The following is a 133,696-nucleotide window of genomic DNA, read 5'->3' as shown; positions in this document are numbered from 1 at the left end:
CGCCGCGAGATCACCGCTCTGTGAAGATGGAAAGGAGGCGCCTGAGGAGGGACATCGAGGCCTTGCTGTGAGTGTGCCGAATGTGTGTAAACCTGTGGTCCAGTCTTCTGCTTTTTTTGGTTTCAAAACCCTTTAGTGTTTGTTTTGTTCTATCTCCAGCTATCGTCGTTAGATTATAACACTGCACATCTCCCTGACTGTAAATGACAAGACTAAGCCTTCCATGGGGGATGTCTTGTCAGTGAGCTGTGTTTTTGACCCTTGAGAATGGGCCGGTGGACTGTGCTGAGCAAGACAAGATGCAGTCCTTTCTGTCCACACCCTCCTTTATCTTGCCAGCATCTAGGACATCGCGAGATGCAGTCTCGTACCACCCCACTCTTTTCTACGCTGTGTCCTTTGCTTTAATTTGATAGAATGAAAACACTTAAAAAATAGACCACCAGCAGGATTGTTTTCCAAGAAAGCTCTGAGGCTGTTGTCCACACATGAGTTTAAGTTCCCCTTTTCCCGTGCAGGGGAGATTACATTGGTCAGAGACTCCGAGAAAATGGATTTGATCCCAAAGGAAAGAGGGTTTCCACTGTGCTGGATGACTTGGTAAGTGGAATGTCGAGATCGATGGGACTTTGGGATCCCTCTTACCCCTGCCTGACAAAGAAAGGACCAGACCTCCTTCATGTTGAGCAGGATGGCCTGCTCTGTGCCTGGCGTCTGTGTGAAAGGAAGCAGGCAAGGTGCTACTGGTACAGGCTGATGCCTTTCAAAACTCTGGCTTTGGTTGAACTGATGAGCAAATTAGAGTCTGAAATCGTCAACAACATCTGTTTTTCCAAAATCCCAAAGTCAACCGCTGGGAAATCCTCCGACTCTTGAATGAACATCGCACTTCATCAGCTTCATCGATCCTCATCGAGCTTGCTCTAGCGCGTGTGATGATTTAATCTCGCCACCCGCAAGACAGATCCTTTTCTTGTTTTTTATTATTTATCTTATTTTATTTAGTCCAGCTTTATTGTCCCCTAGGGGAAATTTGTTTTATATGGCACAGTCAAACACAACACAATGACAAATAAACATCACCAAGAGGGAAGAGAATACAGTAGTGTCACAGGAGACAAGAGACAAGAGACAAGGTAGTTACTGTGCATTGTTTAAGAGTGTGATTGCAGTGGGAATAAAAGATTTCCCGAGTCCGTTGGTTTTACACCTGGGGGCAGTTGGGAGAAGTGTGAATTCGCAATGGAGGGGGTGAGACACACACTCCCTGATGCTTTTGGCTTTCTTAGTCACCCTCTGTTTGTGAAGGATACTTAAGTTAATTTGATTATTCCCGATTATTTTGCCACTCATATTCACTGATTTACCAGCCTATTACAATTACTGATGTTGCCAAACCAGCAAGTGAAGCAGCATGTTAGGACACTTTCAATGAATGATTTGTAGAAAAATGTGTAAGAATAGTTTTATCCTGCCTTAAAGTATCTGAGTTTCCTAAGAGAGAAGAGTCTCTGTTGGCCTTTTTTAAAGATAGTGTCACAATATTGTCCCATTTTATGTTAATTGTCATTTGGGACCATTTTTCCCCCATTCCTCATATAGGAACGTGGTACCTCGTATAGGTAATACGATTCCCTCGGCCATGTCTTCTCAGCCGTGGCCTTAGTATGTCTTCAGGTTTATTGTCATTCCCTTCTGCCCCTTTCTGTCTATCACAGCGCACGTTGGTTAAAGTCATTTGTTAAAGAGACTCTGAGCCCATTTCCCCTGTACCATCACCTTCCAGCCTGTTTTATCTCATCTTAATTTCAGACACCACATGCTCAGTTACAACATCATTGGTGATCCATCAATGCACATGCAGGTTAAGGTTTTCCACTTTCTTCTCCTGGTCATCTCTTTGGTTGCACCGGCTGCCTGTTCTGGGCCATTGCCCTGCTGCATGGTGAGGTGCTGCCCAGTAAATATGGGAGTGCTTTCTTCTACACATGCAGACAAAATACTTCTGTGAACTTCAGAATTCATTCTGCTGCTGCCACCATCAATATAGATGAGTGATGCAGTTCCAGAAATAACCATGCTTGTCCAGGCCATGACACAACCTCCACCATGCTTCACAGATGAGGTGGTGCTCTTTGGATCAACTGCAGTTCCTTTCTTTCTCCCTGCTTTTAGCTTTCCATCACTATGGTAATGGTTTATCTTGGTCTCATCTGTCCATACAACTTTGCTCCAAAACTCTCCTGGCTCATCTTTATACATTCAGGCCAATCCTGAAGGCTGGTGGAGAACATTTGCCCAGATTGTCTGGTGTACAGGAACTGTGTGCTTGCTTTTTTCAGGCTCATTATGACCTGGCCATTGCAGTCGCTCTTCATTGGCTGAATGAAGACGAAGGAGGAGACGGTGTTGAAAAAGACACAAGGTGAGTCTTGCAAAGGCAACAGTTGTAGAGTTCCAATCGAAAGTTATTAATGGGCGGATATTGTTCATTCTTCTTCATTCTGATCCCTGGGTTCACTAATATCTGAACATCCTGAAGCAGATCACTGCGTCTTGTTATAATCTGTACTACAGGCAATGATGGTGATGAAGTGTGATGGTGGAACAGTGTGTCCCCTTTGTAAGAAAGCTGCACAGTATATCCATGTATGGTGCATATTCCTTAATGTATCAGCAATTATACACATGCTAGCATGGATCTGGGAACATTAATTTGTATGAAGTTTGATTTTTCTTTCCACAACCTGTAATTTTCAATGATGCTACTGCGTGACTTTTGGAGTAAGACAGCAGAGAGTTCCTACCAGGCAGAGACATTGTGGCGAGGGGAAACTTTGCAGACTATGTACGTGCAAGACTGAAGCTCTCTGAAATGCAGTTGCAAGGAATATGGCAGGAACGTCAATTTATTAGTTTGTGTGTTTCTTCATTATTTCTACATCCCATCCATATCACTCATGAATCATTAACACTCCAGTACCAGCCTTGAACTGTCTCTTACTGGTTCCTGTTTGGTACTGTAACTGGCTGCGGATATGTCTCACCCTGCTCTTGTCCACGAGATCAGGCGCCAGGGAACAGGCCTGTGGTCTCTGTGTTTCTCCTTGTGTGTTAAGATGAGCAGGCTGTGGGAGGGCTCTACCCTGCAGAACATGCCTCCCTTTGTATTCTAGATGCAAGGAATACCCCCGACCTGGCAGATACCCCAACAGGCTGGAGCGTGAGGCCATGATCCTGTCCTCCTTTGCTGGGACAGTCCTGGTGAGTGTGAGAGTAGAATCTCTTTAGACGTGTCAGTTTTTTTTGTGCATCCACAGCAAGCCCTAAATGAGAACTACCACGTGGAAAAGCATTTTTTGTACGAGCCAGAAATAAGGAAATATGATGATCCCATCATATCTCAGGAGGTCAGCATGACTGAGCCCAGTGGCATGATGGGAGATCACTGAGGAAATTCAGGTCAATCCTGTTTGTTTACCACTAGGTGACTTTGTTCTGAACCAGAATATCCAGACCAGCATCCCAATATAGTGACACTGTGCTGCAGGAGGTGCTTTCCTTTGGAAGAGTTATTAAACATCACTACTTGATCAATAAAAATCCCATGGCACTCTTTGGAGACTAGGGATGTTAGCCCTGTTGTCCTGGCTAGATTCTGCTCTGGGCTTGAATGATCTCGCTACTCTGACAATATTTAGAAAAGGTGAAATGTCTGTTGAAAGGAGACATGAAGCGGAAGACTACAAAGGAAACTGAAAGTAGGCGTTTTTTATCAAGTAAGAAGACTCACCTCTTTCAAATGTACTGCAATTTGTTCGCACTGAGACAGAAGACAGATGCTGTGCCGGTGCTGCCGTCCCGGACCTGATCTGTCATGCTTGACTCTTCTTCAGTTGTGTTGCTGGTTTTCTTTTTACAGAACAGGCTCCCGGTGGAAGATGTGCTGTGCCTCTACAGGTGTAAGCCCTCCACGACGTACGCTCAGAGGAGCAGCCAGGTGAGGAGCTGGGGCGGCACGGTGGCGTGGCGGCGCCGGGCACGGCAGTGGCTCGAGCTTGACCCGCTGTTGTCTTTCGCCCTCACAGAGCCCGATCGTCCACCCCTTCACCCTCTCCTCCCACCCGTTTGCGATGCTCACTGCGCACGAGGCTGTGGAGCGCGCCAAGAAGCACAGTAAGGGCCGGTGTCTGCCTTCCTCTCTTCCTGGGCTCTCTCTGCCCTCTGCGCTCCTGCCGAGTCACCGAGGAGGGGCGACAGAAGGAGAAAGAGGGGGCAAGTTTGTACACCATGACAGCTCCCGCGCGGGGAAAGGGCATCACGAGCAGTGAAAAGCACTATCACTGCACGTCCATCAATCCAACAGGCATCTGAGTGGGAAGGCGCCCCCGGTGTGTGTTGGCTGGGAAGGAACAAGCTTAATTTAATTCCATGCGGAAAAGTCCTTGGTCTTCCTTTTACTTTTTCTAGTGTGCGATTCATTTTTACTTTTTGCCCAATTGAAATTTAGTCACTTTGCTTGTTTCTATTTAATATTGGAAGTTCAATTTATTCTCTATCATATTGTTAGCCCGATGTTTTGCTCATCTGCATTGGTATGATTTCTCGTGCTTATTGAATACATCTGTGTCTGTTTAATTAGGAAAAAGGTAGCCAGACATTCCTCTCTGGTCCAAGTGTCCTTCCTGCACCTGAGAGGGGCCAATTCATTTGCACTGCAGGAGCAAGCTGTCTTAGAACTGAGGGGTGATCATGGCTGACAGTCACCATCACTGTTTTGTTTGGTTGTCCAGCACAGAGGCTGCAGTTCTGGAAATCTGAGAAGTGCAAGCTGGGGAACACTGCAGATCAGAACCTCCCAACACAGCCCAGCACCTCCAGCACCCCCAGCAGCACAGAGACCTCGCTCAGCGTGAGTCTCCGACCTGTGGGACTGTGTGGGCTTGAGGGCACCGGGTTGCGCTGGGGCCTGTCTGTACAGGCTGTTTCAACATGCCTGAAACTGCCATAGGGGCTTAATGGGGAATCGTGCTTTATAAACAGGCTTGGAGCAGAGAGATGAGATGTGGGTGTCAGATGTGTGCTGCTGCGTGGTGCACGGTGAGCTCCACAGGGGAGAATCCGTAGGTAGAAGAAGCCAAGTGTCTCTCAGTGGCCCTGCTGGGAGATCAGGAGGGTCTCTGTGGTCACTGTTACGGGGGAAGCCTTGGGCAACTGCATGACAGGCAGGGGATCTGAGTCATGTTCTGCTAGTGACAGTGCCCAGACCTGGCCTAGTGCCTATCTAGACAGCAGGACACGAGCACGAGTATCGGCTGCGTCTCTGAAGAACTAATGCTTCTTCCAGCATTCTGCAGTGCTTAGTCAGGTCATGCTGACGTTACTATGCAAGGACACTGCACACCCTTAGCTCTGCTGGTTTTCCATAAGCTTTGCCACTTTGTGAAAAGATATTAAAATGACTGTTCTGGGTCTCTTAGAAAATTATATTTATTCCTTAAGTCCACCCGTGATATGTGAACTGATAGTGTTCCTTGGGGGCTCACCTCTTGTGGGGGACTTTAGGGAACGCTGGTCTGTTCTGAAATCACCAGGCGCTAACAGAGATCAACGCTGTCTGTCACCCACAGGTCTCCGATGACTCGACAGAAGAAGCAGAAGATAGAAACGGCTCGGAGGAATCGTTTCATGCCTACAGGGATACGACCGACTAAATCATGGCTCTTATTTTAAGGCCGATGGCCATTAAGGAAGAGGAAACATCTCGCACAGTTGTTGTTTTGTGAAGGCGGTCTGGCTGCTGTTGAAGTGGACTGGGGTCAGTCCACAGCTGGCCTGTCAGTCTCTGATGGCGATGGTGGCGTGTTGAGTGCACAGACTGAAATGTAGCAAAGGACTGTAAAGTCAATCGTTTTCTCACTGCTGACAGGAAGGTTCAGTTTTGTATTCTCTCATGCTTCCCCGTATCTGTTGAATTTAATACACTAGAAACTATATTAATGTTGAAGTGGGACAGATATTTCGACTCATGTTCACACTTCTAGAGTTAGTGTTTAACTGTGTGGTGGAGAGACTGCAGAGGTGAGTTAGCTTAGCCCTACAGGCCTGTATCAGTTGGCAAACTGCTCCAGGGTCTGTTACGAACTAACTTTGTAAGAACAACAGTAACTCATTTGCTCCTAACGAGAGAAGGAGTGATCAGCTTAGAAGAACATCATCCAGAGCCTGAGCTGAAATACCTGTCACAGACTACATGTGGCTGTAGTGTATAAAAAGGGTTCGAAAACTCGAGCGGTCTGTGTTCTGCAGGGCTGACCCCACGCTGTGTTGCTGTGTGTATTGAGCTCAATAAAAGCTGACTTTGCACAAGGTTGTCTCCTGCTCCTCTGCTCAGGAAGTCCCACAGCACATGTCAAGCTCATAGTTTTAAAATGCCTATAGCCTGACATTGCGTGTCATGTGTGTGGAAATTGATTATCCCAAGAGCCTGCCCAGAAACAAATACTGCTTCCCTGACCTCTTACCTGTCTGTGTGCAGGCACAGTCTCTTTGCAGCACATCTGTATTTATTTTCTCGATTAAATGATTACCAGCTCAGAGGTGTGCCTTTTGATGACTTTATACATTTCTTTTATTGGGGATTATTGGATAAAATATCTTTTTGGAGAGACTGAAAGGGGATGAGGGTCAGCAATGTGCCAGCTAGGACTTTTACTAATGATGAATCAGGGCTTTGCCTCTATAGAAGGGATCCAGATTTTGGCAGCATTGCTGATGTTAAAATTCCAGTCATTAAAATAACAATACGTTTGATCCAGTGAACTTTAATTGAGGTGTATAAAAACGGGCTAGGCTCAGTGCCATGAGTATCACAGAGAGAGAGAGAAGCTTATCACAGAGAGAGAGAGAAGCTCCTTCAGCCTGGACACAATGAGTAGGGTAAGAATCTTTGTTTTTTTTTAGTTCAAATTTCCAGTGCACATCTAAGATCTGTATTTCCCTTGTAAGAATGGGTACTGCAGGACGAAGGCCATTATTCTTTACCGTGTGTTAACGGTACCCGCATAGTGGGGCTACTGTCTACAGAATGCGGTAACTATTCGCGGTCCGGGTTAAAAATCTATCCATGGTTTGTAGTGTTCATTGAGTTTTGATCGATGCCTGGAAACTAAACGAAAAGGTTAACGAAGTAACCGTAGTCAATTTAGTATCGAAGGGGAAAAGCTGGGAAATGCAGGACTAAACATCTGGCTCTGAAACGTGTGAGAAACTGAGAGCTTTCTCTACCATTTTCTTTTGCCTGTAGATCATCTTCTACGAGGATAAGAACTTCGGGGGGCGCTCCTATGAGTGCAGCAGCGACTGCGCCGACATGCACTCCTACTTCAGCCGCTGCAACTCCATCCGAGTGGAGAGCGGCTGCTGGGTCCTGTACGAGCGCCCCAACTACATGGGCTACCAGTACGTCCTGACCCGGGGCGAGTATCCCGACTACCAGCGCTGGATGGGCTTCAACGACTCCATCCGGTCCTGCCGCACCTTCACCTATGTAAGCAGACATGTGTGCTTCACGCTTCCTGAGCTATAAAGAACCCGGCGAGCACGCTCGTCTAATCGTCCGGGAATAAATACCGAGCGCTGAGGTTGTCGTTCTTGACTTGGCTCGTGTATGGCCGACTGACTCCGGTCGTCTCTGGCTGGAAGGAATGCACTTTTTAAGGGCACGGGATTCCTCCTATAGTAAACTCCCCTGATTTCTCTTTATCACTAAGTTTGGAAAAGCGCTTTACAAATGCAAGATGTCAACTACTTTTTTTTTTATTATTAATGCTGCCAAGCCCTTGCTATGGGGAAGTAACTGTTCTTTCGGCCGTGCAGTGATTTTCACAACTCTCAGGATTGCTGGTCTCAGTGTCACCAGAAGCTTTGTACGGGTACTCTGCTTCAGTCGTGCGATGCGTGTGTATTTGGCACAGATAAATGGGACAGAGAATTGATAGGAATTTAAAAGAAAATTGTTTCCATTCCTAAGCAGGTCAGAGATCACCTTTTAACCTCCTACCTGTAAGATCTCGTAATGTTTGAATAGAAAAGAAGCTTGACGAGTTGGGCTGGGAGGAGAAGCGGCAAGTGTGGGGGTACTGCGGGGGTCCCCGTCTGACAGACTCAGAGGCGCGTGATGAGTCTGCGCGCTGTGTCTGCTGGAGTTAAAAAGACAGGTGCAGGTTAGCGACAGCGTGACCGCCCGTCACACAGGAAGACAGGTAGATCTGCCTCCCTTGGCGACGGCGTCTCAGGGCTGCGCTCAGCCGGGTCACCGCTTGTCTTCCAGACCAGCGGAGGGCCCTACCGCCTGAGGATCTACGAGAGGAGTGACTTCGGGGGCCAGATGATGGAGTTCACCGACGACTGCGAGTCGGTCCACGACCGCTTCCGTTTCCGTGACATCCACTCCTGCAACGTGATGGACGGCTACTGGACCTTCTACGAGCAGCCCAGCTACAGAGGCAGGCAGTACTTCATGAGGCCCGGAGAGTACAGGAGGTTCAGCGACTGGGGCGCCAACTGCGCTGCCACCGGCTCTTTCCGAAGGATCACGGATTTTTAGAAGAGTTTTAAATCAGCCGCAGTCTTTAGCAGTGCTGGCGTGCGAATAAAAAAGATTTCAAATCAACTTTCGCGTTTCCTGTGCTTATCTTACTCAACAATTAAAGGTTCTAGCGTCTGTGACGGGATTCCGACACTGGGCTTTTTAGAACGCCCCCGAGAAAGCACTGAGACGCACTTCATCTCAATATACAACATGGTTTTACGGGCAGAGCAGGGAGAAGACCGATCAAACACAGTAGTTCACCTCTCATATCTGCAATCACTACAGCCTTGGAGCAGGGTAATTCTGACCAGTCAGGCAGGAAATGTGTCCGGTCAAGCAGGTTAGACGGCATCTTAACTGACAATATCGCCCCTGTAGCTGCAGCTATGACTTGATAGAAGCAATCAAATCAACTAAAGCGATCAAAGAGGTTCAGCTGGGAGCTGCGAAGGAACAGGTAAAGGTTTATTCCAGAGTGAGAGGGAAGGAAAAGTAACACAACGTCAGGCGTCACCTGAAGGGGGCTCCAGATCCGAAACATTGCGTTTCTTTTCTTTGCTTTACAGCATGGGATGAACTTTCACCTGTTCCTAACCTGATATAAGCTCAGCGGTCTTCTATCTCCTTAACAGACTGGGTGAAAAGAAACCAGTTCAGTCTGTTGTGTTGCTGGAGAAGGGAAGAAGGTTTCTTCAGCGAGCTCTGACCAGGTCTACCAGTTCTGCTCGGAAAGTGTGACCTTCGAACACATCCATCTACGTGGTTTAATTTGTTTCAGATGACATTAAAGGAGAACCTCATTTCCTTGCCCCACTGAGGAGCAGGTCTGGCATGGCTGTAGATGTCCAGATGGTCGGCTCCGTTCTGGGGAAGTAAATGTTTCAAGGAAGGATGAAAACCTGTCAACCCGGGGTTTCGTGTTTTCTGGAACACTGATTCTAACGTAGTAGATTTTGCGTTTTATTAAATCATTTATCATTACTCATAATAACTTGGATCACATATCTGGCTTCGCTGTTTTTATTCCCTGACACCGAGGAGTCGATCTGTCCTCTGAAGGGAATTGAGCAGAAAGTGTCTGAACTGACACGCTCTGACCACAAGATGGCCCCAGTTGCACCGAAATGGGACCGATTTTTTTTTTCAGGAGCAGACCGAAGTGCACAATCATAACACAAGCGAGCTGAAGTCCAAAAACAGCCACTTGTTCCATTTTGTCTAAGTTTTTGTTTTAAAGTCTAAAGTCAATGAAAAGTGAATCGAAAATCAGATTATAATATGGTACGTTTTCTATTACAAACATGGCACGTTGTGAAGTACATTTTGGATCAAATATCAAGTCCGATACATGCAGTAGATGTACAGTTGCAGAAAAAAGAGAGAAAAAGACAGATTAGAAGATGTACAATAGGATAGGATGGGCATGTGGGGCCAGCAGAGAGTGGACTTGGACTATAGTTTAAAGATATTGTGCTTGAGGCACAGGGCAGATTGATTTAGCTGTATATCAAAGTTAAGAAAGCTTCGGTCCCAATGATTTGCTAAATTAAGAAAATGCTAGGCGTAGGAATAAACTTTGCAACGTGATAAAAAAGAACAGGATCCAGTGAAAGAAAAATAGTATAACGAACAAAAAGGTAAAAAGGGATTTTAGAGATGTCAAGCAAGAAAAAAGAAAATAGCACTGGAGGTTAAAATAGATCATAAAATGCCTTTTTTTTCCCCAATCTTACAACAACAAAAGAATGGCAAAGTGTCAACTGTGTGTATCAATGGGAAACTTTCACAAAGAAGAAAGAGAAATGACTGATGTTTTAAATGAATATTTTATAGTGAATAATACTAGCTTAGACGAAGTGGAAATGTTACAGCCACTAGAAACACTAAGGACAAATAAACCTCCAGGGCCTGATTCAACCTGCTGTACTTCATCAGGAGATGTTATTCATGGGCCATTAACAGAGCTCTTCCAGCAGTCACTGAAGACAGGGTAGTGCCCAAGGCCTGGAGCATCACTGATCTGCACCCATCCACTCAGACGGCGACAACAAACAGACAGATAATAATTAATAATAATAATTGCTTACACTTATATAGTGCTTTTCTGGACACTCCACTCAAAGCGCTTTACAGGTAATGGGGATCCCCTCCACCACCACCAGTGTGCAGCCCCACCTGGATGATGTGCCAGCAGCCATAGTGCACCAGTACACTCACCACACATCAGCGTCAGTGGGGAGGAGAACAGAGTAATGCAGCCAATTCATAGAGGGGGATTATTAGGAGGCCATGATTGGTAAGGGCCAAAGGGAAATTTGGCCAGGACGCTGGGGTTACACCCCTACTCTTTTTGAGAAACGCCCTGGGATGTTTAATGACCACAGAGAGTCAGAACCTCAGTTTTACATCTCATCCGAAGGATGGCACCTGTTTACAGTATAGTGTCCCCGTCACTATACTGGGGCATTAGGACCCACACAGACCACAGGGTGAGCACCCCTTGCTGGCCCCACTAACACCTCTTCCAGCAGCAACCTTGGTTTTTCCCAGGAGGTCTCCCCTCCAGGTACTGACCAGGCTCATACCTGCTGAGCTTCAGTGGGCTGCCAGTGGTGAGTTGCAGGGTGATAAGGCTGCTGGCTAGACCAATAGGTCGCACCTGAGCTGTGTGCAAAACTAGATGGGAAATAATAATTAGAACTAAATTTCAGGATCAGCCGAACAGAAATATTTTTCAATAAAAAAAAAACAAACAGGTACTGAAAGAAAGAGATGCACAGATCCATCTCACTGCGACTGAACATCATTAAAGACCATCTTACTGGACTATACAGAGGATTCTGTCAGAGAGAGTGCTGACACAGCCTCTCTGAGTCCCTGCAGATAGATTGTCCTTAGTTTGTTTGCAATCTGCTAGTTCTGCAAAAGCTTACACATCACAATGCCACCGGTTTGTCTTGTGACCACAGAGTGCATGGAAACAAAGTGGTGAGATGCTCTGTGTGAATGGCCAGGAGTCCGTGGGGACACAGCTATCCACCTGAAAAGGGGGATTTTGCTGATGCTGAAACGGGGGACCTGCATTAGCATAACAAAAATCATTTGCTGTATGATTTGGCTCTCAGACAAGTATATAAGGCCAGATGTCCCCTCTCTGAACGCAGTGGCTAAGGATCTCCGATCACACTGAGACAAAATGGGCAGGGTGAGGTCCAAGGATTTCTGTTTGAAAAATGATGGATTATCTGTGTTGAAAGTCACAAGGAAACATCTGTATGTGCTGTTTTGAGGCGCCAGAGGTAAGTGACCTCACTTTCTGCTTTCTAATTGCAGATCATCTTCTACGAGGACAGGAACTTCGGGGGGCGCTCCTATGAGTGCAGCAGCGACTGCGCTGACATGCACTCCTACTTCAGCCGCTGCAACTCCATCCGAGTGGAGAGCGGCTGCTGGATGGTGTACGAGCGCCCCAACTACATGGGCTACCAGTACTTCCTGCGCAGGGGCGAGTATCCCGACTACCAGCGCTGGATGGGCTTCAACGACTCCATCAGGTCCTGCCGCTTCATTCCTCACGTAGGTGTCCGGTAAAAACAGCATGACATTGGCCATGAGCTGGCTTTCAGTCAGTAGAGCTGCACCAGCTTTTCACCTCTGGAACCTAAGATCTGTTGAATGGAGGCCATCTGAACTGTGTGGCCTAAGGACTTTAATTAGTGCAAGGATCTCTTCCAAGTGTTCCTTCAGAGAAGTCAGAGTATCGGCTTTAGCAACATGACTGGGCTGCATGTTCCACACCCCTGCCACCCTTTCCTGTAAAGAAGTGCCTCCTGTTCTCAGTTTGTGATGTGCTCCCACTTGCACCCTGTGGTCCATGTCTCATGACGTCAAGTCATCGCTATACATGTGTTAATTCCAGTAGAAAGAGGACTCGTCCTGCATTATGAAACAGGGAGGACGTGTTTCCTGTTTGAGACAGAAGCTGAGTACTAAGGAACAAATACACTCAGTCAAACACACCATACAGATTCCAGTTGCACGATTCAGTTCTAGATGCTGCATACCCTCTTTCTCACAAAAGAAGGAAAACTTGAGTCTTGTCCATTCAGGGGAAGGCTGGTGCACAGTGACAGAGAATGCTTGCATTGTCATGTGACAGTGCTAGCAAGAGAGGCAGAAGGGCATCACAGATGGAGAAGAGAGAGAGGATAGGCTCATGTGCCAGCTGGTAGGGTTCTTGGACATAACTAATGCAAATATCCATTCCTTTCATGTGAAAAAAAATACTAATATGTAAAAGCTTCTTCCTGTGGTCTACAGTACCAAGGCTCCTACAGGATGAGGATCTACGAGAGGGAAGGCTTCGGAGGCCAGATGATGGAGTTCATGGACGACTGTCCCAATGTCTACGACCGCTTCCGATACAATGACATCCACTCCTGCAATGTGATGGATGGATACTGGATGTTCTACGAGCAGCCCAACTACAGAGGCAGGCAGTACTTCATGAGGCCCGGAGAGTACAGGAGGTTCAGCGACTGGGGAGGCATGAGCCCCAGGATCGGCTCCTTCCGGCGCCTCATGGACTTCAACTGACCTGGGCAACACTGTGCAGTAAACCTTGTTTGCAAAATAAAGTACTGTTTAGAATACCAGCTCTGTCCTCCTCCTTTTGTTAGAAAACAATGTCTCCACAAGGGCTTCTTCTCAGAGGTCATGATGTTTCTACACTGAGGCCTCGAGCAAATCACAATTTAGACCCCTACTACCACTAAGAAGGTGCAAAACCTGTACTTCACAAAGAGTCTTTATTTGCATGAGGCCATCTCCTTATACACTGTTAAGCTTGGGTTCATTTGTGACTAGTTCATAGATCAGTGAGTTTATTTGGATCACTTCTAAGTCTAAAAAACTGGAGCAGCTGCCATTTCTATCCATATGTAATTGAGAATCTTAAAAGATCTTCACAGCAGAATATTGTGAAAGAGCATTGCTTCAAATAGTGTCAGAAAAAGCTGGACATTTCTAGTCCAGTTTTATATTCAGTATCAACGAAAGTGAAACAAAATGAATAAAATATTGATTGAATTTTGGGTTGTGGAATAAATTAAAATTGTATTTACTACAGATGTTTAAGCATTTTTGGCACCTGCAAAATGCAGAAGAGTAGAGCTATCTATAAAAGTCATTCTTGCTCAAAATACTTCATAGAACGGAATGCAAGTATTACACATTGTTTCCCATTTAAAATAAACAGACCAGCAAACATACTATGAATATTTGCTTACTGAGCACAGAAAGAGGACTGTTTAAGCACAGAACCAGAATGAACAAACCTCATCAGGAGCAGTTGGCCCCTTGCAGCAGATTGCAGTCAGATGCTAGTGGAGGGGGGTGCTAGTGGAGACCACTGCATGTCAAGTTTGCCTCTTAAAAGTCAAAGAATGCCATTGCAGGTTTTTTTGCTGTCACTGGAACTGTCAGACTTGATCCCAGTGATCATTAAGATCACCATTCATCATTTACACAGATTGTTAACATGTATTTCCTGGACTTCAGTCATGATCTTCAAAAGGGAGTGTCCACTGTTCACCAAAAATGTTCTAAGGAATTCAAGCATCTTTACGTTTGGCCACATTTAAATAAGAGATGATAACTCTATGGTAGTTAAACTTTCTCTCACTACACATTAACTGTACTTACATATCCAGGTGCATTTTGTATTTAATCCTAGATGGTTGGTTAATTACTTTTGTATTAACCTGAGGTTATGGACTGAAAGAGTAGTGTGTCACTTACCTCTGTTTGGGTTGCTTTTGCAACACTCTGTTCTAATCTTTCATTTCCTGAAGGTTGTCATTATTGGTACAGCTGTTCATGAGCAACACCGCCATCTTAGTAGTGTGGTAAACCTTAATTCAGGGAGAGAAGAAGCTTGATTCGAATAAAGATCATTTTGGGGGTAACTCAGCAGGTCAAGGAGACCAACAAACTGTCTGTAAGGACTGGGCTGTCGGACACCCTCATCCAGGGGTGTAGCCACGGGTGGGACTAATAGATCCTAGCCTTACCCAATCAGTCCAAAGTAATTTAAGTTTTTTTTTACCTTGTTTGCGTTACGCCTTTTAATGTAACGTGGCTCTCTGTATCTTTTGTGGCCAATAAGAACATTATGTAAATGTAGTGGGGCGGGGCAGGCGTAGCAGTAGCCTAATTGGCTATCGTTGTCGTCAGACACTCTTAGAGCTATCTAGCGCTAGGTTTTTGGTTTATTAGCCAACATGGCAAAACCAATGCATTTATCTACGTTTTTCAAAAAGCCCAGTGTAGATGACCAGACCAGCACCAAAACAAATAAGACACATGAGATGCTACAGGCATCTTGGGTTTTAAAGAGTACAGCCTGGCTCCCCGAAAACAAGTGTGTCTGGACCGCAGGGGGCAGTGCACGCGTTTGCTTGTAGCTGCTTGATACATGCTCGACCTGTAGGAATTAAGTTCTAAAATTAAAATTTGAACAAATTACAAGTTTTGGAATGCAGGCATAACATTAAGATAGTATTGACGGATAGATGCAAGTGTGCATTTTACAGATAACTATTCAGATCGCCTCCAAATGCCCTGCATTTCAGTAAACGTCGTTAAGTGAACGAAGTTTACAGAGCTAAAATAGATCCAAAGTATGTATTTGACGCTTTTATTAGTAGACTATTCATGCAATTAAAGGTATGATGAATTGCTAAGTACTGTAATGCGACCATACCAATTCAGTTTCGTTTGTGGGAAGTAAGTCACAAATTTCCAAATTAAGTGTCTTTTAGCATCGAAAATAGAATACTACTTTTGTGGGTTTCATACAAGTTTAAAAGCATCATGAAGGATCAACAAGACATTCAGAACTTAATATTTTAATACCTTTGCATTTTTATTCTCATAGCTTCTCACTCGATATTACCCCTGAGGCGATGCATTTACTCCATCCTCTGAAATCCACACGCGTGCACGTTCTTCTTTTCTATTTAAAGGCAAGCTAAACCCTGCATGATATTTTAAATACAATATTTCAGATGGATTTTGAATCTTGCATTCTGCGTTGTGTTCATTGTGTTTTGCAAATAAATATTAACTTTACAGTAACTCGTAAGACTGCTGTACAATCTAAAAGCACGCATACGAAATAGAACTGTTACAAGCAACAAGTGAAAATGAGCTCTTGCAGCTTTTCTTCAGCTAAAGACAAAGTCCTCATATGAGAGACTTTTGCAAACTAGCTGTCATTTGAACGGGAATTTGCAGACTCTCTAGACAGTGAGGAGATTATCGCCATATTCAATTCCAAGCTCCGACGCCTGCGTCTGGTCTAGAAGGCTAAAACCTCACAACAGAGGTAGGCACTGATTGTTTTTTTGTGCGTGTCCGCTGTGGCACAGTTGTGTTCGGCAGCCTAGGTAATTGTTGCTTAACCTGTAACGGAAGCGTTCTTAAGGACCCTATGCAGACGACATGATCCGGGGTAGAGTGAGGAAAACAGGGAAAAAGCAGGCGGGAGTCGGGAATGAAAACAAGGGGTGTGTCCATGGTGCGCTGGTGTTCGGGGGAGGTGTGGCCGAGGCAAACAGTCCAGAAACAAGTCCAAGGGGGAATCCAAGAGAAGGCGAAAATCCAAAACTGGGCGGTCCATCCAAGATGAACAGAATAAAAACGGGAACCGGGTTGGAACCGGCAGGAACAGGAACTGAAAAGCTTGAGGGGACCAGGCGCTTCCAGGTCCCGGACTCACCTGGTGCAGGAACCAATGCCGAGACCGGAACAGAGTGAGTGTCTGGCTTTTAAGGGGAACTGAAAAGGGATCTGGAACAGGGAGCAGGTGCGGGAGATGAGTAAAGAACAAGGAAGGGCTGGTCAGTTAGAGCCCGGGCCACCTACTTTTGCAGAGGCCCACCCTAAAAAATCAATTCCTGGCCACGGCCCTGCCCTCATCTCTAGTGAGGAATGAGCCAGAGAGCTGCAGCAGGGGTGAAGATGGGCTGGAGCGAAGAATGTGAAAATTAAATACAAGCGAATCAGCAAGAAGTGTGATATTGATACATAGATGGGTGAAAGAGGATGAGGTTAGGGTTTGAAATTTTGTTTAAAACACCATTTAATTCCATTCAAAACCCAAATCTATCCCTAAAACTATACCTAATCCTATCACTAATTCTAACACAAAAGTTCAGAAGCTATTTCCTAGAATTTTGAAAGCCCTGTAAAAAATAATCCTAACTATAACCCATTGCAAGCTACAACTCATTAAGAAAACTAAAGATTTAAATAACGAAGCATGTTACCAGACACTGGTGAACTACTAGTTAAGGAACAAGTAATGTGGTCATTTGCTCTCTTTGTAGCTCATAAGGCACTTGTAATTTAAAGAGATGTCATGCACAATTAGTTTAATTGGTGATTTGATCTTTTAAGCTTTCTCGTATTTAAAACCTGACAGAGTGCTGTAGCCAGCAGCAGAACTGTATGTTGTAAACCACAGGCTTTTCAATGGTTTACAATGCTGCAGATTGTGCTGGACAGCTGAATGTGTGGAAACAATAAGCTGAAAGCAATTATTATGATGAGTGCAGAAAAGTAAATGTTGTAAGACACCTTTAAAAGGTTTGCTGACGTGGACCAATCTGTATTTAAATAACAAATGGAACCTATTCTACTGAGATAAGTATATAAGGAGACCTGTTCCAGGACTCATACAAGCAGTTAAGGCCCTGTGATCACACTGAAACAAAAAATGGGGAAGGTAACAGCGAAGACTTTTTACTACTCTTTTTTTCTGATTCATTCTGATTTCAACGCACTTTAAAACATGCTGTTCTGAATGTCTTCATCTCACTTGCAGATCATCTTCTACGAGGACAGGAACTTCGGGGGGCGCTCCTATGAGTGCAGCAGCGACTGCGCTGACATGCACTCCTACTTCAGCCGCTGCAACTCCATCCGAGTGGAGAGCGGCTGCTGGATGGTGTACGAGCGCCCCAACTACATGGGCTACCAGTACTTCCTGCGCAGGGGCGAGTATCCCGACTACCAGCGCTGGATGGGCTTCAACGACTGCATCAGGTCCTGTCGTTTCATTCCTCATGTAAGTTGCTCTGTATTTTTATAGGAATTAAACAATCATATTAATATATTTCAGAAGTTGTAAATATAGATTTTGGCAAGAAACAGTGAATCAATTATCTTCAGACTGGAGTTGTTGAAATGAATCAGTGTTTAATCTAAATTATATTCCAGTTCAGTCTGTATTAAGGAATGTCTTGTGTTCACAGTACCAAGGCTCCTACAGGATGAGGATCTACGAGAGAGAAGGCTTCGGAGGCCAGATGATGGAGTTCATGGACGACTGCGAGTCTGTGTACGACCGCTTCCGTTACCATGACATCCACTCCTGCAATGTGATGGAGGGATACTGGATGTTCTATGAGCAGCCCAACTACAGAGGCAGGCAGTACTTCATGAGGCCCGGAGAGTACAGGAGGTTCAGCGACTGGGGAGGCATGAGCCCCAGGATCGGCTCCTTCCGGCGCCTCATGGACTTCTGTTAAATAAGGAAATAGTGTAAAATTCCTGCATTTTGCAGATTTGTCTTAAATAAAATGAAAATGTGTTGCGAACTTGTTTTGTGTCTGCTTATGCATATGAATGAATGGTATTAAGAGAAATGAGGTGAAGATATTGCAGGGGACAATAGCATTTAACAGGGTCAATAATACATTGTTGACATTGTTAAATGTTGAAGACTAGGACCTCATATTTATTATCGGGGGGTTCAACTGTGCTATAAATGACACAGAAGGGACACAGCACTGACACTCACAAGGTTTATTTTTAACAGTGAAAGTGCTAATGGAGAACACAAAAATCAAGTGAATGGTATAGCTGGGAACTGAGGCAATTTCTGTCAAGATTAGTTGTGAATTTTGGCTACAGAGCTCAATTAGTTCTGCAGCCTTCACCGTTCCCGAAGATTGATTTTTAATTAAGAGCTCCATACTGATGAGCTGAGACACAGACAGGCAAGATTAAAACAAACAGCCTGTGTCTGAGGGGAAGACAAGCTTACTGTACTCTGCAGAGCGTGATTTTGAACATGATTACCCAGATGAAGCCCAAACCAGACAACAAGTCGTCTGGGCTCCCAGAGTCTGTTATGCAAAGGCAGCTGGTCACAGAAAAAGAAAACCCAGAACACAGATGTATTTGCTTTCCACTCTCTATAGGCTCTGCAAAAATAAATTCTCTCTTGCTCTGCGCCTGCTCCCCGTACTATCCAACATAATCGCCACGGCAGGCAGCAATCTTCCTTGACTGGAGCTCACTCTGTGTAACGATGTGTAGTTCAGGACCCTATGCAGACAGTATAATCTGGAAGTGAGTGGAGCAGGACAATGGAGAGGAGACAACGAGGAACAGGGCAGGTTGACAAACAGGGGGGCGTGACAACAGTGAACTGGTGCTCGGGGGGCGTGGCCAAGGCAAACAAGTCCAAGGGTAGTCGAGGGGGAAATCCAGGGCGAAGTCCAAGGTCCTAATCCAAGTGATCCATCTGCAATGAAAACAAGACACAGTTAAAAACCACAACAGGATCCGGTACAGTGAAATAAATACATTATCAGGAGGCCAGGTGCTCTGAGCCCCGGACTCAGCTGGGTCAGGACGTCGATAGGAGGTCTATGCGCTCAAGTCACCGGGCGTCCGTCTTCCAATGCAGAGCCAGGAGTAACGAGTGTGCCCAGTTTAAGTAAGGAGGGGCAGGATTGAGGGCAGGTACATGGAATAAGCAAAATGTGAAAGAGCTGGAGCGCCCTTAAGAGGAGGGATTACGATCGTGACACCCTGCTTGTCTACAATTTTAACTTTTGTTCCACGGTTATTCAGAAGCCTTCATCCTCCTGCCTAAACAGGGGATTGGCAGTGCAGTAACGTTTAAAATGATATATTTAACTGAAAAATACAAAGAGGAATAAAAAAAAACCACACTGTTAATGTCAACACACAAGCCCCTGTTTTAACAAACACTCTTTAATAAACAAGAATTTATGCAATCTGTTATAATATATTTTAGCACTCCGGGGTTTACATGGGCACCCTCACCACTGCCGCATCAGGTCAGCCCCCCACCGTCAGGGACTCAAACCCGGGCCTCCCGCATCACTCAACAGGGACCCAGCCTCTTGAGCCAAAGGGAGATCTCCCCTCAGCCCAGTGGCTGCGGTCCCTGCTATTCACAGGGAAGGGCGGTACGCTGGTAAGCCGGCTCTCACAAGCAATGGAGGCCGTATGTGTTACAATATTTTTATATTTATAATCTAATATACAACATTCATACTGAATACTACTTAAATGAACAGTAGACATCCTCTTATTATCTAAATGTGATATGAATATAGCACCTAGTGTATTCATGATTGTGGGTCAGAGTGCAATCAGATGACAGATTTAAATTTAAAAATAATAAAAAAAATTATTACTTACATTGCTTAGGACCTTCACTGTACCGTTAAGAAGCAAATATATTATAAGTATTTAGGCTTATTAAGGAATAATTACACTGCAATATTAAGATAATTTAATATTAAGCTGGTTGAAGAATCAGTCTTTTTAAAGGTTCTCCAAAATTGTGGTTCCCAGGTCATGGATGACAAAGCTAAACAGGCAGCACAGAGAACATAAGAGCACAAGACAGGTCACAAACGAGACAAAGCCATTCAGCCCATTGAGCCTGTTTGGATGCTTGTAGCTAATTGATCCGAGAATCTCTTGCAGCTGTTTCTTGGCCAGGGTACTGGCATCCAACACACGGCTGTGCAGGTTGTTCTCCACTCCTACAGCCCAATCAATGTTGCCAGGACATCAGGAAGCAGGAAACACTGCACACCTTTCCAAAACCTCAAAAGTTTGCAGGACAAATGGATGAAAATCTAATCTCTCAGAAAGGCTAATTTCTGCTTTTCTTTTCCTGACCGCATGTGAATCTGTGCTGCTCTAGACACAACCTGATGATGTGTGAGAACTCATCCCAAGTCTACTTTCTTGCATGCTCCTTACTCTCTGCCATGTTTGCAGATGATCGGATTTTAGATTCACGAAATGTAACCACAAGTAAATACAAAAATGGATTTCTGCATTACACATCTAAACCTACAAAGTTACCAAGGCTTTGCACACAAAAGTACCTTTTTCATTAGGTTAACATAAAAATAATTAAAGCCTTTCTCATCTGATGCAGGCACGTGTTTATTGACAAAGGCTTTGTTACGTGGATTACAATACACGTTTTGCATTAGCTGTACACTATAGTGGTGCTGGAGACAATGGGCATTTTTTTTCTTTCCTCTTCATGAAACCATCAGTTAATGACAATGGCACAGGAACTAAGCACTTGCTGACTTGCGGACATTTGTGTTTGAATGCCCCATGCACAGTCTGCAATTCACGTTTCCTATATAAAGTTGAGATTGTGTCTTCGAAAAAGACGTGGAAAAGAGAGGCAGTCTGTCAACGTCAAAATGGGAAAGGTAAAAAATTAAAAACCCTGGACTATTTTGTCTTGGATCTTTCTGTTATATAATAATACCAAAAATGTTTCTGAAATATGAAGGATTTCCATTCGCAGCCCTTCTTCTAATATTGTGGCGATTGTGCTTTTGCAGATCATCTTCTACGAGGACAGGAACTTCGGGGGGCGCTCCTATGAGTGCAGCAGCGACTGCGCTGACATGCACTCCTACTTCAGCCGCTGCAACTCCATCCGAGTGGAGAGCGGCTGCTGGATGGTGTACGAGCGCCCCAACTACATGGGCTACCAGTACTTCCTGCGCAGGGGCGAGTATCCCGACTACCAGCGCTGGATGGGCTTCAACGACTCCATTTGGTCGTGCCGCATGATCCAACCAGTAAGTTAATTCTGCATGTGGTAATTATGTCATTTAGAAAATTTATTCCCAGGGTCCTAATTGCAGTTATACAGCCTGACTGTTATCTTTGTCTCTCAACAGAAGAGAAACGGTCACATAAAATGCTTTGATATTCCTTGATGACATTCAACTTTCAGTTGATTTTCAACTGTTAGGTCTTAAATATTACCCTCTGTTTTTATATTTGGACTATAATAAATGACTGCTTTCATGCCTGTTTGTTATATATTTTGAGTTAAATGTCTCACAGAACTCTTTATAAAGGGTCCACAGGCATGCCTTTAGGTTTTTTTATCATACCTGACCACGCCCCTTCTGTTTTCCAACAGTACCATGGCTCCTACAGGATGAGGATCTACGAGAGAGCAGAGTTTGGAGGCCAGATGATGGAGTTCATGGACGACTGTCCCAATGTCTACGACCGCTTCCGTTACAATGACATCTTCTCCTGCAATGTGATGGACGGGCACTGGCTCTTCTACGAGCAGCCCAACTACAGAGGCAGGATGTACTACCTGAGAGCTGGAGAGTACCGCAGGTTCAGCGACTGGGGCGCCATGAGTGCAAGAGTGGGCTCTTTCAGGCGCATCACTGATTTTGAATGTTAAACCTGAAGTGCTCTTAAAAATAAAGTCATTAGAAAATACTTTTATTGACTGTTGACTGGGGGAATTTCTGGGCATGATTAAAGAACATACAGACCTACGTCGCGCCACCTGATACAGATCCACACCTGGTTGCTATTTGACTAAGAGAATCACAGTAAATCCAGGGAGTGGTGAAAAGATCACAGAGGCTATTGCTGCCTAACCTAGCCTCTCTCTACTGCCCCCACACGGAAAAACACTTCTAGCACATGTAACAGGGCTCAGTGCTACTGAACACATCACAGAGGGGTGACATCACCCCCTTGCAAGCTAAACAGGGCAGAAGGGTCTCGCCACAGCAGGCTGGGTCCTGTGGCACAGCAGAGTGCCGCACTGTCTGGGGCGTGCTGCCATGTCTGCTCGGAGCCCACAGGCGCCCACAGTGGTGGAGTCCCGGCGGGGGCAGAGAGCAGCTGAACGCCTTTCCCTTCTCACCTTTCTAAAACCTGTCAGGCCTGGATAGGTAATACTGCCCTGGGTTAAACAGTGCTTACAAGGGAGGGACGACAAGAGCCAGGATCAATCGGCCTCAGCTGCCCTAAATCGTGACATCATTCACTCAGGTTAAAAAAAAATATGTCATCCCCTCCTCTCCCTCTCAGTCGTCTCCTGTATCCCTCCTCCACCCCCAACCTCTCCCTCTGCAGCTGCCCCTTGGTCACTCCGCGCAGAGGTTTCCCAGCCTCTGTGTCCCATGAGCCAAGCCAAATTTACTGCCACTAAAACACTCGATAAGCATTTTCGGCACACTTAATTCTCGGCAGTTGTTATTCCTAGTGAAGAAATCACGAGTGGCCACGTGTAGAGTTTATGCCCAGGACAAGGAGCACACTAATAAAGATTCACACACAAAATAAAATAAAAAACAACAACAACACCTGAGACTTTTGACAACGGCTATGATTAAAGGTTTTACTTAACTTTACATTCAGGAGTCTTTCGCCACGTCTGCAAGTGCATCTCCTGCAAAAAAACCCAAAATAAACAAGAACACCTTTTCATCACACACACAGACACCACGCCCACTGCCGTGCCTCTGGTAGCTCTGATCATTCCAGTCCTAACCTGTCCCGTCGCGTTTTTTTAAAGGACTGCGCCGAAGTGCAAATCTCTGACCTACACAGAATGGATGTAACTGGATTTCTGTTTTCTGCTGAATAAAAACCGCGCGAGGCGTTTGTTTTAAAACTATGCAATAGACGAACTGATGCGTCTCATACAGGGCTCTCTCGTCCAGGCGTGTGAAGGTGATTTCGGCGAAGGATCCTCTTCTGAAAAGCTGGTTGATTTGGCCTGGCGATGTGTGAAAGTCGGAGAACTCTCCGCAAAGCAGGGGAATTACTCGGTGACCGGAGCACCCAGGCGACCTGCAGCTTGATGTACAGTACAGTTATTACACAGGAGCGATCCGCTCTCCTGCCCCGCGTTGGACTTTCCCTATACCTTTCCTCCTTTACCCCAGGTTTAACCCCTTTTTCTCTCTATAATACAACGGGGAAAACCCAAACATCTGCTCTTTTTCGTTTGCCCCACGCCGCAGAAACCGAACCGGGAGAGTGCGTTTACAGTACTTTTTGGTTTCCTGTCTGAGGCTGGGTGTTTCTAAACCTACACGGCCTGTAAGAAGGCGTCCTGTTTTTTAAATGGCAACAGTAGCAGTAAACGATCATATGAGCGCTTCTACAATTAAGGTACTGTATGCATCGGCAGTGCGAGGGTCTTAAATGCTTTACCGTGTTTCGAGGATAGGACAGCAGCGCAGTTGCACTGAAATCGTTGCACACCGTCACTAGACTGGGGCATTGGGACCCACACAGACCACAGGGTTAGCGCCCCCTGCTGGCCCTAATAACACCTCTTCCAGCAGCAACCTTAGTTTTTCACAGGAGTCTACCATGCAGGTTAGTGGCCAGGCTCACACCTGCTGAGCTTCAGCAGGTTGCTAGTTGTGAGCTGCAGGGTGATACACTGCTGGCTATAAATAGATATACTGACTTGGTACAGTATGTTCTCCCCTGCTTGTGTGGGTTTCCTCCCACAGCCCAAAGACATGATTGTACTGTAGGTTAATTGGCTTCTGTAAGTCGGCCCTGGTGTCAGTGTGCTGGTGTGTGCCCTGCCTTGTGGCACTGCTGGCGGGTTTAGTCTGTGGCTCCCCTTCGACTCTGAATTGGATAAAGCAGTTAAAAGTGGGTCAAACACACCTGACACACTTGGCAAAGTCTTTTGTCTTCCTATGAAAGTATAATCAGGTGTGAGTGGTGAGTGGTGAATTTGGCCCACAGTGTATTATTATTGCTTGATTTGCAGAAATCTGTGAATGAGCTTTTGTAATAAAAGAGATCAAAAACATTTTTGGGACCTCACCAATTCCAACATTCATTAATTTCAACCATAACTTAGTGCATGATGCATCACACACTTCAATGTACTGGTCCAGGTTCACTCCTGATTGTACTGTTTATTATAGTCACAGTAGTTATTATTATTGGTCATATTTTGCAATCTCCTGCTGGTATATATAGTAACAATTACCGTGTACTAACTATAAGTTAAAGGCACCTGCTAAATGAATGAGGTACTATTACCAAAAATAGCTGTTCTAATTCATTTGGCTTTGTATTGGTAATGAAGTGAGGATTTAGGTGACAATGCCCCCCTCATGCTGAGACCTTGTGTACAGCACCCAGTCCAGAAGTGTGTAGAAAACACAGAGTGAAAGAGAAGAAAGGATTGAATGGGGGATCTATAGATGGTGGGCTTTAGTAAACAGTGAAAAGGACCCCACAGCTCTGAAGTTCCTGACATATTTTCAACAGTTTTGTCTTGGTCAGTGTTTGACTGAGATTTCTGCTGAAATGCAGTATGTGTCTTTTTGTACCTACAGTACTGTATGTGCGACAGTAGAGTTTTTTTCCCCCTATGAATACTGATGAATATGTAGAAACTGAGTTGGAACAACAAGGTCAATGTTGGACACATGAAGGGCCAGCTAATCATAATCCTGTGTTTTTAACCCCGCCACTGACACAGAGAAGTGGTTCTTTAAAATCAGGCGTTTGCATGACAAAGCCCTGCGCGTGGCCATCACACAGCTGGTTCTATAAAAGCCCAGAGATGGAGGCGCTGAGCAGTAAGCAGAGACCTGGCAGAGCTGCACCATGGGGAAGGTAAACGCCATAGGCTTCACAAACTCAGGGCATACTTCTCTTTTTCAAGCCCCCGTTGCTTTATTTAGGTTTCAGCAAAGGTTTGCACTGTAAAGTACATTTCTGACTAACGCCGTCAGTAGTTACAGGATGACTGACAAAATAATTGCACTTGCTCATTTCAGATCATCTTCTACGAGGACAGGAACTTCGGGGGGCGCTCCTATGAGTGCAGCAGCGACTGCACCGACCTGCACTCCTACTTCAGCCGCTGCAACTCCATGAGAGTGGAGAGCGGCTGCTGGATGGTGTACGAGCGCCCCAACTACATGGGCTACCAGTACTTCCTGCGCAGGGGCGAGTATCCCGACTACCAGCGCTGGATGGGCTACAACGACTCCATCAGGTCCTGCCGCTTCATTCCTCATGTAAGTTATTTTTCCTTCTTGTCTCTAGAAGGGAACTGCTTTCCCAGTGGACACTGTGCTTTCTGCGCACGTGGAACTCTGTGAGCTCATTGTGTTGTAAGTGGGAGATCCAGTGGTGCTGTGAACTGCCTGAATGCTTTGATTTGCCCGATTGCTTCGTATTGTGCCGAATCTGAAATGGGAGTTCTGCAGTCCACTAGGTATGTTCATCAGTGCTGCAGAAGGGTTAGAATTACAGCCTTGTTGCAATCATTCCTTTAGCCTGTCTAGGGCTAAACTGAGGGCAAAACCCGTAGAGCAAATGATATTGAACAGTGCTCTTAAAGAAGATAAAAGTTGTGGATTGATTTTCTCCTGGTGTGTATGACCACAGACTCACTAATAGCAGAAACTGTGGATCACTGCATCACATGAACAGATGCAAAGTCAGAGAAAAAGACAGATGAAGAAATACAATGAGGGACAGAACACAAAAGCATTTAAAAAAAGCACTGAAAAAGACCCAGTTTATTATGTCAATATTAGCAAATAAATTTCACTACATGTAGAATAAAACCATGAGCTTGTCTAGAAGAAGCGACCCAGTCATGTTATTGAAGCTGGTACACTGGCTCCTTTCAAGAAATGGCTGGATAAGATCTTTGAGCAACCAAACAGATGTTCCAGATCCAGATGTTCCAGGGCTGCATAGCGTCATCTCTTCTGCAACCTGTCTTCTGTTCTTCTGAGTTCAATTTGTGAACTGAGACGATCCTGTGCTACGTATTCACATTTCATAGAGCTAAGCAAACCAAGCAAACAGAAGCAGCTCTTGTCTGCACCTATGAAATAAGTATAGCACATTGGTTGCTGAAAATAATTTCATGTTACCGTGCTCATTTCATTCTGAATGCCTGATGCATGCTTCTAATTCATGCAAATTTTGCCTGAATGAAAATCCGATTTACCTGTAATTTATTTCTAACTGCTTACAGTACCAAGGCTCCTACAGGATGAGGATCTACGAGAGGGAAGGCTTCGGAGGCCAGATGATGGAGTTCATGGACGACTGTCCCAATGTCTACGACCGCTTCCGTTACAATGACATCCACTCCTGCAATGTGATGGAGGGATACTGGCTCTTCTACGAGCAGCCCAACTACAGAGGCAGGCAGTACTTCATGAGGCCCGGAGAGTACAGGAGGTTCAGCGACTGGGGAGGCATGAACCCCAGGATCGGCTCCTTCCGGCGCATCACTGACTTCAACTAGCACGGGAACCTTACTGTAACAGACTTTTTAATAAACCACGTAAAATCTAAAACACTGAATTGTTTCCTTTGCTTCTTTAAAATAAAAAACATGAACTATTCCAATCATTCCAAAAATTACCTACCTTGCTGTTCCCTCATTTCACACGACTGAAGCAGCTGTAGGTTGCAACCCTCCAGCCACAGGTGCAGATCCTTAGCCACAGTGCGTAAACACCTCCTCTTAAGGACACTCCAGCCCTTCCTTGTTTACCACTCATCTCCCGCCCTGCTCCCTGTTTTCAGTTCTCCTTAAAAGCCAGGCGCTCACTTTATTCCGGGCTCTGCTCTGGTTTCCGTAGCAGGCGAGTCCGGGACCTGGAAGCGCCCGGTCCCGGTTCCCGTTTTTAAATCTTGTTTGTCTTGGATGGACTGCCCGGTTTTGGACTTTTCTTCAGGATTGTTTGCCTCGGCCACACCCCCCCGTACACCAGCACACCATGGACATGCCCCCTGTTTCCATTCCCGACTCCCGCAGGCCTTTTTCCCCGTGTTTTCTCACTTTACCCTGGATTGTGTCGTCCGCATAGGGTACGGAAAGAACTCTTCCGTTACACAGTGCCACCGCTCTGCCCCTTTATGTGGTGTGAAGTCAGCACTAGAGCTGACTTGTGACTGCTGGGCGGCTCTTACCCACAGACCTCAACCCTACACATTGTTTGTGGTGTTGTGCACCATCATAGATCTGCTGAACAATTAAATAATCATTTTATGTGATAGCATAATGTACAAAACTGACCAGAAAAGAGTTGATTTGAGCTTTATGTGTATGTAAAAAGTATTTTTAATAGCTGTAAATTTTTGTGACACCTTTAAAAGGGCATGGAACTAAAGAAATGTGCTTAATAGTGTATATCTCATTTTTCCATTTTGCTGTAAATCAATTTACCCTCGTGAATCAGATATAAGGAAAACAGACAGGCACCTGTAGTGGACTCATGGGACACACCAAAACATGACAGGATAATGAAGAAATCTTTGTTGAATAAAAGTTTTTTCCATGCTACAACTAAGGCACATTGCAGTGATTTAAAAGTCTCTGATCACGTCTGAAATGCCAAAATACTGCTCAGTCATATTGTGCCTGACAACCAGAAGCAGCATGAATGTGCCTCCTTGTGTTTCCAGCGCTCTGCCCTGTGGAGACAGGTTTGAGTTACGTGGTTTCGCTTTTTCAAGTGTAGAGCTACTATGACAGAACTATATGTAAATTATGTGAGGTTTCTGTTAGTTTACTTGTGTGACCAGTATTTTCATCTTTTGCTCACAATAATGAGACACCAGTGCAGAGAGGTGTCTAGTTATTAGCTCATTTCAAGTAGCTTTGCCAATTTTATAACAATTTAAGAACAGCTTCCAATGAGAGGAGACCATGTAGATAATTTGATAATTAGTAGATAATTGGTTCAAGGATTTCATTCAGCCATTTCTTAAAAGACGCCAGGCTATCAGCTTTGATAGCTTTGATAGCCTGCCTGCGCAGCTTGTTGTGGAACTACCCCACCCTTTGTGTTAAGATGTGCCTTCTGTTCCCAGTTTTCAATGCTCTTTCACAATAACTTCATACATTTCCACCAGTACGTACTGTATGCTGTGCATGGTGGCAGAGTGGCATGGTGGTTAACATTTCCCCCTCACACCCCCAGGGCTCTGAGTTAGATTCTGAACTGGAGGGCCTGTCTATGTGTAGTTCGCATTTTTTTCATGGGGCTCATGTGAATTTCTACTGGAAGGTCTGGTTTCCTCCCACCTTAAAGGATTCTAAAGGGGTTTCTTACTTGTGCAGATTGTTTCCAGAGATAAGAGTTCAACTTGCTGAATATTGTGTTGTTTATTAGCTAGCTAGTGCAAGAAGGAGACCCTTTCAATTACAGATGTCTTATGTGGAGGAGGGAATGGAAAATAAATTTGGTACATTGCATTGCCCACAGTGCACTTGATATAAACACATAGTGTATCTTAGCTCTTATATAGTAACACCTACTGTATATCATGAATTTATTTTCTGTGTGGTCTATCTGTGTGTTTCTGTTGTTTAGCTCTGGTGCACCAGGACACAGGCCACTATAGACACGGACAATAGACAAGCGACTTCTGCAGACACGCCCAGATGTACACTTTCTATCCTCTGTGCATGCCACTGACCTCTCGCTTCATTTCTGCCTATACAAACTTGCTGAGTTTCAAGCCGAAGCCCCCGCCGGGATTAACATTCTGCATTGTGGTGTTATCTGTCTATACCATGAGGGATAAAGCATGTGTGCTGCTGACTGGAAAAAGCATTGAGTCTGACAAACAATAGTTACTGCACTGTAAAGCTTTTGGTATGTATATAAAGACCCGCTCTGGGGTTTGATGGCACCTGAGCAGTCTACTCCAGCCATGGCTAAGGTACAGTGCCGTTAAAATGTTGATAATGGCTAATTACATGACTCATACTATTTCTTCTACTTGCAGTAGTTATCACTGCATGTATTTCTGCATGTAATAATGTAGTTCTATGTATTATTGTAGTTCTAGGAATTGCCAAAGGGGCTAGATGGCCCCATTCTTGTTTGTAACTGTTCTCGTGTTCTAGTGTAAACAAGAAATATTGTTTTCCCTTTCTGCAGATTTTCTTCTACGAGGACAGGAACTTCGGGGGGCGCTCCTATGAGTGCAGCAGCGACTGCGCTGATCTGAACTCCTACTTCAGCCGCTGCAACTCCATCCGAGTGGAGAGCGGCTGCTGGGTCCTGTACGAGCGCCCCAACTACATGGGCTACCAGTACGTCCTGAACAGAGGAGAGTACCCCGACTACCAGCGCTGGATGGGCTTTAATGACTGCATCAGGTCCTGCCGTGTCTTCCCACACGTAAGTTAAAAATAAGTGCATGCTTTTGCATTTGAAACACTAAGAAATAGAATGTGCAAAATGCAAGAAATTAATTGCAACACACCACACTCTAAGTAAACATGTAAGTATACCAAATCTAAGTATACAACAGGTTGTTCTGCTTTCACTTTAGTATGCTTTATTAAAAATTGTAATAAACAGTAAATGTTTTCTTAAAATAATGTGCTTTTAACACTTGAAATACAGCTAAAATAATTATACAATTTACATTTAGTTCATTTAGCCTGCAAAAAAGGATGAAAAAGCATTTTATAGATTTACATAATGCTGCAGAATGTATGAAGTTATTGTTGGTGCTACTCTTTCACCAAGAAAAATGCTTATATAAAACATAAGGAAACTTTTGCTTCTGTAAATTAACTGTCATCAGTTAATTCATCAGGACTCTTTGTAAACACTTTCATGTAAAAAAAAATGGAACATAGAAAATATAATGATTACAAAGCCAATTTCTGTGTATAGGAGGTGTATAGGAGAAGTAAAATCAGAATGATTTTAGAAATTCTTTTAGAAAAGTCTGAAATGTAACAGTCTCTTTGTGTAGGAAATTTTATTTATTTTTTAATTATTAAATATTTTTAATATAAATCACTCTCACATTCCAAACCCAATAGCCGGCAATCTGTGGGTGGTTTCAGAACTTAAAACTAGATGACTATTTCTTGGAGGTTTTTGAGCTGTTCAAATCAAATTCTTTGAATAAACTTTATCGGAAAACCTGCTCATATAAAACAAAATAAAAAAGTAAACCTAATATCTAATATTCCATGCATTGTCATCATCACATCATCATTTCACTTTCAACAGCTGCTTAGACGGTTCAGGTCCATGCATTTTGTTTTTATTCTGCAATGGGTGCCTTACACCTTTTTTTCTCCTCTGGTTTGCCAACACAGTACAGTGGCTCCTACAGGATGAGGATCTATGAGAGGAGTGACTTTGGGGGTCAGATGATGGAGTTCACCGACGACTGCGAGTCGGTCCACGACCGCTTCCGTTTCCGTGACATCCACTCCTGCAATGTGATGGACGGCTACTGGACCTTCTACGAGCATCCCAACTACAGAGGCAGGCAGTACTTCATGAGGCCCGGAGAGTACAGGAAGTTCAGCGACTGGGGCGCCAGTTGTGCTACTATTGGCTCATTCAGGAGAGTGATGGACTTTTAAAGTTCTGATCTTCCTTATCCTACTGCAATCTGAAACTACAATAAACAATTGAAATACCTCATGCAGTTCGGACCTGTCTTTTAGTGTATTGGTGTATCAATACTCAACTGATAACGCTTTTTACAGAGAAATTGGATATCTTTATTTTCTCTTGAGTTAGCGCTTGAAGCTTGGATGGGGTGACAGAGTTCTATTGGAAGAAAAAAAACATCATTGCTGTGCCAATAAATGTCAGATGATAATCTCTTTTAGTGTAGGAATACAAACAACCCAGATCATAACTAATCCAGGTGTAGACACTTGAGGGCTTGTGATGTGAAAAGAGTGGGCTGGCTCCACAATGCATGTTTTGGAGGAAGGTACACACAAGTCCTCACCTCCCCATTGCCAGGATGAGAGTCTTAGTGATGACCTGAACTGAGTGATAGCTCGTGAACCAACTTGAGCTTTTAGAAAGAAAACCAAGGGAGGTCATAAAGAGACAATTTTATGGGAGATGCCCAATAGGTTACCAATGCTGTTGTTTTGTTTTCTAACTGTGATTTCAAATCTCCGTCATTGGAACACAAGTGGTGAACACAGGGTAACCACAGCTGGTGATAATGTGCCAAATCAGAGTCTTACAGGCACCCTCATAAAGTCAGAGGTGACGTATGGTCAGCAATCCCAGCATTCACCAGTCAGTTCTGCTCCTGCAGATTGGCCTGTTTCTCACATCCATTCACACCTTCTTGATTTTATGAACTTGGATTGGAATCTGGTTTTCGAGCATGGCCCTCTCCTTTGTAACTGTGATTACGTCATCTAGAACTTTCAGCTCAAGTTCCATGCCAGACATAAAAAGCTCTGTCTACGGTGTTGTGAATACACTAGGCACGAGAAATCCAACATGCAGGGTCTTTGAATTATATTACAAATCAAAACTATTAAAGAAGGGAGAGACTCTCTCCCGCTGGACTGAACCTGTCTTTACCTAATATTAATTTCTCTTCAGTCCAGTGAAGTGTGCAGATCTGTGATAGAATAGCTCATGAGGCTCATGTCCTAGTTGCACACTTCACAGTGGTCACATGGCATCAACAGAAACAAAACTGCTTCTTCCATTTTTCCCATAGACTTTTTTCAAGGGGTTCCCCTGGGATCTATGTGGGGTCCAGAGCTGCATACTCTCTGGCATATTGTCTTTTTATATGAGAGAACTTTTGTTTTTAGAAAAAAAATAATTGCTTAATTAACCTATTTTAGATTTTTACAATGCTAAATAATACATGAATCATTTCATATATATATAGTATTTTCAATAGTGTTTCTTGTTATGCAAATATGTCATGGTGAACCACCTTATGATAGAATAACAAATTCATACTTAGTCTTTTCTACTGTCTGAAATACTGCTTTTTACATATAATTTAAATTTGGTCTTGCATTAAGTAATTTAGAACAAAAGTATATGCCACAGCATAACCAGGGAAACTGAGAATCCACATTTTTAAGAGCACGAACACGAACTGTAAAAGGCTTGTACCAATTTTGCTCAACTTGTTGATGGCAAGTTAACTAAATTCCAGCCCTGATGCTCTCCCACTGTGTGGACTGGAGCTCACATTTGTGCTTTTAAGTATCAGGTGTATGAGAACAAGACGTATGAATCGGTCAATTACAAATTTTGGTTGTTCTGTCGGGTATAACTAGGGATTAACCTTAAGCAGTATAATTATAATCACTTGCATTTGTGTAGTGCTATTCGTCCTGAAAGATCCCAATGCCTATTAATGCCTCCAGTCTTTTGAAAACAGTGCCATGGGAACTACTTTAATGTCCAAGAAGGTTTATGGTCTCATTCAGAGCATAGCATCTCTTGCGGCACAATGTTCTGGTCCAGAGGGAAGAGAGTCACCAACGCAGAATGAAATGGACTCATTCAAGCATTTTCTTTCTACTTTGATTCTTGTGCTGATCGGGTGAATTTACTTGATATATTTTATGGTGCTCATCTTAAATGTGTTTTTCCTTCATTGCAAAGTAGTGCAAATCAGTCGGAGTAATTGCAGCACAATTCAGCTGGATCTGAGCAGAGCTCCCCAGACCTCTTTAACTGGCCTCGGCACTAACCCGGATTGACATCCTTCTGTCTGTCCTTCAGACAGCAAGGCCGTCTCCCAGGCTTGTTTGAAATCTCCCGGTAGAAGAGGCATCTTCCCGAAACTCCTGTCCAATTCCATTCATTCAGGCCCTCAGGTGTGCCTCTTAGCCTTTTGTTTGGAGAAGGCTACCGCTTAATCTCCAGTGCTAATAGGGACAACGACATCCTTGAGCTGAATGTTGGTGAATGCTTAAAATACCTGGTGAGATAAGTTTGGCTTAACCCACTTGGTTAATGGATGGCTTCCTGGCCACAGGACGAAGAGGCTTGAGCCCCTCTCAGTCCGAGTGACCAAGGGGCAGCTGCAAGGTGGAGATGGGGCGGAGGAGGGATACAGCAGACGAATGTGAGGGCAGGCGTTTGAGTTCAGTTTATCAAGCTAGTCTGATGATGATGGTGACTAGGTGCAGCTGTGTGAGAATGACTTGCTATTGTTATCCATCCCAAACGTCCATTTACAGTACATCCCACAGTCTGTTTTGACCCGTGATCCGGTATTGTGATCGCAGAGCTGTGGTAATGTTGAACAAAAGGAGTGGAAAACAAATCTCAACTTCTCTTCTGACTGACATGCTTTCCATCCCTCTGATAGTCACCGTGGTTCTTCCTGAAAAGAAGGGACCGCAGTGACTATCACCGCTGGCTGGGTGTCAGTCTCTGCTCTGCTGTCTTCTCTGAGCATTCCTATTCGTGAACATTCCCTCTTGAGGGAAGTCAAAACCAACCACCGCTACTTTTCAAAACCTACATAATAAGAGGCAGTGCATGAAGGATTTAGTGACCTCCTGGGAGAGCTCCCCATCTGGACACATAAGACTGGTCCAGAGCGGCTCAGCGTTTATGTTTTTTTAGATTTCATTGCACAATCTGCTTTCCCCATGGGGAGAAAAAACAACAGCTAGGCAATGAGAATGGGAAATGGAAAGGGAGACCAATGCAGGCTTTCTTTGGAGCTCTGTATATGCATGTGTTTGGACTGCAGGTGAGCTGAACACTGAATTCTCACACTTTCTGTGATACAACAGGTTAAATGTAAAAGAGATGATCTATGGCATTCAGTTTCTATTGTGCTGAGGATGCCTGTAAACTATACTAGTCTTTTCCTTTGCTCCTGTATGTTGAAACCCCAAAACACTAATTATATCTGCTGTTTTGCAACAGCAAATCCATATTTCAGAACCAATATTGTTGTGTTCCAACAAAAAGGTAAACATGTGCTTCTGCCCTGACCGACGCCTCTGTGCAAATTTGAATAACAATGCAGTTGTTTGTCAGGAGTTGTTATAAAAAGCTCTGAAACCTTAAGGCCAATGCATGTGGGCACTCACCAACTCTCACCATGGGAAAGGCAGGGCCTCTTTTAAATTAACTTCAGTTCATATTGGGTTCAGTTTTGTCCAGGATTGTTTAACCAGAAGTAGTTCCACTTTTTCCCTTCCTTTCGAGCTCATAGCCTGGATGCTAATGTATCGCTGTTTGTTATCGCCCGACAGGTCATCTTCTACGAGGACAGGAACTTCGGGGGGCGCTCCTATGAGTGCAGCAGCGACTGCGCTGACATGCACTCCTACTTCAGCCGCTGCAACTCCATCCGAGTGGAGAGCGGCTGCTGGATGGTGTACGAGCGCCCCAACTACATGGGCTACCAGTACTTCCTGCGCAGGGGCGAGTATCCCGACTACCAGCGCTGGATGGGCTACAACAGTTGCATCAGGTCCTGCCGCATGGTGCCAATGGTGAGTTGGGACTTGTGTGTCGCTGTCACTCCAGTGCTCTTGATCTGAAGCACAGCTGGTGGTGTGCAGGCGCTTGTGCGTTACCTGAAATAAGCACATCCAGTTATTTTCTCATCTAGAGCACACTAGGTGGTTTGTGGGGATGATGTTGCTCAAGGGCGCAGATACAGTGTCCCACCTGGGATCAGAACCCATGACCTTCTGCTGGGGAATCTGGAATCCAGACCATTATACCACAGCCCTTGCTAAATAATACAGCATCCCTAACGTAGACCAAATATAATTATTTTTACTGCAAAGATTCTGTGAAGGGATACATGATGCACTCTGAAACTAAAAATTATTTTCTGATTCTGAATCTGACTTTTTGGTGTCTGTTAAAGTATGGAAAGCAGAAAATTCTAATTTGCATTTTGATTAATGGTGGTTAAACATTTAACAGAGAGCTTTTAAATGTTTTCATTTGATACATTTTTAGTGTTAAATTGGCTCTGTCTTTTCAAATTCACATTCATGTTCAAAGAGCCTTATCTTCTTTATTTCCTTTATCTGCTGGACTGATGAAATACTGTGATGCCAAAGCAATAACAATTGACATTTTTAAAAAAGAATAACAATATTAATATAAGATATGAACAATAAAGATATATATATATTATTAGATATTTCCATAATAAAAATACATTATTATTTCCCTCCTTAGGCTCTGATAGGAGATTATATACTCGGGTGCAAGTTTATTCCCTTTGCTCTCCCAGTAGGATTGGAGCTATTATGACTATGGCATTTGTGGAAATTCTGGGATTAGATTTATTATTTCAGGGAAGAATGTTAGTCTAATTCCAGAGTATTTTTTGCAGCGTAACATAAAGTGCATCTCTGTCTCTTTGCTTCTCCCTGCTGTCAGTGGGAGCACAGGATGTCCACTCAGGACAGTCAGGTCTGTCTGTGGCCAGTGTCTATGGTCAAGCTGTGGTCACTGAGCCTGTCCACTCAGGACAGTCAGGTCTGTCTGTGGCCAGTGTCTATGGTCAAGCTGTGGTCACTGAGCCTGTCCACTCAGGACAGTCAGGTCTGTCTGTGGCCAGAGTCTATGGTCAAGCTGTGGTCAATGAGCCTGTCCACTCAGGACAGTCAGGTCTGTCTGTGGCCAGAGTCTATAGTCAAGCTGTGGTCAATGAGCCTGTCCACTCAGGACAGTCAGGTCTGTTTGTGCTGCCCTGTGTGTATGGTCAGGCTGTGAGAATTAGTTCAACTCATCCATTGCAGTGCTTCTTACTTACATTTTTGTTCCAATACCTTCTCGCAACAGTACAGGGGATTGTACAGAATGAAGATCTATGAGAAAGCAGACTTTGCCGGACACATAATGGAGTTCCTGGATGACTGCCCCTGCGTGTCAGATCGTTTCCATCATCGGCACATTTCTTCCTGCAATGTGATGAACGGCTACTGGATTTTCTACGAATATCCCAATTACAGGGGCCGGCAGTACTACCTGAGACCGGGGGAGTACCGGAGATACCGCGACTGGTGTGCGACATGTGCCACAGTCGGCTCTTTCAGACGTGTCATTGACTATTAACGAGCACAGCTCCAGTACGTGTTTTGTAAATAACGTGCCATTAAAGTTGTTGAATGCTGAAGTGTTGCATGTTGCATTTTTAACCAGGGTCTTAAGACTGAACATAAGGCAGCTCAGAATTATTTTCTTAATTTAAATGCACATAAAGGTTCAGATAAATCTACATTCCAGTTTTTTGTTAAGATCCTAAAGAGTTTGATAGAGAGACTGAGTATGTGTGAAGTATTTAATATGTCTCGCACTCTAACTGTGAGAATAGGCTGCCCAGACCCCCTCACTACTGCGAGGAATGAGATAAATCATTCGCCTGATGAAGACCTGGGTTAAAAACACCTCAATTAATGACACCTCATTTATGTGATGTCTAACTCGGAGACTGGGATTAGACATTAATTAATCACCAAGTCCAGTGTGGTGTTTACTCTGTGTTAAATGCTAATTCAAAAGTGTTTGAAATTAATGTATGTAACAATTTACATTTTGAAGACCATAAAATAAGAAGTAAAGTAATATAGTAATAAAGTAATTTAGTAATACAATAACTCAATAATACAATAATACAGTATGCGTAATTAGTAATCCAGTAATGCAGTAACACAATAATACAGTATGCAGTAATTAGTAATCCAGTAATGCAGTAACACAATAATACTGTAATGCAGTAATTTAGTTAATACAGTAATGTAGTAATTTAGTAACAGTAATGCAGTAACACAATAAATGGTAATGCAGTAATTTAGTAATACAGTAATACAGTTACACAGTAACATAGTACTACAGGATTTTCCCCTGACCTCTTCTCATTGAGTCCTGTTCTGATCTTGAGAATCTTTCTTTGGAAGTTGATTTCTCTGTCTGCTTTACACTACAAAACCCTCACTTCTGACTACAGTCTTAATGTTCCCATACCAAACCTGACAAAAAATGGCTATTTTTAAGCATTGACATAATGACTGTCATTATTTGTTAAACAAACTTATCTTGTAAACATCTCAAGAGCAACACGGCAGATGTCCTCCTGAAATCCAGCGACCCCAGTGAGATACAAGTAGGCCTTGAGATGCGGTCGCTCTGCAAGAACTATGCAATGCAATGTGTCTTTACTCACTTGTGCTTCAAACATTTTCACTGACAAGATCTCGTTTTGACTCACAAACCTGGGCACTGTGTGTGTGCAAGGGCCTGCTCCCCTTGCCCTGAGCCCCGAAACGCTAACGCGTGCGCCGCTAACGAGGGGCTTGTCAGTGTGAACTATGCCCACAGCCAGTTCAGCAGCGTACGGCGGATCCTGCCTACCCCAGAAACAAAAATTAAAGCTTTGATAAGCTCTTTATATTGAAAAAGAAGATCATGTGGTGGAACAAAAGTGCTTGTTACTGATACATTTCACGGTTGATCTAGCAGATCTGACACAATTAAACCCACTGTAAATAAAGCCCATAGGTGTTAACTGTCAGCAGCCGCGCGATTAGCATATCAATGCCTGAGGCCTCAGCAATCTGTTATAAATTGAGATTCATTAGTCATTGTTACTGAGCTCGATCTGCAAGGCTATCACTCAGCATGGGGAAGGTAATTACATGACACTTTCTGACAGATACAAATTAAATACAAAATTATCGCAAAGCAAGTCTCAGCTTCTACGGGGCTCGAACTGGGTTAATCTGTGGTGTGCTGTATTGCTACAGATCATCTTCTACGAGGACAGGAACTTCGGGGGGCGCTCCTATGAGTGCAGCAGCGACTGCGCTGACCTGCACTCCTACTTCAGCCGCTGCAACTCCATCCGAGTGGAGAGCGGCTGCTGGATGGTGTACGAGCGCCCCAACTACATGGGCTACCAGTACTTCCTGCGCAGGGGCGAGTATCCCGACTACCAGCGCTGGATGGGCTTCAACGACTGCATCAGGTCCTGTCGCATGATTCCACAGGCAAGTGTTTAGCCCTAACAATGTACCAGCGGAAACAGTAGCTCCTAACCTGCAGGCTTCTAGGACACTGGGGAGTCTAGATCAGCTCTCAGCCAAGGAAAATCTTATCTCTGTAAAAGGTTTATGCTGCTGTCTAACGTTGCTTTTACTGTATAGTCAATTGTGTCTTGCAGATTGTTAAAAACTGTTTCTTCTGTCTAACTCCTCTTTTTTCAAAGGAGATCTTTATGTTGCCTGCGTTCTAAGCTACAGTACATAGTTTTCCTTGTCAGTCAACATCTACCACATTTTCCAAAATATTTTCTGAACCCTAAAGAGCTCGACGTACAGGCTCTTCACCAAACCCTCTTTCCACACGTGACTCATAGTTTCCATGAAATGCCACCTGCACTCCTCTGTTTAAGTTTTTCATCTTGACTGCAGAAAAGAGCAAACAAATAAAATAGCAAATACATTACTTATTAGCTATTAATACACAGTCTTTATTTTTCTAATTTGAATAGCCAGATTTGCATACAGTACATACGGTATAATACAGGAAAGATACACCCATAATAAACACTGAAAACTGGGGTCCTCAGCTCCTCCTCTAGGCGGCCAGTGCTCTGCCTGTTTTAAACCATGATCTTCTTCAGTTATGTTAGATAGAGCTCAGGTGGCAGGAGAACTGGCAGACTCTGCTGCCCCCGACGTGGATCTGAGGTCCCGCCTCTGCGATGTAGCCAGAACGTGTTCGGGTCGCTGCAGTAAGCCAGTCGTTTCATTGTCCCACACAGTACCGAGGGCACTACCGGATGAGGATGTACGAGAGACCTGAGTTTGCCGGCCAGATGATGGAGTTCACCGACGACTGCCCCTCCGTCAGAGACCGCTTCCCGAGCAGCGACATCCACTCCTGCAATGTGATGGAGGGCTACTGGCTCTTCTATGAGCAGCCCAGCTACAGGGGCAGGCAGTTCTTCCTGAGGCCTGGAGAGTACAGGAGGTTCAGCGACTGGGGGAGCGACAAGCCCGCTGTGGGGTCCATAAGGTGCATCCGGGATATCTGCTAGATTCCGGACTCCAGGAACTTCCAGACCAGCCAATGAATAAATCGTTTAGCCACTCACCCGATCAATAAAATGTTAAACCATGTTCATGTTCTGCTTCTTATCGTAATTTTTCTTTCATTTTTACTTTCCTAGTTCCCTAGGTTCCAATGCAAACATGTTGCAAGGCACTCACATACTGTACAGCGGGGGCAGAAATTATACACCGCAAGACTGGGAGACATACAGAGTCTGAAATCTGAAAGAAATAGTTCTCCATTCATTTGAAATGAGCGTATTATAAACTAGGGTTGGCTGAGCGTCGGGGCTGCCCAGCCGGAGCGAAGCCAGCCAGCTGTTGTCAGCTGAGCTCCGGACACGGAACTGGAACTGGAGCTGTACTGAAGGTCTGGAGACTGGAGCTCAGCTCTGTGAATGAATGACTTGATCCAAAATCCAAACCGGAGTCAGAACAGTTCCAAAGCCGGGAGCAGGAACATGGAGCTACAGTAGGGCTCCTGTCCAGCTCTGGAGTCAGGCTGGAGCTGGGGATCCTGATCAGCCCCTAATCAGCTCTGGAGTCAGGCTGGAGCTGGGGATCCTGATCAGCCCCTAATCAGCTCTGGAGTCAGGCTGGAGCTGGGGATCCTGATCAGCCCCTAATCAGCTCTGGAGTCAGGCTGGAGCTGGGGATCCTGATCAGCCCCTAATCAGCTCTGGAGTCAGGCTGGAGCTGGGGATCCTGATCAGCCCCTAATCAGCTCTGGAGTCAGGCTGGAGCTGGGGATCCTGATCAGCTTCAAATCAGCTCTGGAGTCAGGCTGGAGCTGGGGATCCTGATCAGCCCTTAATCAGCTCTGGAGTCAGGCTGGAGCTGGGGATCCTGATCAGCCCCTAATCAGCTCTGGAGTCAGGCTGGAGCTGGGGATCCTGATCAGCCCCTAATCAGCTCTGGAGTCAGGCTGGAGCTGGGGATCCTGATCAGCTTCAAATCAGCTCTGGAGTCAGGCTGGAGCTGGGGATCCTGATCAGCCCTTAATCAGCTCTGGAGTCAGGCTGGAGCTGGGGATCCTGATCAGGCTGGAGCCTGTGCTGACCTACTGGTGCTGCGCTGAAGCTGGAGCCAGTAAATCCAGAGCAATGCCTAGGCTATTATAAACACTGGTGAAAACACACTCTGTAGGTCAGATACTTTACATTTGCCAAGTGCCACAGACACAAGCTGAGGTGACACTGTGAAACAGCCATGCGACTTAAAAAAATAACCGATTAATGAAATTGCCAGATCTCAGGTTTTAATGGGATATCATTCTGTTCCCAACCTTCCTGTCACATTTCAGTTCCCGAAATATGACAGTCTTCACAAATTGCATCTTCTTTGATTGCATCAACAAGGTTTTGATTCATTCTTAATTCTTGATTAAAATACTACCTCTATGGCCAAATTAACTTGTCAAACATACTTCTGAGGACAAATTTCTAAGAACAGGAAGAAAAATTGTTTTCTTATTTTAAGGATATAAAATCCAAATTATGTACTGGTCACTATGGGTATTCTTGAGACTGCAGAAAACTGAAGCTTCATTGGGCTGATTGTTTTGAGCAGCAGGTGGCACTGTGGAGATTCTCTGTTGTGCAACTGAGCTGGTGTGGAACGCATAGGGCTCAAGGAGGTACTATAGCCAGGATGGAATGAGAGCTAATCACAGGGCTCGCACACACACTCACAAGCACACCCACACAAGCACGCACACACAGCCATGCACATACTGTACACAAGCTGACACACTCACAAGCACACACAAGCATACAAGCGCACACACACACAGCCATGCACATATTGTACACAAGCTGACACACTCACAAGCACACACAAGCATACAAGCGCACAAACACAAGCGCGCACACACAGAAGCACACAAACGAGCAGACACGAGCAGGCACCTGTACAAAACCCATGTGTACGTGTGGGTGGGGAAACATGTAAAACCCTCACAGAACGATCCCTCAGTAAGCTCAAAATGAAGACCCAAGAACTGTGGCACCACAACTTTGTCCTTCTTCCAGGTCATTGAATAAAAATGTATGATGCACAACTGGTTATACTGTAACAAGCAACTTGATTTTATGCTTTCTTTATATTTGTGTAAAAAGTGATTTTTTTGTTAGCCACTTTCAAAGCTTTTTATTTTTTACATTTGTTATTATGTAAATATATCATGTGGGTGCATGTTTACATTATTCGCTCTGTTGGCATTGAACACCTGGCATTAAATTCCCATTTCAGTCTCTTTTCTGACAGGACCAGTACTAATCCAAGTGGGCTGATCTAAAATAAATTGCTAGGCTCCACTTCACCTTATTTGTGTTTAGCATATTTGTGTAAAGAATGCAAGATTCAACAATGTGCCTTTACATACCATCAAAGACACAACAAAGACACAACAGGGTGCTCTTGTGAGACCTGTAAATACCTTGAAAGTGCAGTTTGAAGGCTGTGTCTAAACTAACAAGTAAAAGTGATTGATGTAAAAAATGTACTTGAGTGTTGAAGTATATATTTTTATTAAAACTCAGAGATCTGAAAGACAGCAACTAAATGTTTCGTTGACTTAAAAAAAAAGTCGTTGTACAGTACGATGTCAGTCAAAGTCCTTAACAGTTAATTTAGAGCATCCTTTCCTTAGAAAGTACTCCCCATTAATAAACAGGATTTACTGGCACTGTAGTTCCAGCAGACTGTTCGCCTAAATCTTATTGTCATACATACTGTAGGAAACAAGGAAACAACAGTTGACTTTAGCTATAGTGCTGTATACAGTATGTGGTTTAAATATGAATTCTAAAAGTATCTAAAAAAAGATTAACAGACTATCATTGTTTAAGGATTAATTATTTGAAAGAACCTAAGCTACAGTACATGACAACAGTCTCCTGATGTAATAACAACTTTGGCTAAAAACATGACCTTTGTTTCAAACAGCAAGATAGGCTAAATGGCACATTTTCACTACTTCCAGAATCTTTTCTGGGTGATAATTGTGAAAGCAATGTTCCAGCAACTTTCTGAACTTCATGCTCATCAAAAGTCATGCTTATTCTTAGACAAACTGGCACAGGAACCATGCCAAACATGTATGGATAGAAACCATTGTTTAATCATAATGGAGCTGTACAGGAAACCACATGCTGCTAATTCATCGGCTTCATATATTTGAAGAACACAAAAACCCACTCTGTATTTTTCTATAAAAGTTTGGTAAATATAATCTTATATTTGCTCTAAAGCAACAAAATGGGAAAGGTAAGATCTCTGGCTGTATACTGGTGAATGACATACAGTATGCTGATTCCTCTTCTCTTTTTTAGTTTAGAGTTTAATTATCAACTCTTATCTTTTTTTTTAAGTTTCTATGCATAAATAAAGCACTTTTGGCCAACAAGCAAGATTATCACCATGAAGTGAGCAGTTTAATAAATTTGTTTTACACTGCATAATTTATGCACAATCCTATTTCCTCTGGAAATGCTCATTACAAAATGCTAAAAAAGATTTCCACCATTACTTTTGCTCATCTTTGTTTCAGTCTTAATGATGGTTATATATTCTCAATAGAAAAAAGTTTTTCCTGTTTAGGTTTAGACAATAGGTTGCATTCTAACATCATACAATGGTACTTCACACTGTACAGACAGCAATTGTAGGCCAGTTTGAGTTAAAGCAATGAAATAGTGCAGCTGACCAAGCAGAAGTGGACAGTATTCACGTGCCCTTCTGCTGGGTATAAATAGGAGCAGGAGTGTAGATCACAGACAGCATCTGCTCACCAACCATCACCATGGGGAAGGTACAGAGATTCTGTGTTTACAGATTGTCGTTTCAGAGATGTACAGTAGATGGAAAAGCACAGTAGAGTAACACTGATGTTTTGTCCTTTTGCAGATCATCTTCTACGAGGACAGGAACTTCGGGGGGCGCTCCTATGAGTGCAGCAGCGACTGCGCTGACCTGCACTCCTACTTCAGCCGCTGCAACTCCATCCGAGTGGAGAGCGGCTGCTGGATGGCGTACGAGCGCCCCAACTACATGGGCTACCAGTACTTCCTGCGCAGGGGCGAGTATCCCGACTACCAGCGCTGGATGGGCTTCAACGACTCCATCAGGTCCTGCAGGATGATCCCCCATGTAAGATTATGAGACTTGCTCTGCTCAGTTTTTATTAGGATGCTATTTAAGGTTAATTGAGTGCACATGTTAATTCAGATAATTAAATTAGCTTTTCTATTCCATGCATTTCACATTTGAAAGTAGTACTTTAGGCACACAGCCAAAACTATCATCCTAAATTCCACTTGAAATATTAGAAATAGTGACAGAATGTGCTATAAAGCACAGTACTTTCATAAACACATGCTATGTTTTAAGCAAATAGTAAAACAAAAAATTAATGTTTAACTATGAATAATGCAAATGCCAAATGAATGGTTTTTACACTAAAACAATTAGCTTTTCAGACAGTTGTGGGCAGCATAAGGTTTCACTGTGATGGCTATTGCAAAGTATGGCTTTTAACCAATAACACAAAAAACTAGGATTCACTTAGCAAAGTAATACTAATGCTAGTATTTTGAGAACTTACGAAGGCAAGTCCCAGTTCAGTCCGTGTTACGGAATGTCTTGTGTTCACAGTACCAAGGCTCCTACAGGATGAGGATCTACGAGAGGGAAGGCTTCGGAGGCCAGATGATGGAGTTCATGGATGACTGTCCCAATGTCTACGACCGCTTCCGTTACCATGACATCCACTCCTGCAATGTGATGGATGGATACTGGATGTTCTATGAGCAGCCCAACTACAGAGGCAGGCAGTACTTCATGAGGCCCGGAGAGTACAGGAGGTTCAGCGACTGGGGAGGCATGAGCCCCAGGATCGGCTCCTTCCGGCGCCTCATGGACTTCTGTTAAATAAAGAGCAATTCTTTCTTATTTGTGAGAACACAATAAAAAAAAAAACAATCTCATACATCTATCTTTGGGTCTTTTCTTCAAAAGGAGTGCACATGGTGCTTTAGACAGTAACCCAGAAGTGAAGACGTAGCTGGTCAGTAGTTGTAGCAGAGAAGAGTCCAGTCTGGGCTCAAGTAGGAAGGACATTAGATTGCTTTTCTATCCGTCTGCCAGATAAAGCACACCACGGGAGGTGTTAAGGCTGGTTCTCCACAGGTTCTGCAATTTCCCTGAACTTGGTGAGCAAGCAGTAAACCCTGAGCTCTGAGACCGTTGATTGCATCAGTTATTTACACAGAATTAGAAAGCAGTCACTTGGTCTTTTGAAACATGAAATTCTGTGAACAAGTTAAATGACCAATGTTTGAATTCAAGTGATAGAAATCAGACAGTGTGTCAATTTAGTTAAGACTTGTTAGGTTTTACAGCTGATTTAATGAAAAGGTAAAGAAAAAGCCACCACAGTGTAAAACTCAGGCCTGGCTGGTAAACGTTATAAATTGGCTATGTCACTTGTATTGATAATTGAAGTGGCACTTTACGCTTTTGACATTGTTACTGTAGAGATCTTTGAGATGATGATGATAATAATAATAATAATAATAATAATAATAATAATAAGAAGAAGAAGAAGAAGAAGAAGAAGAAGAAGAAGAAGAATCCCTTATTCGTTTATGGTTACCGTTATATAATAATCACATTTAGCAAAATATGCATTTAAGGATATCAACACAATTATTTGTAATATTTCTGAGAAACTTCAATATATTTTCAGATGCAGTTCAGACACCTTTAAAATGTTATCAAATCTATCAAAATGTTTTCAGTGTGATATTTTCATGCCTGAGTTTGTGGGTTGAAGTGTCCAGTGCAGAAAGTGCTATTGTATCTTGATCTTACTTGAACCCAGCTCACCAGCTGTGAAAGTGGGAAAAAGCCCTGCTGGGGGTGGTCACTGTGAGGACTGGTGTCCCACCCAGGGGAAGAGTCACATGCTCTCTAGTCAACCCTACAGGAACCAGGAAGTGCTCTGGCCTGCTGAACCACTGTGATTTGGACTTCACCTTTTTATGCTGTACCTCTAAAACGTAATGCACTGCTTTTCTTTCTCTCTTCTTCCAAACGAAAAACAGATTTCACGTCGTTGATAGAACTACAATAATTACATGTCGTCTAGGTGCTCTGAAGAAGGGTGAGATAGTGCTTCACAGGTCTGGGGGCCTGAGTTAGATGGAGGCTCTGTATCTCTGATCTGCACCCCGGTGTGAGTGTGCGAGGGAGTGTGTCTGAGTGAGGGACCGGCCTTGTGCCCTGTACCACTGTCACCTCATAAGCATGAAGTAGTTACTGAAAAGAAGTGGGCAGATATTCTGATTAACAGAGAGAAAAAAAAGGCAAGGTGAGGCTTTCATGGATTTGTTTTTAAACCTACTCAATGTCTACATGAAGGCAATTATAGAGAACCCTTAGAGAACAGGAAGTCAAATACAAGACTACCACTATCTGGTCATCCCTTCTGGGATTGAGATTAGTATCAAATCATCCATTCATCCATTCTCTGTTCTGCCTTACTCAGCTCAGGGCTAGAGGGCAGCCGGAGCCGACCCTGGCAGGAACCGGCACAGGGCAGGATACACCCTGGACAGGACGCCAGTCCATTGCAGGGCACACAGACACACACTCACAGCAGACCCAATTTGCCCAGAAGCCAATTAAGCTCCCAGTATGTTTTTAGACTGTGGGAGAAAACTAGAGAACATGGAGAAAACCTAAATGAACACGGGGAAAAAACACAACCTCCACAAAGATCGAACCCCTGAACTGGAATTGAACTCAGGACCTCGGCGCTGTGCCACTTGCTCACATGACTGCATTGAAAAGGGCTTGTGAAAAGCTCAGCTTGTCATTTCAGCAGAAGTTGAGCTCTGTGGCTCTGATATGTGAGCCCGGGTCATGTCACTATCCATGTGTGACTCTTCCCAAATAGGCAGACTAAAGGTGAGATAGGGAGGGCAACACATAACCAGAACCCAGTCACTTTTCAGCAAAATAACAACCCTCACAATATCTGTGGTCACTGAAAGATGCTCTTCTTGTCCAGTCAGAGTGAAGTCTCCTGTATGATACCCTGGAGCTTGCAAGATGATTACCACATTCAACTGGCCATGCCTGCGGAGCATGTCAGAAGTTCCTCCTCAAACAGTAGAGTGTCTTCAACAGCTCTTGATCCACAATTGTGTGTGTGTACTATAGGGTACAGGCTGCGAACTTTGACATTTTATTTTCCACGTTTATCAGCTAAAAACTAACTGACCATCCATTACAGTGGTTCCCTGTCCTGGTCCTGGTTCCCTGCACACCTGCTAGTTTTTGCTGCAGCAGAGCCCTCAGTGGCACTACCAAACCCTTCAGGGACTTCATAACATTAATTTGAACAGTTTGTTCCCAGCTCTCCAACATGTTGGAGAATTTAATCATTGTATTTTGTGAGCCAAATAAAACCTCAAATTTGTGCCAAGAAACAAAATGCAATTATACCAATGTCTTAGATCAATTAAGGCCACAATTATCTAATTAAGGTGGGATGGAATGAAAATCAACAGGAGCAACAGGTGTGTGGGACACCAGGATCAGGACTGGGAACATCTGATCTATTAAATGCAATCAATGAATGTGGTCCTTATCAATACAAACATACAGTAGAAAAAGCACAAGAAAGCAATCAATATTAAAAGAAAAAAACACAGTGCATCATTGAAGGCACTGAAATCCTTATTTGATCGCTATAGTTTGTAATAGTCTTAATGAAGAGGATTGAACATACATTATTCAAAATGATTGCCACAGAAAATGCACAAACTGCAAGAGTAATTTCAGCCTTGCAAAGTAACTTTACAACATTATAAGCAACAAAGGAAAGCACAAATATTTCGTAATCCTTTTTGTTTATGTATGCATGCTCTACAATGGTACTTCACACTGAATAGAAAGCAACTATAGTTCAGTTTTAGTTAAAGCGACGCAATAGTGCAGCTGACCAAGCAGAAGTGGACAGCATTCACGTGCCCTTCTGCTGGGTATAAATAGGAGCAGGAGTGTAGATCACAGACAGCATCTGCTCACCAACCATCACCATGGGGAAGGTACAGAGACTCTGTGTTTACAGATTGTAGTTTCAGAGATGTACAGTAGATGGAAAAGCACAGTAGAGTAACACCGATGTTTTGTCATTTTGCAGATCATCTTCTACGAGGACAGGAACTTCGGGGGGCGCTCCTATGAGTGCAGCAGCGACTGCGCTAACCTGCACTCCTACTTCAGCCGCTGCAACTCCATCCGAGTGGAGAGCGGCTGCTGGATGGTGTACGAGCGCCCCAACTACATGGGCTACCAGTACTTCCTGCGCAGGGGCGAGTATCCCGACTACCAGCGCTGGATGGGCTTCAACGACTGCATCAGGTCCTGCCGCTTCATTCCTCATGTAAGCTGCTTTGTATTTTTATAGGAATTAAACAATCATATTAATATATTTCAGAACTTGTAAATATAGATTTTGGCAAGAAACAGTGAATCAATTATCTCCAGGCCAGAGCTGTTTAATTGAATCAGTGTTTAATCTATTTTTTTCTAAATTGATTGAGTCTGAAAATTAAATTTATGTGGATTTTCATATACTGTACAGTAACCTATGTACTTAAAATAAACTCATATAATCCAGAGTATTCAACTTCGTGTTCTAGAACCACAAAAAATGTCTTATACTGAAGTTAAATGGCTCTGACAGACATAGAAGCCTGTAGGTTTATGAACAAAGTCTTGAAGGTTATCTCCAGTCTGTTTGTTTCAAAGTTTATAAATGATATTGATCCGATTGAAGTATAGTCTACACTTGGCAAAACAATGTTTTTTTGAGAACTTACTAAGGCAAGTCCCAGTTCAATCCCTGTTGAGAAATGTCTTGTGTTCACAGTACCAAGGCTCCTACAGGATGAGGATCTACGAGAGAGAAGGCTTTGGAGGCCAGATGATGGAGTTCATGGACGACTGTCCCAACGTCTACGACCGCTTCCGTTACAATGACATCCACTCCTGCAACGTGATGGAGGGATACTGGCTCTTCTACGAGCAGCCCAACTACAGAGGCAGGCAGTACTTCATGAGGCCCGGAGAGTACAGGAGGTTCAGCGACTGGGGAGGCATGAGTCCCAAGATCGGCTCCTTCCGGTGCATCATGGACTTCCATTAGTCAACACTTGTGAAGGATGATTCAAATGTGTTCTGATAACTAAGAATAAAGCCTTTTGTTAAAAAAATGATCTCTACAATTTAAGTTTATTTATGTGTTCTCCTTATATGGTTTCCTTTACAAATTGAATGGATTATACATTAGACAATGTGTTACTAATTGTTTTTATCACACTAGATTAAAACCCAGAGACGCAGCAACAAATACCAATTCTTTATTATCTCTTCCTGGAAAGTGAGATCAAACCAGTTTCTTTATTTGCACAAGTCTTAAGTAGTTTCAGATCACACATAGGGTTTTGTCTTACATTGTAGAAGCACGTGTGTAGCAAAATAGTACACCGTTATGATGCCAATTAAGTGCTACAAATTGCATGCAGCATACTGTATAATACAAAGAGCCCAGGCCAAAACTTTTAGGAATGTTTCAGAATCTTATTCCCATTCATGTGTTGTGAAAGAAATGGCCAAGAGCTTCCACGGGATATTGGTGATTTTACAGGGACAGGACAAATGTGAAATTGATCTACAGTGTTCTTAACTACAAGTGAGCAGTGAACACACTTTGTCAGGGACCTCAGTGTTGATCTGCTTCCGGATTAGGTCCCTCAGCTCTGGTGCTCACAATGGTGGAAGAAAGCCCTCCTTCTGATGAATTCACTGCACACTAAAGAGAAATCTGAACCTTGGTCTTGTTCAGTACAGTCTGGCAGAAGATGATGAGTACAAATTCAACATCCATTCCCACTGACCATGTTCTGCCTTGTGTTTCCACCATTTCCCCATATTTGTCATGTTTCCAGCTGATTGGCCAGTTGGTTGGCTTCAGCAAAGACTGACTATGGATTCTCCAACAATCCTTTTATATTACTGTTTTCACTAATTGTCTCATATAAATTCAATGTTAACCTCAGTTCTTCAGCGTCATACAGTGCTTCCTTCTGTCTGTCACTGTACTGCAAAATCATATGTGATGCCAGCATTTATACTATGCACATATCTACATTTATGGTCTTCTTCCAGGTGACTCCCTGCTATTGAGCATTGTCTGAATTTATTTTGGAATTTCCTCTGCTACAGTACATTTACATTTACAGTGTTTTTGGTATCATCTGTGAAACTGAATTTACTAAATACACCTAGATCACAGATTTTTAATTTGGTCCTAATACAGGTCCCTGTGTTACTACACTCAAGATATCCAGGTTTGAGCTGTCTTCTCAAATATGTATTTTTTTCTCTTTTTTTATAAATTAACCAACTCCAAATCCAAATAAGTCCTCTGACTATGACGCCAACTTTAATTAAATTAAACATCTTTAATTGAATATAGTCTTATATTAGCTTTAAGCAAGCATCAGCTAATAGGACTGCAATTATGTCACAGCCTAATACTCTCAAGAGTTTCTGATCCACGGAGCAAAATATGATTTCTGAGATTTGAAGCTTCTGCAGTGTGAACTAAAGGTGTACAAAATATTTTCGAAAGGATGGAGTGTTAAACAATTCATGATTCAAGGGCTCAGGAAAAAGACATTATCAGGTCTCACATAACATCATTGAATAACTTTCTTTTATAATAATAACCTACAGTGTCATGACAAGCCCAGGACATACAGTAAACACATGTGGGGTTTTATCGCTTCACTCTACCACTGGTTTTGAAACAATGTAGACAGTACCAAACCACATGTCAGCAATCAGTTCCTTTTCCAAAAGAGAGCGCTCATGAAATCGGAGTGAAACATGTGACTCAAGGGGTTCATCAATATTGATCATACTGTAGGTATCTACCCTGTATCACCACTTCAGGAATGTCCCAGGGTGAAATGTGGATTTTGTGCCGCCAGACTTGAAAGAGGTCATATTTTAGAGTGTGAAAAATCATAGAAAGCTGCTGTATTATAATGTTAAAAGTACCACTAAAGATTGTACTGGCTTGTTTTGGGAGTTTTTATACTTCAGCTTAAAAAACTCCTTTGTCTGGGCTATGGACAAAGCAATAAAGATAGTCAAACACATTTCATTTCACTCAGATGAGTAACAAGCCAATTTATTGTTTATTTGTTAGAATTTACTGAACTCCTTTCAACTATGAAGTTACCAAATGATCAAGTCATTTTCTTCATTGAAGAACACAAATGAAATGATTATGTTTCACTAAAACCGTCAGTTGTGATTTATCTCTTTAAGTACCAGACTCCAATACATCTGCTCAGATGGCTCTCAAGGCAAAGAAACAATTGCCTGTTTCTTGTGAGTTTAGCACTGTATCAAGACAATTTTTATGAATCTTTAAATTGCATTTTGCTTTCGGATGTCTTTAATTTAAAAAACATTACTATAAGTGCTCATGTAATATTTAAAAATAAAGAAAATGTGCATTGATAAACTCCAGGTTTACAAAGATGTGTAACAAACTCTTTCCAGATTGCGTGAAGTGGATAAACTGCATGTACAGTATCTGGAGTGTTCTGGGCAAGGGATTGTATTCATAAAACAAAGAGAAAATAGAGAGTGAGCCTGCTAAAAAAAAGACAACAACAATGTATGTATGCTGACTGAGCATGCATTCTTCACAATGGTACTTCACACTGTACAGAAAGCAATTGTAGGCCAGTTTGAGTTAAAGCAATGCAATAGTGCGGCTGACCAAGCAGAAGTGGACAGCATTCACGTGCCCTTCTGCTGGGTATAAATAGGAGCAGGAGTGTAGATCACAGACAGCATCTGCTCACCAACAATCACCATGGGGAAGGTACAGAGCCTCTGTGTTTACAGATTGTAGTTTCAGAGATGTACAGTGGATGGAAAAGCGCAGTAGAGTAACACTGATGTTTTGTCCTTTTGCAGATCATCTTCTACGAGGACAGGAACTTCGGGGGGCGCTCCTATGAGTGCAGCAGCGACTGCGCCGACATGCACTCCTACTTCAGCCGCTGCAACTCCATCCGAGTGGAGAGCGGCTGCTGGATGGTGTACGAGCGCCCCAACTACATGGGCTACCAGTACTTCCTGCGCAGGGGCGAGTATCCCGACTACCAGCGCTGGATGGGCTTCAACGACTCCATCAGGTCCTGCAGGATGATCCCACCTGTAAGTTACTGTGGAAATTTACAACCATTAAACCATTATTGCTGGACTTAGAAATATAAGTATATCTATATACTTCAAATAAGACCATATAACCAAGAGTCTTCAACTTAGCGTGTCTAGAATCACAACAAAATGTTGTCTAATAATGAAGATAAATGGCTCTGACAGACAAAGAAGCTTGTCAGCAAGTTTATGAACAAATTCTTGAAGGTTATCTCCAGTCTGTTTTTTTCAAAGCTTAGAAATGATATTGATCCAATTGAAGTATAGTCTACACTTAGTAAAGCAATGGGATTTTGAGAACTTACAGTACAACGTCAAGACCCAGGTTAGTCCGTGTTAAGGAATGTCTTGTGTTCACAGTACCAAGGCTCCTACAGGATGAGGATCTACGAGAGAGAAGGCTTCGGAGGCCAGATGATGGAGTTCATGGACGACTGTCCCAATGTCTACGACCGCTTCCGTTACAATGACATCCACTCCTGCAATGTGATGGATGGATACTGGATGTTCTATGAGCAGCCCAACTACAGAGGCAGGCAGTACTTCATGAGGCCCGGAGAGTACAGGAGGTTCAGCGACTGGGGAGGCATGAGCCCCAGGATCGGCTCCTTCCGGCGCATCATGGACTTCCATTAGTCAACACTTGTGAAGGATGATTTCAAAGTGTCCTGATAATTAAGAATAAAATCTTTTGTTAAAAAATGATCTCTGCAATTTAAGCTCATCTGTTTGTTCTCTTTAAATGGTTTCCTTTAAAATTGAATGGATTATACCAGTTATGCCAGTTAATGTCAGTGTCACGTCCGCTGCTAATCGGAATCCTCCTCATAAACAGTCTCGTCCCAATCAAGCACCAACTGTATCAACTTTCTGAAATCTCTGCAAACGCAACCGATCTATCCCTTCATCCAATCAGAGTGTCTCACTTGTTAAAACACCCCCCACTACCAAACTTACTTAAGTCTTCTCCGTTTCACTGAACGCTGCTTGGTATTGTTAGCTTCTTCGGAACTCCTTGCCTCGCATTATTAACTTGCTCTTGCCTTTCTGGATACTTGAAACCGGATCTTACCTTTTGACCTTGATCTTGTCTAGCGTTTTGGAGTCTCCTCCTGGATTCTCTTTGGTATCAAACCCGGAACTACGTCTCCGCCTAATGTTTTGGATAACTCAAAATCTCTCCTCACTCAGCTCTACAGCTCCACATTGGGTTCTTCACTCTTTCTACAATGCGCAGCGTTACAGTTAGAGTAGGGGCTTTCCAAAGGGCAGTTTAGACTACAAAACGCCCAGTCTATGATTCTCAGAAACAGTTTCAGCATCATGCTTCATTCATGTGTCATGAGAGAAATGGTCAAGAGCTTTCACAGGATATTGGTAATTTTACAATGACAGGACAAGTGTGAAATTGACCCACAGTGTTCTTAACTACAAGTGAACAGTGAACATACCGTGTCAGGGACTTCAATGTTAATTTATTCCAGGTAATGTGCTTCAGCTCTGGTGCTTACATTCGTGGAAGAAAGTTCTCCTTCTGATGTGGCCATTCCACAGTGAAGAAATGTCTTTAACTGAACCTTGGTCCTGGTCAGTAAACTCTGGCAGGAGAAAAATAATTAAAACTCATCTCCTTCACTGCTGCCCATGTTCTCCTGCCTGTTTCCAACAGAATCTGATCTACAGTGAGTTTTCTCAACCACAAGTTCATATTGGATGCTGAAGATATTGATTAAATTTGCAACAAAGCTACACAGAGTGTCTGTCTCATTTGAGATCCTTCAAGCTGATTGATCAGTGATCGGTTGGTTGTTTGGCTTCACGAGGTAATGCCTTCTGAAGTTTCCTACAGTCCATCTGTATTAGTGATTGGGCCTAATGTCTCATATGAATTCAGTGTTAACCTCAGTAATTCAGCAACAAGCAGAGCCTCCTCTATCTGTCCCTCTACTGTGAAATAATTTGTATCACCTGCGTGTTATAGTCTGCACATGTCTGCATTAACGCATTAACATTCTTCTGCTAAGTTGTTGCACACAATTCTGTTGTCAATTTTGTATTCAGAATTTTCTCTGTTGCATTTAAGGTGAATTTATTGCTTGTCGTTTTCAGGGATCATCTGTGAACTTGAGTACTTTGCTGACTGCACCAGAATAAATTAGATCCTAACACAGGTCCCTGTGGCACTCCACTTGCTAAATCATCACAGTTTAAACTTCCTCCTCATGCACTGATTCTTTTTAAAATAAATTGACAAATTCAAATTTTAAAATAGTGCATTACCTTGGATTTGAAGAAAGATACGAGATGTAAAAAAGGGGTTAACTGATTTCTTTCTGCACAAAGACTTCTTTGGTGCAAAACATTCCATGCTTCAGCACTTTTGGGCTATGGCAGAGATTGGAGTTAACTAATAAGAGATTTCAAGTGTGAGCTAGAGACTCGCTAACTATGGCAAGGTAAGACCAGCCATTCAAAGTGTTCAAGGTCTTGAGAATGTCCAAACACAGGTGACCTCCCGTCATTTCCATGTTAACAATTTGTGTCAGAAACGTCTTAACTTTGCTATATAATCTGGAGCTCTACACCTATAACTTTGAACAATTCTGAATGAATTGTTCCCTGCATGCAATAAAACTCACTTGTTCAGCTTCATCTCTGGGTCCAGAAGTTATGTGTTTGTTACAACAGATGCCTACAGTCATACTGAATATTAAATTAAAATGAATCTTTTATCAAATACAGACTCATATTAGCTTTAAGCACACATTAACAGAGAGTGTTACAACGTTTCAACAGCTAAAAGACTTTGAAGAGTTTTTAGATTCACAGTCCAAAATATATTTTCTGGGCTTTGCAGCTTTCACACTGTGAGAAGAAAGTGAACAAAACTATTCTAAAAAAGGACAAAACGTAAAACAATGTTGCAAAGTCTCAAAAGACTATATGACCAGGTCTCACGTGACATAATTGAAAAACCTTCTTTTCTAGTCATAAAACACAGTGCTATGACTAGAGCCCATCACATACAATTAAGTCAAAAGTCAATTCTCCTTCCACAGTATACCTCAGAGTATAATTACAGTACAGAGAGTCAATACTTTTCACCCACCTCAGTTATGTGACATGTTAATGAATTGTTAGGCTTTATCTAAATCCATTCAACATTGAAGTCAAACAATTAAGCAATTTTCTCCTTTTATAGACACAAAGTTTGTTAATATGTTTCAACAAAACCTTTGTTTATGACTTGGCTGTTCCACTGTCAGACTCCATCTCTCTTCCTCAGATGGCTCACAAGTCCATAAAGCAATTGTCTGTTTTGTGCAAGTGTATTAATGGACTGGTTTTTTAAATGCTTAAATTGTGTTCTGTTATCAGAAGTTTGAATCCAAAGAAAGCTAGCTTTGAAATGCAGTGCTCCTCTCATTTAATAAATTGTTGTGTTCATTTCTGATCACCAGACTTGCTTACCAAACTATGTAGCAAAGCCTCTCCAAACTGCTTTAAAATGGATAGGCTGCAAGAACCTGCAGTGTTTTTGAAAGGGGACTGTACTGAACAGTAAGAGAAATTCTGTATATAATCATAGAACTAGAACACAATGGAAAGTGAGAATGTTAAAAAAGGACAGCAGGTACGTGATGTATGGATTCTGAGTATGTATGCATTCTGCACAATGGTAATTCATACTGAACAGAAAGCAATTGTAGGCCAATTTGAGTTAAAGCAATGCAATAGTGCGGCTGACCAAGCAGAAGTGGACAGTATTCACGTGCCCTTCTGCTGGGTATAAATAGGAGCAGGAGTGTAGATCACAGACAGCATCTGCTCACCAACCATCACCATGAGGAAGGTACAGAGCCTCTGTGTTTACAGATTGTAGTTTCGGAGATGTACAGTAGATGGAAAAGCACAGTAGAGTAACACCGATGTTTTGTCCTTTTGCAGATCATCTTCTACGAGGACAGGAACTTCGGGGGGCGCTCCTATGAGTGCAGCAGCGACTGCGCTGACCTGCACTCCTACTTCAGCCGCTGCAACTCCATCCGAGTGGAGAGCGGCTGCTGGGTCCTGTACGAGCGCCCCAACTACATGGGCTACCAGTACTTCCTGCGCAGGGGCGAGTATCCCGACTACCAGCGCTGGATGGGCTTCAACGACTGCATCAGGTCCTGTCGTTTCATTCCTCATGTAAGTTGCTTTGTATTTTTATAGGAATTAAACAATCGGATTGATATATTTTTAAAACTTAAAAATATAGATTTTGGCAAAGTCAAACGGTGAATCATTCATCTTCAGGCCAGAGCTGTTTAAATGAATCAGTGTTTAATCTAAATGATATTCCAGTTCAGTCTGTATTAAGGAATGTCTGTGTTCACAGTACCAAGGCTCCTACAGGATGAGGATCTACGAGAGAGAAGGCTTCGGAGGCCAGATGATGGAGTTTATGGACGACTGTCCCAATGTCTACGACCGCTTCCGTTACCATGACATCCACTCCTGCAATGTGATGGAGGGATACTGGATGTTCTACGAGCAGCCCAACTACAGAGGCAGGCAGTACTTCATGAGGCCCGGAGAGTACAGGAGGTTCAGCGACTGGGGAGGCATGAGTCCCAGGATCGGCTCCTTCCGGCGCCTCATGGACTTCCATTAGTCAACACTTGTGAAGGATGATTCAGATGTGTTCTGATAACTAAGAATAAAAGTTTTTTAAAGCAACATTCAGTGTCTGCAATTGAATCTCATTCATCTGTCTTCTCTATATTAACCATACAAAACAAAATCCTTTAGAAATGTGCTTCTATATGCAGTATGTTATGCATTGTGGGACTTGGTATTTTCGGTCACAGTGGTTTCATTCTCAGAGTCTCAGCAACAAACACCAATTCCTTTTTCACTCTTTCTGCAATGTGAGATCAAACCAGTTGGTTCATCCCCTCAAGCTTTGACCTACAATTTGAACACTGTGTCAGCATGCGTAGGCTGCAACGGATCAAGTGAAGGCTTATTCCATGCTGAAGAGAGATGACAAGAAACACAATGTTTAGACTGTGGAGCATTCCTGAGGTGTCACTTCAAAGCCGAAATGTTGTGTTTCTTTTCTTCACTTTTCAGCATGGAATAAACTTTACTTGTTCCATTTCTCCTACTGTATGTAGCAAAAACACTTCTGTAGCATAATAACATATCTATGATGTCAATTAAAAATTTAATAATAAGGTGCTGTACAAACTACATGACTATCTTTAGGCTCTTGTGGTCATTCATACAGTATGAATGACCAACAGGCCAACAGGTTCTACAGGATATGTGTGAAATTGATCTACATTGTGCTTACTGGCACGTGAGCGCTGAACACACAGTTTGTCAAGGACCTCAGTGTTGGACTACTTCCAGGTTAAGTCCCTTAGCTCTGGTGCTCACAGTGGTGGAAGAAAGTTCTCCTTCTGATGTGTCCACTCCACGCTGAAGAGATGTCTTTAACTGAACCTTGGTCCTGTTCAGTAATGTCTGGCAGGAGTTGATGAATACAAATCCACATCTTTGCTGTTGACCATCTACTGCCTTCTGTTTCCCCCAGAGTCAGATTTTGATTGGCAGTTCTCTCATTGAAAAATGTATCCTGGATCTTGATCAGATAACAGCTGTAGTAAAGCTGCTCAGAGTGGCTGAATCATTTGTTATCTCTCCAGATGATCTGCTGGCTGTTTGACTTCAGCAGGTTTTGACCACTGGTAGTTCCCTACAGTCCATCTGTAATAATAATTCAACAAAGTGTCACATATTGACTCAATGTAAACCTCAATACTTTGGCAACAAATACTTGTTCCTTCTATCTGCCCCTGTACTGAAAATTAATTTTAAGATCCTGTGTGTTATACTTTACATGCATCTACTGTACATGAGTGGCCTTCTGTCAGGTGTTTGCCCAAAGTTGAGGGCTGAATGAATTTATTTCAGAATTTACTCTACTGCTTCTACAGTGTTTGTGGCACTCATCCTTTTTAGGTATCATCTGTGAGCTTAAATAATTTGTAAATTCACCAGAATCCAGATGATTTAGATAAATTGGGTCGTAAAACAGGTTCCAGCGGCACTCCATTCATTAAGTCATCGCAGATTTAGCTTTCTGCTTTTATTAGAAAAATCAACCAGTTCTAAGTTTTAATAATAGCTTTATTATTAAAGAACAGTGCTACAATGATGCCACAGCCAAAGACTGTGAAGCGTTTCAGATTCACAGTCCAAAAGAATAATTCTAGGCTTTGCAGCTTCCACACCGTGAGCATAAAAGGAAGAAAACTATTTTAAAAAAGGACAAAATGTAAAACAATTTAAGTATCATGGGCTCAGAAGACTATATGAACAGGTCTTACATGACATCATTGAATAACCTTCTTTTCCATTAATAACACACAGTGGTATGACATTAGCCCAGGACATACAAACAAACAAACCACAAGTCATTCTCCTTCCAGAATATAACCCCAAAACAAGCTGCTGTTCCCACTATGAAAGAAAAACATGTTCTCCACATCTTTTCAAATTAATTTAGCGGCAGAAGCTTTTTTATCTATATTAATTAACATTGATATCCAAATTATATTGCTGGAGTAATCTGAGTGAAATATCTCACTGTTGAATTTGATCATAGGTGCCTGTTCAGTGACTCTTTGGGAATGTCACTGGGTGAAATCCTTGTCCCTAGATTTGAAGTTAGGTGATGTTCTAGAGCGTGGGAGCTCATAGAAACTCATTTAATAAAAAATACCAATAGACATTGTACATTTGTGTCCTCAGTCCTGTTGTGTCATACAGTACAAATGACAAAGCCCAGGTGTCTGTGTAGTAAAAGTCTCTTTATTTCATACTGTATGCATATGGAAGAATGGCTTGCAACCACAGAACTCCCTGAACAGTACAAGAATTAGTCTTTTATACCTTAAAACAAACGAGTTACTACAACATATTCTGAATGAATGATAAGACAACAACACATCCTACAGTATATGGTTATTAATCATATCTAAGTTGCAGACTAGACAAAAGTTGGTTCCTTTCATATGTTCTGAGCACACAGCCAGCTTACCTCATACATGCCCTTTTTCTTACTGACCAAGGACAGGCAGCACATTTATATTTTTGGGCGCAAAGCAGACTTCAAGCCACTAGACTGCATACTTCGCAAAAACACAAAAATGATATTATTATCTCACTTCCCTGTCACGCCCTCTGCAGCCAGAAGGCGTTCCTTCTCTGTCCTGCCTCTCATTTCCGGTTCTCTGCTGTCCTTCCGGTGTTTCTCTCTCTGGGGTAATATATTTCCGGGTCTTTCAGTCTGCCTTGGCTCAGCATTGACGTTCGGATGTCCTGAGACCCGCCTAGCACCAGGTCGCCCCACGTCTGCTATCTGAGGGCATAGGTTTCTATACGGCATTTCCTGAACAGCTGAGCCCGGGCTTACCCCCGTCTCGCCGCTACGCATAGGGTCTTTCGCTCTCCTGTCATTCCACGGTTCGTCCTTTCCGACATCCTTGACTTTCCCAGGTGTCTCCCTTGTCTCTTCAGTCCTTTTCACAGTTCATGTTCAACAGGTCATTTATCGGGAGTTTGGATAAAGCAGCACAGAGAGTCAAATACATTTAATCTGAGTCTCATGTGTAACATTATTATCAATCGTTGCTTAGAACATTCAACAAGGAAGTCAAACAAGTAATATTCTACTTTTAAAGACACAAATCTTCTTAACATGCTTCAACAAAACCTTTGGTTGTGACTTGTCTCTTCAAGTTCCCGATCATGCTGCTCAGATGCTGTAGCTTTTAAATCCATAAATCCAGCAATTGTATGTATCTTGTAAGTGTATTAAGAGATTGATTCTTTCAACTGCTTAAATTTTGCATTGTTATCAGAGGTTTTTAACCAAAGAAAGCTCTCTTTGTAAAGCTGTGCTTCTCTCAATCTATAAAGTGTCGTGTAATATTGGATAATAAATAAAACGTTCATTTCTGATCACCAGGCTTGTGTACAAAAAATCTGTAATAAACCCTCTCCAAACAGCTTTAAAATGGATAGGCTGCCTGAAGCTGCAGTATTTTTTAAAAGGGACTGTACTGAACGCTAAGATGTAATCATAGAACTAGAAACACAATGGAAAATAAGAATGTTAAATAAAGACACAAAAGGTACGTGGATTCTGACTTTGTATGCAGGCTCTACAATGGTACTTCACACTGAATAGAAAGCAACTATAGTTCAGTTTTAGTTAAAGCAATGCAATAGTGCAGCTGACCAAGCAGAAGTGGACAGTATTCACGTGCCCTTCTGCTGGGTATAAATAGGAGCAGGAGTGTAGATCACAGACAGCATCTGCTCACCAACCATCACCATGGGGAAGGTACAGAGCCTCTGTGTTTACAGATTGTCGTTTCAAAGGCCTACAGTAGATTGAAAGAAACAATAACGTTTTTGTTTTGCCGTTTTGCAGATCATCTTCTACGAGGACAGGAACTTCGGGGGGCGCTCCTATGAGTGCAGCAGCGACTGCGCTGACATGCACTCCTACTTCAGCCGCTGCAACTCCATCCGAGTGGAGAGCGGCTGCTGGATGGTGTACGAGCGCCCCAACTACATGGGCTACCAGTACTTCCTGCGCAGGGGCGAGTATCCCGACTACCAGCGCTGGATGGGCTTCAACGACTCCATCAGGTCCTGCAGGATGATCCCCCATGTAAGTTACGTTTACTTTATTAAGTATTAAGCAAGCATCTCAACATTTATTTTAAAAAATAATACAGAATTTAGGAAAGAATATACTGTATATACTGTAGCATACCATATTGTATGTGCTGGAATACTAGCCTTTTCACAGTGAATCAGTTATGTTCAGGCTAGTTTTGTTTAATTGTTTTAAATCATGAGATCCAGCAATTGTTTAAATTAAACAGTAAACATTCTTTATAAGCAGTCAAACACATTGATCACATTCAATTCTAATCTGAATTTAGTAAAGCACTGTTATTTTGATAAATTACTAAGGCAAGTCCCAGTTCAGTTTGTATCAGTTTGGAATGATATTCCAGTTCAGTCTGTATTAAGGAATGTCTTGTGTTCACAGTACCAAGGCTCCTACAGGATGAGGATCTACGAGAGAGAAGGCTTCGGAGGCCAGATGATGGAGTTTATGGACGACTGTCCCAATGTCTACGACCGCTTCCGTTACCATGACATCCACTCCTGCAATGTGATGGAGGGATACTGGATGTTCTACGAGCAGCCCAACTACAGAGGCAGGCAGTACTTCATGAGGCCCGGAGAGTACAGGAGGTTCAGCGACTGGGGAGGCATGAGCCCCAGGATCGGCTCCTTCCGGCGCATCACTGACTTCTATTAGTCACATTTGTGTAGGATGATTTAAAAGTGTCCTGATGACTAAGAATAAAACTTTTTTTAAAGCAACATTCACTGTCTGCAATTGAATCTCATTAATTTGTCCTTTCTATGTTATCTATATACTGTAAAACATTTCCTTTAGAAATGTGATTTAATATACTGTACATTATGCGTTGTGGAACACCAATTCCTTTTTAACCCATTCTGCAATCTGAGATCAAACCAGCTGGTTCATCCATACAAGCTTTGACCTACAGTACAAACACAGAATTTTCCTAAAAGCAGAAACACTTCAAAATAACATGTACATGTCATTTATAACATGTCAATTACTAATAGGTGCTGTACAAGTAACATAGTATACTAGACAGGTACTGTATATAATTTTATTTATCATATACAGTTTCTTGCATTAGGAATTTGTCTTTTCACATACCCCAACTTGCTCTCAATGAGACACACAGACAGGGAGAGAAGCTGGGGTCAGAGCGCAGGGTCAGCCATATATACGGCACCCCTGGAGCAGTTGGAGCTAAGGGCCTTACTCAGGCGCCCAATGGAGTAGGATTCCTCTGCCGGCCGCGGGATATGAACCGGCAACCACCCAAGCAGATCCTACGCCACAGAGCCAGCCACCACACCGCCCCATATACAGCACTCAGTCCAAACATTTCAGGAACACTTATGGTCATTCATGTGTTGTGAAAGAATTGGCCAAGAGGTTCCACAGGATATTGATGATGTTCTCCTTCTGATGTGGCAATTCCTCATTGAAGAGATGTCTTTAACTGAACCTTGGTCCTGTTCAGTAAAGTCAGGCAGGAGATAATAATTACAAATTCACTTCCATTTCTGTTCTACTGTCTGTTTCTTTCAGAATGTGATCTGGATTGTGTTTTCTCAATCAAAAATTAATCTTGGATCTTGATCACACCCATAAGTTGAAGTAAAGCTGCTCAGAGCTGCTGTCTAATTGTCCAAGCCTCCAGCTGATCTGCTGGCTTTTTGACTCTCCAGGTGTGGACCCATGGTAGTTCCCTGAAGCGCATCTGTATTAGTGTTTGGACTTAGTGTCTCATATTAATTAAATGTAAACCTCAATACATCAGGAACAAACGGTGCTTCCTTCAGTCTCTTACTGCAAAATCATTTCTAAAACCTGCACGTTATACTTTGCATGTATCTACTTGAGTCGTCTTCTCCCAGGTGTTTTCCCACAGTTGAATTTATTTCAAAATTTCGTCTGTTGCTTCTAAAGTGTTTGAGGTACTTATCTTTTTTAGGTATCAACTTTGAACTTGAATACTTTGAGTCTAGATCATTGATATAAATCAGGTAAATTAGATGTCTTCTCTTTCATTGTTCCTCCTATCAATGCAGAAACAGAGGCAAAAGGAACATACAGGTACACTATAAAAATGCTAACATTATTTTAAAAAGAGAAGGCAGACATTAAATCTGTAGGACGCCTGTTGACTGAACTAAAGGTGGGACACCACACAGACCCAAGGCAAATGAGATGGCATCAGGCCAGGACTGAGGAACCCAGGGACATTTTGTTTGCCAGGGGTAGCAGCAGGAGGAAAAACAGACTTAAAAATCTGTAGGACGCCTGCGGAGCAAGAGGTTAGACACTGCACAGACCCAGGGCTGAGAATACGACATCTGGAGCAGCGGACAGCAAGAGTGAGGAAGCCTGAGCTTTGTTGAAAGTGCAGCAGGACAGAAGGCAGAAAACTGTAGGATGCCTGCTGACTGTGATGTACATAAGACTCCGGACAGACCCAGGGCCAAAGACATAGAGTCAGGAGTACCAGGGACAGTGAGAGAGGAACTAGTGGGCTGTTACGGATGCCAGGATATTGGCAGGAGAAAGCAGGCATTAGGAACTGTAGGATGCCTGCTGAGTGAGCCGGGGGTAGGATGTTGGACAGCGCCAGGGATGAAGAGGCGACATGAGGAGCAGCAGCGGCTGAGAGGGAACTCCTTGGATGTTGGATGTGAGGGTAGTGGCAGGAGGAAAAGCAGACATTAAAAAGAATAGGATGCTTGCTGTCTGAATTGGAGGTAGGACGCCGGACAGACCTGGGGCCGAGGTGCAGGAACTGGGAGTCAAAGGCACATTGCAATTGAGCCACTTTGAATGCTGGTGATAGAAGCAGAACAGATTGCAGGAGAAATTAGATTAATTAACAGGAAGATGAGGAGGACAGGAGGGAGCAGGAACAACAGAAGCAGCAGGCAGAGAAATACATGAATAAAGGAGAGGGACTGTGAAAGGGAATTTGAAGGGAAACACTAGGTTGAATGGGAGGTCCTGGGAGTGGCAGGAAGGGTACCCCTGGGCTCCTTTTGAGAATTGGCATCTAGGATGACATCATACCAGAAAGTAGAAGCATGTTGGTTCATAGAACTTGATTGTTATGGAACTCAGACACATAGAACAATATTAAGGACTAAAATCAAATTAATTTGCTTCACTAAAACCATTAGGTTATGACTTGTTTCTTCAAGTACCAGCCTCCACCTCTCCTGCTCAGATGTCTCTCAAGGCAAGGACCCAATTGCCTATTTCTTGCCTGAGTGTATTAATGCATCAAACCCTTTAAATTTAAACTGAGCTTTGCTACTGGACATTTTAACCAAAGAAAATTCAACATTTGGTAATTCAATATTTTGGGAAGCAGTGCTCCACCGGATCTACTGTATAAATTCTCATGAAATGCTAAATAATAAATAAAATGTTAATTTCTGAATTTCTGATCTCTGGGCTTGCTTAAAAAGATGTGTAACAAACTCTCTCTAAACTATACTAAAATGGAAATGCTGCATGTATCTAGAATGTTACTGGGATGGGATTATCCTAAACAGTAAGAGAAATTCTGTATGTATTCATAAAACAAAGACACAATGGAGAGGCACCATGTTAAATAAAGACAACAGGAATGTATGGATTTTGACTATGCATGCTATAAAGTACAATGGTACATCACACTGAACAGAAAGCAACTATAGTTCATTTTTAGTTAAAGCAATGAAATAGTGCAGCTGACCAAGCAGAAGTGGACAGCATTCACGTGCCCTTCTGCTGGGTATAAATAGGAGCAGGAGTGTAGATCACAGACAGCATCTGCTCACCAACAATCACCATGGGGAAGGTACAGAGCCTCTGTGTTTACAGATTGTAGTTTCAGAGGCCTACAGTAGTTGGAAAAGCACAGTAGAGTAACACTGATGTTTTGTCCTTTTGCAGATCATCTTCTACGAGGACAGGAACTTCGGGGGGCGCTCCTATGAGTGCAGCAGCGACTGCGCTGACATGCACTCCTACTTCAGCCGCTGCAACTCCATCCGAGTTGAGAGCGGCTGCTGGATGGCGTACGAGCGCCCCAACTACATGGGCTACCAGTACTTCCTGCGCAGGGGCGAGTATCCCGACTACCAGCGCTGGATGGGCTTCAATGACTGCATCAGGTCCTGCCGCTTCATTCCTCATGTAAGTTGCTTTGTATTTTTATAGGAATTAAACAATCAGATTGATATATTTTTAAAACTTGAATATATAGATTTTGGCAAAGTCAAACGGTGAATCATTCATCTTCAGGCCAGAGCTGTTTAAATGAATTAGTGTTTAATCTAAATGATATTCCAGTTCAGTCTGTATTAAGGAATGTCTTGTGTTCACAGTACCAAGGCTCCTACAGGATGAGGATCTACGAGAGAGAAGGCTTCGGAGGCCAGATGATGGAGTTCATGGACGACTGTCCCAATGTCTACGACCGCTTCCGTTACCATGACATCCACTCCTGCAATGTGATGGAGGGATACTGGATGTTCTACGAGCAGCCCAACTACAGAGGCAGGCAGTACTTCATGAGGCCCGGAGAGTACAGGAGGTTCAGCGACTGGGGAGGCATGAGCCCCAGGATCGGCTCCTTCCGGCGCCTCATGGACTTCCATTAGTCAACACTTGTGAAGAACGATTCAGATGTGTTCTGATAACTAAGAATAAAAGTTTTTGTTAAAAAATTCAGTCCCTGCAATTTTATATCGTTTATTCATTCTTTATTTGGTTTCCTTTTGGAAATTATGGATTATGGATTGTACGTTAGACAATGTGTTACTAGTCTTTTCTTTCACACTTTAGAAAGACTTCTGTAGCAAAATAAAACACCTGTATGATGCCAAATTAATATTAGGTGCTGTAGATATTACATTGTATACTACATAATAGTCAATCCGTAATTTGAGTTGAACTAATCTAAACACTTTGATGATATTCAAGCTTTGTGAAAGAAATGGGGAAAAGGTTCCATGCAATATTGGTGATTTTACAAGGACAGGACAAGTGTGAAATTGACCCACAGTGTTTTTAATAATGTAAACAGTGAACATAACTTTGTCATTGATCAGTGTTGGTCAAATGTTGAACTACTTCCAGGTTAATTCCTACTTCCAGGTTCCAGCTCACAGTCATGGAAGAAAGTCATGGTTGGCCACTCCACAGTGAAGAGATTTGTTTTAGCTTCAACAGGTCTTGACCTCGGGAGTTTCCTACAGTCCATCATACTAGTGATTGGACTAAATGTCTCCCCTTCATTTGGTATGAACTTGAATACTTCAGTGTCAAACAGTGTTTCCTTCTGTAGCACAAAGGTAAATTATTTCACTTAGAATCAAATGTGAAATGAAAGATTTTTAATAATAAACATGTTGCTTTGACAAGGCAGCTTGGGACTCTCTGCAAATACAGAGGAATGTGGCTAAAAGGGCATTCTGATAAAACACATCATAAAGCCGTAGCCAATGAGAACCTTCTAATGAACCATAGTACAGATTGGCTCCAGTGAGTCTGTAGTCTGTTTTTCCAGGTCCAAGGTCACTGTCCATCACCCAAAGAAAGATCCACCAATGAGGGATCCACCCTGGGTGGACAACACCCTCAACCAATCACCAGCTGTGATGTTGCACCTTAGAAGCAAACACTCAGCTCATTTTTCATCATCAACTCGCCGGCTCCTCTTCTTTTTCCAACTGAGCACACAATCAGACTTTTCCAACCACGTGACTGGAAGAAGTTTGAGTCAAGACTTTTCTCCAAGATGCCTGGCTGAGAGTGAGTCAGAAAAAAGCAGAATTCTGGAAAAGATATCCTTTCTGCAATGGAGGAAACCTTGTGTTTGTGAACCCATTGTTGATTTCGTCTGATTGCCGAAATCAGAGAGCTGGAGTCATTCATGCCAACCAAGTACGAAGCTATGGCCAAGGCGAAAAAGGGTCTCCAATCTGTCTTTTGCAGCCATACCCAAGAAGACAGCTGTGCACAGACTGAAGTTTATCAAGATGCTAACTTTGGGCAGAGCTGCCTCAGGGCTAATGCTAGCTGTCGTCATCCTAATGCTAAGCGAAGCTCTCTCTCTTTTCTCTCCGGACCTGGGCCAATCCCTGCACAGTGTAAGCGAACACCAAGTCTGGCAATGAACCAACCTAGTCCAGCTTCGTCTTTCCAGCAGGAAACTCATCAAGCATGTTTGACCAGGGGGTATTTGAGAATAAAACTTCTTTATTCACGATATAATTCTCAATAGTTTAACTTATCTAAACACATTGATTTTCAGCTTGCATTAGTAAATGCATATTTGCTTGTATCTAAGAATAAGAATTCGATGTAACTATATGAGACTGATAACACCTACGAGCCAGATTATAATGTTTTAGTCAATGTATTTTACTCTAAAATTATGAATTCTGATCTCTGTAATCACTGAGCAAATGATGAAGCTTTCAGATCACAGAAGATCATTTCACAAATACTGTATGTTCAATTATGTTTGTTGTTTTGTACATGCTTTTGGTGTGATATCAATAAATTGTATATTATATATTTAGAATCTGTGTGTGAGACTTTAAGTTATCATGTTTGATTGATACCTAAAAATCGTCAAAGTACTCTTCAATTTTTTGTTCCCATTTCTGATTGTTACAGTAAATTAAAACTCTTACGTCACTACACTTCTGGATGTCCCTCTACTGTGAAATAATTTCTATGACCTGCATGTTTTAGTCTTCACATGTCTACATTAATGGTCTTTAGTTTGGTGTTTTCCCACAGCTGAGAGTCTTCTGAATGTATTTCGCAATTTCCTCTGCTGCTTTTCAGGTGCTTTTGGTGCTTATCCCTTTTAGGGTATCATCTGCCAACTTGAATAATTAGTTAACTGTTACGCCTGGGCTTGTCCAAGCTCTCAGCCCCTGGTCTCCTTGGTCACATTTCTGTTCCTGGTCCAGCTCCTACTAACCTGGTGATCTGTGCAGTCCTGTTCCTGTTTCCGGTGTGGTCCTGCTTCCTGATTATCCTGTGAGCTACATTGTCCCTTTTGCTCCTTGTACCTCCCTGTCAATAAACCAACCTGTATTATGCACTTGAATCCCTTTATTACTCAATGCATCGTGAGCTACCTTCCATCTGGCAGAAGAATAATTACACCAGAAGCAGGACTACTGATATAAATTAGGTCCTAATATAGGTCCCTGTGGCACTCCACTCATTAAATCAATTTCCACCAGAGTTAGATATTGATTGACAGTTTTTCCACTGAAATATTCCGTTGTAGTTAAGCTGCTCAGAGTGGCTGTCTCATAGTTCATGTCTCCAGTTGATCTGCTGGCTGTTTGACCTCTGCAGGTTTTGACCTCTGGACTTCCTTACAGTCCATCTGTATTAATGTTTGGACAAAGTGTCTCATATCAATTCAATGTAAATATTAATACTTCAGCAACAAACAGTGCTTCTATCCTTCTATCTGCTACAAATTAATTTGCTCAAACCCATGAGTTATATTTTAAAAAAGGACAAAATGTAAAGCAATTTAAGTATCGTGGGCTCAGAAGACTAAATTTTCAGGTCTCATGTGACATTCTTGAATAACCTTCTTTTCCATTAGTAACACACTGTGCTATGACTTAAGCCCAGGACATACAAACATGGTGTATCGCTTCACACCACTTGTTTTTGTGATACAATGTAGACAGTTCCAACCTAATACGTCAGAAATCAATTCCCTTTTTAGAAGTAAGATCTGAAGAAATCTGAGTGAAATACTGCAAGGGAAAGGGTATTTGGGCTGATCAAGTTTGATCATTGGTCAAGATCACAGATGTTTGTCAAATGGCTCAAAGAACCTCAAGTACCACTAGGGATCGTTCCCTGGGCCTGTTTACACTTCAACCTCGACAGGTCATTTATATGAAGCATGGATAAAGCAGGGCAGAAAGTCAAATACTTTTCACCTGACTCAGATTAAGTAACAAGACAATTAATTGTTTATTTGTTAGAATTTACCTAAATCCATTTCTGAGCTCCAGGCTTGCTTAACAAGATCTGTAACAAACTCTCTACAGATTACACGAAATGGACAAGCTGCATGTATCTGGAGTGTTCCTGGCAAGGGATTGTACTGAACAGAATGAGAAATTCTGTGTGTATTCATAAAATAAAGAGAAAATGGAGAGAGATAATGTTAAATAAAGACAACAGTAATGCAAGGCTTTTGACTATGTATGTATGCTATACAATGAACAGAAAGCAGCTATAGTTCAGTTTTAGTTAAAGCAATGAAATAGTGCAGCTGACCAAGCAGAAGTGGACAGCATTCACGTGCCCTTCTGCTGGGTATAAATAGGAGCATGAGTGTAGATCACAGACAGCATCTGCTCACCAACCATCACCATGGGGAAGGTACAGAGACTCTGTGTTTACAGATTGTAGTTTCAGAGATGAACAGTAGATGGAAAAGCACAGTAGAGTAACACTGATGTTTCTTTCTTTTTCACAGATCATCTTCTACGAGGACAGGAACTTCGGGGGGCGCTCCTATGAGTGCAGCAGCGACTGCGCTGACCTGCACTCCTACTTCAGCCGCTGCAACTCCATCCGAGTGGAGAGCGGCTGCTGGATGGCGTACGAGCGCCCCAACTACATGGGCTACCAGTACCTCCTGCGCAGGGGCGAGTATCCCGACTACCAGCGCTGGATGGGCTTCAACGACTGCATCAGGTCCTGTCGTTTCATTCCTCATGTAAGTTGCTTTGTATTTTTATAGGAATTAAACAATCAGATTGATATATTTTTAAAACTTGAATATATAGATTTTGGCATAGTCAAACGGTGAATCATTCATCTTCAGGCCAGAGCTGTTTAAATGAATTAGTGTTTAATCTAAATGATATTCCAGTTCAGTCTGTATTAAGGAATGTCTTGTGTTCACAGTACCAAGGCTCTTACAGGATGAGGATCTACGAGAGAGAAGGCTTCGGAGGCCAGATGATGGAGTTCATGGACGACTGTCCCAATGTCTATGACCGCTTCCGTTACCATGACATCCACTCCTGCAATGTGATGGAGGGATACTGGATGTTCTACGAGCAGCCCAACTACAGAGGCAGGCAGTACTTCATGAGGCCCGGAGAGTACAGGAGGTTCAGCGACTGGGGAGGCATGAGCCCCAGGATCGGCTCCTTCCGGCGCCTCATGGACTTCCATTAGTCAACACTTGTGAAGAACGATTCAGATGTGTTCTGATAACTAAGAATAAAAGTTTTTGTTAAAAAATTCAGTCCCTGCAATTTTATCTCGTTTATTCATTCTTTATTTGGTTTCCTTTTGGAAATTATGGATTATGGATTGTACGTTAGACAATGTGTTACTAGTCTTTTCTTTCACACTTTAGAAAGACTTCTGTAGCAAAATAAAACAGCTGTATGATGCCAAATTAATATTAGGTGCTGTAGATATTACATTGTATACTACATAATAGTCAATCCGTAATTTGAGTTGAACTAATCTAAACACTTTGATGATATTCAAGCTTTGTGAAAGAAATGGGGAAAAGGTTCCATGCAATATTGGTGATTTTACAAGGACAGGACAAGTGTGAAATTGACCCACAGTGTTTTTAATAATGTAAACAGTGAACATAACTTTGTCATTGATCAGTGTTGGTCAAATGTTGAACTACTTCCAGGTTAATTCCTACTTCCAGGTTCCAGCTCACAGTCATGGAAGAAAGTCATGGTTGGCCACTCCACAGTGAAGAGATTTGTTTTAGCTTCAACAGGTCTTGACCTCGGGAGTTTCCTACAGTCCATCATACTAGTGATTGGACTAAATGTCTCCCCTTCATTTGGTATGAACTTGAATACTTCAGTGTCAAACAGTGTTTCCTTCTGTAGCACAAAGGTAAATTATTTCACTTAGAATCAAATGTGAAATGAAAGATTTTTAATAATAAACATGTTGCTTTGACAAGGCAGCTTGGGACTCTCTGCAAATACAGAGGAATGTGGCTAAAAGGGCCTTCTGATAAAACACATCATAAAGCCGTAGCCAATGAGAACCTTCTAATGAACCATAGCACAGATTGGCTCCAGTGAGTCTGTAGTCTGTTTTTCCAGGTCCAAGGTCACTGTCCATCACCCAAAGAAAGATCCACCAATGAGGGATCCACCCTGGGTGGACAACACCCTCAACCAATCACCAGCTGTGATGTTGCACCTTAGAAGCAAACACTCAGCTCATTTTTCATCATCAACTCGCCGGCTCCTCTTCTTTTTCCAACTGAGCACACAATCAGACTTTTCCAACCACGTGACTGGAAGAAGTTTGAGTCAAGACTTTTCTCCAAGATGCCTGGCTGAGAGTGAGTCAGAAAAAAGCAGAATTCTGGAAAAGATATCCTTTCTGCAATGGAGGAAACCTTGTGTTTGTGAACCCATTGTTGATTTCGTCTGATTGCCGAAATCAGAGAGCTGGAGTCATTCATGCCAACCAAGTACGAAGCTATGGCCGAGGCGAAAAAGGGTCTCCAATCTGTCTTTTGCAGCCATACCCAAGAATACAGCTGTGCACAGACTGAAGTTTATCAAGATGCTAACTTTGGGCATAGCTGCCTCAGGGCTAATGCTAGCTGTCGTCATCCTAATGCTAAGCGAAGCTCTCTCTCTTTTCTCTCCGGACCTGGGCCAATCCCTGCACGTGTAAGCGAACACCAAGTCTGGCAATGAACCAACCTAGTCCAGCTTCGTCTTTCCAGCAGGAAACTCATCAAGCATGTTTGACCAGGGGGTATTTGAGTATAAAACTTCTTTATTCACGATATAACTCTCAATAGTTTAACTAATCTAAACACACTGATTTTCAGCTTGCATTAGTAAATGCATATTTGCTTGTATCTAAGAATAAGAATTCGATGTAACTATATGAGACTGATAACACCTACGAGCCAGATTATAATGTTTTAGTCAATGTATTTTACTCTAAAATTATGAATTCTGATCTCTGTAATCACTGAGCAAATGATGAAGCTTTCAGATCACAGAAGATCATTTCACAAATACTGTATGTTCAATTATGTTTGTTGTTTTGTACATGCTTTTGGTGTGATATCAATAAATTGTATATTATATATTTAGAATCTGTGTGTGAGACTTTAAGTTATCATGTTTGATTGATACCTAAAAATCGTCAAAGTACTCTTCAATTTTTTGTTCCCATTTCTGATTGTTACAGTAAATTAAAACTCTTACGTCACTACACTTCTGGATGTCCCTCTACTGTGAAATAATTTCTATGACCTGCATGTTTTAGTCTTCACATGTCTACATTAATGGTCTTTAGTTTGGTGTTTTCCCACAGCTGAGAGTCTTCTGAATGTATTTCGCAATTTCCTCTGCTGCTTTTCAGGTGCTTTTGGTGCTTATCCCTTTTAGGGTATCATCTGCCAACTTGAATAATTAGTTAACTGTTACGCCTGGGCTTGTCCAAGCTCTCAGTCCCTGGTCTCCTTGGTCACATTTCTGTTCCTGGTCCAGCTCCTACTAACCTGGTGATCTGTGCAGTCCTGTTCCTGTTTCCGGTGTGGTCCTGCTTCCTGATTATCCTGTGAGCTACATTGTCCCTTTTGCTCCTTGTACCTCCCTGTCAATAAACCAACCTGTATTATGCACTTGAATCCCTTTATTACTCAATGCATCGTGAGCTACCTTCCATCTGGCAGAAGAATAATTACACCAGAAGCAGGACTACTGATATAAATTAGGTCCTAATATAGGTCCCTGTGGCACTCCACTCATTAAATCAATTTCCACCAGAGTTAGATATTGATTGACAGTTTTTCCACTGAAATATTCCGTTGTAGTTAAGCTGCTCAGAGTGGCTGTCTCATAGTTCATGTCTCCAGTTGATCTGCTGGCTGTTTGACCTCTGCAGGTTTTGACCTCTGGACTTCCTTACAGTCCATCTGTATTAATGTTTGGACAAAGTGTCTCATATCAATTCAATGTAAATATTAATACTTCAGCAACAAACAGTGCTTCTATCCTTCTATCTGCTACAAATTAATTTGCTCAAACCCATGAGTTATATTTTAAAAAAGGACAAAATGTAAAGCAATTTAAGTATCGTGGGCTCAGAAGACTAAATTTTCAGGTCTCATGTGACATTCTTGAATAACCTTCTTTTCCATTAGTAACACACTGTGCTATGACTTAAGCCCAGGACATACAAACATGGTGTATCGCTTCACACCACTTGTTTTTGTGATACAATGTAGACAGTTCCAACTTAATACGTCAGAAATCAATTCCCTTTTTAGAAGTAAGATCTGAAGAAATCTGAGTGAAATACTGCAAGGGAAAGGGTATTTGGGCTGATCAAGTTTGATCATTGGTCAAGATCACAGATGTTTGTCAAATGGCTCAAAGAACCTCAAGTACCACTAGGGATCGTTCCCTGGGCCTGTTTACACTTCAACCTCGACAGGTCATTTATATGAAGCATGGATAAAGCAGGGCAGAAAGTCAAATACTTTTCACCTGACTCAGATTAAGTAACAAGACAATTAATTGTTTATTTGTTAGAATTTACCTAAATCCATTTCTGAGCTCCAGGCTTGCTTAACAAGATCTGTAACAAACTCTCTACAGATTACACGAAATGGACAAGCTGCATGTATCTGGAGTGTTCCTGGCAAGGGATTGTACTGAACAGAATGAGAAATTCTGTGTGTATTCATAAAATAAAGAGAAAATGGAGAGAGATAATGTTAAATAAAGACAACAGTAATGTAAGGCTTTTGACTATGTATGTATGCTATACAATGAACAGAAAGCAGCTATAGTTCAGTTTTAGTTAAAGCAATGAAATAGTGCAGCTGACCAAGCAGAAGTGGACAGCATTCACGTGCCCTTCTGCTGGGTATAAATAGGAGCATGAGTGTAGATCACAGACAGCATCTGCTCACCAACCATCACCATGGGGAAGGTACAGAGACTCTGTGTTTACAGATTGTAGTTTCAGAGGCCTACAGTAGTTGAAAAAGCACAGTAGAGTAACACTGATGTTTCTTTCTTTTTCACAGATCATCTTCTACGAGGACAGGAACTTCGGGGGGCGCTCCTATGAGTGCAGCAGCGACTGCGCTGACCTGCACTCCTACTTCAGCCGCTGCAACTCCATCCGAGTGGAGAGCGGCTGCTGGATGGTGTACGAGCGCCCCAACTACATGGGCTACCAGTACTTCCTGCGCAGGGGCGAGTATCCCGACTACCAGCGCTGGATGGGCTTCAACGACTGCATCAGGTCCTGCCGTTTCATTCCTCATGTAAGTTGCTTTGTATTTTTATAGGAATTAAACAATCATATTAATATATTTCAGAAGTTGTAAATATAGATTTTGGCAAGAAACAGTGAATCAGTTATCTTCAGACTGGAGTTGTTGAAATGAATCGGTGTTTAATCTTAATTATATTCCAGTTCAGTCCGTGTTCAGGAATGTCTTGTGTTCACAGTACCAAGGCTCCTACAGGATGAGGATCTACGAGAGAGAAGGCTTCGGAGGCCAGATGATGGAGTTTATGGACGACTGTCCCAATGTCTATGACCGCTTCCGTTACCATGACATCCACTCCTGCAATGTGATGGAGGGATACTGGATGTTCTACGAGCAGCCCAACTACAGAGGCAGGCAGTACTTCATGAGGCCCGGAGAGTACAGGAGGTTCAGCGACTGGGGAGGCATGAGTCCCAGGATCGGCTCCTTCCGGCGCCTCATGGACTTCCATTAGTCAACACTTGTGAAGGATGATTAATGAATGAATAAAAGCTTTTGTTAAAAAATATTCAGTCTCTGCAATTTATTCATTCTTTATATGGTTTCATTGAGAAATTTAATGGATTATCCTTAGACTATGTGCTACTATTTGATTTTATCTCCCAAAAGATTAAAACTCAGAGACTCAGTAATAAACATCATTTCCTTTCTCATTTTTTCTGAAAAGTAAGATCAAATCAATTTCTTCATCCACACTTGTTTTGAGCTACAGCTGAAAGACAGACTTTTCTTGTAGGTTGTAGAAACACTTCTATAGTGAACAAAACACACCTGCATAATACCAATTAATATTAAGTTCAGTTTATATTACACAGGGCCTACTCCGTAACTTTCAGGAAGATTATCAGCATTTTATTTTCATTCATCTGTCAGGAAAGAAATGGCCAATAGGTTCCACAGATGTAGAAAATAAATCATATTTCACATCTACCCCTGTTGACCATGTACACCATACTCTTTCCAATGGAGTTCCATCTGGAGTAAAGGTTTTCTCACTCTAAAATTTATTTTGGAACTTGATCCTGTTGAGGACATTTGAAGTAAAGCAGCTCAGAATGGCTGTCTCATTTTTCATCATCGCAGCTGACTGGCAGTGAGGTGGCTTCAGCAGGCAATGACCATAATGCTGATTGGACTAAGTGTCTCATGTCACTGAAAAGATAATAATGTCACTACTTCAGAAACCATCAATGCCCCTTTTATGTGCTTCTTTACAGCACATTTACATGTTGTGATCCTCTGCCAGGTGTTTGTGCAGCTTTTACATTTTTTTTAATTCTTCTTGCTGCTTGAACAGTGTTTGCTGTTCTTAGTTTATCTGTGACTTGTATAATATGCAGGGTGCTTTAGGTTTACGGTGTCCCAATGTGCACAGTTTTGGCCTAGTGTGCCTTGACATTACTATATATACACTGTACCACTTCGTCATTTAGAATTAATTCATTCTTTTACACACTTGGGCACTGCCAGCAATGGGCAGATTGACAGAGGGTTGGAGACAGTGTATTTATTGCTCCTATTCGGTTGTGAGCCTGGATGTAGAGAGTAACCTAGGGTGGCACACGTGCAGTGTTATGTAATAGCAGAGAGGTCCCTATCCAAAAAACCAAAATGATCTCCAGAGACATAGTTGATATAACAATCCAAGGTCCGAAAGCCATAGGTGAACAAGCTGGTTCAAAGGTACAAAACCAGAATCAGAGCCGCAAGCCGTGAGGAAGCCAAGAGTCGAAAGCAGAACGATAACCAAAGTACCAAAACCAAAACCAGGAGACGTAGTCGAAGAACAAACCAGGGTCAGGAAGCCAAAAATGAAGTGGTAAGTCATAGCAAAAATGAAAGTAGCGCTAGCCAGGAAAACCCCCAATACTGAGCACAGGGGAGAGTGTGAAGCAGCATTAAATAGGCTGGGGTAAATGGGCTAATTGCGAACCGTGCTGGAATGTGAGGTGGAATGACAAGTCCTCCGGGGGTGTGGCATAACAGGCAGCTGGGCAGTCTTCTCTCAGTGTTCTTCCAGCTTATAGCATCTCCCATCATCTCACAATTACTAAATACATCTAGAAAACATCTTTATCCTCTTAGACTCTACCTTATGGTTATATCATAGAAAATCTAAAAATCAAGCCCTACTGTAAAACCCAGAAGTGACTGTATGATAAAATCCTAAAAATAAATTTCAATGCAAAGAATTTGTACATAAAACATTGCTTATTTGAAGTTATTTACTAAAAACTAAAACCAAAGTCTGCAACCTTAACATTACATAAAAACACATCAAATACTACAATTATTAGTGAGCTACAAGCCGAAATAAGAAATAAATATTTTTTTATGTTACCTGTAAGGCTTTAACATAAATGACATTTGAAAGACTCCCTGAAAGTAAAAAGACCAAAGATTGTTGCAAATCAAAGATTGTTGGCTAAATCAATTGCTCAGGGTCTGTCTTCTGCTGAACAAATTGTTTTTGTGATTTTGGACTTGTCTATTGTTTTACAAATAAGTCTGTTAACCAGGCAGAATTCTGATTTTCTAAAAAAATCTGTCTCTTAAAGGGATCTTCAACTGCATTTTTAGCAATGCATCTGCTGCATAAATCAAGACCTACTGTACCTGTAATTACTAAACCAGAATGTGAATTAGAAAATATGAATTAGGTCCACATACAGGCCCCTGTGGCACTCCACTAATTTGAGCCTTCTGCTTCCAGTATATATGTATTTATTTGTTTTTATTAGGTAAGCAGCAATCAAAATAAATGCTTTACCTTCAATTCCAAAAGACATTAAGAAACAATCTTAGCTAAAATATGTGTCTTTACTGGCACACCTCAGGACTGTGAAGAACTTCCAAATCCACCATGCACCTTGCATGCTCAGTTGTACACTTCATGGTATGACCGCATACTATACTTTCCATTCACAGATACGAGCAGAAGAACTTTAAGATCAGATTGAGTTATACATCTACCCCTAAATCTGGCAATGAAAAAAAACAACAAAATATTTAGCTCATGCTCTGCAAATGGAGATAAGATGGAACAAATCTTTGATGTGATCAAATGTTCTTTTTTGGGAGAAGAACACAAATCAATACACAGCCTACAGTAGCTAAATAATCCAATATTTTCCATGTCACCCCTTCCTCCAAGACATGACACATCATTAGAAAAAGGTAACACAGGCTCGGGATAACTACATATTCATGTCTCCAATGACACCATTGAATAATCTCCTTTCATTAATAGCATTAATTCCCATAAATTAAGCCCAGCACTCATAAGCATGTGGTGTCATATCACTTCACTACACTTCTTTGATACAATGTAAACAACACCAAACCAAAGATTGATCATTGGTCAAGATTAAGGGTGTCTGTCCAACAGCTCCTCAAGAATGTGCCTGGGTGAAATGTGGATTTCTGGCCCCTAGAACTGAAGTAAGTTGATGTTCTAGAGTGTGAGAACTGATAGGAATCATTATATAAAAAGTACCAGTAGGCATTGTCCATTTGCGTACTGGGAGCTTTTACCTTAATCCATTCAACAGTGATGTAACAACAATCAAGTCATTTTTGTTAGTAGACCAAGGCATTTTATAACTATTTTAAATGCAGCTAATGTTTGGACATCTTAAATCAAAGAAACATCATCATCAATTCTCATCCATTATTGAATAATTAATAAAATGTTTGTTCTCAGACCACACAGCAAATTTGTAACATTAACCTCTTTCCAAAATCCATGAAAAGGATAGGCTGCATATACTTACGGTGTTAGTGAGACTGAATTGTATTGAGCACTACGAGAAATTCTGTATGTATTCAGATAAAAAAGACAATGGAGAGTGAGAGTGTTAAATTCAGACAATAGCTATGTGCATGCTGACATTACACAATGGTACTTCACACTGAACAGAAAGCAACTATAGTTCAGTTTTAGTTAAAGCGATGCAATAGTGCAGCTGACCAAGCAGAAGTGGACAGTATTCACGTGCCCTTCTGCTGGGTATAAATAGGAGCAGGAGTGTAGATCACAGACAGCATCTGCTCACCAACCAGAACCATGGGGAAGGTAAAGAGCCTCTGTGTTTACAGATTGTAGTTTCAGAGATGAACAGTAGTTGGAAAAGCACAGTAGAGTAACACTGATGTTTTGTCGTTTTGCAGATCATCTTCTACGAGGACAGGAACTTCGGGGGGCGCTCCTATGAGTGCAGCAGCGACTGCGCTGACATGCACTCCTACTTCAGCCGCTGCAACTCCATCCGAGTGGAGAGCGGCTGCTGGATGGTGTACGAGCGCCCCAACTACATGGGCTACCAGTACTTCCTGCGCAGGGGCGAGTATCCCGACTACCAGCGCTGGATGGGCTTCAACGATTGCATCAGGTCCTGTCGTTTCATTCCTCATGTAAGTTGCTTTGTATTTTTATAGGAATTAAACAATCATATTAATATATTTCAGAACTTGTAAATATAGATTTTGGCAAGAAACAGTGAATCAGTTATCTTCAGACTGGAGTTGTTGAAATGAATCAGTGTTTAATCTAAATTATATTCCAGTTCAGTCTGTATTAAGGAATGTCTTGTGTTCACAGTACCAAGGCTCCTACAGGATGAGGATCTACGAGAGAGAAGGCTTCGGAGGCCAGATGATGGAGTTCATGGACGACTGTCCCAATGTCTACGACCGCTTCCGTTACAATGACATCCACTCCTGCAATGTGATGGAGGGATACTGGCTCTTCTACGAGCAGCCCAACTACAGAGGCAGGCAGTACTTCATGAGGCCCGGAGAGTACAGGAGGTTCAGCGACTGGGGAGGCATGAACCCCAGGATCGGCTCCTTCCGGCGCATCATGGACTTCAACTGAACTGAAAAATGTCTTTTAAAAAGTAAAATGTAGAAATAAAAAACAATCCATATACCTTTTCTCATTATCCTTTGTTTTGTTATATTTGGTCATTTTGTTTTTACAGAAAAGTTTAAAGCTTTCAAAGTTCACATGTTGTCGGAATTCACAAATTTCACAGTTTTCAGCAAGGTAGCTTTACTAAGAACTGCCTTTATAAGCAAACTTTAATACAGGTTAACCCACACTTACTGAGGTAATACAAGCATGCAAGGTTAATGCAAGTAAGCATAAAAGTATACTGTAAAGCAATGCCATTTCTTTCAGAATTTAAATTTTAAATACAGATTATATTTAGAGGATGTCTACGTTTCCTGGAAAAGATCACCTTCTCAAACAGAAAAAAATCTTCAAAGTAAACAATTCTCTATCACATATGTAGCGGGGTGAGGCAAACTTAAGCACTCTGTTCAATCACCCTTACATTCTGCTGGACACAGATCGAACACATATCTTACCGGGGTCTTTATCACCATGATACTTCAGCACTTACTTATACATACTTACTGTACATTTCAATATCACACTTCTTGCTGAAACACCTGTGTTTCATTTTCACAATCCCGCCCCCCACCCCCTTCAACCTTGCAGCAGCTCCCTGGCTCATCTCTCATTAAGATGGGAGGGGATTCAGTCAGGCCCCTCCTTTTAGACACACTGTCATACTCATCAGCCAGATGCTTTACCTCAATTAACCAGTTATTCAAATCACGCCTTCTCATTGCTTGAACCATGGAAATCTGTTAATTGTCACGATCGTAATCCCTCCTCTTAAGGGCACTCCGGCTCTTTGGTATTGTAGCTGATTATATGCACCTGCCCCCTGTTCTGTCTCCTTATTTAAGACGAGTGCTCTAGCTATTCTGGCCTCAGCACTGGGAGATGGATGCCTGGAAGCCTGCCTACCAGTGGGTCCAGGAGAGGCCCTGATGGCATAGGCTTCGTCACGACATGTCGACCGTCTGAGTCCGGTGCTCGGAGCACCAGGCCTCGTTACCCTGTTTTTTATTCCCTGTCCCTGTACCGATACAAAGAAGAATAGCTTGGCCCCTGTACCGGATCCGGTTCCAGTTTTTAACCATGTTTTGTCTCATCTTGGATGGATCACCCAGTTTTGGACTTTGGACTTCACCCGGATTCCCCCCCTGGACGCTTTGGAATAGTTTGCCTTGGCCACGCCCCCCCGAGCACCAGTTCACCACCATCACACTCCCCTGTTCGTCAACCTGCCCTGTTCCTTGTTGTCTCCTCCCCGTTGTCCTTCTCCACTTACTTCTGGATTATACCGTCTGCATAGGGTCCTGAACTACGCTTCACAGGAGCCTGGACCGGCTCCCGTTACATTAATCAAAATATATGAAGAGTGTATCGAACGTGTTCTGATAACTAAGAATAAATTGCATTCAATCTCTGCAAATTAAGCTGATCCATTTCTTTAAACAGTTTCCTTCATAAAAGTAATTTATTTGGCTATTCCATTTAAGGTGTTTTTAAGCCACAATAGACAAAGAGTCAAAGATGTTACGTGATGCAACAGGCAGGTGTAGAGGCAAGGGATATTATAACATTTAGACTTAAGTGTCATTAGAGATTTCCAATAATGTTTCTGTTGCCTTGATGAAGCAGCTTGGGCCTCTGTGTAAAAGCAGAGATTGAAACTAAAAAAGAAGCCCGTTAGAAAAGAGATCTGTAATGACGTGGCAAGGTGGAAAAAGCAGAGCCCGACTGAAAGCGCACAAGCAAGTCTCAGGCAACAGCAAGGTGGGGAACACCGCAACAAAAGGAACAAAGACAGCCCAAAAGACAAAGAACGACACGGAAGTCACCCAACACTTGGGGCTGCAGAGCGGGAGCTGCAAAGAACTAACTGAGCACAAAACTATAGAGGAAAAAAGAAAACTGGTGTGAGGAAGTTACGATGTAACAATCACGCAGTAGCACAGCTAATGACAGAGCCCTGAGTGAAGGGCAAGGGGAGTATTTCAAGAAAACTGGACCTAATAGTTTAAATACTCAATTAATGAACCGCCCCCTGGGAAAGTCTACCCAAGCATGTCCTAAGAACGCCGGGAGGTCTGCTGTCCCGCATGTGTCTGCGGGACCGATTGGCAGCGCTTGCTCAGGCCCAACAAGACATTCCACATGTGGAACACATGAAGTACATGAAGTACAGAAATTGATGGTAATAAAAATACCTCAGTACAAGGGCCACAAATTATTCTCTCCTCTTTCTGAAAGGAGTCCTTTTCCAGGCATTTTACAAACACTTTCCAAACTCCTTGAGAAGGACGGGCTGCATGTATTTGTGGCATTATTGGCAATGGGTTATATTGAACAGTAAGAGAAATTCTAGATGTATACATAAAACAAAGACACAATGGAGAATGAGAATGTTAAATAAAGACAACAGCGATGTATGCAACCTGGCTGAGCGTGCATTTTACACAATGGTACTTCACACTGTACAGAAAGCAATTGTAAGCCAGTTTGAGTTAAAGCAATGCAATAGTGCAGCTGACCAAGCAGAAGTGGACAGTATTCACGTGTCCTTCTGCTGGGTATAAATAGGAGCAGGAGTGTAGATCACAGACAGCATCTGCTCACTAACCATCACCATGGGGAAGGTACAGAGCCTCTGTGTTTACAGATTGTATTTTCAAAGGCCTAAAGTAGATAGAAAAAAAAACAATAACGTTTTTGTTTTGCCGTTTTGCAGATCATCTTCTACGAGGACAGGAACTTCGGGGGGCGCTCCTATGAGTGCAGCAGCGACTGCGCTGACATGCACTCCTACTTCAGCCGCTGCAACTCCATCCGAGTGGAGAGCGGCTGCTGGATGGCGTACGAGCGCCCCAACTACATGGGCTACCAGTACTTCCTGCGCAGGGGCGAGTATCCCGACTACCAGCGCTGGATGGGCTTCAATGACTGCATCAGGTCCTGTCGTTTCATTCCTCATGTAAGTTGTTTTGTATTTTTATAGGAATTAAACAATCATATTAATATATTTCAGAAGTTGTAAATATAGATTTTGGCAAGAAACAGTGAATCAGTTATCTTCAGACTGGAGTTGTTGAAATGAATCGGTGTTTAATCTTAATTATATTCCAGTTCAGTCCGTGTTCAGGAATGTCTTGTGTTCACAGTACCAAGGCTCCTACAGGATGAGGATCTACGAGAGAGAAGGCTTCGGAGGCCAGATGATGGAGTTCATGGATGACTGTCCCAACGTCTATGACCGCTTCCGATACAATGACATCCACTCCTGCAATGTGACGGAGGGATACTGGATGTTCTATGAGCAGCCCAACTACAGAGGCAGGCAGTACTTCATGAGGCCCGGAGAGTACAGGAGGTTCAGCGACTGGGGAGGCATGAGCCCCAGGATCGGCTCCTTCCGGCGCCTCATGGACTTCTGTTAATCAGAACATGTCATTCACAATTGAAAATGAAACTGTTCTGGTGTAAAAATAAAACCTTTTAAACAAAAACATCAGTGGTCTCTGCTATCTAAGTTTATTAATTTAATTTATTATATACAGTAACGTTTCTTTTTCCTTTTAACATAATAGAAAGAATTCTTTCACAGTGAAGTGAATGGAGTACCAGCTGAGCTGCTTTTTGGTGACAATAGATATGACACCTGGGATGTTCAGGAAATATTGAAACAGTGAAGCATTAAACCTCCTTCGCTGCTTGACTGTAAATCAGATTCCTCAGGCAAAATGGGCTGCCTGGGATTAGTTTTCAGGTGTGTGGCAAATACTATAGCTTTTCTCGTGACTTGTCAAGCGCCTGCAGGTTTTCAGAGTCTCCAGGGAGAGACATGCTAGTCAGCACCTACTACATGCTACTCAGGCACAGAGGAGCTGACGATGTGTTAAATAGTTTTGAGGTTGGGGGGTGAGGTTTTAAAGAAGCACGTCTAAATGTTCTGAGCAGTACAGGAGATGCAGCCATAACTCGGAGACATGTGCAACTGGCAGGTCCGCACTGGGAGGTAAAACACTTCTTTTAACAAATTCCTTTGGTAACTCGAAGTTTCCATTTTAAGTAAAAGTCTGAGACAGAGGGGGTCCCTCGTGGAAGAAGAATGGTCATTCTCATTTTAAGCATGCAGACAGAGAAAGACTCTGAAGGCAGATGAGAATGATGAGAAAAAACTTTGTCAAAACACAAGAGATATACTGTAAGAAAGACAAACACCACAGTCCATATGCACCAATCTCCCTGAATAAATGTGTTTTTTAAATTGTATTGGACAGTAAAGCATTGCAGACTGAATAGAAATCTAATTATGAGTGACCAAAGTTGTAAAGTCTTATCAACTACGTTCCATTACTGTGTAGGCTATGTGTAGGTTGATTAAAAACTGTACCCTAATCAAGTGGGTTTCTGACAATAGATGGAATCTCCAATATCAATACTGCTGTCTCTACAAGCAAACTTGAAATTTGGACAGGCTTCTGAAACTCCAGCTCGCAGAGCATGAGCCTGATAGACTGACAGGCTTTTTGACATTGGATGTGCCTGATTTTACTGACACCCGAAGAAAGCTCCATAGTCGAAACTTTGTTTCTTTTCTTTTCTTTTTAGCATGGAATAAACCTTTCCTTGTCCCTTCAAAGTTTTTTTTTTAATCACCATAATCAAAATGTGCACTGTTTCAAATTAGTCTAACAAAATTATTTTTTTTATTCTTGCAAAAAATAATCTGGTGTGCAGAAAATACTGTTTTTGACTAAAACAATCCTTGATATATTTATTAGCAAATATACTCTTTAATGTATTTTAAACTATGAAATTTTCCACTGACTTATTATTAAAAAGCACATATTTACTGCATAGGTATTTACTTTTTTTTAAGGAGGAACCAAAACAAACCAGACAGGATTCAGTTTCTAGGGAAAACCTGTGAAATACAAATGACAGAAGGCAGAAAAATGGAACTGTGCAGAGCAGCCCTCCTGTCTCAGTCACAATCTGCTTGAATCGCATTCATTTTATTGCGTTTCAGCAAGATGTTTTTGGAGGATAATGTAGATGCCTCTGCATACATGTTTTTTCAAATAAATAACACAAGACACCTGCATTACGTCAAGACCAGTCTTTTGTTATTTAATGATGTACATTAATTTTATTTTCAATTATGAAGTTAGTGTGTAGCATTTGTGGGTGTAAGAGTGGGCAGGTAGGGTGTGTGGATCCTGTGCAAGACTCAGGAGAGAGAGAGAGAGATCACCAATCCAGATCACTAAGCAAAAAGTAAAGCAGGAAGCAGGCGGGAAAGACGACGACAGAGCAACCATCCAAAACGCAAGACGAAGTCGAAAACGAGGGGCAGGGTAGAAGATCAAATACAGAAATGAAGGCTAGTAAGGAAATAAAGCGCACTTGAGAGCTCTAGGAGAATCCGCAATAGCGAGCGGGGGAGTGAGGAAAGAGTGGAAGTAAACTAGGGACGGGACTGAACGGTGGTATGTAGGTGTGGTACTTCCGGCGTGAGCGTTTGTCAAACACGGCGCGCGTGGGAATGCGAGACGGGACAGAGACGCGTGTGGAATGCGTAACAGTGGGTCAGTATTGTGCATTTTTTTTTTTAAATAAGATCCTTTCTCTACAGCATGTTATGGTCTTCATAAGGCAAATAAAAAGCAATACAAATTTACTGAACATTTGAGTCTTTGCTTAAATATTATGGGCTATGAAAATATATATATATATCTTTACCGCTAAGAGCATTGGTATTTCTATACGTTAAAAAATGAAACCTGAACCAGAAGCTGGATTTTTTTGTACAAAACTGAACCAACCTAAAGTATCTAAAACTGCACATCCTTGATCACGGTTGTGATCAGCTGTCCTTGACAATGCTAATGATGGCTGGCCATGTGCAGCATCGGTCGAGCACAGCAGTTAAAAGCACGGATAAAAGGTTGATTTACAAGGACCTCGACAACGCCAGCTGAAAGTCCTCTCCAGCTCAAGGCGGCGTGTGCGACCCATGTCACGTCACGCACACAGTAAACATGTAAAAAATGGTAAAGTGCCGCAACACACATCCTGCAGGGTGACATGATCCATGACCTTTGTATTGGATTACTCAGCTACAAATGAGTAAATGCAGTACTATGGGACCTCTGGTGGTCTTTTATTGATCAAAATTCCCTTGTATACTCTGTATGATTAGTTGGTAAAAATGCAACAAGGGCTATTGGTTACAATACTCACTTGTTTTTTTTAACTCTTCTCCCTATGCACGTACAGCATTTAGTGAGAAAGGATTTGTACATATACTGTAGATCATTTCTGCACAGCAAAGATGTCCAAGGCCTGATGAAACATGCATTGAGCAAATAAGATCACTTTATTAGCCATACACAATTTCTTGCATTAGGAATTCATCTTTTCACATACCCCAGCTTGCTCTCCATAAGACACAGACACACAGACTGGGAGAGAAGTTTTGGGGTCAGAGCACAGGGTCAGCCATTGTACAACACCCCTGGAGCAGTTGGGGTGAAGGGTCTTGCTCAGGGGCCCAACAAAGTAGGATTCCTCTGCCAACCATGGGATTTGAACCGGTAACCTTCCAGCCACAGGCACAGATCCTTAGCCACAGTGCTACCACTCCGCTCTTTATATATAAATATAACATGTTAGTGTGAAAATGCATGAACAGTACAGAGGTTCTTGACTTCTCGACACCTATAGGATTGTAGTACAATCCTACAGTACATTGTTGTCAGAGACAGTGTGCAGTAGGTGCAATCGTGCACACTAAGGAAAATTCCATAGCCGTAGTGTGAATTCACAGAACAAAAGGACAATCCTGGTTGAGAATATACCCTCTTTTAATCAACACAATAGCAAATCTACAATTTAGCTCCTTTGGCGTAATACAATAGCATTCACACAGAAAAAGAAGCAACAATAGGACAGTTTAAGTTAACATAACAGACATGCTGACTGAACAGAAATGTATAGTATTCATACATTCTTCGTGCTGGGTATATAAGGGGACAGGAGTCACACCACTGACACTGACCACTGACACAGACATCACCATGGGAAAGGTACAGAGCATCTGTGTTTCAAACGCTAGTCTCATGTGACTAGAAAGGCACATTACCAATGATATGTTTCTGTTTATCTATTTCCCAGATCATCTTCTACGAGGACAGGAACTTCGGGGGGCGCTCCTATGAGTGCAGCAGCGACTGCGCTGACCTGCACTCCTACTTCAGCCGCTGCAACTCCATCCGAGTGGAGAGCGGCTGCTGGATGGTGTACGAGCGCCCCAACTACATGGGCTACCAGTACTTCCTGCGCAGGGGCGAGTATCCCGACTACCAGCGCTGGATGGGCTTCAACGACTCCATCAGGTCCTGCAGGATGATCCCCCATGTAAGTTTCTTTATAATACTCCAAGAACAGACAGAAGGTTGTCGGTTTACTGAATATTATAAAAAAAAGAATAGCAGTCACTACAATGAACAGTTCTGCACATTACAAGGAAGAGCCTGCTGTCTCCAAACAAATCCTTTGCTCCCTGTTTTGATTATCTGTGTAGTGTTATCAGTCATGGGATTGGTATTATGGTTAGATATTTTGATGAAAACAAATTTTGATTTAATCTTTGGGGCTTCAGCAAAGTTCTAGCCTGATCCTGGATGAATTTGTCTTTGTGAGCACTGGCCCCCAAATCTGAACTTAAAACACAACTAAAACCTTCCCTTTCATCCACTAAGAGATGTTTATTTATTAAAAAGTCAATTTAACAATAAAATATGATACAAAAAAATAAAGCCATACAACAAGTGCTGAAGTGATTAAAAGTGATTATCTCTGAGCTTTGAAAAAGAAGGAGAAGAAACAAAGTTATAGAAATGGACATATTCGGCAAGAACTTCAAAGGCAGCTAATGCACTGAGCAAGTCACACTGTTGCCATGAAACATTCTACAGAAAATATAGGATCACATATACATTCAAGCTGTTATTCAGCAAGCTATAGAACAAAAAGAGTCAATCTGATTTAAAAAGCTTAGCTCACTACGTTTGTGCTTCTAAGAATATATTGAGTCATTTGTCTCAAGGATAATGTGATGTTACAAAGAATAAATGGTCCGGATATTTTTTGCCTATACAGCCATACATGGACAGCCTTTGCCTTTTTTGCTATTGTAACGTTTTTTTGAGTTTCCACCCTTGCCACTCCTGCTGTCATGCAAAACGGAACTTGCTGGCTGAGCTAAAGGAGACCCCGGGCGGCTGAGATCCTTGTTATACGCAGGGGCGTCGTCGTTACACTATGAACTAACTTGTCACAGAATATTAATGGAAATCCTTAAGTTCAAACTACATCACAGAATGTCTCCTGTTTTTACAGTACCAAGGCTCCTACAGGATGAGGATCTACGAGAGAGAAGGCTTCGGGGGCCAGATGATGGAGTTCATGGACGACTGCGAGTCTGTGTACGACCGCTTCCGTTACCATGACATCCACTCCTGCAATGTGATGGAGGGATACTGGATGTTCTACGAGCAGCCCAACTACAGAGGCAGGCAGTACTTCATGAGGCCCGGAGAGTACAGGAGGTTCAGCGACTGGGGAGGCATGAGCCCCAGGATCGGCTCCTTCCGGCGCCTCATGGACTTCTGTTAAATCCGAAACACTCCTTGATGTGTCCTAGTTGTATGGGATAATAAAAAAGAGACTAATTACACATTTCTCTGTGTTTTTTAAATCATACAAATGTTCAAATGTATTGAAAACATTTCACATTTCAACAGATAGTGCTTCATCTTTCCTCTTTTCTATTTAGCACTCATCAACACACTCATCAGCCTTGTCACATAATACCTACAGGGAGAAGATGCTAATACAGGTTTGTACAAATCATCTTAAATTAAAACTCACTTGACCTGTTCTGACATGGCATTGTGTTGGTCCGGTTTATCCAGTCACAGTCCTGTTGAGAGATACGTCTACAGCTTACAGCTACTTATACAGGTAGTGCTATCACAAGTGTTATAGAAATGATTTACCATAGTAGCTAATACTCCTTCAGTGGTATTGCAATTGATTGTATGTTAACTCCTGCAATTTTACTATCAGAACTTCCGCACTTGGTACTAGTCTTGCTATTACCACTGTTACTACAGAATAATTACAGAGGCTGCCGCCACTACACTCTCTATTACTAACATTTCTCCTTCCTGTTCCAAATGTTATTAAAAGTATCAGTATTTCAAATGCTAACACACAGCAGTGGAGGAAAAGAAAATGTTGTTGTTCTAGAGTGGTGCACAGGGTAATTAATACTTTATTTTACATGTGTAGCATTGGTGCCTAGATGCTGTGCGACAAGAGCTTCCCATTAGCTTGGGACGTTCTGAACTCTAGGCAACTGAAAGGGAAACTCATAGGTCTGATGTACTTGTCTTCGTTTGTTTCTGTTTGTGGGTAACCAGCCGGCGACAGATCTGAGTTCACAGATACTAAGAGTCCAGTGTGAAACGAGAACTGTAATAAGTTTAAGGTTCAGAGGCTAATGCTTAATAGGTTTTCTGATTAGTAAAGTGTCCGCAAGGTACATGCTACATGATCCTACATACCTCATAGGCCAGATACAGAATTGCAAATTAAAATCTTAACCTGTCTCTTAGTTCTTCTTCACTTCATTTTGATGATTCTCCTTCATAAAACACTGACTTTAAAACCCATTTTACATACCACAGAGGCAAATGAATGCTTTGAGGTGGGTCGTTTTTGAACATATGTCTCTTTTTAATGGGAACAGTGGTATACAAAGGGTTCGAGAATAGTTAAACATTTTTTAAATGTCTGAGATAGACGAGTAGCTCATAACTTAAAATCTGGAACAAGAAAAGTGGAAAATTTGAAAACTTTTTCAGAACATCTGTCACACAAGATTCTTCTGTTCACATGTTGGTTCCTTCTGCATATTTGAAATAAATATTACCTTCGCCCCTGCATGCATGTGTTTCAGCAATCAGACAGTTACAGTATCTGTACCTTTCCAGATTGGCAGCATGTGAATAAATAAACGTACACATAAACAGCTTATCAATTAGTGAACTAAGTGACATCGTCTGTGGCCTTTGTGTAAGAGACAAAGAGGTACTGCGCTCTGCTGACAAGGAGCGCTAATATCTTTTGTTGTTTGGCAGCAGTACATTCTTTTCAAATAGCTGACATGTAAAGTTAATTCTTTTGCATAACAATGTCCCAGTTTTCCTACACACTATAAAAAGGGGCCTCAATCTCAGATCAGAGATGCAGTGAGAGCAATACAGCAAAACAGGACAATGGGGAAGGTAAGGCCGTTGAGTCTGTTGTGCATCTTTTGTGCCTCTGCTTACTTACAGTATGTGGAATCTTGAAAAGCCATTAATAGACTGATTTAACTCCAGTTTGTGCTTTAAAACATCATTTGCATTATAGACAATCGTGCCCACCCAGGCTATTAACAAGCAAACAAAAACCCAACCTTTTCAGATCATCTTCTACGAGGACAGGAACTTCCAGGGGCGCTCCCATGAGTGCAGCAGCGACTGCGCCGACCTGCACCCCTACTTCAGCCGCTGCAACTCCATTCAAGTGGAGAGCGGCTGCTGGATGGCGTACGAGCGCCCCAACTACATGGGCTACCAGTACTTCCTGCGCAGGGGCGAGTATCCCGACTACCAGCGCTGGATGGGCTTCAACGACTGCATCAGGTCCTGCCGCATCATTCCTCCCGTAAGTTGCACGAAGGATTTGCTCTTTAATGTCTTGCATTATCTTGGAAAGTATGGACAGTATAGGCCTGGTTCAGGGCTTGAATTCAATGTAAAACTAATTCTCTACTATACAGTATATAGTAAATAGACTACATGTATTTACTAAATATGCTTTTATATATATACTCAGTATTTGAATATCAAGTATTCTTGAGAAGTTTAGGAGCCCGAGCTAAAGGGTAGTTGTTCATCTGTTCATCATCAAGCACTCTGTGTCTTTTTCTCCAGTACCAAGGCTCCTACAAGGTGAGGATCTACGAGCGCCCTGAATTTGGAGGCCAGATGATGGAGTTCATGGACGACTGTCCCAATGTCTACGACCGCTTCCGTTACCAAGACATCCACTCCTGCAATGTGATGGACGGCTACTGGCTCTTCTACGAGCAGCCCAACTACAGAGGCAGGCAGTACTTCATGAGGCCCGGAGAGTACAGGAGGTTCAGCGACTGGGGAGGCATGAGCCCCAGGATCGGCTCCTTCCGGCGCATCACTGACTTCAACTGAACAAAAAACAACAAATGCAGATAAAAGTGTGTAACATGGAAACAGAATAAAATATAATTTCTTCTCTGACAATGCCAAAACTGTGTATTTTATTAGTCATGGTTAAGAATTTGCTTGCACAGCCAAAAAACAAACATGACACAGTATAACCAGAAAAACAATCAATAACTTCCAATTGTTTTTTTTGATTTAATTAATTTAGTTAATTAAATTCTTAAGAAATAAATCCTCTGGGGGTTCATCCTGTCCTGTTTCAACTGCTCTGCCCCATAATTCTCACTTGTGTCCTCTGATCTGTGTTCCACTGAAGAAGTGAAATGTGAGTCTGAAGAAATTTGCTCGAATGACCTTGTTAGAGTTCTTGAGGATTTTGAGAACATCTCCATTCACGAATAAAAAGGTTAAGTTCATTCATTAGCTGAATGGTTCAATAGTCCTTATCCTATCCTTGTCTGAATAGGTATATGAACTCTAATTCAGTAGCTAGTGGCACCTCCTTTAGCAGTAATGACTTCAAGCAGACCTTTGCTGTAACTGCCTGTCAGTTTCTTCCATTGGCTTGTAGCGATTTGTGACCATTCTTCCTCTCAGAACTGTTTCAGGGTTTCCATGCATGTGACGCTCACTCACTTCAGGTTTCGCAGTAACACAGGGGTTTAGGTCCAGCCTTTGACTTGGCCTTTCCAAAAGTTTTTTTTTCTTTTTTGTGCTGTAGATCTGTGTGTATGTTCAGGATCACTGTTTTCCTGCGTGATACTCTTTGACTCGGGTTCAGCTGACCAGTGGATGGCAGGCCATTCTCCAAAAGAATGTGCTGATACAAAGAACGTCTTCTTACACATTAATGTATTGGTAAGTATCATGCTTTTGCAATGGAGGCTACAGTTTTTTTTCTATTTTCCATTATTGCTGTAGTCCAGAGGACTTCAACCCTGCTCCTGGAAAGTCCCATTCCATCAGGTTTTACAGGTTGCGTTCTAAAGACTTGCAATAATTTCACTGCGACCAATTAATTAGGAGATTTGTTAATGCAAGCAATTCAGAGACAATCTGGGGCAAGACCATGAATTCTTCAGCCCTCCAGAATCAGGGTTCTGTTAATTGAACAAATAATTTGCTAAATTAATAAAAAATGTACAGACTCTGGACTGGGGCTCTTCAGGACCTGGGACGGAGACTCCTCCTGTAGTCTAACATCCTGAAACCTTATTAAATTACTTTATTTTCACTCCTCAGGGCAACAATTCTCCATTTCTGCACAGGCAGTCACTCAGGGTTTACTGCTTGCTCGCCACGTACAAGGAAATTGTGGCGTGCTTTTATCCGGCAGAGAGATATAAAAGCAATCCTTCCTACTGTCACCCTGAGCTTGACCCCAGACTGGACACCCTCCTGCTATAACTACTGACCAGCATCTTCACTTCTGGGTTACTGTTGAAGGAATTAACTAAAAGTTTTTACTAAAAGTTAGTATTATATCTTATTGACTATGTATTTCTTTACTTATATTTTACTAACTCCATCTCAGGATGTCTGGTATCTGAAGATAATATAGCCACACTGTATCCTTACGCATAGCTGGCATGGTTCTCAGGGAAATGACCGAGTGACCTATCCTGGAACAAATGATCTATTCAGCAGAAGGGGCTGCTTGTCATGCAAGCCGGCAGTAAAGAAAATATATGTACTGGTCAACTTTCTCTTCTCTTTTCAGCATGGAATAAAGCTATTACTTGTTCCTTTCTAGAATGACCATATATAGCCACAATGTAAGCAGAGAGCCATGTGGGAGTGTATCTTGTATAGTTTGTTTCACTATTTAAAAGAGCACTGCAAGCATTCTCTGTTGAGTCTTGTGTCCAAGAGCAAGACTCCCATATGCATATGAAATAAAAACAACTTTCAACACACAAACTCTCGGCTGATGCCCTTTGTTTGGCACAACACTGCCTAAAGCACCATGTGGACTCCTTTTGACGAAAATACCCAAAGAGAATGTGTTAGATTGTTGTTTAATTTATTGTTTAATTCTCACAGATAAGAAATAATTGCTCTTTATTTAACAGAAGTCCGTGATGCGCCGGAAGGAGCCGATCCTGGGGCTCATGCCTCCCCAGTCGCTGAACCTCCTGTACTCTCCGGGCCTCATGAAGTACTGCCTGCCTCTGTAGTTGGGCTGCTCGTAGAACATCCAGTATCCATCCATCACATTGCAGGAGTGGATGTCATGGTAACGGAAGCGGTCATACACAGACTCGCAGTCGTCCATGAACTCCATCATCTGGCCTCCGAAGCCTTCTCTCTCGTAGATCCTCATCCTGTAGGATCCTCTATGCTGTAGGAAAAAAATGATTTTTGTGTTTTTTGGTTAAAAAGCAATACTTTGCAATAGCTGACATAGTGAAGCCTTACCTTGCACTCAACTGTCTGAAATGTTCAGTCTAAAATGGCTTAATTAACCCTTGCTTTACTTATTTTGAATTTGTGCAAGAATGCTTTATTTTGGAATACTCTCATTTTTCTTTTCAAGTTAAATGCAAAGACATCTGTTGGTTTTGCATTCAGTATATTTTGCACATGTTGAATGTGCTGAAATTGGTAGTGCTACTGTGCTTGAATCAGAGATAGTGGTAATCTGAAAGTGACTAATTTTATGCTGCATCACATTAAATATTCAAGTCTCATAATCTTACATGGGGGATCATCCTGCAGGACCTGATGCAGTCGTTGAAGCCCATCCAGCGCTGGTAGTCGGGATACTCGCCCCTGCGCAGGAAGTACTGGTAGCCCATGTAGTTGGGGCGCTCGTACACCATCCAGCAGCCGCTCTCCACTCGGATGGAGTTGCAGCGGCTGAAGTAGGAGTGCATGTCAGCGCAGTCGCTGCTGCACTCATAGGAGCGCCCCCCGAAGTTCCTGTCCTCGTAGAAGATGATCTGGGAAAAAGAAAGAAACATTGTTGTCAAACTTTACCACTACATTGCACAACACTTTCCTTTGTAAAAACAACAGATTTTAAATTGAATATAGCATATTTTGTGACGACAAATTGATCAGGCTAAATTAGAGCACGTTCAACAAAGAAAGACCCCAAAAAATGTTGGATGTTTTGAAGCAGAAAACATCAATTCATTCATTGTGTCCAACAGTATAATCTTTGTTGGGAGACTGTGATTAAATTCAACACAGTAGCTTAAATTTACTAGGTTGAAAAAATGATACATTTCTCCAGGCATTCATTTTGAGGGCAATATTAAGTGTGACTTGGCATAAGACAGCTGCCCATTTTTCAGTTATTACAGAGAAACACATTGAATTAGAAAGGTTTTTGGGCTGTCTCAGCCTGTGGGGTGTCACATGTTATTTACTCTATCAGCATGCCATCTGCATTCTCAGCCATAATCACTAAAAAGTTACAGAGCTTAAGAAGCCTTTACACTTGGAAATAAGTTCAAGACACTACGTCAGACTCTTAGCTGAGACTGCGGAAAAACTGACTACTACATTGCTTATTAATTGCAGTAATTTGGAAGAAGCAGATTTTGTTAACTGAACACATGTTCAGTTTTAAGAACATAAAGGAAATATCAGTTTCATGAAACCTTGAACAAAATTAAAGGTCTTGGTATACCTTTCTTGAAGGCTTAATTACAGTTCCTGCATCTAAAACTGACATTAATTAATCATTTTCTGTAGTTAAATTAAGTTCCAAATGTAAGAAGACTTGTGCAATGGACAAAAAACACACTTGTCTAATTCCGAAGGTAATGTCACTAAATCATTGCTCAATTCTGTCATTGATCAGTATCTAGACAGCAGTGTTCAGATTGTGCAGGAGCTAGTTGAATTACTACATGAGACCACAGTCTGGCCTGGTGCTACAGAACACGAGCCCATGCTCCTCTTACCTTCCCCATGGTGTCCTGGATGACAGATGCCCTGTGGCTCACACTGCCCTGCCACCACATTTATACCCCACTTGTACCGCAAGGGGCCTGTGTCCCCATTGTGAGGAAGCCCTGACTCATCAGCACAGCAGAGAGCTGCACCTCTTGTCACAGCAGGTTCCAAAGGGAGATAATCGGGCGTTGTTCGTGTTTGTGGGGTCAGTTGGCCATTTTTATATTGTTCTCCTTGAACATGCAGAAAAAAGAGAAAATTCTCTGCTCTGAAAACAGCTGAGATATCTAGCAAATTTAGCACACAAATCCTTAACAAATCATTTGCATCAGTTTCAATGATACTGTGCTGCAAATAGGATTAAAGCAGGAATGCTGCTTAATCATTGCATTTACTTTTGACTTTGCTTTTTATTTTTTAAAAATCCAAACCATCATAATAAGCTTTCGTTTCATGGTGGAGTGAGGAAAGGGATCAAGTAGAGGAAAAGTGAGACTGAAAGCAAATTTTCAAGATAATCATGTAGGATTTTGGTTTCCTATGAATGACACCAATTATTTTTGCTGCTTTTCCCTGTAGTTCCCTTAAGTAAATATTATGTATATATTAATTATATTTTATACATAATTTCTAAAGCCCTGAAAAACAGGTTTAGAGAAAGGAAAAAAAGAATGAGAGGTGTGGTCCATTGTTGTAGATTTTTCACCAAAACAAAACCCTGAATGAATATGGCAAACAGCTTTAACATAAAGACGTGGAGCTACAGAGGGCATGGTATCAAACTTAGAATAAGCAGGCTGTAGGCTTAGTGACCGAAGGGGGCAAACAAAATTGCTACACATTTACACAGGGTTGCAAATCTTCACACATACTGTATCCTGCTCTCCAGCTCGTCTCAGTCTCAAAACTCACACCTCACATTGCACATCCCACACTGAGCTGCTCTTTCACCCTTGGAAACACAATTCTTCTCTTTGTTTCAGTTTGTACAATTTGTCAAACATTTTGGCAATGCCAATGTCTACTAAGGCAGTTGATACAGTTCCTTTGATAAAAGATAATGAAATGAGCAGACATCCCAATATAATTGAATGTTACCTTTTTGATAGTACAGTACTGCTGATTATTTTAAGGATGACACTGGGGCTTATTCAGCTGCTGTGAATGAAAACTATTGGTCCCCTATTTGATCTCACACCATGGCTAAAAAATATCTTCTACACAATGTTTCAGATCTCAAAAGTCCCACACCCATTGTTATCCAAATTATATTCACAATCTGATCATTTAATCATGATGGACATTCTAGGTAACACTCAAGAACACCTTAAGTTTGATCCTGCAATCTGCAACTCTTCTCTGAATGCGTTTAGTCCTTGCTTGAGCCCTTCCCCAAACCTCCTCCTGGTATTCACCAGATTTGTAGGAACAACTCGACTGCAGGTGCTGCTCATTTTAAAAACTGATGTTCCACTTGTTTAATGCGAGCTAACCGTTTCGGGTTAACTGAATTAACCGGTTTGTGCTTCTTATGAAACTCTAAGCTTCATACATCTCTAAATGCCTAATTATAAACACAAGTCGCTTCTTTTTTTCTGCTTAGTATCCTTTGTGCTCATAGTGTTTAAGTTGTTACGTGGTCTCCTAATGTTCTATCACGAAGGTGTTCATGGAGAGTGGTGATAGGAATAAGGGGTAATCCGATCTTCCATACGACGTATTTATTTAGAAATCAGTACAACAACTGAATTTAAATCTCTTAAGAAGAATTTTGAAGTAAATGGCTTAACTAGTAAATTGCACACTTGTTAAGCTCTATTGGTCCCTTGGCAGTTCCTTAGTGGTTGTATCTAGAAATATATAGATATTAAATCCTATTATTAACATTTCAGTAGCTCAGTCAATCCCTGTTTGAAGCATAGGAGAGACGCGATTTGAGTAGCAAGCTTAATTGGTGTTCCTCACTGGCTGAGGACAATGACAACCTGTCCAAAAGAATGGGGAGCCAGAGAGCTGCTGCAAGGGTGAAGACAGGGTGGAGAAAGGGAGTTAAAAATGAAACACAGGTGAGTCAGTAAGAAGTGTGATATTGATATGTAGGCAGGTGGAAGAGGGTGAGATTAGGGTCTGACCTCCTCCTGAACCTTTTTTTTATAAACTCAATATTGAGCAGCCATAATGACTGGTGATAAAGATCCAAAAGTATTTTTGGTACATAAATAAAATGAAATAGTTTGAAGAAGCATGGTGAGGCCACTATTTTTGGAACATTTCCCAAGTGTGGATCCACTTCACGTCTTAGTAGGTTGCTTTCCTGCATGACTGAGATAGAGGTCTTGGTGAGATGGGTCGTCTCACCCAGCAGAATGTAAGGCTGAGTGAAGAGAATGCATAGGCTTCTCCCCAGTAGCTATGGGATCAAGAATTAGGTTGACCTTGAGGAAACGTTTTTCCTTTTTGAGAAGGTGAGCTATTTTCAAGGAAAGGTAGAAAAGATCCTCTGAATCTAATTTGCATCTACAGGTAAAATGCAAATTCTGGTGGCGTTTCTTTGCGGTATGCTTTTATGCTTATGTTCAGTAACCTTGCATGCTTGCATTACGTCTGTAAGTGCAGACACAATTTTCCTATTTTAATACTTGCTTACATTGACAGTTCTTCGCAAAGCTACAGTACCTTGCTGAAAACACATTTCTGTGAAATTTGTGAACTCTGGTGACATGTGAATTTCCAAAGCTTTGGACTTGTCTGCAACAAGAAAATGATGAATAGTAACTGACAAACCAATATTAACAAGGAGAATTGTTTGAATTTTTTTTTTATTTCAATATATTTGTTTTTAAAAGACATTGCTCAGTTCAGTTGAAGTCCATGAGGCGCCGGAAGGAGCCGATCCTGGGGCTCATGCCTCCCCAGTCGCTGAACCTCCTGTACTCTCCGGGCCTCATGAAGTACTGCCTGCCTCTGTAGTTGGGCTGCTCGTAGAAGAGCCAGTATCCCTCCATCACGTTGCAGGAGTGGATGTCATTGTAACGGAAGCGGTCATAGACGTTGGGACAGTCGTCCATGAACTCCATCATCTGGCCTCCGAAGCCTTCTCTCTCGTAGATCCTCATCCTGTAGGAGCCTTGATACTGTAAAAACAGGAAACATACTGTAATGCAGTTTGAACTTAAGGAATACTTTTGGTATTTATAATTGTAAGGTCATCTTTTTCAAGGAACTGAGTGTTCAGTTAAAGAGTTTAACAGATCACCGTACGTGGGGGATCATTCGGCAGGATCTAGCACAATCGTTGTAGCCCATCCAGCGCTGGTAGTCGGGATACTCGCCCCTGCGCAGGAAGTACTGGTAGCCCATGTAGTTGGGGCGCTCGTACACCATCCAGCAGCCGCTCTCCACTCGGATGGAGTTGCAGCGGCTGAAGTAGGAGTGCAGGTCAGCGCAGTCGCTGCTGCACTCATAGGAGCGCCCCCCGAAGTTCCTGTCCTCGTAGAAGATGATCTGGAAGAGATGGAAGTGATTCCTCTTTTCTTAGTAGATTTGGCGAGGTCTATTTTCTGCTCGTATCGCTTATATTTTTTAAATATAATTGATCTTTTAAAATTATTTTTCCTTTCTTGTATATTCAACCTAGAAGAAACATTAATTAAATGAAGAGCCTTACCTTTCCCATTGTGCTAGATTGGTGTGGTCACACTGTATCCCTCATTGTGGATAGCTTCCTCTTTTATACTCTGGCAGCAAGCCCTGACACATTGTCATGTAAATCAATCGCATTTATGTGTCAGCTTTTTTAAGAGAATGTGCTGCCAAACAAAAACAGACCTGTCCTGTACTCCTTGTCAGCAGTGCAGCCAACCTCATTGTCACTTTCACAAAGGAAATATGACACTAGCTTTTGCTCCAGACTGGTACTGTGTGTGGGGGCAAAAATGAATCTGGAGAGCAAGAGAAAGACACTGCCCTAGGAGAGGAGGAACTGGCAAACAGGAGCTCTTACAAATGAAGAAAGAAGAAAAGTTTAGACTTTCCAGGGTCAGATGTAAGGTAGTCACATTTTGTCTTTAAATGGTTGATTAATGATACACATAAAAGGTGTTTCCCGAATCTGTTTTCCAAACGCCAGCTATAACACAATGCAGAACTACTGAGCGTTACAGTATAAGCTGTAGATGGCCATACACTGGCCAAATAAACTGCTTTCTTTTCTGCACATTTTAAAAACATTCTGGGAAATAAAGCAGGTCTCACAAAACGACAACACTGTATTCCTAAGGAGTGCTTTTTAACCTGTTGAACTACAATATATTCAGAAAGCCTAAGTGGCAGATCTTGGAAAACAAGTATTCTGCCTCATGGATAAAAAATACATTTATTTTCATTGTTATCACAGGGGCAGGAGCAGCACCTGACCATAATCTTGTGAGGCAAGAACATTAATTGATTCTGGCCATGCTTTCCTCCAGATATGTAGTGAAAGCCTTTGGCTGTCATTCAATTACAGTGGCAAACAAGTCTTCCAGAACTGCGTGCTTTTCAGGTTTTTATCTGTAAGGTCTTTAAGTACATACCTGATCTCAGCTGTTGACAATCTAATTGAATTGAATTGATTAGATTTAATTAGGCCTGCAAATCCTGTTTGACGTGCAACCTTTGAGGACCACAACTTTGTGCCACTTCTTTTCAACAGGTCGATCAAATGTCAGTGGGGCTTCAAGGCTCATCAGAAACAGCTGAGCACTATCACATGTTGCTGGGAAGTGAAATGAGTCTCATGGCATGTGCTTTTCTTATTTGGATTTGGTGTAGAGAGAAAAGTGTGCCTTGGGGACATGAGAAAGATCATAAACGGGATCAGGGCAGTCAGCTGATGGTGTTACTCATTTGGTTTTTAGTAGTTAATTGATCCAAGGAGCTCATCCAGCCAATTCTTGTGAGAAGCCAGGATACTGATTTAGACAACATAGCCAGATAGCTTGTTCCAGACGCCCACAATCTTCTCTGTAAAGACGTTTGTCCTTCTCTCAGTTTTAAATGCAATTTCCCTAGATTTCCTCTTGTGTCCCCTAGCTTGGTTTACTGCTGCCTCTGAAGTGTCACGATCGTAAACCCCTCCTCTTAAGGACGCTCCAGCCCTTCCTTGTTCAGTACTCATCCCCTGTACCTGCTTCCGGATCCTGCCCCTCGTCTTATAAAAGCCAGGTGCCCACTCTCTTCCGGGCTCTGCATTTGTTCCTGTACCGGGACCTGGAAGCACCTGGTCCCGTCAAGGTTTTAGTTTCTGTTTCTGTTTCTCTTTCTGTTTCTGTTCCCGTGCCGGTTCCGACCCGGTTCTTGTTTTATCTCGTCTGTCTTGGATACATCGCCTGGCTTTGGACTTTTGCCCATCTTGGATTCCCCTTTTGGACTCAGCTCTGGACTGTTTGCCTCGGCCACACCTCCCCCGAACACCAGCGCACCATGGACACGCCCCCTGTTTTCATTCCCGATTCCCGCATGCTTTTTCCCCCATGGTTTCCTCACTCATCCCCGGATTGTGTCGTCTGCACAGGGTCCGGAAAGAACGCTTTTGTTACATGAAGATGTCAAGTGAGTTGACTTTGTCAATCCCCTTGACAGCAGTCAATGGCTAATTGAACCCCTGGTAGTCTCTGTTCAAGACTACAGAGGATCAGCAAAGATCTTTTAACCCGTCTGACACATATCATCAAGGTCCTTTAAGTGGGATAGTTTTAATTTAATCTCTATGAACTGGAGGTCCAGGAGGCATGAAGGTCAAGGGAAAATAGAGCAGTGAAATCCTCTGTGATTACTGTACATGAATCCTTTGTTATTGGGTTGTAAGTTTCCATGGGTCACATTGTTTTCCTGCATCTGATTTGTTTTCTACGACACTTGCAGTATATATCTGCTGAAATGGCCTGTGGCATGTTGCACATTCTTCAGAAATGGACCTTCCAATATCGTATGGCGACCTCACAGTGAAGTGTGAAAACGGGTCTTTGTAGAATTTGAAGAAGCATCGGTAAGTGAAATTGAAATGAAAATTGATGTTGGCTGCATTGATTAGATTCAAGGACAGGGGTATGAAGGGCAGCTGATATGAGTGGGATATAGTCTAGTCTTGAGATAAGGACTGCCAACAAGGAACCAAACACCAAGTACCTGCTGTAACGAACAGTTCTTTCCGGACCCTATGCGGACGACACAATCCGAAGAAGTGGGGAAACACTGGGAAAACGTCATGCAGGAATACGGGGCTGAAAACAGGGGGGCGTGTCCAAGGTGCGCTGGTGCACGGGGGAGGTGTGGCCGAGGCAAACAATCCAAAAGAATAATCCTTAGAGGGTATCCAAAACACAAGGGTAAGTCCAAAACCAGGAGATCCATCATAACAAGGAATTAAAACCAGAAGCCGGGTCGGAACCGGCAGACAGGGAACAGGAACGGGAATGGGAACAGAGATTAAAACCTTAACGGGACCAAGCGCTTCCAAGTCCCGGACTCGCACGGCACGGAAACCAGATGCAGAGCCCGGATGAGCGTCAGCGTCTGGCTTTTAAGGTGGGCTGGGAATAGGAATCAGGTGCACAGAATAAAGTCTAAAGTGAAGGGCTGGAGCACCCTTAAGGAGGAGGGACTATAATCGTGACACCTGCATTGTCCAGCACGGCGTAACCCTTACTCTCAATGACTTGGTTAAATGCATGCTGGAAGACAGATAGTTGTATGACATAACTGAGCGGTTGTGGATGTTTCTTAGATATAGTAACAAGAGGCGGTCTGTGATGTCTTCAATAATGGAACTGGAAATGACTGAGCAACACAACACAGCACTGAAGAGAACGTGTCCTGCCTGATGGCCATCACATTGTGAATCCGAGATGTTTTGCCATTGATATGATGGAGGCCTTAGCTAAAATCTCACTGGTCAGCAGAAATGCAGAGGAGACAGATAAGGCTGTAGCTTTTTTGCAAATGGATAAAGGATCATAGGTTTATTTTCCTTGTTGTTCTTGAAACCGAGATATTGAATAAGGTTAATATTACAAGTAATAGGTTTAGTCAATGCTGAAAAAAAGAAGAGAGAAAAAACACAACGTTTCAGCCGTGGAGCCTTCTTCAGGTGTGAGAGAGACAGGGCAGTAGGCAAAGGTAAAGTAGCGGGAGAACAAAGGTTGGGAGGTAGGAGGAGTGAGAGGCGGGAGCAGGGGACAGAAAGAGAGGCCAATCAAGAGGTGTGAAGTCAGAATAGGTGTAGAGAGGTGTAAAATGAAACTTCCAGTGAATGGAGAAAATTTAAAAGAAGACTAGTCTGTCGTTAAGAGATGGGGGAATGTGTGATCCTAGCTGCAGGATAAGTTTGATTTCGATAGTCTTTCTGATGTATGAGTTCGGAAAACCGTCTTTGAGAACACAGACGGAGAGATTAGAGTGGTCGTGGCCGTCAGAGGTGAAATGAGAAACAATGGGCTTGGAGAAATCTTTAATCTTCACAGCCCTGACATGTTCTCTGAAGCGGTCTCCGAGTCTCCTTCCTGTTTCTCCAACATAGGTTAATGTTATGCTTAAATGCATTTCAAGATAATTTTGAGGTGGACTCAAACAATTCAAGGCAACTACAGACTAGCAGTTGTACACTGTTTATTTTTTATGTTTAATCATTTTTAAATTCATTCTTTATCTTGAATAATAGCTAATTAAGAAAGCTCATAACCAGTGCAAACTAATACGTAGTCATGTTGAAATTGGATTTGTTTCTTTTATTATTTAATTTTTAACTTACAAGATTCCCACTTATTTGTTTATTTTTTCATAAGGGTATCTTTATTTTTTACTGTGTATATGTACTGTATTTAAAAAAATCATCTCTACCATTCTGTTTGATATGTGATCTTTGAATGTGAAAGCACTATAAGATTGCACAGAAAAATGGAAACCAAACTGAGGTCGTATCTACACCATTGTATTGAATGAAATATATTATTCTGAAGTTAAAACTGAGCACTGTATTTAGGTGGGTAGCATAGCATAGTGCTTAAATCTCTGGACTTATAGAGGATTTGAGTTCCTTCTGAAGACAGTGCTGTTGTATCTTGTTCGGTGGACTTTACCCCAGCTGCTCCAGTCCTCCCAGCTGTTTGAATGGGGACCAGCACCGCTGGGGAAGACTCTGTGATGGACTGGTGTCCAGGCCATGAGTGGAGTCATGTGCTTACAGATCGCTTCACACCTAGAAGACAGGATGAGCTCTGGCCCAATGATCTGTTGTGTGTGACTATACATCTAATTACATTTATTTCTGCCATTAAGTAGTTCATAAGTATAAACATGAGTAACCATGAAGATGTAGGTTCCGAAAAAAAATACTTTGAAAGGTTTGTTGTTCTCGCTGTATATTTTTATTAATCACTTAACAGAAGTCCATGATGCGCCGGAAGGAGCCAATCCTGGGGTTCATGCCTCCCCAGTCGCTGAACCTCCTGTACTCTCCGGGCCTCATGAAGTACTGCCTGCCTCTGTAGTTGGGCTGCTCGTAGAACATCCAGTATCCATCCATCACATTGCAGGAGTGGATGTCATGGTAACGGAAGCGGTCGTACACAGACTCGCAGTCGTCCATGAACTCCATCATCTGGCCTCCGAAGCCTTCTCTCTCGTAGATCCTCATCCTGTAGGAGCCTTGGTACTGTCAGCAGAAACAAACACATATGTTTTGCTGGTCTGAAACAAGCAGGATATGTAAAACCCTGGAATCTTTATTGCCCTTGCATTTAGAGCTCTTCAGTGCCCCATCCGAGCATCCTGCCTCCCACTACCTACCAGACATTGTCATCAGTATCAATATTGCATCAGGAAGTATGAGCTGGATTTGATTAGATTAACGCTACTGCTGCAGCACTTACAGGCTACAGATTTCCATAGGTTTTAAATAGAAGCTTACGTGAGGAATCATCCTGCAGGACCTGATGCAGTCGTTGTAGCCCATCCAGCGCTGGTAGTCGGGATACTCGCCCCTGCGCAGGAAGTACTGGTAGCCCATGTAGTTGGGGCGCTCGTACGCCATCCAGCAGCCGCTCTCCACTCGGATGGAGTTGCAGCGGCTGAAGTAGGAGTGCATGTCAGCGCAGTCGCTGCTGCACTCATAGGAGCGCCCCCCGAAGTTCCTGTCCTCGTAGAAGATGATCTGTGTTCCAACAGAGAGAGCAATCAATTTCTAAGCTTCTTCCTGGGTTTGTTTAAACCAGCAAGTACAAATCTACTGTATAGCTTCCAGAAATAAAAGAAACAAGACACAAAGCTTTTTTCCTTTTTTAATTACTGTAATTGAATTGCACATCAATGAATTCAAAACAGAACAAACATCTACTCTCAAACTTCTGACAGCAGCAGAGAACTGCCTGGTACCAGAGCATTGAGGACAGTAATTCTTCAATGTGACTGCCAGCATTATTCATAACATTTGAGTGTAGGGCCTCAAAGTTGCAGGTTTTTAGAGGTTCTAAACTTGCTTTCATCTGCTATGTAAATTATTTAAGTGTTATCATTAACAATGAATGAGGGATTTTCTCCCATGCTAATTGACTGCAACTCATATGAAATTGCTGTTCTTTAAAATGTAACCTAATGAACATCAGCTTGCATTGTCAGGTCCAGTATTTAATGTTCAGAGCATGAGTCAGTGCTCCTCTTACCTTCCCCATGGTGTCCTGGATGACAGATGCCCTGTGGCTCACACTGCCCTGCCACCACATTTATACCCCACTTGTACCGCAAGGGGCCTGTGTCCCCATTGTGAGGAAGCCCTGACTCATCAGCACAGCAGAGAGCTGCACCTCTTGTCACAGCAGGTTCCAAAGGGAGATAATCGGGCGTTGTTCGTGTTTGTGGGGTCAGCTGGTTAATTCCATATTGTTCTTCTTAAAAATGTAGAAAAATAGAACATTCTCTTCATCAATACCAGACTGATCCCAAAGCTCAGTATTTTTAAAATGCATTATTTCTCCTCAACACTGATGGATTATTTCACATGGGACAACCCAAGGGTCACGAGCATGTGGAAAAATGACTGATTTTCTTTGTTCTAAAGTCAAAGAGAACTATGATTTGGGAAAATGTGCCCGGGCAAATATACATAGCTATTAGGGCGGAATTACTGCCTCACAGCCCTGGGGTCTTGGGGTTCTTTCTAGACTGGGATGCTCTTTCTGTGGACTTTGCACAATATTGAATATAGAATATTGAATTATTAAAAAGTGCTTTCTGCCTTCAGATTGCAAGAATTGTTCTGTAATTGATAAAGTCACAAACTATAAATCTTAATTTTACGTAGTCAGTTATAAAATATTCCTTCGTCCAATATAATCTTAGTAATTATACAATAATTTCACAACTTTAAACTAAACCAACTGCTACTGCAATTAACACTAAAGGATAAAAACATCAAAAGAGATTTCGGTATATGACGGAAAAAGTTAATTTTATACAGTATTCTAGTGAGTTTCCTCCATATTCTTGTGAGTTTCCTCCCACCTTTTCAAGACGTGCTGACTGGGTTCACTGACTCTAAAATACAGCCTGTGTGCTTGTGTGTCCCATCCAGGGACTTCCATCCTGACTCTTTGACACAGTCTCCCAGTTGCAGAAACACCGGGATTTGGCAGAAGTTTCATGCTAAATGCTCTACCCCTGTGTGTGCTCCCTGTGTGCGCTCTTGTTAATGTTACACTGCAGATTCTAAAGACGCCCACTGGCTTGACTTCTGCTTATCGATGCCCTTTTCTTTGAAAACTTCAGTCAGGTCTTCTCTTTTTGAGACAGGACTAGGGCATGTGCTTGTGTCTGGAAATGTACAGTACCTGGACCCTCTTCTCTGGACTGATTGTAGAGCAGCACTTTATGTTCTTTTGTGGTGGATGGACCAGAATTGCACAGGATTCTTCACACACAATATAAGACACAATGGCGTTCTGATGATGTCCTGCTCCTCAGGCAGGCTGTGTGTGTGGCAAGGGAAGGGCTTTCCACACTGGGACCCTCCCTGGTTGTTGGATTTACATCCTCTAGAACAGGAAGAGGGGTTCTGACACAATAATAACAATTCCTTACACTTATATAGTGCTTTTCTGGAAAATCCACTCAGCTTTACAGGAAATGGGAATCCCCTCCACCACCACCAGTGTGCAGCATTCACCTGGATGATGCAACAGCAGCCATAGTGCGCCAGTACTCTCCCCACACACCAGCTCTCAGTGGGGAGGAGAACAGAGTGATGAAGTCAGTTCAGAGATGGGGATTATTATTTTTTTAAAAGCCCTGGGATTTTTAATGACCACAGAGAGTTAGGACCTTGGTTTTATATGTCATCCAGAAGATGGTACCTTTTTACAGTAGGGTGTCCCCATCAATATAATGGAGCATTGGGACCCACACAAACCGCAGGGTGAGCACCCCCTACTTGCCCCAATAACACCTCTTCCAGCAGCAACCTCAGCTTTGCTAGGAGATCTCCCATCCAGGTACTGAGCAGGCTCAAACCTGCTGAGCTTCAGTGGGCTGCCAGTTGTGAGTTGCAAGGTGATATACAGTAGCTGTTGGCTAAATGGAAGTGGAGGTGTTTTAGCCCTGGTGCATGGGTGCTCTTTATTGCCAAGAGTTCTTTATATTTATTCATATATCTAGCTATGCATTGGGAGCTCTAATTAAACTCTTAGTAACATGACTTTCAGTTGGCACATGTCTTTCCTAGCTCTTTCCCTTCCTTTGTCTCACTTTTCCAGTACACAGTACAGCTGCTCAGGCTGAGCACGTTGCAAGGTCTTCCTGTTGAGAATTAGACTAAGCCTGCACTGCACCCCCCCTGTGGTGGTAGTGGTGGTAGATATGCATCCTTCTTATAGGATCAGAACAAAAAAAAACGAACCTTTGTATCAAATATTGAAACAACTGCCTACTGTTGTGATAATTGATTTTGATCATTATTTTTATTACATCTTTCCCACATTTTAATATTTTAACCAAAGGACTGAATCAATAAATATTAAATTAAAAATATTAAAAAGCTGTTCTATTATTCCTCATGTGTGTGATTATTGCCCTTGTTGTGATGTTAAAGCAAGTAAAGGTCTGTAGGCTCAGTGCTAGCTCAGGTGTGTGAACTTCATTTTACTTGTGTTCATTATTTACTCTGGACTGAATGTAGAAAAGATGAAGAGGTAGAGATTGTTAGCAGCACGAATGACTGCCTCCCTACGGACTACCTGAACTTACAACTCCCGTCACACCATGTGAAAATCAGATTTCCTTTGCAAGGAAATACATTTTCTTTGGCATGTGTTTTCTCCAGGTGTCCTGGTTCTCTCCCAACGTCCAAAGACAGGCTTGCTAGGTTATTGCAGTGAGGAAACACAGCCCACTAATTCACGGCCTGGGATCTCTAAATGCCGTGCAAACGTGTTTATTAAAAGCAGACTCTCTTTGTCTCTGAAAAACTGCGTCTAGTCGAAGTTATTAAGATTTATAAGTATTAGTTACACATGCACGCTACACTTCTCTCCCAAATTATATCTGGGTTTGGTTCAATTAAACCAATACAAAAACACTGCGACGTGAATGACCTTAAAAGGAACAAGTGTTAGCACAATGCCCTGAGGAAGACAGAAGCTAAAATACTTGATGCCAAATTCTCCTTTTAGTTTTCTACTAGAAAAGAATAGGGCTGCCCATGTGTTTGCCTACTGAGCTGGCAATCAAACCACAGCATCAGGATGATGTTGGAGGTCTCAGCTCAGGAAGCAGTGTGGTAAAGTGCAGCTATCGTGCTCTTTCTCCCTGTGGCTCTCAGTGTTCAGTTTCCCTGAGAGTCACTGCTGCTGGCCGTGGTCATTACTGAGTGGGTGGGAGCCAAGTCCTGCTAACAGATTGCCCTGTTTGAGTTTCCAAATTGTTTGTATTTATGTGATTGTGTGTGTGGGACGTGTGTGTGCTTGTGAATGTGGGATGTGTGTGTGCTTGTGAATGTGGGATGTGTGTGTGTGTCCCTGTGCGTGTGGGGTGGGTGTATATGCTTGTGTGTGTGTGGGGGGGGTTTGTGTGCATGTGTGTGTGTGGGATATGTGTGTATGTATGTGTGTGTGTGCACGCTGGAGTTCAGAGTTGTTTGTACTGTATGTGTGTGATTGTGCATGTGACACGTGTGTGTGTGTGCTTGTGCATGTGGGGTGTGTGTGTGTGCTTGGGCATGTGGGATGTGTGAGCTTGTGTGTGTGTGCTTGTGCGTGTGGGATGTGTGTGTGGTGGGGGTGTTTGTGTGCATGTCTGTGTGTGTGTGCACACTGGAGTTCAGAGTGTCCATCCAGAGTGTAGTCCTGCCCTCCACACTGTGCTTCTGGGCTTGGATACAGTTTTCCAAGTCGTTTTCCAGGAATAAGCATCTTCCAGATGCTGGATGGATAACACTCTGTAAGCGCTAGCACTGATCTCAAGTTTAATATTTGCATTAAAAACACAACAAGAGTAACAGAAGAGTAACATTTAAATGTCATATGACAGAGTATGGTGTCATTCCTGCATCACCCATGCGTGTATTTGAGAAGAATATTGCCTATGGCTGACTTGGAGATGCACAATAGACCAGAAAACATTCCCATCCTTAAAACATGACAGGAATACCCTATTTCTGGACAGCTTTCTGAGTACCTTGTGGAATTTTGGATTTTCCAGAACTTTAACAGTCAGACTGCATTAAACTGAAATGTGAAATAAGAAAAATAGAACTTTACATATTTTTATCTCAGCATTGAATACGTTTTCTTATCTTAAAAATCTCTTTAAAACTGTAGTTCTCGTTTATGTGTTATATCCCTCTCATTTCATGTTCATTGAATTTTGCAATTAAAATATACATACTGTATAGTATATGACAAAGATTGTAAATAACAATGGAAAAAATGTGTTGTACCGTTGTGTATTAAATGGCACATGTGATAAGGAGGCATTTAACAAAATAATACAGTAATGTCATTAAGTTCAAATATTTTTGCTCTTTATTTTTGTTTTTTGTACACGTTCATCTGAAATACGATTGAAATTTAACAGAAGTCCATGATGCGCCGGAAGGAGCCGATCCTGGGGTTCATGCCTCCCCAGTCGCTGAATCTCCTGTACTCTCCGGGCCTCATGAAGTACTGCCTGCCTCTGTAGTTGGGCTGCTCGTAGAACATCCAGTATCCCTCCATCACATTGCAGGAGTGGATGTCATTGTATCGGAAGCGGTCGTAGACATTGGGACAGTCGTCCATGAACTCCATCATCTGGCCTCCGAAGCCTTCTCTCTCGTAGATCCTCATCCTGTAGGAGCCTTGGTACTGTCAACATATAAATTGCAGGTTAGCAGTTAAAGTTACACTTGTTTTAGAAAGCCATGCTAAGAAACGCATGCAGATCCTCTTCTAAATGGTCACTGAACTGTGCTGTGAGATGTTTTTGAGGCTGCTATGAAGAAGTATTGGAATGGAATGTCTGTACTACAAAAACAGCCAGAATTCCACTGCTTTATACATACAAATCATTACACATCAATTATCACTGTGTTGCACTATTGCAAATTAATGGTAATGCAATTTGTCATCGACAATAAGGGTAGTGGGCACAATTTAGGTGCCAACAATAGTGGTGATGGTTCACCTAACCTTCTTCATGGTAGGATGTTAGATTTTGCTTCATGTAAAACCAAGATACTAGGGCCATGGAGCAAGATGAAAGAATCAATCAACTAATGTAGAGAACATTGTATTGTATGTCAAAACATTTCTTTGTACTCAAGTAAATTTAAAGACCCACTTGAGGAATCATCCTGCAGGACCTGATGCAGTCGTTGAAGCCCATCCAGCGCTGGTAGTCGGGATACTCGCCCCTGCGCAGGAAGTACTGGTAGCCCATGTAGTTGGGGCGCTCGTACACCATCCAGCAGCCGCTCTCCACTCGGATGGAGTTGCAGCGGCTGAAGTAGGAGTGCAGGTCAGCGCAGTCGCTGCTGCACTCATAGGAGCGCCCCCCGAAGTTCCTGTCCTCGTAGAAGATGATCTGTGCAATACAGTACATGGATACTTCATTTAGAATTGATCTGAATGTATAATCGACATGTAAAATGAAAAATGCACTCAAAAGCCTTACCTTTCCCATGTTGTGTTTTTTACAGGGCTGTAGCTCAATGTGCAAGCTCCTGTGTCTGATGCCTTTATATTGGGTTACAGAGACAGTTGTCATTGTTATTTAAATACATGAACAAGAGCAATCAGCAGTTTGAAGCATTAAACAATCAGAAGGTGATGGACTTATTCGACACCGCCATTCAGAAGCCCATTGTGTATGTATATTGTGCGAGTTCTGCCAGCAACATTTCAACAAACCATATAATGGCTCTCTGAATAATGCATAATCTAGTTTTAGCACATTGAACTTTCTATCCAGAAGACAAAACGTGGTATTGCATTTCTGGGGCTTTCTAAATTTCTTCACGGAGGTGACTGTATAAAACAAAATTTCAGAAGGCAGTAGTTGTAGGAAATATAAGATTCACTCAAAAATATTGCCTTCTTATCATTATAATCAAATGTTTTGCATTTTCATTTTTTTCATTGCTGTATATCTTTCAGCTATATAAAACCATCGCTGTACTTAAAAGTTGTTAAACAAAAATTCAGGGGGGCGATCATACTGTAATCTCATACTTCTGCTACCTCCTTTATAAATACTTGCCTGCTGGGCACAGTTTTGCGCATGTCTTGTCTAGCCCCCCCTAGTTCCCCCATCGGCACCCCTGGTGCAGCTCCCTGGCTCATTCCTCGCAAGTGTAGGTCATTCCCTCCGTTTGGAGAGATAAGGCCAAAACTTAAAATATTAAGCAAGCTCATATTATTATTAAGCACCCTTATTAAGTGGCTAAATTCATTGTGATCGAATATGAACCAGTTACTGACCACATAGGACGCTGTGTGGTCAGCGCTGGTAAACTACGGTGGAAGTGATCCTTTCAGCACCTTGTTTTCAATTAGAGTGAGAACTCCCGTGTAAAACATCTAAATCTCAATGAACACAAAACACGGTCTGTTCACTCATTCATTTCCGACACAAGCCTGAGAGCGTTTTTTTTTAAATTCCAAAGGAAAAAAAAATGTGAGCAATTATTTTCAATGGTATTTTTGCTCTCGCGATTTCCAATAGATTTTCAGTTCCTAAAACAAGAGATTTTAGGAAAACTGGAATATAAAGGAGCTGAGAAGCGCAGAACATTGTCCTTCCCATTGCTGAGCCATAACAGTATCAGTGTCTTACATTGAGAAGACAGTGCAGTCAGTAGGGATTTGTCTACAGCCATGTTACTGTCTGAACTACAAGAAGGGGTTGCTCACTGAAATTTAGTCAGGAAAGTAGCAAGAGAATTTAAACACAGATCTAGTCAGAAGGTTTCTTGTTGTTTTGCGATATCTGCAGCACAAGGCCCGGGAGGCGACGGGACGGGACAGCGCAGGTCTGGATCTGCAGTCCCGCAAGCGCAGGAGAGCCAGCCCGCAGTGTGACTGAGCCCTTACCGCACAGCGCCCTCCTGCGTCACAGAACGAGAAGCATCTCTGCAGCCCGGCAAGTTCATGAAATGAGCACCTCACTCGCGTTTCGTTTCGTGAAGGCTGTCAGAGCGGGGTGGTACTGTCAAGTGTCCGCCTTTCCTTGCCTGGTAATCCCAGAGCGCTGCTGTGCACTCATCCGTTACGTTGGGAATCGGGGTTTCCGCACTGCTTAAATTGCCCCGCTACTCCGAAAACAGAACTGTGCCTTTGGTCTATTAACTAAAACGTAGGGTAAATGTCTGTTCTTTTACAGCTACATTTGCGATCCTAGTTTCTGAATTTTCAGACGTATTATCAATCGATTTCAAACTGCTGCATTCGCTGGCTCGACTTTCATATAGAGAAATCAAACTGGCATAATAAACGTCACTCGACGTTAATTCACTCGATGTTATAAATGTTACTGGAGGAAAAGTGCTAAATTTACAGCCTGACAAGAGACAAATTGCTTCCTTGTGCCTTATGGAACAATTTCAATTTCATAACAAAGCGATTTTGTGTTTTATGCATTGTGGTTTTTGTGTTGGGAAGTACAAATGTCTTCGGATGATAGGGTATGTAATAAAAAAGGGGCAGAAAATAGTTTAGCACGGAAGTTTATTTCATGTTTTGCGCGGAAATTTTATTTATGAACCTCATTTGTACTGTAAATACCAAGTGAGAGTGTTCTGCTCTTTCCAGAATTACTTTTCTCCACACCCAGGTGTTAAAGAATCGATGTGTAATGCATGGACAGTGTGACAAGAGAGGTTTCATACTGTATACTGTATGAATAGGGTTATTTAATGAAGAGACCAATCTGATATTTGTTCAAAGCCAGAGCTTATTATTCTGCCACTTTTCATTTAATTATTTACATTAAAATGACTCATTCAGACTTGTGGAAGGTATTTCTTACAGAATACAGTATCTTTGGTATAAATTGATTTATGTTTTATGCATTGTCCTTTTTTTATCAAACTCAAATACTCAGTATACTGTATAAAATGCCAAAAACCTTGGCAATTCAATCTGCTAAATTATTATTGTGAAGTCAAAGTAAATGTATCCATTAAATGATAAAGAATGCACACATCCTGGGTTCAAAAGCGTCAATCTCAGTATCTAGAAATCATGTTTCTTTAGATAAATAGGAGTTTTCTTTTTTAATATCAATTACATTCTCACATTTCTTTCTATATCTTGTTTCTGAGGTGAAAATATCCCTCTGGCCAAAAGAAAACATACCTGTAGAAAAAAAAATCTAGTCATATTTTGGCATCACTTCCTATTATAATTGTAGTAATAAATGTAGAAAAATGTACAGTATATATTGCTGTCCTTACTGTAAAAGTTTTGTTTTTCAAATAATGTATTTAAATACTGCATCTGGTGCTCCAAGGGTTTAATGAATCATACTTGGAAAAAGGCTGAAAGGAATCAGACAGATATTTTGTAACTGAAATATTTTTATTGACTATATGCTGGGATTCCAGACATTAAAGTCTGCAATTTTTAGCAGGGCTCCATGATGCGCCGGAAGGAGCCGATCCTGGGGTTCATGCCTCCCCAGTCGCTGAACCTCCTGTACTCTCCGGGCCTCATGAAGTACTGCCTGCCTCTGTAGTTGGGCTGCTCGTAGAAGAGCCAGTATCCCTCCATCACATTGCAGGAGTGGATGTCATGGTAACGGAAGCGGTCGTACACAGACTCGCAGTCGTCCATGAACTCCATCATCTGGCCTCCGAAGCCTTCTCTCTCGTAGATCCTCATCCTGTAGGAGCCTTGGTACTGTCAGCAGAAACAAACACATATGTTTTGCTGGTCTGAAACAAGCAGGATATGTAAAACCCTGGAATCTTTATTGCCCTTGCATTTAGAGCTCTTCAGTGCCCCATCCGAGCATCCTGCCTCCCACTACCTACCAGACATTGTCATCAGTATCAATATTGCATCAGGAAGTATGAGCTGGATTCGATTAGATTAACGCCACTGCTGCAGCACTTTCAGGCTACAACCTGCTCACTTAGTCATTGCAAAGTTGCCACATGTGATCTGTTTTGCAAAAGTCCAGATTTCCATAGGTTTTAATCCTAACTCTGTAGGATCCCCCGTGCTGTGGCGGAATAGAACAGCACACACATCCTGAAGGCGTCTGATCTCTGTGCCTCGTGTGTTTGCAGAAATAACAAAAATCATTTTCAAGAGCATCATATAGACCCATATAGACCCATGTGCAACTCCCAGCACAGGGCTGAAGGAGCCAGTCTTGAAAGGAAGGGTGACCAACATGGCACAATCTTAAATTAAGCAATCAATTTAGCCAGCAGGTTTTTGGGAGATGGGAGGAAACAAATGCACTTGGTGAAAGCTCTTTATAAAATGGTGCCTCTAGGAAGATGTGGAGGGACATGCAGAGCACACACAGACAGGGGCACCTGCTTGGAATCGAACCCAGGATCACAGCCCTCCCTATGCCAGACACCTCAGAGTCATATCAGCTAAATTTCAACAGAATTACTGCATTGAAATTTGTGAATTAGTCTCTTATTACATCATAAAAGCTTAGGGCTTTTACTGGCAATTGATAATATATACCACATACTGTATATGGTCTAAATTACAAATGATTTGCTCCTGTTTTTATAATATGTCATAGTGTAAAAAACAAAACACTGAATAACATACATCACTGTTAGAGGTTCCAAGTTAAAGGTAAAGTTAACATTAAGATACCATGAACTGCCCCTTAATGGTTTTAAAGATGTAGGTGCAGTAGTTTCCACTGAGCATAATGTAAGTGAAATGCCTTATCTCTGCCACAGGAGCTGGTCTTGGTCTGGATTTTTAATCAGGTTGCTCTATTGCAATGTTTCAACTTCCATAATAATCTTCTCAGCAGATTGTAATTGCAAAGACCCATCAACATATTGCAGGGGCTAGAATGAGCAGGAAGCATTGGCTCACAAAAATTCTATGAGGAGTATTTGCAAAGCAAAGGAGAACTTGCTCCTCATTTGCAGAATTTAATTATGAAAGTATGAAGAGTCCAATCAACCCAAAAGACACAACAGGTGTGGAAACCAAGAAAACAAATCAGGCATGCAGTGAGCAGAGATACATTCAAGGTGTTCAGATTCTTTTGTTTAGTTGAAGAAAGTTAGAGTAATTAGATTCTTAATCTACAACTCTATACGTCTGAAATAAACCGTTTTAAATAAAGTAATATTTGCTTCACTTATTTTTGTCGGCATGCAATGTCCAATTAATTAGATATCACATTAAGAGATATAGGTCAAACTATGTTTTGTTGCAGTGCAGATCTATTGATTTTAATTTTAAGTACTTGTAGAATGTTAAGTTCCCCCAAACTACCAAGCAAATGGTACCTTTGGGGTAATAAAGACTCTCTCTACTCATATGCCAATGTAATGAAACAAAGAATTTTCTTACGTGAGGAATCATCCTGCAGGACCTGATGCAGTCGTTGAAGCCCATCCAGCGCTGGTAGTCGGGATACTCGCCCCTGCGCAGGAAGTACTGGTAGCCCATGTAGTTGGGGCGCTCGTACGCCATCCAGCAGCCGCTCTCCACTCGGATGGAGTTGCAGCGGCTGAAGTAGGAGTGCATGTCGGCGCAGTCGCTGCTGCACTCATAGGAGCGCCCCCCGAAGTTCCTGTCCTCGTAGAAGATGATCTGTAGCAATATATTAAAAGAATTGCAGTCTGCAAAATTAGTTTCACTAGTAAAAAAGAGAATCAACAAGTAAGATAATTTTGAAATGCACTAACCTTCCCCATTTTGGATGCAACTGTGGGATTCATTCCAAAAGGCAGCAGTTTGATGGACCTTTTATACTCGATTGCTGCGCACAGGGTTTTTGTTATTTAAATCTCCCAGTCTGATGAATTAGCAGAACTAATTGAAATTGAAGTATTTCTTTCCTTCTGTCACAATGCGGCATTTCAAAATGAAAGAGCAGGGCATCAACTGGTTGAGGTCCTTAACTAACAGGTTATGGATTTAGATCTTCCAAGAGACATCATGCAATATCACCGCACACAGTACCATCTTGTGTGTGACTTGAGAATGATATTGCAGAAAATGTGCTCAGGAACAATTGCACAAGGTTCTGGTTTTGGTAAATACTGGTGCTGAGACTGTGAATAATTTTAGAGTTTGTCGAAGTATAACATATGCCCTCATTTGATGGGATCATATTGGATTCCATGAGATCTTGGGCTATTCCTAAACTGAAGATCTCATGAAGTGTTTCCTGATTCTCTTCTCAAAGGTAAACTCTGTGTTCCTCATCTTCTCAATCTTCTGCAAGAGAATGGGTGTTTTGAATGTGTTTTATTGATTGTAAGTAAAACAGTCATCAAGAAAAATACCTTATGTGGAGTATGAACATCATTTGTTGGCTGTAGAAAAATGCAGTTTTCTCTGTGACAATAATTAGGATCTTTTGGTATCAAATATAAGACTCTCACACAGGCTCCAACATCTGGGATCAAGCACAGTTGCAAGGCAATTTTAAAGCTTTTTTTTAGTGAAGAACATGTTCCATCCTGTTTTGAAAAAAAGTTTAAGAGAAAAAAGTGAATTTTTATGTTTACCATAACACACAGTACAGTTCCCCACAGTACCTTTTTGTTTGTACCATAACATTTGTACCTTTCCCATATGGTGTAGGAAATCTTCCTTTTTACTATTTTAGCTTGCCAGGATAAGCCCTGGCTCCCCCATGATCCTGAATTGGAAGAAGCAGTTAGAAAATTGAATTATGGGTGTTTACTATTTTAGTATCACTCATATTCTAGATTATTGTTAAATATTTTTTTACATTTGTCAAAACACATCCATTTTCTATAAAAATAATAACATTTTAAAAATAGACACAATAGCACCAATTTTGATAGTTGCTCTATCCATGCATTATTTGTATATACACTATGTGTACACAGTACTTGTACTGTAGATCAGAATGTTTGACACAGGTGTTCTTCACACTGTTGCACTAGAATAGCAGAATGTATTAAAACGTTTTATTGTCAGAGAAACCTCAAGCTGTATTATACTTGAATGTTGATGCTTATCTTTCGTGAGTGTCACATATTTGAAAAATCACTTTAATGACAGAATTTCTGCCCTGGCTGTTGATGAATGAGAGTAACCAAAACTGAACATAAACTTTAGTGCATCTCCAAAGTGCTCACTGGAAAACTGGTGATGCTACAGGTTCAGGAATTTAAGAACCTGCCTATATTATGTTGACTGACAAATAAGTGGCCCATAATAGTATTAAACATTGATTATAAAACCCAGCCTTGCATGTAAAGGAGTCAACAAAAAACTAATGTGCAATAGACTATGATCGTATTGTTTGTCATCATAATTCAATTTCAATTACATGTTTTCCAGTCAACATTTTAATTTTAATAAATTTATTGTTATAAACTTTTATCAGTAAATTTAATAAAATTTTAAGTATTAATAAAATTACTATATTAATGTATAGTGGCACGTTTATTAGCAGAAGTCAGATACAGATAGCACATGTGAGAGTTGGAAAACATACTTAAACTTCTTTTTTGTCTGAGAGAGTGTTGTCATTGTCACTCAGTCAGTGTGTTTATTTCCTGTTAAAACAACTAATAATGTGTAAATGAAAAACTCTGAGCATATGAAAGGATAAGCGACTACTGTGACCACAGACAGGCTGGAAGAAATAATGCATAAAATGAACTGGCAGGGGGTTAGGCTTTCAAACAGTGGCATTGAGGTTCTGGCAATTCTTTGATACAGAGTCATTAAATTGGCACAAAGAGAAATCAGACTTGAACAAACCATTTTGCTGATATGCAAATCAGGGTAATTTAGTTAACAATAACTTTCCCTAGTCTGCACATTCTGGTTATGCATATATACATGGGCTGAGAATCTGGTGTAGCAGGTGAACAGTAATTTAAAATGGGGAAGGTAAGGTGAAGGTTATAAATGTGTCTCTTGAAGTCTTTGTAATAGAAATGTTTGTTAGTAGGTAAGAAATTCATGACTTAAAAGTAGCTGCAGTTATTAGGACATGACAAACCTTCCAAAGGAAGATGATTCTAAAGATAAGAAATACATATATTTGCAATTTCATAGCATCCAGATGAGTATAAAGATTTTTTTTTAAATTTAAACTAAACTTCAAAACATTTTAATTAACTGCAGTCATAATGTTATGTATGTCTAATATCCTATTGTTTTGGCTTTATTTAATTTCTTATTTGTCATAAACTTGATATTACATATTTGATAAAGTTGTTTCTCAAGCTTTGAAAGATCTGTAAATAAATAGGTTTGTCATTGATATTCATTACCGTGATACTTTAATTATCAGACCATCTACTTTGCTTTTGAGTTTAAAACTAACAGTGCTTTGATTCTGCTTCCAATAATGATTTGCCGTTTTACCCTTCATCATACGTTCCCTTCTCCTTGGCAGATCATTTTTTATGAGGATAAAAACTTCCAGGGTCGCTGCTATGAGTGCAGCAGCGACTGCCCAGACCTGCACTCCTACTTCAGCCGTTGCAACTCCATCCGAGTGGAGGGCGGCTGCTGGGTTCTGTACGAGCGCCCCAACTACATGGGCTACCAGTACGTCCTGAACAGAGGAGAGTACCCCGACTACCAGCGCTGGATGGGCTTCAATGACAGCATCAAGTCCTGCCGAGTTATTAGAAATGTAAGTCTCCTGACCTGGCTCTCAGGTCGATCTTCGAGTACTATTATGTTTAAGATTGGTTTTTGGTTTCCAGATAAGTACGCATGCAGCTGTGATTGTTTTCAAAGAATTGGATACCACGGCACATATAATGATTTGGAAGTTAAAGAGTGAATGATTGTTAATGAAGCAAAGGCCATAAAGTGGAATGGAATGGAATGCTCTAGGGATCAGCAACAAGGAATTAATCAGACAAAATCCAGCAGACAATAAGCAGAGATAACAGAGCAGTTTTGGCAGCAGTTAACATATACCAGCTCTTGGAGATTATGATGTACAAAGAACATTTTTTATTTGGGATTTACTCTTCGATTCTGATGCGTTTTCAATTTGAAATCCAGCACTGGGCAAGAACGCTTGCTTCCGAAAGCCCTCGTCTTCCTCTTTTTCCCCGTAGAGCAGATTATTCCCATGCTGGTGGTTGACAGTCCAGCTGGACATTACAGGAGGTTCATGTTAACATTTCTCAATGTTATCTCCCCGCCAGTGATAATTTTTGAACATTTATTTTGTAATGCTTTTTTCAGAACGAAACATCACTACAACAAACATACAATTTCTGTCAAGAAACAAGTCAAGATGATATTGGAAGACATCAGTCAGAGCTTTGGCACTAGTGAATAGTAAGCCAGCTGTAATTAGCTCCTAACTCCTCCAACTCCTAATTAGCTCCTAATTAGAGCAACTATTGGTAACACAGTCTCCACTCACCCTCATTAAATAGTTTATGTGGTTGCAGTTAGTCCCACCAACAGAAGATGCCGTGTGCCAATACTGAGAATAATTCCAAAATCTCATTCTAAAAAACAGCCCTGAACAGCCCAGCAGTTTTTCAAACTTTGTTTCGTGCTACAATATCGTTTCCAGGGGAAAAGAGGCAAAAGCTTGGAAAGTGAAATATGAATGTGTTCTGGTTTCTGTATTTCAGATCTATGGAAATGTGTACAAGATAAGGATTTATGAGAGACCTGAGTTCGCAGGCCAGATGGTGGAACACATGGAGGACTGCCCTTCCGTTTTAGACACCTTCCAGTTCCGCGAGATCAACTCCTGTGTGGTGGTCGACGGGGCTTGGGTGTTTTTTGAGCAACCCACCTACAAGGGGCGCCAGTACTTCCTGGATCGCGGAGAGTACCGCCGCTGCACAGACTGGGGGGCCACCTCGCCCGCTGTCGGCTCTTTCCGCAGGATCACAGAATTCTAGAATCCTGAAGAATACTGCGCTCCCGGGATCCCCCTGAGCCCGGGAATTCCTGACAAAGAGCCGGATCTTCAGAACTTGAAAAATTCAGCATTCATCGCATTATATTACAATACCGCAAATAAAAGCCTCTGAGAAGCAGTAGTGGTGTTGGCTGTTATTACAGTTATGCAGCAGGTGCAGTAGCAGTGCTAACAGTGTGTGCTGTGTGCTTTAGTCTTCAGTCACACTGTGCTAACAAGGTAGATACATGTGAATACTACTAATGGTTTGGAATTGGTAATTTAGGAGTTTACTTGAGTTCCTTTTGACACACAAGGTTATCTCTTCATTTTGCAGAAGAAAAGGTAAAACCAATAAAACAGCCTTACTTTAAATTTAGAAATATCAGATGTAAAAGTTTGTTTTGATTCTTAAATATACTGCAAGGTATCAAAAACACAAACAATGTTATTGCTTCCAATATTCACTTGATACCTTCTTAATGCCCCTCAGTATTGTAACAGCACATTTCAGAACCTCTTTGCAAGATGTTAAATTAGTGTAATATCACATAAATTAACATAATGATCAACTCATTCATGGGGCGATAGTGTGGAGATAGTGTGGAGATATTGGTGAATAGATCTAAAACATGTTCTCAACACACTGTGTTCAACAGTCAGGAGAGATCTGTGACAACAGTCACATAACACAGTTTCTCCTTCCAGCTGTGAAGGCACTGGAGATGGAGATACAATAATGAGAGGATAGCAGGGAAATCATTTCAGGCAAATCGTATTTGTAGACATTTATTTATACACACTCCCCAGCCCATCAGAGCAATGACATAGCGGCGGACAAGAGGAGATGGTCCTGGGATGTCTAAGGAAATAAAATCCAGTAGCCTATCCTTGCAATCCCACCCAGAATCACATCCCCACACGAAGCTATGCCATTCCAGGCTCTGGACACAGAAAACCAAGATTTGATAGCTCAAGGGTGGTCCCAGGGTACCACATCACAGGTCCTGATATTCACTATTCTGCAGGACCTCGGTCAGTGCCAGTGACACCAAAAATAACAGAGAAAAAGTGACTGTTGGAGACTCTGTTCTCAAGAACCCCACACCTGGGAAATGTATCAGAGATCCAGATTCATCTGCTGCACAGTTTGTTTCTCAGGCATGGCAGTGGGACTGAGTGGAGTGGGACCCTCAGGAGTCCTGCCTGCTCCATGCAAAGGTGACGACTGCAAGTGTTGATCCATCAGTACAACGCAAATATAACATGCTGTTGGAAGAGGTGAGCTAGAGAAGGTGCCATGAAGAAACCTATCTGTTGCTAAGGCTCTCTGCACAGGTACAATGGATTGCACCAGATGTCAGGGGCAAGGATCTATAAAGAAATTCCAAAGCATTTCAACTAGGAAGGAGCAACGGGGGGATTCCAAGAAAAACCTGGAAGGGAGACACAAGGAATAGAGTCAACACAAGAACCCACATGACAGACACGTCAACAAAGGGGCATACACTTCTACTTAAACTCCAGGAGTATTAGAATCTACATACATTCTAGTATTTCTAATATATCAAAGACAGACAACATAGAAGCTTCAGTATCAGGAGATCTAACTGGAACCATTGTAACTGCACTGTAACTGATGTAATTGAAACCATGCCAGGCAGAGAGCGATGGAGAAGAGCACAATCCAACTGGACACAGCGTTCTGGGGACAGGGATGACGCACGGGCTGGACGTACAGCACTGTGCATCAAGAATAACAGTTTGTTTTCATTATAACCTTCCATTCGAAAATGGTTTGTACACTGTAATGTACTGTATTTGTTTAAATGCCTGTACCCTGTTATTGCTTGATGTTATTTTCCAGTACTTTTGTTTATTTAAAAAGCCCTTTATAAATAAAATTGTTATAATTTTAGAAACTCCATATTTATTTGTACTTAACAGTGTATCTAAATCTATACTTGCACCTATATACTAGATCCTGTACTATATACAGACCCTCCTCCCCCCATAAGATTTATATTTTAAGAACTAATTTACTTAATTTTGGAAATAAGGAAAACTAAACCTTTTAAAAACTAAAAGCATGTTTATTGTAGTGTGTGTGGTTTATATTACAATGTTTATTGAGGTATGAAACATTTTCTTTTTCTTTTCTGTATAGTTGGTGTAGTTCACCGAACACCAAATGCAAAGCTTGTAAAATAGACAGATACACATTCAGAGCCAAAATGGAGAGAAAAACCAAAATTTTTTTTATTTGCTACAACCCCGAAACGCTTGCCAGACATCAGAACAGAGGTGACGGATGTCAACACAACACAGAAAAGCTGAGAAATGTGGTTGCACTTCGGCCAATACCGACAACGGCCCTTACTTTGCTCTGGGAGAGAGGGGTCACAGAGTGTGGACATGCATCTCAAAAGCATGACACAAGGTGACCTGGACTTTACAGTTAGGTGTTATGAGTAACAGAGCTTCGTGCATGAAAAGGATACACTGAGAATATTAGAAGGATATATACAGTATATATATCCTTATATATACAGTATATCTATATCTATATCTATATCTATATCTATATCTATATCTATATCTATATCTATATCTATATCTATATATCCTTAGGGTGTGAATGGCAAAATATACTGCTGAAACCTTTACACTTTGTGTCCCTTGTTCTTAACTTGTGGTGCCTATAAATGCACGTGGGAGAGTTTGACAGTTGGAGGAGATTAGGGCTCTCGACTCCCGGCAGGCTGGGCTCTGCTGTGGTACTATGCTCCGATCGCTCCAGGAAATGCCCTGTTGCCTAAGTGAAGACATTCAATGCTATTGGTGCAAATTATAATCTGTTCCCAATGAATGTATCTGGTTAAAAACGAGTAGTTAAGAACCGGGTTTCAGTACCAATTAATCATCCTGAAGTAAGGGTAACAGGATGTTACTACTGGATTTTTATCCGCCTCGGAAAACCTCCCTCAAAACTGTGCTGAAACTGATGAAAGAGGTAGAAAGGGAAAGGAATTTTTGAGAAGCGGTTTTCAGTTTATTCACGCATGAGCCCGTGTTCTGAGAGACAGCCAGTTTGCACCGGATGAAAGGCTTAATAACAGAACAGCTGTGCGTTTGCAACACATGGAGGCTGTGACCTGCAGGATCTCTCCCAGACAGGCCAGTGAAGACTATATTTAAAGGAGTGGCGAGCAGCAGGGTGTTCATCATGTGAAGCCCTTGCTAGCGCAGTGAGCAGAGCTGTGGAGAAACAGCCCAGGTATCAGGACCACATTGACCAATTACATGCCAGTAGAAAAAAACAACACAGGGTTTCATGGCAGCACATAACATACTCAATGACAGGAATAATCTTCATTTAGGGTATGAGTAATCATCAATCAGGGTCTTCATTCAACAGAACTGCAGCAACTGTCTGACTTTCCACAGCAGTCATGGCTCCTCAAAGCAGCTCCACCAGATAAGTGCTGCTTCAGGGGAAAGCCCCGAATGTGCTCTGTGCCCTGAAAACAAAACAAAAGGCCACGCAGGAAGGCAGAGAAATGTGCAGCCTGTGTATTACAGAGAACCAAAGCTTTCCTTTGCTTTGTTGGCTGCTGATGGAGGGCGTCTGCAACGAAAACCCACCCTCAGCTCCTGAGTGACGTCACCCCTCTTCCTCCCAAATTCTAAAATCCACCCCACTGGCACAAACAACACAGACGGAGAGGCAAGACGGCCGTCCTGATCACATCAAATGAGCAGGGTGGTGTCAGGGGACACTGCACTAGAAGGTGCTATATTTTTCCTTTAGTCCTCAGAAATGCCCTTGAAGTAGAAATATTTATCTGGGAAAAACAAACCCAACTGGTTTCCTTCTAGTGCTCCTGTTCCTGTACTGACCAGGTCTAGATGAGTTTACAATTGCAAATTAGACATTCACACGTTTTCTATTCTTGGGTAAAAAAATAATTGAGGGTATTTCTCTTACAATGACACTCACCTCTGTTCTACTCACAGGAAAAAAAAATCCCCATCACGCTCGTATGAAAACAAAACAGTGCATCTCACAGAGGGGTAGAGTGGAAAAAGCAGCATAGTCACGCTTGAGCAACAGGATTCTCACAGACGTTGACTCCTTTTGTAGTGCTTTCATAATAAACGGTCCTGGCCCCACGAATAAAACACCCTGCGGTACTAGACAACTGCTTCTTCATTCAGCCCTGTATTCTAACATTCAGAACACAACACTTTTCTAAGACTACCCCACAAGCATACGGTGTTCCATTTTCGAAACATTTTCCATCATCGACCTACTGACAAATGCTTCAACAAAAGAAGTCTTTATTCTTGTCCAGTCTGGAGGATCTGATTACTGGTTTTCAGTCCTTCCAATATATGCAAATATCGCAAAATGCAACTTCCTGGGGGTTTCAGGAGTTTGTGTGCCCTCTCTGCACATAGGTACCCCTCTCTGGCCTTTATTCAGAGTTCTTTGTGTTTTACTGGGGATGTCCACACAGAACACGCTCCCTGTGCTGAGTCTGGAGCAGGTCTCAGCTGGGGTTTGCAGGAAACCCTGCTTGCTCTACCAGCTCGCCTCTTCTGGCACAGCGTTTGCATGTTCGGGGGACTCTTTGCAGATACCACATGGTACAGTGAACACCAACTGTACCATCGCAAAGTCTATCCTTTTCATTGTCAGTTTTGCTGTCCTCCTTCTATAATTTCTCTAAACTTACCTGCCAAAGAATCTTTCCTCAATCAGCAATTAGTTCATTGAAAAAAACAATCCAAAAGTTTACAGGCACCGTGAAATCAAGCAGCGATCAGTGCAGAGGATGATCAAGTGGGAGGCAGCGTTCCACCATAGGGGATATAGCTAGTGAAGGGGTTTTCCGTTCTTCACTATGAGAGAACACCCTGGCTGTTCAGAAGGCATGCCTATACATTAACCCTCTTCTGTGTGAAGCTGCAGTCACGTGCTGCGATGCACAGCTATATGTTTTGTTTAGGGCTAATGTATGGCAGAAAGGTACACAATGGTAAATGTCTACTCGCTCGATTCCGCTGGGCTGATTTGGCACTCTTTTAAGTTTTTCCTTTTGAAATAAATTACAATAACAATGCTTTCACCATGGGATGTTTGTCCCTCTAACATATAAAACGTCCCAAACTCACTGAAACAGGCATCACTACAGATCTCAGAACATCCAACATGGGGAAGGTAGTAATTGCAAAAGTTCTTCTTTGTTTATAGAGAGTATATTATTATTCTCATCATTTTCCAACACTTTATTCCATGCTGACATTTCTCCTTCCCTTCCAGATCATCTTCTACGAGGACAGGAACTTCGGGGGGCGCTCCTATGAGTGCAGCAGCGACTGCGCTGACCTGCACTCCTACTTCAGCCGCTGCAACTCCATCCGAGTGGAGAGCGGCTGCTGGATGGTGTACGAGCGCCCCAACTACATGGGCTACCAGTACTTCCTGCGCAGGGGCGAGTATCCCGACTACCAGCGCTGGATGGGCTACAACGACTCCATCAGGTCCTGCCGCACCTTCACCTATGTAAGTGTTGAGCTAAACGGTTCATTTTATTCGACAGTGGTATCACGGTTGATCTCTGATATTGTATGCCACAGGCTGAAAATTATTTATCAAACTTTTTACATTTTACAAAACCCACCTTGGGTTCCTGTTCATCTGGTTGGTCTTAAAACGAAAATAAATATTTTTTGTTGAAGTCAAAGTAAGCAGCATTAACCACAAAGCCAATGGCAGCTACCATGTGGATTACTTAAGCATGATATGAAATACTGATCTGATATGAAGTATGAGTTTTATATACAAATCAAAACAAATTGACTAATTGGACACTTTAACACAGATCACGTAAAAATCCATAGGGATTTATTACACAAAGAATACGATATGAAATACTGACCTCAGCCCTTCCAACAAGTAGTTCAGACAGATCCTGATGCGGGCAATGGAGAGATGAATATATTGCAGGTTACTTGGCATAGCTCTTGTAGCTGAGAGAACGGCAGTCTGACTTTATGGACAAGGCTGACCAAACTCCCCTCACTTTCACGAGGAATGAGCCAGGGAGCTGCTGCAAGGGTGTAGATGGGATGGCCGAAGGAGTATGATGGCTATGTGCAAAGAGAAGACCAGGAGATGTATATACAGTATGTAGAGGAGTGGAAGTGGGGTTAGAGTTAGGATGATTTAGGATTAGGATATGACCTTCTCCCCCTACCTGTAATAAACACCATTTGTGGGGTAAGCGAAGTGATTGAGGCTTCAGGAAATGGTTAGGTGAAGTACATGCCAGCGCTGAAGAAAGGCACCAACGTGTGATATTCCCATAGCAGGTTTCTGAGTTGCTTTCATGGCTTTTTACTAGGGTCATCTAAATGCCAGTGTGGAAAATATTAGTGACCACAGTGATTTCTCTCCTGTGTGTCCGTCTCTCTACATCTACTTTTCCTGTTCTTCCAGACGCACGGAGGCCCTTACCGCATAAGGATTTATGAACGTCCTGGATTTGAAGGCCAGATGTCCGAGTGCATGGATGACTGCGAGTCTGTTCACGACCGCTACCGGTACAGGGAGATCAACTCGTGTCACATCATGGACGGCTACTGGATCTTCTACGAGCAGCCCCACTACAGAGGCAGGCAGTACTTCCTGAGGCCTGGAGAATATAGGAGGTTCAGCGACTGGGGGGCAAGCTCCCCAGTGGTTGGATCTTTTAGGCGCATCATGAATTTCTAAAGGGCCAGAATTGTGGTACAATCCCATGCTCAATAAACCAGCCTAAAAGACGGTTTCATCTCTGTTGATCCTGATTCATCTTGGCCTCTTGCTTTGCTATGTATCAGTATGGGTGCTGGAGAAGCTGGCAGTGCTCTCTATGGGTGGGGGTTAAAGGTTGAGGGGAAAGGGTGGAGGTCAGTGTCCTTTGTCATTGTTGCAGTTTAAAAGAAAATAGCAAACATGGCTCACTAAAATCAACGAAAAACATTATTTCAGCAGGACTGTCCCGGGCATGAGGGACAATCTGTTCGAGAAATGTTTTGATTGTTGTATCCAGTCCAGATACTTTATAATAAGAAAGAAACTCCTTATTTCACCAGAACACTTTGCTTCTAATTTTCTATTGCAGTCATGGGCAATTACTCTAATATGGTACCAAACTCTAGATATGTCTCATGTTTCAGTCCACTCAGTCATTATGTGCCAGTGGTCATCCACAGTTTAGAGTGTTGCTGTGATACACGAGTAGATTCAGTGAGGACTCAACAGCTTCAGTCACTCCATACAACAACAGGCTTTTCTCTCTATGGTGTGGCAATTATTTTCCAGCAGTTGTGGGCACTCAGCAGGTGAGGCACTTTATCTATTAATTTAGTTTTTGACATAGGAACCATGTGAAAGCAGTGTGATCAAGGCACTGGACTTGTAAGTGGAAGGTTGTGGGCTCAAATCTTGGCTGGTGATATGCTGTTGTAACCATCAGCAAGGTAGTTCACTTGGATTGCTCCAGTACGATGGCCACAAGTGTAAGAGTTTCTTTGGGTAAAAGTGTCAACTTTCTACATAAATTAACAATAATGTGGCTTTCTACATAAAGTAACGATAATAAGATTACAGATTAACAGTAATCTGTTAATGGCTGTAATGCAGACTATGTCCCACCACATCGATAATCTATCAATGTCAGGAAAAATGGCCAAACAGGCACCTCCACCTTCTGGACTGACTCCACATGGTTGTCTGGCATGAACTGCATTTTCAACTTCCAATTTAGTAAACATTAATAAACAGACACATTGCACTGATGATGCTTCCCATCCCCAAGGACCCGGCTCCTCCTCCACTGAAGTGCTTCCCTCACCTGGCGGCTCTGCGCCCAGCAGCCACACTGCCCAGCACATCAAGGGGAGGAATGAGGAACTGCCTGGACAGATGGATTCAGGGTGAACTTCGGGGAGGCCAGATTGTATGAGCCCAGTACAGTGGAACCTAGCCAGAACACTGGGCTTGACAGCCCTGCTCCTCCAAGGTTGGCACTGATGAAGATGAGTCTGTGACATGCCAGGAGACAGGACTGTTCTGGCTCTGCCCTGGGATGTTCTGAGCTGCAGGAGTAAGTAAGACATGCGGGTCATGCAGACATGCTTTCTCACACTGGCTTCTAACTCAGTGATTGTCAGGCCACAGCAGGGAGTGAAGGCTTTCACTGTTCCATCTCATTTGTTCTCTCCAAACAAACCAGATTCAGATTCAGATTAATCAGATTCACATCATCCTATCTGCTGTCCATTTTCAATTACATAAACCATTAATAATTCCTTAGTGCTATGATTGTTGTAGATTTGCATAAATATACTGATTATTTTTGCTAGGAAGCTCAGGAGGAGACACGTTGATTTGGCAGTGCATTGAGGTAGCTGAATAAAGTGTCTATTGTCTATTACATAGTGTCTATGAGAGAGGCAAACAGGACAGGGCAGAAAACACTAACATTCAGTAGTCAGTAAAACAAGCAAATCAAAAAAGAATACTATGTACATTTTTAAAAATGTATACATTTCAAAAGCGGAAAAGGGTCAACTCAATCTCCAGATTTAAGTCAAGCAGGCCTAAAAAATGAAGAACTCAAATTCAATTGAACTGGAGTTGTTGCCCAAGCATAGGCAAGAGCTCCAATAGGTGCAGCAAACCCTTCACAGAGCACTTGAAATGAATGCACACTGAGGATGGAAAGCTCAGTGGGTCACTGAGCAGTTATTGCCTCAAAGGGATATGCCGCTAAATACATGTATGAGTAGGTACTGTAGCTACATCAACATGTATAGGCTGCAAAGGAAGAGGTAAAGGTTTATTCCATGTTGAAACACATTGTGACTCCTTGTTTCTCTTCTCTTTTCCTTTCAGCATGGAAGAAACCTTCACCTGTTACTTAAATATCTGCATACTGTAAAATGTCCTAGAAGTGAAAGTGCCCCAGTCCTTACAGTCAGAAGAAATCACTAGAGTTGAACTCTACACATGTTTTCGTTCTAAAATGATCAAATGTACCCATGGAATAAACTTAAATGTATGATACTTTATATTGTACTTGTCATTCATATTCATCTCCTGATCACAAATACAAATTGCTTGACTGTAAAGTTAAATATAACAGTTTTGACTTAGCTATCTTAATATTTTTAAGATACCGTAAATCTCTGGTTGGCCAGCCTTAACATTCTTTTAAGAACAAAAAATGTAAGATGTCTTGTTGGAAAAAAAAAAACAAGAAACAGGAACAAGGAGCTGAAAGTGCTCACAAGATCAATTCAATGTAACGACTGGGTAACTCATCTCAAAGTCAGTATTCACTCATAGGCTAATACAGTATAAAACTATATTAAGCAGAAGTACTCTGCTGAAACCACACATGAGCTGGGTTGTCTGTTTTGAAATTACAAAGCGTACTTTCCAGGGTTTGGCAGTGTAAGCATACTGACATGAGTATATATCACAGGAGGCTACCATAGCCCCTGTGGGAGTAACAGATCCTTTTTTAGAACAGAAAACAAGAACATCCCCTCAACAAGACCACTGAAACTGAGATAACCAACATTTCTTCTACGGCAGATTTCCTAACACAAGCGATAATGTGGTGACAGCTCTTTTAGAATGAAAGCCTTTTGCATTTTGATCTGAAATCCAAAACAGGGCTTTCTTGAAAGATGGCAGGTTATCAGCTTTAACAATGTGGCTAGGTAGCCTGTTCCATACTCCCAAAACCCTCTGTGTAATGAAGAGCCCCCTGTTCACTGTTCTTTGTGCTTCCATATAGTTTCCACGTGCGTCCTCTGGGTTTCAGAAGTCTGCTGGGTTGACTTTCTCGGTGTCTTCAGGGATGTTTTGACAAGATGAATCAGGTCCCCTCTCAGCGCTCTCTGTTCAAGACTAAAAAAGGCTCAGTTCTGGTCACTCTTCTCTGGCCTGAATCAAGAACATGCAGAACTAATTTCGTAGCGCGGCAGCCAGAATGACTCCAAATAAGGTATTACTGCTGCATTGTGCAATGTTAGCATAACATTCCTTGATTTAAGTCCTCCAGCCCTAACTTTGTGATTCTTACTGCTCTCCATGGAGTCTAGAAGATGACGCCGAATTGGTTTTACGCAAATGAAATGAATTTTCTGTTGATTCTTGCCATCCTCTCTCTTGAGCGAGTTCTTTTTCGATTTGATACTGTACATGTTTGTGATAGGCAGCAAGACAGACATCTTGGTCTGTGGTGCAGAGACAGAGAGGAGAAAGGCAAAGAGATACTGTTTAATAGAAGCACTGTCGCTCCCCTTAAACTCCAAGACACTTCTACTGGTAAACCAGCACCTCCTGTGCTGTATTTGGAGAGCTGCATTATGGCCCTGGCCAGAGGGTTCATGGGAAAGGGCATTGCATAACAAGCTGGCTGTGTATTGCTTCCTTTTCTACTGTTTAAATCTGCAATCATTTTTCATGTCCCACGCAATTTGGAACAGCCAGTTCTTAATCAAGAATCTTAATTACTTTACGTCATCTAATTTCCCGGGAAACACGCACTTTCATTCCATCCCTAAACGCACCACATTCCCCACAGGTTCAACATCAGAGTGAGGTCAGACGCAGTTCTCGCTGACAAGACTGCACTGGCTACACCTTGCCAGCAGGGGGCAGTGATGTGCAGGGAGCCGAGGATACTGCGAGTCCAGCCCAGCCCAGCCCATCCTGACACCTGTCAGCTAAGTCTGTGCTTAGACATAGTCTGGGTTCCATCGCTGGCAGTAGTTTCCACCTGTGGCCTCTGAGTTTCACTGTTGATTTTGAAGGAGTGCTTCAGAAGTGGAAGGCTGGCATGGTGAAAGCCTGGGAGGACTCTGAAAGGTCCCCTCATAGTCTTCTTTGTTCAAGACTGAAAAGGTTCATGTCAGAGGAGGACATTACTCTCTCCAGCCCCAGAATGTATCCAGCTACTCTCTGGACTGATTCCAGAGCACCAATATATTTTCTGTAATATGGTTGTACACAATATTCTTAATGGGGTCTTATGGGTGTGTTATACAATTTTACCATAACATACCTTGATTTATATTCTACACTTTTAACTCTATGTTTTAGCATCCCCTTCGTCTTTTTAATGCTTCCCACGTGTGTCTAGCTTTTCCTGATTAGGGTGCAATGCTGGTGGACAGCGATGCTCACACAGTGCTGAGATTTTAAGGACCACAGAGGTTCAGTGAAAGGGAAAGGATGTGGAGGTCATGGATTTATTTAATTCGTCTGTGCCACCTAACCCAGGGGACTTGGCTGGAAGGATCATGACACAGGTAAAGGAAAAACAGAAACCAATCAAAAGATTAGTCCAAAATGATCTCCCTAAAAACCTCATATATGAATCTTCAGAGCACTTCAAAGCATGTTAATCTCCCCTTTTCTCCCTCTACTTCTTCTCAGCACGTTCAAAACATTTCACCACAGATTCCTATTCTGGACACGTGTGAGGGTATTTGTACAAAGTAATAAGCTTGATTTTTATCCAGCAGCGTTAGCAAAAACATAAATGTGTTACTGAAGACTTGCGTAAGCTTTCATCTGATAAATAAGGGAAGGTCCTGCTGAAGATGTAATAAAGTCTCCGTGATTTATTTAAAATGTGCTTGCTGTCCAAATATTTATGTGAAGACGTTCTGAACTGGCTGAAGTCGATCGGGGGAGGAATCCAAGAGGGTCTCTCTGACTGGTACAAATAATGGTCTTCTGCTGTCAGAGCAGTGTGGGGGAGAACCCCCTGAGAGTTTCATTTTTCTGTTTATTAACTCCACAGCCTCCTGGTTGGTGGAGAAATGTGTTTTCATCTGGAAGAAGAAACGTGGTATTTTCTTGTTCGATCCTCACAGGGCACCTGCGCTTTGTCCGAGCGGGTCCATTCATTTATTCGGCACACGGCCCGGTGAAAACCGACACACATGAGCCGAGGATCCCGGTGGCCTTTTGACCCGGCTGTCTGAACAATCGGGGCGCAAGGGCGGGCAAGCCTGACAGCCGCTTTGTGTGCGGCTTTGTGAAGCGGGTTTGATGATTCCAAACATCAATTCAGCCGCGGGGGGGAGGAGGGGGCAGAGCTGCCCCCGTGAGCCTGTGAGGAATAGAGAGCACTATCCCTCCCAACAAAGGTCTCAAAGCCGGGCTGATGACTCGGGGGTTTGGGCATTTAGGCCCAAGCACGCGGCAATGGGAGTTCTGCTGACGGGGCTGGAGGGCCCCTGTGGGCAGAGGTCACTACAACAACAACGCTCTTTATGATAAAGGACCTATATAAGCACTTTCGTGGCAGGCGTCCTGACTGCAGTGTGTTGACCCAAACCTCTTTGGCACCGGACTCAACATGGGGAAGGTAAGCGCACGGCGGTGAGGGCCTATCGGAGTGCGGGACCTGGGCTTGGCAGGGCAGGGGGACGGAGAGCTGTCTCGGGGGGGAAGTATGGGAGTCTGTGGGCAAAGCACCTTGCCTCTGTGCATTGCACAAGGGGGAGTGACAGAGGCAAAGTGCACAGGTACTGAGGTTCTACTCTGGTGCAAATCCTGAACTGCATTATGCTGTTCACAATTTTAAATGGTTCAAACAAGAAATTAGACTCTTGACATCATTGGCCTTATGTGAGACATGTGAGCTGTGGCTCTGCTGTAGCTTTCCGTTTTCTGGCCTTTAGTCAACCATTTTTCCACCTGCTTCAAATCTCATCTGATTGTCTCTTGTTTATGTATCCTACTCAGTATTAGAAACAGCATTATTTGTCAGTCTTTGGTCACCAGTCTGGGATTTTTCCAGTCTGATATTCCTGTTGAATGTTTGAATTTGCACGGCTAGATTGTGTTGCTCATAAGTCCTGTGAAATCACAATAGGGATCAACAACATTCCCATTCTGTCTGTGCCAGAATAACTGTGTGTAACAGTTTTTGGACAGAAATAAAATGTACTTCATAAACATGGGACGTTTGTATGTTGTTCATCCAGTTTTCAGCAACTACAACACCTCATTACAGGAAAGGCAGCTCTGTTGAATCATAAATCTCTTCTTCGATCTCAGATCATCTTCTACGAGGACAGGAACTTCGGGGGGCGCTCCTATGAGTGCAGCAGCGACTGCGCTGACATGCACTCCTACTTCAGCCGCTGCAACTCCATCCGAGTGGAGAGCGGCTGCTGGGTTCTGTACGAGCGCCCCAACTACATGGGCTACCAGTACGTCCTGACCCGGGGCGAGTATCCCGACTACCAGCGCTGGATGGGCTACAACGACTCCATCAGGTCCTGCCGCATGTTTCCAGATGTAAGTGCTATCATCTCTTGTGACTGTTTCAGTGCTCTAAAGGCTTGACTATAAAATTCTGCAGCTTAATTGTGTTCCTAAAAATAGGAATGGCTTGCCTACTGTTAGAGGTCATTAGTTTTTGGCCATCATCATCGCCCTGGTGTGCCAGCTTATTTTCCTGGCTTTTGTCATCGTAATGGCTGCTGCTCTGTTTCCCCACACTGTCACATAAGGTCTGTTTTTGCTTTCACAGACATTAAGGAGCAACCACAGTTGCAAAGTCATATTGCATGAATTAACTATGGAAACAAATCGTTAGAAGAATTAGAAAAAATGCAAAACACGGATCCAAAATAATTACAGCTACTTTTGATTTTCCACACATCACTATACAGTGTTAATGTCAATGGCTCAATGCAAACTACAGTTAACTATTACATTAACTAGAAGTTGGACTTGCTGTAGGGTGTCGCTTCATGTTAATTCTGGACTTCTAACTTCCTGCCTCCAGCCATCCCGACTTGAGGCTCGCTGTCTCTGGCCAGGTGTTGTCTGAAGGGGTGACTGGCACAAGCCAGAGAAGGGGGATCCCACAGATGCACTAGGGATCTCCAAAACCAGGGCATTGAATTTGTAGATTCAGGACCTTAGATTCAAAGGCCTGCAATGTGCGCTTGAACTAGCTTGTGCACGCTAAGAGCCACTGACCAGTCCTGACTTTTATGGTCAAAAGAATGCTTTATGAACCTTGTCAATAACAGGATTTTTCTCCTATTTATTGCAGTACCAGAGCTCTTCCTACAGGATGAGGATCTACGAGAGGGAAGGCTTCGGAGGCCAGATGATGGAGTTCATGGACGACTGTCCCAATGTCTACGACCGCTTCCATTACCGTGACATCCACTCCTGCAACGTGATGGACGGCTACTGGACCTTCTACGAGCAGCCCAACTACAGAGGCAGGCAGTACTTCATGAGGCCCGGAGAATACAGGAGGTTCAGCGACTGGGGCGCCAACTGCGCTACTATTGGCTCCTTCAGGAGGGTCATGGATTTCTAAATTCCAGCTGGACTCAACTGATGTGTTATTGATGCTGCAAGCAAAACTAATTAAACCAGCTTAGAGCACTTGAAACATTTCTCTGACGTCTTCTTTCACTGCTGGCAGCCACTCGACAGCAAAGAACCTCAGGTGTTTGAACAGACAGCTAGCTATGTCCTGTTCTATCCAGTCACAATTAACCCACATTAAACCTGAGCAATGTGTTAAAATGAAAGCGTGTTATATGTGGCCTGGTGGTCACACTTAGTTAAAATGGATCGAGGACTCATGACTACAGGGAGGGCTGTCTCTTCACACTAGCAGTGCAGCAGTCCAAAGTGGGAATGGGGAGCACCGTTTATCTCGCGCCGAACATTTTCCGGCTTGTGCTCCGCTCTCCAGAGAAGGAGCCCGCCCTGCTCTCCCAGGCCTCCAGGTCTTCAGCCATGGGGATAATTACAGAGGAATGTCCTGCGCTCCTTCTGCCTGCGTCACGAGCCCGTGATTGCGGCTCGGAGGAAATCAAACACACATGTCTGAGTCCGTCTTGACGTCAGCTGCCCCTCGGAGGTTGCCCGCCAGCCAGCTCTGGCACAGCCCC

The 133,696-nt window shown here is 42.5% G+C and overlaps 27 protein-coding genes, 1 long non-coding RNA gene and 1 pseudogene across 33 annotated transcripts in view; 23 read left to right on the top strand and 6 right to left on the bottom strand.

The window, feature by feature from the left end:
- Positions 1 to 6,369, top strand: part of LOC102698640 (uncharacterized protein C2orf80) — a 7,941-nt gene extending 1,572 nt beyond the window's left edge. For 2 of the 3 annotated variants that reach the window (XM_015358391.2, XM_006636384.3), the window contains exons 2-9: positions 1 to 67; positions 519 to 600; positions 2,343 to 2,425; positions 3,177 to 3,264; positions 3,923 to 4,000; positions 4,089 to 4,176; positions 4,794 to 4,912; positions 5,631 to 6,369. The exon at positions 1 to 67 is cut by the window's left edge. In XM_015358391.2, coding sequence (XP_015213877.1) covers positions 27 to 67; positions 519 to 600; positions 2,343 to 2,425; positions 3,177 to 3,264; positions 3,923 to 4,000; positions 4,089 to 4,176; positions 4,794 to 4,912; positions 5,631 to 5,714 — 663 coding nt within the window. In that variant the 5' untranslated portion in view covers positions 1 to 26 and the 3' untranslated portion in view covers positions 5,715 to 6,369. Of the gene's footprint in view, positions 68 to 518; positions 601 to 2,342; positions 2,426 to 3,176; positions 3,265 to 3,922; positions 4,001 to 4,088; positions 4,177 to 4,793; positions 4,913 to 5,630 lie in introns of those variants that run through there. The other variant, XM_015358392.2, reaches the window with a different exon arrangement.
- LOC107078746 (uncharacterized) lies at positions 4,144 to 8,164 on the bottom strand. Its single transcript, XR_001479713.2, has 3 exons — positions 8,063 to 8,164; positions 5,547 to 5,692; positions 4,144 to 4,232 (listed from the first exon to the last, which is right to left on the bottom strand). It is a non-coding gene; the product is annotated as an uncharacterized lncRNA (long non-coding RNA).
- On the top strand, positions 6,830 to 8,688 carry LOC102695742 (gamma-crystallin M2-like). Its single transcript, XM_006636285.3, has 3 exons — positions 6,830 to 6,939; positions 7,307 to 7,549; positions 8,333 to 8,688. The coding sequence occupies exons 1-3, from the start codon at positions 6,931 to 6,933 to the stop codon at positions 8,606 to 8,608; spliced, it is 528 nt and encodes a 175-aa protein (XP_006636348.1). The 5' UTR covers positions 6,830 to 6,930; the 3' UTR covers positions 8,609 to 8,688.
- A 3,001-nt stretch (positions 8,689 to 11,689) lies between these two features.
- LOC102695410 (gamma-crystallin M2-like) lies at positions 11,690 to 13,248 on the top strand. The gene is made up of 3 exons (XM_006636283.3): positions 11,690 to 11,798; positions 11,927 to 12,169; positions 12,914 to 13,248. The coding sequence occupies exons 1-3, from the start codon at positions 11,790 to 11,792 to the stop codon at positions 13,187 to 13,189; spliced, it is 528 nt and encodes a 175-aa protein (XP_006636346.2). The 5' UTR covers positions 11,690 to 11,789; the 3' UTR covers positions 13,190 to 13,248.
- Positions 13,249 to 17,292: 4,044 nt separating this feature from the next.
- LOC138216021 (gamma-crystallin M2-like) lies at positions 17,293 to 18,255 on the top strand. 2 transcript variants are annotated; one of them, XM_006636383.3, is made up of 3 exons: positions 17,293 to 17,381; positions 17,481 to 17,723; positions 17,911 to 18,255. In XM_006636383.3, the coding sequence occupies exons 1-3, from the start codon at positions 17,373 to 17,375 to the stop codon at positions 18,184 to 18,186; spliced, it is 528 nt and encodes a 175-aa protein (XP_006636446.2). In that variant the 5' UTR covers positions 17,293 to 17,372; the 3' UTR covers positions 18,187 to 18,255. The 2 variants fall into 2 exon arrangements, with proteins under 2 accessions (XP_006636446.2, XP_015213884.2); XM_015358398.2 differs by lacking the exon at positions 17,293 to 17,381 and having other exon boundaries at positions 17,460 to 17,723.
- Positions 18,256 to 21,049: 2,794 nt separating this feature from the next.
- LOC102698227 (gamma-crystallin M2-like) lies at positions 21,050 to 22,204 on the top strand. Its single transcript, XM_006636382.3, has 3 exons — positions 21,050 to 21,159; positions 21,295 to 21,537; positions 21,888 to 22,204. Exons 1-3 carry the CDS (start codon positions 21,052 to 21,054, stop codon positions 22,164 to 22,166), a joined length of 630 nt encoding a protein of 209 aa, XP_006636445.3. The 5' UTR covers positions 21,050 to 21,051; the 3' UTR covers positions 22,167 to 22,204.
- Positions 22,205 to 25,299: 3,095 nt separating this feature from the next.
- On the top strand, positions 25,300 to 27,087 carry LOC102695085 (gamma-crystallin M2-like). Its single transcript, XM_006636281.3, has 3 exons — positions 25,300 to 25,375; positions 25,540 to 25,782; positions 26,757 to 27,087. The coding sequence occupies exons 1-3, from the start codon at positions 25,367 to 25,369 to the stop codon at positions 27,030 to 27,032; spliced, it is 528 nt and encodes a 175-aa protein (XP_006636344.2). The 5' UTR covers positions 25,300 to 25,366; the 3' UTR covers positions 27,033 to 27,087.
- A 2,265-nt stretch (positions 27,088 to 29,352) lies between these two features.
- On the top strand, positions 29,353 to 31,194 carry LOC102698026 (gamma-crystallin M2-like). Its single transcript, XM_015358293.2, has 3 exons — positions 29,353 to 29,461; positions 29,683 to 29,925; positions 30,864 to 31,194. The coding sequence occupies exons 1-3, from the start codon at positions 29,426 to 29,428 to the stop codon at positions 31,134 to 31,136; spliced, it is 552 nt and encodes a 183-aa protein (XP_015213779.2). The 5' UTR covers positions 29,353 to 29,425; the 3' UTR covers positions 31,137 to 31,194.
- A 3,409-nt stretch (positions 31,195 to 34,603) lies between these two features.
- Positions 34,604 to 39,669, top strand: LOC102697826 (uncharacterized; annotated as a pseudogene).
- A 3,707-nt stretch (positions 39,670 to 43,376) lies between these two features.
- On the top strand, positions 43,377 to 44,581 carry LOC102698867 (gamma-crystallin M2-like). The gene is made up of 3 exons (XM_069196422.1): positions 43,377 to 43,407; positions 43,503 to 43,745; positions 44,250 to 44,581. Exons 1-3 carry the CDS (start codon positions 43,399 to 43,401, stop codon positions 44,523 to 44,525), a joined length of 528 nt encoding a protein of 175 aa, XP_069052523.1. The 5' UTR covers positions 43,377 to 43,398; the 3' UTR covers positions 44,526 to 44,581.
- A 3,049-nt stretch (positions 44,582 to 47,630) lies between these two features.
- On the top strand, positions 47,631 to 48,883 carry LOC138241973 (gamma-crystallin M2-like). Its single transcript, XM_069196423.1, has 3 exons — positions 47,631 to 47,710; positions 47,806 to 48,048; positions 48,538 to 48,883. Exons 1-3 carry the CDS (start codon positions 47,702 to 47,704, stop codon positions 48,811 to 48,813), a joined length of 528 nt encoding a protein of 175 aa, XP_069052524.1. The 5' UTR covers positions 47,631 to 47,701; the 3' UTR covers positions 48,814 to 48,883.
- A 2,593-nt stretch (positions 48,884 to 51,476) lies between these two features.
- Positions 51,477 to 52,616, top strand: LOC102694885 (gamma-crystallin M2-like). The gene is made up of 3 exons (XM_006636280.3): positions 51,477 to 51,570; positions 51,666 to 51,908; positions 52,272 to 52,616. The coding sequence occupies exons 1-3, from the start codon at positions 51,562 to 51,564 to the stop codon at positions 52,545 to 52,547; spliced, it is 528 nt and encodes a 175-aa protein (XP_006636343.2). The 5' UTR covers positions 51,477 to 51,561; the 3' UTR covers positions 52,548 to 52,616.
- A 3,067-nt stretch (positions 52,617 to 55,683) lies between these two features.
- LOC138241972 (gamma-crystallin M2-like) lies at positions 55,684 to 56,630 on the top strand. The gene is made up of 3 exons (XM_069196421.1): positions 55,684 to 55,764; positions 55,860 to 56,102; positions 56,293 to 56,630. The coding sequence occupies exons 1-3, from the start codon at positions 55,756 to 55,758 to the stop codon at positions 56,566 to 56,568; spliced, it is 528 nt and encodes a 175-aa protein (XP_069052522.1). The 5' UTR covers positions 55,684 to 55,755; the 3' UTR covers positions 56,569 to 56,630.
- Positions 56,631 to 60,287: 3,657 nt separating this feature from the next.
- On the top strand, positions 60,288 to 61,373 carry LOC138242006 (gamma-crystallin M2-like). Its single transcript, XM_069196618.1, has 3 exons — positions 60,288 to 60,312; positions 60,403 to 60,645; positions 61,033 to 61,373. Exons 1-3 carry the CDS (start codon positions 60,304 to 60,306, stop codon positions 61,306 to 61,308), a joined length of 528 nt encoding a protein of 175 aa, XP_069052719.1. The 5' UTR covers positions 60,288 to 60,303; the 3' UTR covers positions 61,309 to 61,373.
- Positions 61,374 to 64,440: 3,067 nt separating this feature from the next.
- LOC138242005 (gamma-crystallin M2-like) lies at positions 64,441 to 65,340 on the top strand. The gene is made up of 3 exons (XM_069196617.1): positions 64,441 to 64,465; positions 64,561 to 64,803; positions 64,995 to 65,340. Exons 1-3 carry the CDS (start codon positions 64,457 to 64,459, stop codon positions 65,268 to 65,270), a joined length of 528 nt encoding a protein of 175 aa, XP_069052718.1. The 5' UTR covers positions 64,441 to 64,456; the 3' UTR covers positions 65,271 to 65,340.
- Positions 65,341 to 68,959: 3,619 nt separating this feature from the next.
- LOC138242009 (gamma-crystallin M2-like) lies at positions 68,960 to 69,922 on the top strand. Its single transcript, XM_069196626.1, has 3 exons — positions 68,960 to 69,045; positions 69,143 to 69,385; positions 69,577 to 69,922. The coding sequence occupies exons 1-3, from the start codon at positions 69,037 to 69,039 to the stop codon at positions 69,850 to 69,852; spliced, it is 528 nt and encodes a 175-aa protein (XP_069052727.1). The 5' UTR covers positions 68,960 to 69,036; the 3' UTR covers positions 69,853 to 69,922.
- Positions 69,923 to 73,541: 3,619 nt separating this feature from the next.
- On the top strand, positions 73,542 to 74,483 carry LOC138242008 (gamma-crystallin M2-like). The gene is made up of 3 exons (XM_069196624.1): positions 73,542 to 73,626; positions 73,724 to 73,966; positions 74,154 to 74,483. Exons 1-3 carry the CDS (start codon positions 73,618 to 73,620, stop codon positions 74,427 to 74,429), a joined length of 528 nt encoding a protein of 175 aa, XP_069052725.1. The 5' UTR covers positions 73,542 to 73,617; the 3' UTR covers positions 74,430 to 74,483.
- Positions 74,484 to 77,966: 3,483 nt separating this feature from the next.
- Positions 77,967 to 78,905, top strand: LOC138242007 (gamma-crystallin M2-like). The gene is made up of 3 exons (XM_069196621.1): positions 77,967 to 78,050; positions 78,146 to 78,388; positions 78,576 to 78,905. Exons 1-3 carry the CDS (start codon positions 78,042 to 78,044, stop codon positions 78,849 to 78,851), a joined length of 528 nt encoding a protein of 175 aa, XP_069052722.1. The 5' UTR covers positions 77,967 to 78,041; the 3' UTR covers positions 78,852 to 78,905.
- A 2,579-nt stretch (positions 78,906 to 81,484) lies between these two features.
- On the top strand, positions 81,485 to 82,383 carry LOC107078745 (gamma-crystallin M2-like). The gene is made up of 3 exons (XM_069196619.1): positions 81,485 to 81,514; positions 81,607 to 81,849; positions 82,037 to 82,383. Exons 1-3 carry the CDS (start codon positions 81,506 to 81,508, stop codon positions 82,310 to 82,312), a joined length of 528 nt encoding a protein of 175 aa, XP_069052720.1. The 5' UTR covers positions 81,485 to 81,505; the 3' UTR covers positions 82,313 to 82,383.
- A 3,550-nt stretch (positions 82,384 to 85,933) lies between these two features.
- Positions 85,934 to 87,618, top strand: LOC102697240 (gamma-crystallin M2-like). Its single transcript, XM_006636377.3, has 3 exons — positions 85,934 to 85,966; positions 86,055 to 86,297; positions 87,282 to 87,618. Exons 1-3 carry the CDS (start codon positions 85,958 to 85,960, stop codon positions 87,555 to 87,557), a joined length of 528 nt encoding a protein of 175 aa, XP_006636440.3. The 5' UTR covers positions 85,934 to 85,957; the 3' UTR covers positions 87,558 to 87,618.
- Positions 87,619 to 89,133: 1,515 nt separating this feature from the next.
- LOC102694691 (gamma-crystallin M2-like) lies at positions 89,134 to 90,282 on the top strand. The gene is made up of 3 exons (XM_006636279.3): positions 89,134 to 89,233; positions 89,415 to 89,657; positions 89,927 to 90,282. Exons 1-3 carry the CDS (start codon positions 89,225 to 89,227, stop codon positions 90,200 to 90,202), a joined length of 528 nt encoding a protein of 175 aa, XP_006636342.2. The 5' UTR covers positions 89,134 to 89,224; the 3' UTR covers positions 90,203 to 90,282.
- A 1,920-nt stretch (positions 90,283 to 92,202) lies between these two features.
- On the bottom strand, positions 92,203 to 94,213 carry LOC102697049 (gamma-crystallin S-1-like). Its single transcript, XM_006636376.3, has 3 exons — positions 94,111 to 94,213; positions 92,896 to 93,138; positions 92,203 to 92,537 (listed from the first exon to the last, which is right to left on the bottom strand). Exons 1-3 carry the CDS (start codon positions 94,168 to 94,170, stop codon positions 92,262 to 92,264), a joined length of 579 nt encoding a protein of 192 aa, XP_006636439.3. The 5' UTR covers positions 94,171 to 94,213; the 3' UTR covers positions 92,203 to 92,261.
- A 2,745-nt stretch (positions 94,214 to 96,958) lies between these two features.
- Positions 96,959 to 97,815, bottom strand: LOC138216020 (gamma-crystallin M2-like). The gene is made up of 3 exons (XM_006636278.3): positions 97,770 to 97,815; positions 97,364 to 97,606; positions 96,959 to 97,236 (listed from the first exon to the last, which is right to left on the bottom strand). Exons 1-3 carry the CDS (start codon positions 97,776 to 97,778, stop codon positions 96,961 to 96,963), a joined length of 528 nt encoding a protein of 175 aa, XP_006636341.2. The 5' UTR covers positions 97,779 to 97,815; the 3' UTR covers positions 96,959 to 96,960.
- A 4,669-nt stretch (positions 97,816 to 102,484) lies between these two features.
- On the bottom strand, positions 102,485 to 103,910 carry LOC138242012 (gamma-crystallin M2-like). Its single transcript, XM_069196637.1, has 3 exons — positions 103,801 to 103,910; positions 103,050 to 103,292; positions 102,485 to 102,794 (listed from the first exon to the last, which is right to left on the bottom strand). Exons 1-3 carry the CDS (start codon positions 103,858 to 103,860, stop codon positions 102,519 to 102,521), a joined length of 579 nt encoding a protein of 192 aa, XP_069052738.1. The 5' UTR covers positions 103,861 to 103,910; the 3' UTR covers positions 102,485 to 102,518.
- Positions 103,911 to 108,127: 4,217 nt separating this feature from the next.
- On the bottom strand, positions 108,128 to 109,341 carry LOC102696858 (gamma-crystallin M2-like). 2 transcript variants are annotated; one of them, XM_006636375.2, is made up of 3 exons: positions 109,280 to 109,341; positions 108,947 to 109,189; positions 108,128 to 108,471 (listed from the first exon to the last, which is right to left on the bottom strand). In XM_006636375.2, exons 1-3 carry the CDS (start codon positions 109,286 to 109,288, stop codon positions 108,196 to 108,198), a joined length of 528 nt encoding a protein of 175 aa, XP_006636438.2. In that variant the 5' UTR covers positions 109,289 to 109,341; the 3' UTR covers positions 108,128 to 108,195. The 2 variants fall into 2 exon arrangements, with proteins under 2 accessions (XP_006636438.2, XP_069052667.1); XM_069196566.1 differs by lacking the exon at positions 109,280 to 109,341 and having other exon boundaries at positions 108,947 to 109,207.
- Positions 109,342 to 112,161: 2,820 nt separating this feature from the next.
- LOC102694236 (gamma-crystallin S-1-like) lies at positions 112,162 to 114,573 on the bottom strand. Its single transcript, XM_006636273.3, has 3 exons — positions 114,504 to 114,573; positions 114,166 to 114,408; positions 112,162 to 112,503 (listed from the first exon to the last, which is right to left on the bottom strand). Exons 1-3 carry the CDS (start codon positions 114,534 to 114,536, stop codon positions 112,228 to 112,230), a joined length of 552 nt encoding a protein of 183 aa, XP_006636336.3. The 5' UTR covers positions 114,537 to 114,573; the 3' UTR covers positions 112,162 to 112,227.
- Positions 114,574 to 114,742: 169 nt separating this feature from the next.
- LOC102693901 (gamma-crystallin M2-like) lies at positions 114,743 to 118,829 on the top strand. 2 transcript variants are annotated; one of them, XM_015358397.2, is made up of 3 exons: positions 114,743 to 115,006; positions 117,206 to 117,448; positions 118,416 to 118,829. In XM_015358397.2, the coding sequence occupies exons 1-3, from the start codon at positions 114,977 to 114,979 to the stop codon at positions 118,689 to 118,691; spliced, it is 549 nt and encodes a 182-aa protein (XP_015213883.2). In that variant the 5' UTR covers positions 114,743 to 114,976; the 3' UTR covers positions 118,692 to 118,829. The 2 variants fall into 2 exon arrangements, with proteins under 2 accessions (XP_015213883.2, XP_006636338.2); XM_006636275.3 differs by lacking the exon at positions 114,743 to 115,006 and adding an exon at positions 116,664 to 116,694.
- A 5,025-nt stretch (positions 118,830 to 123,854) lies between these two features.
- Positions 123,855 to 125,522, top strand: LOC102693239 (gamma-crystallin M2-like). Its single transcript, XM_006636271.3, has 3 exons — positions 123,855 to 123,914; positions 124,017 to 124,259; positions 125,196 to 125,522. Exons 1-3 carry the CDS (start codon positions 123,906 to 123,908, stop codon positions 125,469 to 125,471), a joined length of 528 nt encoding a protein of 175 aa, XP_006636334.2. The 5' UTR covers positions 123,855 to 123,905; the 3' UTR covers positions 125,472 to 125,522.
- Positions 125,523 to 131,023: 5,501 nt separating this feature from the next.
- LOC102692902 (gamma-crystallin M2-like) lies at positions 131,024 to 133,188 on the top strand. The gene is made up of 3 exons (XM_006636269.3): positions 131,024 to 131,133; positions 131,829 to 132,071; positions 132,838 to 133,188. Exons 1-3 carry the CDS (start codon positions 131,125 to 131,127, stop codon positions 133,111 to 133,113), a joined length of 528 nt encoding a protein of 175 aa, XP_006636332.1. The 5' UTR covers positions 131,024 to 131,124; the 3' UTR covers positions 133,114 to 133,188.
- The last annotated feature ends 508 nt before the right edge of the window (positions 133,189 to 133,696 follow it).

Source organism: Lepisosteus oculatus, chromosome 12, assembly GCF_040954835.1.
Source record: "Lepisosteus oculatus isolate fLepOcu1 chromosome 12, fLepOcu1.hap2, whole genome shotgun sequence".
Taxonomy (NCBI): domain Eukaryota; kingdom Metazoa; phylum Chordata; class Actinopteri; order Semionotiformes; family Lepisosteidae; genus Lepisosteus; species Lepisosteus oculatus.
This window is presented reverse-complemented; position numbering and strand designations above follow the sequence as displayed.

Coding starts and splice junctions, on each gene's coding strand:
- LOC102695742 (XM_006636285.3), top strand. Junction 7,550..8,332: donor CCTGCCGCACCTTCACCTAT/GTAAGCAGACAT, acceptor CTTGTCTTCCAG/ACCAGCGGAGGGCCCTACCG.
- LOC102695410 (XM_006636283.3), top strand. Junction 12,170..12,913: donor CCTGCCGCTTCATTCCTCAC/GTAGGTGTCCGG, acceptor TGTGGTCTACAG/TACCAAGGCTCCTACAGGAT.
- LOC138216021 (XM_015358398.2), top strand. CDS start 17,460: ATGTCTTCATCTCACTTGCAGATCATCTTCTACGAGGACAGGAACTTC. Junction 17,724..17,910: donor CCTGTCGTTTCATTCCTCAT/GTAAGTTGCTCT, acceptor TTGTGTTCACAG/TACCAAGGCTCCTACAGGAT.
- LOC102698227 (XM_006636382.3), top strand. CDS start 21,052: ATGCCCCATGCACAGTCTGCAATTCACGTTTCCTATATAAAGTTGAGA. Junction 21,160..21,294: donor TCAACGTCAAAATGGGAAAG/GTAAAAAATTAA, acceptor GTGCTTTTGCAG/ATCATCTTCTACGAGGACAG. Junction 21,538..21,887: donor CGTGCCGCATGATCCAACCA/GTAAGTTAATTC, acceptor GTTTTCCAACAG/TACCATGGCTCCTACAGGAT.
- LOC102695085 (XM_006636281.3), top strand. Junction 25,783..26,756: donor CCTGCCGCTTCATTCCTCAT/GTAAGTTATTTT, acceptor AACTGCTTACAG/TACCAAGGCTCCTACAGGAT.
- LOC102698026 (XM_015358293.2), top strand. CDS start 29,426: ATGGCACCTGAGCAGTCTACTCCAGCCATGGCTAAG. Junction 29,462..29,682: donor CTACTCCAGCCATGGCTAAG/GTACAGTGCCGT, acceptor CCCTTTCTGCAG/ATTTTCTTCTACGAGGACAG. Junction 29,926..30,863: donor CCTGCCGTGTCTTCCCACAC/GTAAGTTAAAAA, acceptor TTGCCAACACAG/TACAGTGGCTCCTACAGGAT.
- LOC102698867 (XM_069196422.1), top strand. Junction 43,746..44,249: donor CCTGCAGGATGATCCCCCAT/GTAAGATTATGA, acceptor TTGTGTTCACAG/TACCAAGGCTCCTACAGGAT.
- LOC138241973 (XM_069196423.1), top strand. Junction 48,049..48,537: donor CCTGCCGCTTCATTCCTCAT/GTAAGCTGCTTT, acceptor TTGTGTTCACAG/TACCAAGGCTCCTACAGGAT.
- LOC102694885 (XM_006636280.3), top strand. Junction 51,909..52,271: donor CCTGCAGGATGATCCCACCT/GTAAGTTACTGT, acceptor TTGTGTTCACAG/TACCAAGGCTCCTACAGGAT.
- LOC138241972 (XM_069196421.1), top strand. Junction 56,103..56,292: donor CCTGTCGTTTCATTCCTCAT/GTAAGTTGCTTT, acceptor CTGTGTTCACAG/TACCAAGGCTCCTACAGGAT.
- LOC138242006 (XM_069196618.1), top strand. Junction 60,646..61,032: donor CCTGCAGGATGATCCCCCAT/GTAAGTTACGTT, acceptor TTGTGTTCACAG/TACCAAGGCTCCTACAGGAT.
- LOC138242005 (XM_069196617.1), top strand. Junction 64,804..64,994: donor CCTGCCGCTTCATTCCTCAT/GTAAGTTGCTTT, acceptor TTGTGTTCACAG/TACCAAGGCTCCTACAGGAT.
- LOC138242009 (XM_069196626.1), top strand. Junction 69,386..69,576: donor CCTGTCGTTTCATTCCTCAT/GTAAGTTGCTTT, acceptor TTGTGTTCACAG/TACCAAGGCTCTTACAGGAT.
- LOC138242008 (XM_069196624.1), top strand. Junction 73,967..74,153: donor CCTGCCGTTTCATTCCTCAT/GTAAGTTGCTTT, acceptor TTGTGTTCACAG/TACCAAGGCTCCTACAGGAT.
- LOC138242007 (XM_069196621.1), top strand. Junction 78,389..78,575: donor CCTGTCGTTTCATTCCTCAT/GTAAGTTGCTTT, acceptor TTGTGTTCACAG/TACCAAGGCTCCTACAGGAT.
- LOC107078745 (XM_069196619.1), top strand. Junction 81,850..82,036: donor CCTGTCGTTTCATTCCTCAT/GTAAGTTGTTTT, acceptor TTGTGTTCACAG/TACCAAGGCTCCTACAGGAT.
- LOC102697240 (XM_006636377.3), top strand. Junction 86,298..87,281: donor CCTGCAGGATGATCCCCCAT/GTAAGTTTCTTT, acceptor CTGTTTTTACAG/TACCAAGGCTCCTACAGGAT.
- LOC102694691 (XM_006636279.3), top strand. Junction 89,658..89,926: donor CCTGCCGCATCATTCCTCCC/GTAAGTTGCACG, acceptor CTTTTTCTCCAG/TACCAAGGCTCCTACAAGGT.
- LOC102697049 (XM_006636376.3), bottom strand. CDS start 94,170: ATGTGGTGGCAGGGCAGTGTGAGCCACAGGGCATCTGTCATCCAGGAC. Junction 93,139..94,110: donor TCCAGGACACCATGGGGAAG/GTAAGAGGAGCA, acceptor TCTTTTTCCCAG/ATCATCTTCTACGAGGACAG. Junction 92,538..92,895: donor CCTGCAGGATGATCCCCCAT/GTAAGATTATGA, acceptor TTTTTCCTACAG/CATAGAGGATCCTACAGGAT.
- LOC138216020 (XM_006636278.3), bottom strand. Junction 97,237..97,363: donor CCTGCCGAATGATCCCCCAC/GTACGGTGATCT, acceptor CTGTTTTTACAG/TATCAAGGCTCCTACAGGAT.
- LOC138242012 (XM_069196637.1), bottom strand. CDS start 103,860: ATGTGGTGGCAGGGCAGTGTGAGCCACAGGGCATCTGTCATCCAGGAC. Junction 103,293..103,800: donor TCCAGGACACCATGGGGAAG/GTAAGAGGAGCA, acceptor GTTGGAACACAG/ATCATCTTCTACGAGGACAG. Junction 102,795..103,049: donor CCTGCAGGATGATTCCTCAC/GTAAGCTTCTAT, acceptor TTCTGCTGACAG/TACCAAGGCTCCTACAGGAT.
- LOC102696858 (XM_069196566.1), bottom strand. CDS start 109,207: ATGTACTGTATTGCACAGATCATCTTCTACGAGGACAGGAACTTCGGG. Junction 108,472..108,946: donor CCTGCAGGATGATTCCTCAA/GTGGGTCTTTAA, acceptor ATATGTTGACAG/TACCAAGGCTCCTACAGGAT.
- LOC102694236 (XM_006636273.3), bottom strand. CDS start 114,536: ATGAATCCCACAGTTGCATCCAAAATGGGGAAG. Junction 114,409..114,503: donor TTGCATCCAAAATGGGGAAG/GTTAGTGCATTT, acceptor ATATTGCTACAG/ATCATCTTCTACGAGGACAG. Junction 112,504..114,165: donor CCTGCAGGATGATTCCTCAC/GTAAGAAAATTC, acceptor TTCTGCTGACAG/TACCAAGGCTCCTACAGGAT.
- LOC102693901 (XM_015358397.2), top strand. CDS start 114,977: ATGAAGTGTTTCCTGATTCTCTTCTCAAAG. Junction 115,007..117,205: donor TCCTGATTCTCTTCTCAAAG/GTAAACTCTGTG, acceptor TCTCCTTGGCAG/ATCATTTTTTATGAGGATAA. Junction 117,449..118,415: donor CCTGCCGAGTTATTAGAAAT/GTAAGTCTCCTG, acceptor TCTGTATTTCAG/ATCTATGGAAATGTGTACAA.
- LOC102693239 (XM_006636271.3), top strand. Junction 124,260..125,195: donor CCTGCCGCACCTTCACCTAT/GTAAGTGTTGAG, acceptor CTGTTCTTCCAG/ACGCACGGAGGCCCTTACCG.
- LOC102692902 (XM_006636269.3), top strand. Junction 132,072..132,837: donor CCTGCCGCATGTTTCCAGAT/GTAAGTGCTATC, acceptor TATTTATTGCAG/TACCAGAGCTCTTCCTACAG.